This window comes from Neopsephotus bourkii, unplaced genomic scaffold, assembly GCF_033783945.1.
Source record: "Neopsephotus bourkii isolate Nb327-2 ecotype Australia unplaced genomic scaffold, CSIRO-AGI_Nbou_v1 NB_855, whole genome shotgun sequence".
In the NCBI taxonomy this organism is placed as follows: Eukaryota; Metazoa; Chordata; class Aves; order Psittaciformes; family Psittacidae; genus Neopsephotus; species Neopsephotus bourkii.
This window is the reverse complement of record NW_026901351.1, coordinates 22,979-167,157: the sequence shown is the minus strand read 5'-3', so window position 1 is coordinate 167,157 and position 144,179 is coordinate 22,979. Positions and strand designations below refer to the sequence as shown.

At 39.3% G+C, this 144,179-nt stretch overlaps 2 protein-coding genes and 1 long non-coding RNA gene across 8 annotated transcripts; 1 reads left to right on the top strand and 2 right to left on the bottom strand.

The window, feature by feature from the left end:
• Window positions 1-3,389: 3,389 nt before the first annotated feature.
• MACC1 (MET transcriptional regulator MACC1) lies at window positions 3,390-40,330 on the bottom strand. The gene is made up of 5 exons (XM_061356419.1): window positions 39,605-40,330; window positions 16,883-16,997; window positions 12,680-14,718; window positions 10,220-10,408; window positions 3,390-3,703 (listed from the first exon to the last, which is right to left on the bottom strand). The coding sequence occupies exons 1-5, from the start codon at window positions 39,605-39,607 to the stop codon at window positions 3,491-3,493; spliced, it is 2,559 nt and encodes an 852-aa protein (XP_061212403.1). The 5' UTR covers window positions 39,608-40,330; the 3' UTR covers window positions 3,390-3,490.
• A 28,604-nt stretch (window positions 40,331-68,934) lies between these two features.
• Window positions 68,935-84,470, bottom strand: LOC133213862 (uncharacterized). Its single transcript, XR_009725917.1, has 2 exons — window positions 84,400-84,470; window positions 68,935-69,720 (listed from the first exon to the last, which is right to left on the bottom strand). It is a non-coding gene; the product is annotated as an uncharacterized LOC133213862 (long non-coding RNA).
• On the top strand, window positions 83,367-129,774 carry ITGB8 (integrin subunit beta 8). Of its 6 annotated transcripts, none has more exons than XM_061356428.1 (14): window positions 83,434-83,490; window positions 100,962-101,047; window positions 105,605-105,779; window positions 108,512-108,758; window positions 110,519-110,684; window positions 113,411-113,569; window positions 117,735-117,857; window positions 117,946-118,035; window positions 120,527-120,661; window positions 123,548-123,953; window positions 126,198-126,423; window positions 127,667-127,770; window positions 128,850-129,013; window positions 129,099-129,774. In XM_061356428.1, exons 3-14 carry the CDS (start codon window positions 105,611-105,613, stop codon window positions 129,219-129,221), a joined length of 2,112 nt encoding a protein of 703 aa, XP_061212412.1. In that variant the 5' UTR covers window positions 83,434-83,490; window positions 100,962-101,047; window positions 105,605-105,610; the 3' UTR covers window positions 129,222-129,774. The 6 variants fall into 6 exon arrangements, with proteins under 6 accessions (XP_061212414.1, XP_061212412.1, XP_061212413.1 ...); XM_061356427.1 differs by lacking the exon at window positions 83,434-83,490 and adding an exon at window positions 84,120-84,670 and having other exon boundaries at window positions 117,762-117,857; XM_061356426.1 differs by lacking the exon at window positions 83,434-83,490 and adding an exon at window positions 84,120-84,670.
• Window positions 129,775-144,179: the final 14,405 nt, after the last annotated feature.

Genomic DNA, 144,179 nt, shown 5'->3' with positions numbered 1-144,179 from the left:
TAGGTGCAATCACACCCAGGAAGCCGCTTTTCCAGTTTTCCTGGGAAGGTGGAATTGTAAAACAATGAAAAATCAAGCAACCTTTTCATTTGCTTGTTCACTCAAGAAGCATACCTATTCAGGGATTAGCAGGATGGTGAAAGGGTTTTTTTTTCTGCCTACACATACAAAGGGAAATGGATCTGGCTGACAGAGCTCTTTTCCCCAGGCTACATAAAGAAATTGGAAAACCTGGAAACGGGGTCATTTAAGGCAAGGCCCAGGGGCAGGTATTTTAGCTTGTCATCTCCGGAGGACCTGTTAATCTCATCCTTCTTTGAAGAAACCCAAGAAGGTATGTGTGCAGGCTCATGAGAAAGCTGTTCTCTTGACAGGGTGGGAGGAAAGGAGAAAAGGTCAAGAACAGTGTGTTTACACAGGCCATGTGCTCCTAGCTGTGTGCTGATGCTGAGTGCAGCTGCTTCCACTCTCAGCTGGCATTTGTGGTTTTGAATACTAGAACACTAAATAAAATATGAGGGCTTAATACCTTTTTTTAATATATATATATACAGTGTGGGCTGCTAAAGTAAACAGAATATTGCACGAGTGCACATTTCATTCATATGAGCAGAAACTTAAAGCAAAAATGGAGAGTGCAATTAGCAACCAAAGCCCACAGTCAAAGACCCTGGAGTACAGCACAACTACAGACAGACATAAATGCCCTTTTAAAGAAATATTCTTGGAGGACCAGTTGCATAATTCTGCAAGCTGAGATGAATACTGACTCACTAAGTCAATATTTTTCTATATCTACTGAACCAAATTCAACTCTTTCAAGACAGAAACAGCTTTGCTGTTCTTTTACAGTGAAAGTTCCTGGACATGAGAGTAACAGGTAACAACTTCTGCTCCTTGAGCACTTATGTTGCTGAGTTCCTGCTCACTGATCACCTTCTCAATGATGCATTCTCTTTCAGCCTTGAAGGCTTTGAGCAGCTTGTCCCTGCTGCTCTGATTTGCTAGAATCACACAACTAGGAATGGGTGCTTCTGGTAGCTTTTTTTCCACTTTTAGCTAGTAGTAACAACAGGAAAATACAGACTGTACTAATTAATTACTTCCTTTTTTAATAGGGCCTGTAATATACATTTACTAAAGGTAATAAATTAAGATGTGGGAAAAAAAAAAAGGATGGAAGTTAAGTCCTGTCTTCAGAAGCAGAAGTAAGCTGAGTTGCTTAGCTGTCACAGCCAGGTTTACAAAAGAAAATAGGGAACAAGCAAAGGCTGAACAGGGAGCATAGTCTAATGGGATGCATGAAGACCAGCTGGTGAAGCTGAAAGTCTTGCTCAGTGATATCTGGTATTTCAGTTGTTAGGGAGCAGTTTTAAAAAGGGATATGGTGTGAGACCTGTTGTGCCACTGCAAAATCCTGTTCAGGTTTCACAATATCTGCTATAAATAGGGTCTAAGGTGAAGGGAGGAACAGTCTGGGGAACCTACAAAAAACACCCTGGGAGTATGCAGTAATACATGGTAAGTATAATTTTAAAGAATTTGTTTTAATTTAATTCCTATTTTTAATACTTAGAATTTTAACGTTTGAGTTTATCATTTTACCTTTAAAGAAGCCTTTTTTAAAAGGAACTAGTATGCAGCTTTGCCTCACCCAGCAGCACAAGAGAAAGACAACATATACTTTCTCCCCTTTTGGAGGCTTCACTACCTGCAAGAAGGAAGAAAGAGCTGGTCTCTGCATTTAAGTGCGGATAACAAGAGAAAGTTATTTTATATTTTATCTACAGATCTTTTTAAACCTGCATGGGGCAAGACATAAAATAGGTGATAGCAGCTGAAACAACAGGGGGCTTTGATAATCTGACTCCTTTTTTTCCTACCTTTCCTTGATCAGCAAAAACACTCTGTTGCAAATCAGGAACAAGTCCACGGGGTAACTTGTACACAAACTAATAGTCATTCCCTGATGCTAAAGGGTCTTCTGATGAGTGACCCTCTGTTACTGGAGCCAAGTGCTTTCCTCAGCCTCCTTCCTGAGTTATGCATGCTTTGGGAAAGCTTAGTGAAAGCAGTAAAGAAAGCAGGTTTGAGGAAAGGGGAAGGGAAGAGAAATTTTGAAGGTTACTGTTTTGTTTTAGAATCACAAAACCTCCCATCTTAGTAGAGATCAACTGAGATAACAGTGGAAGCACATGTTCTGGACTAAAATGCTACTGTTCTGTGGTACTCCTGAAAGAATTTGTCTTGTCAACTGTAAGTGATGTCAGAATGCTAATTTTCATTTCAGCTGGTTGTCATGAGTATTTGCTGATGTTTCTCAACCAGTGTTGATCAAAGGTGCTCAAAATAGCTTTAACCTCTTAGACCTACCACTTTAAAAATATATTTAACATGTTTAAAAAAAAATAAAGTTGGTTAGCCTGAAGCTATTATTCAGCCTGTACTTTCTGTGTTTATAATAAGCTATATTCAATCATTGAAAGTTTTTATTTATAGCATCTAAGCAGTGTTCTTTTTTGAATATATGAGTAATGATAATTAATTGCTGCATAAATAAATTAATCTAAAAAAATTGTTAACTATTTTTGAGAAAATAATAGCCATCACCCATATTATTCATACAGTAAGGTAGAAGAAAATGGTAAACAGAAACACGTATGAACTGTCTACAGCCCTTATACATACAAAACCGCTCTTCCCTATTTACCTATTTAGTAACAAGAGTAGGATTAAGGAAATGATGAGAGGAATGGGCAGTGTACACCAAGAAGGCTTCCTGAATTTCTACTCAGCCAAATTGAGACAGATTTGCTGGAATTAAAATAAATAATAAATAAAAAGACACAAACCCTCTTGAGTTACATCAACAAACCAAACAAATCAAGTCACCTTCAACCACCAAATTGCCTCTCTTCCAGACTTCAAAAAAAGCTGTTTTGGGGCGACTGAGCAAATATTTCCAGGGGCAAACAACTGTTGAATCCCTGTTTTGTGAGAGATGATGTTAATTCTCTCCCAGTTGAGTGAAAAACAATCCTAAAGTTTTTTTCCAGGCAAACCTGCACCTATTGACATAGAGTTGAGGGGTTTGGGCACTAAATAAAATAATGTATTAAATGTTTAGATTTTAAGACTTCACTGAAAACAATGTAAACCTAGGCCCCACAGGCCGAACTCATCCATGCATAGTTTTGTGTTTGAAAGTGATCTCCACATAGAAGTCAGTGCAATCAGAAAGAGCTCCTTGTAGAAACTAACCTGTAGAATACATGTCATTTTTGTTGACCTCACTAGTTTAATCCCCTCCTCTTTTCTTATTTAATCAGTATCAAGATTTGGTGAACTATGCCCAAGAACTGTGGGGCTTGACCCAACATCAGCTCAGGTAAAGCAGACTGCATTCTGTTGTGCTCTGCAAGCATCACTGAAATACAGGTATCAGCAGTACAGTTTCCCAAAAGAATTTCCCAAAACATATCTTGGTAGTCTATTCTTCCTCCATTTTGGAGAAAGCACTTGCCCTTAACACCTCCATGCAGTTCACAAGAATCAACGTTCCAGTTAACTCTCGCCAATGTTTTGTTACTGGGTTTTTCATTTTATCCAAGGCTGATTGCAGGTCTTGTAAGACATCTCTGTAACTGTCTCCATAATTGGCAGCCCACATGTAAAGGAAGTCATATGCAGGTTTCCACATCATCTGAAAATAAAAGGGAAAAAAATGAAAAGGTTTAGTTGCAGAAATTGAATTATTAAGAAAAGAAAAAAAAAAAAAGCTATTTTTTTCCAATGGTAGAAAAATCATAGACAAAAAAGAAAATAGATGTTTGATCCCTAGCCACACTGAAATGCTTTATCATAAAAGGCATGGTAATATATAAACTCCAGTAACCTTATGTACTTCATTTATATGAAATTCTCAAATCCTTAGAGGGGTAAAGAAAGAGAAATTCTTCATTCAGATGATTATCACCAATCCAAAATATATCCCTTTCTGAAAGTATAACTCAAAGAACAGCGTTATAAAGAAAACCCCTAGGTTATTTTTGCAATGCATACCCAACAGCAGTTTCCCTTTTGGAGTTTGGCTGTGCTTTTGGTGGTTAATGCCTCCTTTTGTCTCATTAATCAGCATCATACTGTCCCTCTGCTTAACCTGGAACTTATAAACTTGCTTCTTGCCTTTACAAAAAGGTTTTCTAATAACAGCAGCTGGAAGTTGGGCCAAAGCGCAAGTAGACCTTTATCTGTCTACTAACATAAAAGACAATGAAAAAATGTTTTAGAAATACATTGTCATAGAGCTAAGGAGAACCTTCATACTTTATTGGATGTTGGCAGTAACACAGTGACAAAGGATGAGGAAAAGGATGAGGTACTTATCTTTGCCTCAGTCGTTAGCAGTAAGACCAGTTGTTCTTGGGATACCCAGCTCCCTGAGATGGAAGACAGGGATGGGGAGCTGAATGAAGCCCCCATAATCTAAGAGGAAATGATTAGCGACCTGCAACAGCAATTGGACACACACAGGTCTATGCGGCCAGATAGTATCTACCTAAGGGTACTGAAGCAGCTGGCACAAGAACGCACTGAGACACTTCCCATCATTTGTCAGCAGCCCTGGCTAACTGAGAGGTCCCAGTTGACTGAAGGTTAGCAAATGTGACACCCATCTACAAGAATAGTCAAAACGAGGATCCAGAAAACTAAAGGCCTGTCAGTCTGACTTCAGTGTCAGAGAATGCCATCATGTGGCACATAGAAGCAGGAGAGTCAAAAGCTTTTATAATTAATCTTTTAAAATCAGGACATGCAGTTTAGAAAGAGTCCTGCAAGTAACAAAGGAAATTAAAAGGTAGGCTACCAGTACTCCTTATTGCAAGCTACAGTGTATTTTATGCTAAACAAATATGGAGGAGATCCTTAGCAAGTGTACTTTGTCATTGATCTAATGGCATTAATTAAGTTATGACAGCATGATTCAAATACCAAACAGGACTTCCATCTCTCAAAGTGCTGGTGTTCATGGTCTGCTCAGTTTACAAACAAAAAGATTGTTTTCCCAGATGCTGCTTTTCCAAATTTAACTTGGGCTATCCACTTTCTAGTTTCCCACTCATCACTGGCAATAAAGGTTTTGCAAACAGCAATCAAGTTAGGAATTGTAGGGATGATATATACAAAAAGCCACAAAAACTGTCCTAAGAGGCTCTGGCATTTGCTTTTTTAACACAAACACACTTATTATGCATTGTAATAAAAGCATATAGACTTACATATATATACAAATATATATATTTGTATATATACACACAGAAGTGACCAGGTAGTCCTTTTTTTTAACATATTATTCTTTTTTAATGGAAAATCAGTTTTCATGATTCTGAAGGATAATTCAGGAGGGAATTGGTTATTTCCTCAATACTATCCTATTAGCTTACAAATAATAAAAACCATAAAGCTCTACTTCCTTCATATAAGCTTTACTTACCTCAACCTTTGTGGAATCGAGTAGCAGGAAGATTTCTTTGCTCATAGTTCTGAGATTTTCTCCACATTTGGGCTAAGAACTTGCAACATACCCTGAGATTAATTCTGCAGTAGTTTCTGTAAACATCTCCCTCAGCTTCTGCTGCCTTTCTGTCTTATCCCCAAATGGAAAAACCCATAGAACTCATATCCCCATTAGCATGTCTTACAGTCTGATTCGTCTGGCTTCTTCCTTCAATTTAAGCCGTATAAAAGTGCTTTCAGTGAAATTTCTCATTTAGGTCTACAGGAGGAAAGGGTATTATCATTTACCCAAAATGAATGGTGTCTAGCTCTTGTTTTAAGCAAATCTAGATTAAGTCGTAACCATAAGGTTACAAAAGGAGGAATTCTTCCCTTTTATTAAACAGTCTATTTTGAAAAATAAGTTTCTTATGTACTACTGTAAATACTATATATTACAGCATATTCTAATGAACTAAACCAGCTCACCCTGGATGCATTTATGCTGAGACTAGAAAGTTTCTGTGGTCTTATGTTTAGTTTGATAACCAAGGCAGCCAACAAGAGAAGCTGGGATTTCCTCATATTCTGCTGCTTGCTATGCTTTTTCTCTGTCTCCTGCTTGCATTCCTTATATTCCTGCTAGGCCAAGACATTTGAAGAACTGGAGTACATTGTTCTGTCTTCACTAGAATGTGAAAGGCAGTGACTGCAAAAACATGCTGTTGCTTTGCCTTATGCTAAAGGTCAGTATGACACTGCAGTTGGAAAATTGGCCAAAACATGTGTAAAATAAAAATGCAGGTTTCTTCTACTCTGTCACAATTGATTTTTTTTCTTTTATTAAAAATGTAATTATAAAAAAAGGGGGAACAAAAATTTTATAAACTGGTCATTAGTGAAGCATGATTATCTCAGCAATAATCTACACATTCGAAACACTGAGCTATAAACAATACGACCAAGATTTTGAAGGTCCTTCTCCACATCCACATATTCACATGCATTGGGTGAACTGAATTGCATTGACCTTCCTGAATTATATCAAAGAAGATTTTCAGGCAAAATATTAAATCACTACAGCATCCTAGGCATGTCTCATCTCAGGTGTGTCCATGAGTTTTCCCTCTGCTCCCACTGCCTCTGATGAGTAGGTAGAATCATAGAATAATAGAATAGTTAGAGTTGGGAAGAACCTTAAGATCATCTAGTTCCACCCCCCTTGCATGGGCAGGGACACCTCACACTAAACCATGTCATCCAAGGCTCTGTCCAACCTGGCCTTTAACATCGGCAGCGATGGAGCATTCGCGACTTCCCTGGGCAACCTATTCCAGTGCCTCACTGGCCTCACAGTAAAGCACTTCCTCCTTATATCCAATCTAAACTTCTCCTGTTTCAGTTTTAACCCATTACCCCTTGTCCTATCACTACAGTCCCTAATGAAGAGTCCCTCCCCAACATCCCTATAGGCCCCCTTCAGATACCAGAAGGCTGCTATGAAGTCTCCACGCAGCCTTCTCTTCTCCAGGCTGAACAGCCCCAACTTTCTCAGCCTATCTTCATATGGGAGGTGCTCCAGTCCCCTGATCATCCTCGTGGCCCTCTTCTGGACTTGCTCCAACAGTTCCATGTCCTTTTTATGCTGAGGACAGCAGAACTGCACACAATACTCCAAGTGAGGTCTCACGAGAGCAGAGTAGAGGGGCAGGATCACCTCCTTCAACCTGCTGGTCACGCTTCTTTTGATGCAGCCCAGAATACGGTTGGCTTTCTGGGCTGCAAGCACACACTGCTGGCTCATGTTAAGTTTCTCATCCAGCAGCACCCCAAGTCCTTTTCCACAGGGCTGCTCTGAATATCTTCTCTGCCCAACCTGTAGCTGTGCCTGGGATTGCTGCAACCCAGGTGTAGGACCTTGCACTTGGCATGGTTAAACTTCATGAGGTTGGCATCAGCCCACCTCACAAGCCTGTCAAGGTCCCTCTGGATGGCATTCCTTCCCTCCAGCGTATCAACCGAACCACACAGCTTGGTGTCATCGGCAAACTTGCTGAGGGCGCACTCAATCCCACTGTCCATGTCACTGACAAACATGTTGAACAAGACCAGTCCCAACACTGATCCCTGAGGAACACTACTCATTACTGGTCTCCAACTGGTCTCCAACGGTTTGTGTGCAGCCATCCAGCCAGTTCCTTATCCACCGAGTGGTCCACCTATCAAATTGACATCTCTGCAATTTAGAGACAAGTAAGAATGATACCTACATCCTCTATAAAGTGATTTGGAATTTACTGATGAAAAGCATTTAAAAAACTAGGTACCCATTGTATGCACCTTAAGTTGCCTCTATGATCACCTAGCGGAAGATTTCTCCCACTATAAAAAAAATTAAATGCAGAAACATTTCTCAACCAATCAGTCCTCTTGATAGTAAACAGTCCTTGATGGGTAATTAATTAGTGCTTTCAGATAATCCATAATAATTAATGAAAAAAACTTATTATACCCCAATCTTTGCTGGGTTTCCTGTTTTCACACCAACAACTACTATTAATGGTAAAGTTTTTCCATTAGAAAATTCCAGGCTAGCAAAAGATTATTTTAGCTGGCGTTCTTTTGCACCTGTTAAGTAAAAGTGATGATCAGCAATCATTTGAGACTAGCGAGAGTACACCCTAAGCCTTGAGAAATGACATAATAAAGCAAAATTCTGATCTTTCATTGCTTTTTGAACGTTCTCTTAAAAAATGGAATATACTGTATTACTGGGGGGTTTATGATAAATTCAACTATTCTGTATTCTGGCAGCAGACACTGTTATTGAAAGGCTGAGAATTTTGTAGGTGTTTTACCATTAAAATAATACAAAATGCTCTTAAAAATAAATTAATAGGGTGCATGAGCCAAAAGATGGGCTTCACAGAAACAGACACCCATTTAAAACAAAGTAAATATATATATTTGAATATATTTATATATATGTATATATATATATACAGTCATATATATATATAAAATAAAAAGGTATGGCAGTGGAAAAAGAATTTTAAGATCGTTTTAGTTGCACTGCCTGATAGCAAAGGAGAAAACGTTTCCAAATACCATGGAGACCAGTAGAGTCACACATCATTCAGGTCTATAATTCCTTCTGTAGAAAGCTGGAGTTATGTCTGACAAGCACAGAAAGCTTAGTAAGTACAACAAAATTCTAGTAAGTTAGACAAGGCAGTGCATAACAGTAAAAAAATAAAAAAATAATAGAACAAACCAACATAATGGAAATGAGAAGCATTCACATTATGTTGGATTTGAGTGCAAAAACATGGTGATTTTTTTTTCAGTGTAACAGCAAACTAGTAATTGGTAGACCTGAAGTTTTCTGAGGGGAAAAAAAAAAACAAAAAAAACCCGAAAACCAACATAAGGAGGAAGGTGCATCCAGGCACAAGCAATATACCCAGAATAAGTAAAATAAATAAACAGACAAAATAGCTGAAAGATCAGAGGAAGAGGCACAAAATTATCTTAAGTATTGTGAAAATGTGAATGAGAAATAGTGATTTCTTTGGAATGGAGAGGTGAGAGAGAAGGAATTCAGGCTGGATCATGTGTATTACCTTCAATGATCAGGAGAAAGATGGTACAGGCAGAGGGAGAGTTGAGCCTGAATGTAAGCACTAGAGGCAGGTCGGCCTGAGCGTCATTCAGCAACTCTTATATAAGAGGATATTAGGAAAATGCCCAGTCTGGGACCTAGAAGTCATTAGCACATAACTCCATGGGAAACAGTGGATCTATTGGGTGTTTTGGTGCTAGAGAAATGCAGGAAAAAACTTGGTTCCCTAGGGAACCTGCATCATGAGCACAGGCTGGGCCTCAGCTCAGAGGCATGGACAAGGGCTCACCCTGTCTTGTGACATATCTGACATTGCATGGATGGCATGGGTACCTCTGGGCACCGGGCACCTCAAAAGGCACTAGAGGTCTATGAGGACAACCTCACTGTTTTATTTAGAACTCATACTTTTGTATAAACAGGGTACTTTACAAAGAAGAATAAATAGCATGACCTGCCTGACAAACTATGAAATTAAAACATGGATTTGCCCTGTTTATATAACAGGACAGAAGTGGAATTACTGTCAGAGATTCCAACTTTTTGTCATACTAGTCAAGCTAAATGATGACAAATATGACACAGGGACAGAAAAGTGTTAATGATGGAGATAAGTTTCCTTTCATTGGAAAGAGCAATAACTGTACTAAGGGGGATTTGAAGCAGCTACTGAAAGGACTGGATGGACTTCCTTATTCAGTCTGAAATGACAACAATGGAGTGAGTAAGATTACCAAGTGAAAAGGACAGTAAGAAGGGACTGAATGTGGCCCTTGGTGTGGGAGTAAAAAGCTGAAGCTCAAGAGAGAGATGAGGATCTCCACAGCCAATTTATTTGGCATAGTAACACTGAACAACTGGCTGCAAAGGAATATCTAGACAATTGCAAGCAAAAGTTGGAGAGAATTCCTAATATTGAAGGACTTAAATAAGGAGGTCAAAAAAATTAAATGAGGAGGCCAAATTGCAAAATTAAATTTAAAATTGAATTAAATGAAGAGGCCAAACTGCAAAAAGAAAGAAGTGCACAAAGCAAAGAAAGATCTCTGGCTGTTTGTGCAGAGGAGAAAGTGTGCACACACCATTACATCTGAGCCTTACCTCCAGAGCTCCTGCCCCATTTTTCCCTTGGTGGGGTACTTCATAAGCGTCAATTTGATGCTTTGTGAGTCGGGCTAATTTCTCCGCAAGCTCACGCCAGTATTTGCCAAGCTTGACAGCTGAAGTCAAAATGATTGTGTCCTGGGTAAGACGTGCCACTAATCCCTGGCAATCTATTTTCAAAAGTGCCTGCAACGATAATTTTCTTTAATTTTTCTTCACCAGTAATTGCAAAAAGAACATCATAATTTAACAGCACTGTTCTGCATTTCTAAGCAGACAGGAGGGCTTTTTGTCTGTGTTCTTACAAATATGTAACTTTTTTTCCTACAAAAGTTGTTGCCAACAGTTTCAGAGGAAAACTGCCCACAAGGTAAAGAAAAAATTAAGTTGGCATTCAGCTGCTTCTTCATTCCAGTGTCAAATGGATCCTGCCAAGCTTGGAGGAAAAATATGCTTCTCCAACAAAAGTATCTGGACATCAAATGTAGCTTTTAAAAGCATGGTATAAACTTAAAAATTAAGTTAGAACCCTATTACACTAAGGTGTGGTCCTTTGCCTGCTGCTTTTACGGAAAATGATTGATTACATTGGCCAGCACCTTTTGATTTACATCTTCCATAGAACTGATAATTTGCAGACCATTAAGCAGAAGTGAAAGCATCAAACTCTTCCCTCCTCCATGTCAAATGAGAAATTAATAACAAACAAAACCATTCTAGGAATGAAACCCTGAAATGGAGGTATGTTGCTTCTCCTTTCTTTATTAGTTTGGATAAGGGATAAGGAGAAAAATAGGTGGTGGGTTTTTTTTTTTTTCTTCTCTTCAAATTAACAGCAAAATATTTCACTGAAAATGTTGACTTTTTCAGTGAAAGATCAAGAACAAAGTCCAGAAGTTTTCCTTGTTTTTTAGATACCAATTTTTAGTAAAACATCAAGCATTTCTGAAGAAATCAGACATTTGTGTGATTTAATTGTAAAACATTTTTCCATAAAAGTCCTGATTGCAAGCAGTGGAACTTTGGTATTCAGAGTAGGCAAGAAGCAGACTATAGTGTACAGTGCCAAATGCCCCTATACTTTGGCAAAATGGACACAAAGTTGTTCAATTGGCCTTTGCCCTAATAATCAAAAACACTATAAATTGTAATAATAAGACATTACTTGAAAGAAATGACCAGTAAATTCTACCCAAAAGTGACATGGATGGTATCTAGTTTTAAGTCTAGCTTTATAAAGATAGCGACCTGCATTGGCACTTCAAAATCATACATATTTCAACAAAACAGTACATATTATTAATCTGTTTATTCTCCACTTTTGCCTATTCTATAATGAACTCTGTTTCATTGGATTCAATTAAAAGTCTGGATCATTTTCACCTTTAACTCCAACCTACCCTTTTCACACAGAGGTATGGCGGATTAAACTGCACTTCATACTTGCTCAGTTTTATTCCACACAGTCTAATGCAGTCTTAAGAGTTCTAAGTGGCCACTGCTACCAAAATATTCTGATTCCTGCTCAAAGTGATTTCAGCACTTCAAAGGGGATAGTCTAGTTTTGAGAAGTAAGTCCTGTTAAGGTTTACAATTCAGGGTAGTCAGAAGCCTCTAGATGGAAGGCTATAGTGTGAATTTTACACACTTTTATACTTTAGTTTTATATCAGAAATTTAATTTTTTCTGTCCCTAATAGGCTGGTAGACTTTTCAATCAGAGCCAAGGACAGTGTTGAGTAGACATTAATTCCAGATTAATTTGCATACAAATCCATAAGTAAATTAAGATGGTGAACAATGCAACCTATTACCTGGAAGCATTTAGAATAAAACCACTTTTGATTCACATGTAACTGTTCTGAATCACATAGAAGTTGCTCATTGTCTTACAAATGAGGCCCATGAAAATGTGCACTGAAATACGTGCAACGCTGACTATAGAATTATCATGTGTCGATAGAAAATCTTGTCTTTAACACATGGGTCAAGATTTCCTTGCTTTAAATGTAAGAAGATAACTTAGACATGCAACTTAGGCTTCAAAAATGTATATAGATAGTGGCATTTCCACACTATAGGGTTTCTGAAAACTTCTTAATGGGAATAAGAATTGCTCAGGGAAGGAATTTACCATAATGACTTGTATAACAAACCTATTTCAATCATGGCTATTTAAAAAACCCCACTAAAGTCAACTCAGTCAACCTACTAAATGAGCAAGGTTCCTGGAACATTTACAGAGCACTGTTTAGAATTAATTCATAGAAGTATTATTTATTCTTCATGACAGTCTGGATGTATTTTCCATCTATAGGTGTCTACAACTTCTAGTAATATGTTCAGGTCTGTAAAGATTCCCACAAGGGTGCAGGACCATGTTTTCTTGCTCACACTTACTATTGAGTAGTTTCTTCTCAATGCATTCCCAGTAACCATTAATTTATGCAATACTTACAACAATGAGCTCATAAAGAAATAGTCTTTTTTTTTTGTTAGCATGGCAGTCTTCCTTCATCCTCTTGACAACATGTGCAACTCTTTCTGATTCTTTATCAGCATGTGCCTCATTAAAGTCATCCAAAGACATATGTGAATATCCTAGCACCTCAGCCAAAGCTCTCCAGTCATAAACACTCTCTGATACTGTAGACAGAACTACTGAGTAGATGTAAGTCAGTTTTTTGAATGGCAATGCAATTTGTTCAACAAGATTCCTGGTTGTAAGCTCACTATCTGCAGTGTCCATAGCTTGTTCTTTGGAAATTACTTTTATGTTTTTGCAATGTACAAGACCAATCTTTTTTCTGAGAACTCCTACATACCACTCTTTTACTTTAGTTTGTCCCACAGCTTTTATTTTATCTTCACCAAGAAGTGCTATTGTGTCCCCTTTAAAATATTCTAGCAAATACTCAATCTTATTTTGACGTAACACAGTTTTCAGAGCGACTCCATAAGTGTTAACATTCAAGGCTTTATCTTGGAACTTTGGGTATTTAACTGTTGGTATTAAAAGCCACGGCTCAGACTTGATTTCTTTGCAGTTTTGTAAGCGCTTTGGCCTATTGATAATTCCACTTAATTTTGGAACTGGATCAGGAGTTGTAACATGGAACTGTGTTATATGGCTACTTTTTGAGACTTTAATCTGAACGAGGAAAACAAAGAAATGCATCTCCTTACATCCAAGCATGGAAAACAGGAATTGTTGGTGGACCATTTCACCAGCTTTCAGCTCTTCCTCTTTAATTTTTTTGCTTTGTTCTTCCATCTTCACTTCAAAATTTGGATCACAGGATACCAAAGAAATATTTAGATCTTGTGGCTTTTCAAGCAGAAACGTATGTTTTCCCCACAGCTGAAACACAACAGGAGGCATGTTTTTCCCTCCCTTTTTTATATCACAAATCGTGAGTTTTCCTGGAATGTAGTTATGACCAAAGACTGTAAAAACTGCTGTAAAAGATGGATGAATGTGTTTGGGACCATAAATTCCAACTGAGACTGTTCTATGAACATAGTCCCAGACATTAGTTGCTGGAGGCTGGATTTTGTTTGCTTGTACAGCAATCACTGCATACATCACATGACTTAGGTCTGTTAGCTTCACTTGTATGGTATCTTGATAAGTGTAGCAATTCTCTAGCTTCTTAAAAGGCCCCTCTTTGTTGAGACTAAGAAAGCACACAATGTTACTCATAACTTGGCTGAGTGGATCGTTCTTCACTTTAGCTGCGACTTTCACCTCTAGAAAAATGCCTTCCCTTGTGTTGAGGTTGCTCAGCGTAAGTTCTATCAAAGGACTTACAGTGCTAGACATCTCACTGTTAAATGACGATGGAGGGTTAAGGATAGCCTTTAAACCGACTTCTTGGAATTGTCCAGGTAATACATGACCCACAGGGACATGAACATTGATATCTGAGTCAGGTAGCTGTACTGAACCTCCTTCATGATTCAGCTTACAAACTACATGGATGTCTGTAGCTTGCGTTTGTGCCCATCCAGGACTACGGCTCATGGCTTCTAAATCTAGACAAGATCGTGTGAGTTGTCGGTGACTCAACCAAGCCATCTTGTAAGCTTCACGGTCATTTTGAAGCCATGCCATGTCCGAAGCTATAGAGTTTTGAGGTGTTGTCTTGCGAGGATTAAATCTTCTGTTATCAACAATATCCAGGAAGTCAGAGACACTCTTGGATCGTCCAGATCTTCTTGCTGAAGTCTTTCTTAGAAGACAGTCAATATCTAGCTGATCGCCTGAGGACGCTAGGGAATCCATGTTGTTAGAAATTTTGAAGAATAAATAGGGTTTTGCTTTTAAGACCGAAATGTATTTATTATTTTCGTTTCTATTTGAAGCAGCTATGTCATGTACAAAAGGGTTGGAGGCCGACAGTTCATTCCAGAAGGGATTAGTCTTGGAAACAACATTGGTATGTCTGAATACATCAGACCAGTCAATATCCAAATCTGATTTGCTTTCACTGACATCTGTTTCAAAGAAAAAACAGAATCATTTTCTAAAGCACAGAGACTTGAGGCATTCCTTTAATTTCCAACTGATAGTCTGTTAAGCTAACAAGTGACTAAATTTATCCTTCTAAAATGCATATAGATAATTTCTATATTTCTCCTTCAAGTTTTTAAAGGGTATTAATATTAGTTTCTAAGTAGCATTAAGAATCTTTGCTAATATAAAGATGGCTAACAAATTAGTGGTGAAGGATGTAAAGCATCTTATGCAAGGTGCTGATTGTTATCAACTCCAATGACTATTAATTGGCATCAAGTATGCTAAGGTCCCATGAGGTTTAAATCCTTTCATTCCAGTAATCTTTGGCCTCTTACAAAATGCATGGATGACTTTCTGTCTAACTCTCTGCAAAGATTAAGTAACTACTGTTTCATTTTCAAACACTGTAGACAGTACAGACAAATGTATTATTCAGGATTCCTTTTCGTGCTAGTGCACATGCATTTAATTGATAACAGCACTCTTAGAATTTATCTTGGTGCGTGTGGAATTTGTTATAGTGGCTTTCCATTAAAAAAAATTAATTGTTATAATTTATGAAGTCTTGTAAAATTTGAAGTTTGGAGAGAAATGTTTTTGTGGCTACTAACTTTTTTGAGACTGTACTTTAATAGAGAAATGGGGGGTGTGATATTTAAATATAATTTTAATAAAAATAATTAATGTCTATTTCTTATGAAGGCAAGGTGTGCTTATATTTAATATTAGCAACTGTTCACAGAAGTTGGTTTATAGGTTGGATTAAGACTCATGCTTCTGGCAACTAATAGAATATCTGAAGCTTTTTGTGCTAAGGGTTTCTATTACTTCAGTTTTCCATTATTTTGCTACATATATAAAGGTTAATCCATCCATTCTTTATACATCCTTGTAAAGAATTTTAATTCATCATTTCTATTCTTTCATTAATTCATCATTTCATTCTTTCTATCCTTCATTATTACACTTTCCATAGTACCTTCTATCTGCAAGGTTATTAATTATTGCTCAATTGCAAGGACAGTACATTCATCCACCAAAAAAAAAAGCAAAAAAGAAAAAGAAATGTATTTTTTTTCCATTTCCTCTGTCATAAATTGTGACAAAAAGCCAAAACCATAATTTTTTTCCACAGTTCTAGAAAAATCCCAGTTTGGAAGAACAAAAGTGGAATTTACCTGCTCCCCAGTTGCCCATCAGCAAGGCATTGTTTCGAGAAGAGCCTTCCAGGTGAGCTGCAGAGGATAGCGAGCCCAGGACACCCAGCCTTGGCCAGAACCACCAGGTTCTCAGCACCAGCTGAAAAGTCCTTTTGTTTCACAGGCCAAAAGCTTTCCTAGTGCTGTGATGCTATTATAGTCAAATCATTATCAGCTATTAAAAATTAAATTAACTAGTCCCAAAAGAAATGTTAGGGGTTTAGACTTTTTTGCCACATCCTAAAGGGTATGTTTCTACAGGAATATTCCGAGCAGAAAACTCTATCAGAGCCTGAGTCATTAGGCCAGACACTCACGCCAAGGTAACAGCACAGTTTACTGGGTGCAAGAGGTTAGAAAGGAAGCAATTCCTTCTCCCCGACTCACACAGCAAGTGCCAGGTTCACTGTTACTCCTATCTGCTGCTGGACAAAAAAAGCTAGGAGAATGCCTGCCTTGTGGAGGCAAATGTTTTCTTTACTTTTGGGTTAAAACAGCAATGAGATTAATGAGACTCTGGTTTTTACACTGGCCTAACTCCAAAATAACCTTGTCTTCCTGGTTCTTAGATCCCAAAATTAATGTAGTTTGGCTAAGAACTCCCTCTTCTCTTCCATGTCTTGACTTTTATTCATGCAAGGTTAATGACTCCAGCTCTTCCTGTCAACCTGTCTGACCCATGTTTGCTATGGCAGAGGACAGAGGACTTCTCTTATATGACATCAAGTTTCTTCTAGGGGACCTTGTGACAATCCCCAATGTTCTGACTTCAGGGACATCTACGATGGCCTGAGTAGTGCAAGACATAAGCAATAAAAAATAACTTTAAGAAGTGTACAGGGGTTTACAGAGTATCTAAAGCTCCTGACATTATTTAGAGTTTTTCAGAAATGAAGACTTTAGGTCAAGAGACTTAGTACAGAAAGTAGCAGAAGAAACTTACTGTAGCTGCCTGAAGGTGTCCGGTCATCCTCATCGATCAAAGTCCCCTCTGATCTGCTCCTTGGAATCTCCCTGCTGGTTAGGGAATCTGTTCCACTACTGGAAGTATTTACCTCCTAGGAAACAGTTAAACATATAAACCATCAGCAAGTTTGCAATTTGAAAAAGGGGGAACTGTTGAAGAATAATTGAGCTTTCCTCCTGTGATGTGACACAAATGGAAAAATAGTGAAGTTGTGGTCTGCCCAAGAGCACCACAATCCTGAGTCTTACTATCTCATTTGCAGCAAAAATGCCAGATGTTACAGCTATTGTACAGTATCGTACTCCAGTCCATAGTGAAGGTCAATAGCCCACATAATTCAACATTTTGCAACTGAACCAATTGTACATTAACTTCTGTTCAAGTCTTTTTTTAAAAAGAAACATCCTAATATCTGTTTTCAGATAAGTTTAACTAGAATCATGACAGGTGCAGAGCTAGCTCTGTTCCTTCCTTTGCCAATTAATATAAAGGACATCCAATTATTCCTGCATTATCATTCTTCCTTTGCTCTTCCCTGAGAGAGAATCAGGTTAGATTTTCTTTTTGGTCTGTACATGAATGATGTAAAGTACCCTTCCTTAGGGCCCACACCAGCACAGCAACAGCACAAAGAGGGGACATTGAGGTCTCTCCTCTTGCTTGTTCTGGCTACAAGAAGTTCTCTTTGGTTTTGATGCAGTTTGCACATGGACTGAACCACATGAAAGCTGTAAAACAGATGCTGTAGTTGAGAGACAGTCAACAACAAAACTATTGCAAGGGCAGAGCAGAAGGGGAATGCCTCCAAGGCAGGCAACAGGAGGGTTAACCTCACAAGGTACCGTTGCCTGATGCTATTTTCTGCTGCCCAGAAAAGCGAGTTGCAGGTCTTCAAAGGGGTAGTGAGTATCCTACATGCTGAAGCTATTTTGCCCCAGAAACAGAAGGTAAGGGAAATAAAATATTCTAGATCTTTTTTTTTGTGCAGGAATGCTCATCAAGTTAGTGCTATAAACCAAGAGGCCATTTAGTGAATGCCTCAGAAACCTGTCACTGATCCTATACATAGTGAGGTATAAATGCTGATACATAATAAATACATTAAATGTATGGTTGAAAAGAAAACCCCCCAAAACAAAGGAAAAAAACCAAAAAGGTAAAAAAGCCAGAACGTTTTTTTTGGTCCATCCACAAGATAGAATAGCCAGCTTTGTTCAAGACTCTCAAACATTGCTGCTGGCTACTGCTGCAGCAACAATTGCAGCCTAAGCAGATCTCTTGCTGTGACTGTGAGAAAAAGGAATTTTCACTTACAGTTCTAGTAGGTGAGTTATGGGAAAAAGGAAGCATACCTTATATCAAAGCATTACTGAATAGTCAGCTGTTTCCATTGCAAACGCAATGGTTTAAGACATCTTTTCTTTTTTTTCCCACTGCAAATGTAAATTGTTACTTTTTATTCTTCCCACAAGAGCTCTCTTCAGCTAATGGCAATCTGTCCAGGTACTGATTTGCACTCAGGCAGGATGCAAGGCTGAGGTCATCCCAATTGTCATCCAGCCACTCTGCTATCACAAGGCTATAAGGACTTCCAGGTTCCTCTGTTACCAGAAATGGCAGATGTTGGCTTTAGAACTCCTGATTTCAGACAGTAGTGAAAACTAACTTCCAAGACTAATACTTTGAGGCTTCTCCTATTAATACCCCCACCTGAACCAAACTGGGAATTAAAATGATTCTTTAAACCCAACACCATAATTCCAAGACCTGACATCCCATACCTGTTTAAAAATTTCACTGTTCCTTCTGTTTCTGATAAAAAACAGTATCTTTGATAATGTGTACAGATTCCTTCAAAGGAAATAAATTTTGCTTTAGTGTTGTCAACAAATACACTGCTATTTTAAAAAGTAAAATTTCTCTTTGCACATTTATTGGGATTTTAGACTACAGATACCTTACACAGGTGTAATTAAACCTCCCCAATTCCTGAAGCAGGAGCCTGATATAAAAATCTTGCATGCTTATACAATGTGTTCAGTTTTTCAACATTTTGAGATGTAGCGTCTGACTGATAACTTATTGATCAATCGACATGAGAATCTAAGAACAGTTCTTCAAATAGTTAAAGACCCACAATTGCTTCAGTAGCTGTATGAAGTGGGAAGCAGTAAGGATAAGTGTAGAAGAGTGCAAGTAGATGCACAGTTGCTAAAATAGGAAACCCCTGGGGAAAGGGGAGGGAGAGAGAAAGAAAAGCAATCTCTTTACACAGTGTGAGTATATTGACAGAGACATAACAAGATTACATATGGAAGTTTTATAAATACGAAGAATTTCTGCGAATAGAATAAGCTATTTCCTAAATGTTCCCTCTGGGAACTCCTTAAAACCTTCACCACTAGCCTGGCACAAGGACAGAAGAGGTGGATACTGGAAAAGAAAACAACTTTCAAAAATAAGTCATGCTTCCCCACCCCAAAAGCGTACGTGAGTGTGACAAGGGAGCCTTTGTGATTCAGGCACATTTTTTGGCCAGCCGAGAAGAGGACAAGAGAAGGGGGGAGATATAATCACTCCTGGGCAAAAGATGACCATGTCTGGTTAGCATGTTAAGGGATGTGGGAAATGCTGGGGACAACCTGTACACACACCATCGGGTACCAGGCAATGTGCCTTCTGAACAGTTACATGATCTGGCACCACATCCCGTCTCTCCTGTGTTCCAGTGTAAGTGCTGGCAATGTATAAATCCCTAATGTCTTTGTATGAGATTAGAAAACAACAAAATCCAATGCTCCCCCTTTTCCATGGGTACATTCTGTGATAAAATAGCATCTCAAATTTTTCATACGATAACACTATTAATTAGGAACCTAACTGTACAAATCCAGAACTATCATGCAGAGGAAAGAGATCAAGACATATGGGATATAAAACCATGCTGATCAGTGGCAAAGGGGAAACCCTTTTGCTGAAAAAATCTGAGAATTACATATAGGAAGACTCAGAAGCTAAGCTTTTCATTTGCTATAGCTACCGAGTAAGAAAGATGTAAACTGAGAAGTGCTTAATGGTGCAAAGAATGATCTGTCTGACAGCATGTCAGCTCACAGAGTGAAGTGAGCAGGGAATGGAGAAGTGAAGAGACTGGAAAGACATCAGCTAGGAAGGTGACCAGGGAGTAAACCTGAGTGACTGCTGAGAGATGTGGCATTTTTATGCGTAAGGGCAAAAAACAGTGTGCCAGGTGCTTTGCTGTTCAAGGCTGGAGTGCATCGCTTGACCCATAAAACAGCAGGACTCAGGACCCAGAGTGCTGCTGGCAGTCATGTGGCAGCACTGTTACAGGGGAAGAAAAATGCATTAGGGGAAGAAGAAAGTCTCAGGTAGAAAGTTCAGTTTCATAGAAGTCAGGAGACAGATTTTCTGCAAATGGAATTTTTACTGCATATGATGCCTCCAGAAATCTCTTCCAGGTCTTTTAAAATCCAAGTGCACTGCTTTTTTTCTTTCCAGTCTCTTTACCAAAGAAAATATGTCCTGCTGTGCTTAAAATAGGGGTAAGGAAGAAGATAAAAAAAGCCCAAAAGCAAACACTTCCCCACTGCTTTTGCCCTAAAAAATGAGAGAGAACACATTACTCTCTGTTTTTAAAATACCAGCATCCCAGAGCAAAACACTAGCAATTTTCCTTTGATTCAATCTTAACCCTTCTTCAAAAGCAGGTTGTATTAAGAGCAGAGCTCTCCCATGGCAGTGCCTTCCCATGGTCTCTTACATGAACCTTACACAAACAGTACTACTCAGCCATGCCATTATTCACAAAGATTCATGGCCTTTGTATCCAGAGGATGAAGCTTACGCATTTACAGAGGCAGGACAAGCAACAGAAGGAGGTGTTGGAGAAATGCTTCATTCCTCAGGCTTGCTTTTAGCTATCATAGGGAAAAACAACTTGCTAGTTATATAGGGTGGGTTGTTAAGACTTATTTTACCAGTTTACTGCTGAAAAAAGGAACAAGGTATACTCACCAGAATGTTAAATATGGTGATCTGACCAAATACTGAATATACTGAATTATTTAAATTCTATTACATAGACAGAAGAAAAGGAATTCTAAAGAAAAAACAATACACAGAAGAGAGATGGTTTCAGAAGGCACTACACATCACCATCAAATCTAAAACACTGCTTCTTCTCTGCAGATTAATATATTCCTAGGTAAACATTACAGTAATAGGTCATATTTTAACAGTCCTTTGGTACTTGTGACCTGGAACAGCTTTATACAGCTCAGAGTTTGGACCTGATTTTACCAATATGGTTACAGGGCTGAACTGTGGCACTGTAGCTAATAGTAGTACAGGACAGCAAACAAAACCTTCAGTTGAAGTGATAAAATCTTTGACTTATTCTCTTAGCCTGGTGCATATGAGGCAGTCAAGGAAATGGAGCTGTATCTCATTTTGAACAGAAACAGAAATGGCTTTTAATGTTCACCTTCGAGAGATCTCAACCCTTACCTTACTAATGCTTGTCAGCAACCTTGATGCTTTAGTATGTCTCTATTACTTATAACTTTGCCTATAATGATAGAAAATAATTTTCAAATGATGCATCTGCTGGTTTCCTCTGCTGTTAAAATAGCTGTCAAGTTTGTTAGCTACTTTTTCAATGTTCTGAAATTTTATCACCCTGTGGGAACTGCAGAGCCATTCACACTCCTTCCTGAATCCAGGGTGTAAGCTTTCTGCAGACCCAACATAGGTTTACACTGCTGCTTGTTACTGACAGAACTGCTTCTGGTAATACTGCATCTGAGCTAGCATAGGTAGAGCTAGTAGTCTCATCACAACAAAAACAGGGTTTGAAGTGGGTCATCCTCTCAGTAGATTTCCACAAGTTCACAAGTAGGTTTTTACAGTTATGGGTGGCCCAGAACTTACTGTTTTACAGTCTGGTTGGGGCTGTATGCAAGCAAAAATTACTGTATCTTAAGCACTCCCTCTGCAAGGCAAGTATCCTTCCTTCCATTCCAAATATCTGTGCTTCTAAAATTGCTTGCTGTAAGTATAAGAGCTAGAATTTTTTTTTTTTTTTTTTGCCCAATTGCAAATTTTACATTTGGGAGTATTGTTTTCCAGGATCCTCAAGAATGTGTAGTTAAGTCTTGATGTCTCTGAGGTTTCAGCTACCAATCTAAAATACTCTATGCTTCCTCTTTGGCCTCAGGAAAAAAAAATATGTTGCCTTCTACTTACATTAGTAAGTAACCTTTTAAAGAACAGAAGATGGAAAGTAAAGATATCACTAACAAATGAATTAAAGGATCCAACTTCATACTGTTAAATTGTAATATTTGCTTTTTTTGCTGAACAGAGAAAACTGCAAGTGTATTAGCTCATTTTTTCTATGAACTCATTTCCTTACTACCTTGCAAAAGCCTCTGATTTCTTCTTCTCTATTTAATTAGACTTTAACTTGCAACCAAGCTGCATGCAGAAATTACACTGGGTCTTTAACTGAGCAGCTTATCTGTTAGTGTCGAGTGGAGATAAAGCCCATAGACATCTGCACACTAGCTTGGCTTAGAGCCTACTCCCGACTGTGCACAGTCTTTATTATGCTCTTCCCAGAAAAAGGCTCGTGTCTCCGTCTGTTAATGCCAAAAGTCAGTTTTGCAGACTGACAGATAGGAACTGTGGCCTTTGAGGGAAGGAAACAGTGGTACGGGACAGAAGTAGAAGAAGTTTTAACAGTATTGAATGATTTTCAATCTCAGAGGTAAATTCAAGGATAATAAAATAAATTCATTCTTTTTAAGAGGCAGAAATCCTTTGTATGCCTCAGAGTCACAGTGACATGACCAAAAAAACAAACGAAAAGACGCTTTCTCTGTCCCAAAGACTTCATTTTTGAAACACCTGACTAACACTCTTCCAGTTACATACAGAAAATATCATATCTATTATCCACCCAGAAAGCAATTAAAGCATCCAGTTTCTAGACAATCAAACCCAGGTCAAGTAGTGAAGTAGTTTTTCATTAGGAACTGACAATCAGGCATTTAGGAGTCACATGTTTATAGAAATAATTACTAATCACTAATAATTAATAATCAGTAATGCTGAGCACAGGAAAGCTAAAAATCATTCTCAATTTTCAACATGTAAATCTCATCTGGTCCAGTGATGTGAGTGCAAAAGCTGTACTCTTTTTGCAGCACCAGGGCAAAGCAGAATGCACCAAGTAACCCTTCTGGAGAGAAGCGCCTGTGTTTTACTTGCTCACAGCTCTTAAAGTTCTTACAATTATAATTGTAATTAATGTTAAGAAGAGATCTTAAGTACCCGTTTGAGCTGGATAAGTTGCAAATATGCAGGATGTTTTTTCTGATATTCCAGACTAAAAAATGCTATAATAAAACATTGCAGATGCACTATGACAGGACCCAGTCTTGAGCATCCAACTGTGGAACTAAATTGCCTGTCAGCATGCTGCCTGGATACTGACGCTTTATTCTGGACAGATGTAGATTGAAGACACATTAACAAAACATCCAGTGAGAACCTTGAAGGCAATCGAAATTGATACCCAGGCATGTAAAAGGTGCCTTTACTCTCCTGGTGTTCTGGTTTCAGCAAACTGGGGTGAGCACCTGGAGAAAGATACCAGTGGATACGGTAGTAAGCTGTGTTTTTTGTTGAGATAGGGAATGAGAAAGGGCTCTTTCCATAAGCACAACAGACTTCTGCTTCAGTGGAAAGGAAAAACACATCAGAAAGCCTGCACTGTCAGGTGGACTTTTTACATAGAACCACTTTGGTTTGGTGGTGGTGAATTTGGCAGTGGGGAAGGAAGGACACAAAAAATAAAAAGCCATAAACACACAAGCACCAAAAAATAAGTTAACATGGCAAGCCACACCCAGAGTTTTCTATCAGTGTTTAAATTGTGTCATGCATGATTTCAAGATGTATGTACTAGCCAAGAAGAAATCCCAATTGTGGAGGGTATGAATGGGGAAGAAGGGAGAGAGGACTCAAGTCAGCCACTTGTTCCATTTCTCCCAGGACATACAGGGAGGTCAATACTGAGGGGGTAGAAATGAGAGACTAGGGTGACACATAAGCAGCCCAACATGGAGAAAAATGAAACAGGCAGCCATCTGTGGTGGGGAAAGAATTCCATTAAGTATGGTAGAAGAAAGTAAATCCATTTGGCAAGGACTCCTCTGGTTGTCATTAGAGGTTAGTTTGAAGAGTTAATAACTGTAAGTATAATTATTCTCCAGTGCATCCACAAATTACATTTTGCTCTACTCGACTGACCGCATAACAGACGCAGGAAATATGTAACAGCATAAACAGTGTGTTTGATAAATTGTGATAATATTTATAAAGAAAGACTGATACCTATTTTTTGTATACTGATCTGTTTTGACTGAAAGACTTGTTTAATAGTCCTTGGCAATTTAGGAACATAGTGAAGAGAGAATCAGAGAGGGAGTCTTAATCACAGGGACAGTTTCCAAGGTATACTGCAGAAAGTGCATTTTTAGTTTGTTGCTTTTTAGTGGCAATTATAGGCCCCAAAGTTTGGTCTGAACTTTCCTCCAGCAGTGAGACATCATTGCATATAAAGTATTTGTGCCTGTATTGTTAATAATAGGCTGAGATGTCCATTAAACTGCAACTGCAAATATTTTAAATGTATTTTTGACACTGTAATTTTGAAGGGAAGAAGGGATGTGAAGTCATAAGAATGTATTCTGTTCTCTAAAAGCCAGACCCAGAGCCTCTCATTATACTGCAGACTCTCCGTTTACAGAAAAATTACACATCCTCTTGTCAAGCAAAAATTTCTCTAATTCTACCAAATGGGATTAATGTTTAAGTGGATAGTTTCTCTATTAATGAAGGACATTTGAATCTCTGAATTGTACTCTTAACTACTTCTTATTAATAGTATCATTAACAGAATACTTTTACTGAAATAATATGATTGTCAGGTTGATTCTAAAATGGTAAGGATCCAGCAACACAAATGAAGTTGGAGGGATATAAACTGCCATGCAATATCAGATCCCATTGAATAATCTATCTCTGATCACAGAAGACTAAGTATTCAAGAAGAAGGAAATTCTGCTTATGAAAACAGAGAGCTGCTTCCAGTATCGCTGGTAGTTTTATAACCAAAATAGGGATGATTCTATCTTAAATAAAACTGACATCAGTCTACAATAACACTGGATGTCATTCTAAGGAAACAGTGAAGTTCAAGACTTGAGGCAACAAGTTCCCAACAAATTGCGTACCCTCATGTTTCTAAATTTAATTCTTAAATCTAGCTGCCTTACAGCCTCATTGATTGAGACATCTGTTCACACGTGTTCAGGGGAGGGCATCTATGCTTTTGCTCCTCACTGTTTGCTATGATATGCAGTATAAAGCGTCCAATCTCATCCATTTTTATGCAGTAGTGACGAAGTCACTCTTTGAATATTTTCTCTTCTTTTTCAGAAGTGAATTTGTGAGACAGTTGTGCTACGTCTTCTCTTCATCTGGTCCCTATATTCTTGAACCACCTGCATTCTCTCCATTGTACCACAGCATCCAACTGTCTCTCCAGCAGCAGTCCTCCATCTGTGAGGCATACTATTAGCCTGGATGCAATACCTCAGTGGAAAGCTAGGTTTTCCATCCAGGAAATCCACACTATTATATTGCAATGGATAGTATTACCCACTGGAAGCATATTAAAGCTATGTATTCCCTTCTCCTGTCTCGCTGTAGGGCTCATAAGCATTCCCGAATCTCTCACCAGCCAACTGTCAAACCTCCAAAACTCAATCAATAAACTGCTCATACAACAAATCAGAGAAATTCCCTATGTTTGCCCAGGCATTCCTATGCTGACTTCAATCTCCCATTGTCTCTTTTCATGCCTAAAAGCAGCAGAACATCTTCAGCTTGCTCTTCCTAGCAGCCCTACCATTCAGGCTACTGAAGGTATCCTACCTCCTCACTGGTTCCAGCCCTTACTTCTGAGCCAACATCACTGACTTCTGAGGCAAAAAACTGATGAAGATGGGTGCATACCTAGTTGTCCTGGCTTCAGCAGTAGCAGTCATTTTTCTCCTTCTCAGTAGCAGGTGCAGTGCTGTGTTTTTTACTTTTGTCTGGGAACAGGGCTGATAACATCAATGTTTTTAGTTGTTGCGAGGTCATGTTTACTCTGACCAAGGACTTTCTGAGTCTCATGCTTTGCCAGGGAGGAGGGGAAGCTGGGAGGAAGCAGCTAGGGCACCTGACCCAAACTGACCAAAGAGGTATTCCACACCACAGCACGTCATGCCCAAGATATAGAACTGAGGGCAGTTACCCAGAAGGGCTAGGTCACTGCTCTGGTCAGGCTGGGTATCGGTCAGCGGGTGGTGAGGTGTTGTATTCTCTTCCCTTGTTATTCCCCTTATCATTATTATTACTGGTGGTAGCAGCAGTGATTTGTGTTATACCTTAGTTACTGGACTATTCTTATATCAACCCGTGGGAGTTACGTTCTTTCAATTCTTCTCCCCATCCCTCTGAGAGCGGTCGTGCGGAAGGGGGGAGTGAGACAGAGACTGTGTGGTTCTGATTTATGGCTGGGCTTAAATCATGACAGTTCTTTTCGGCTCCCAAAGTGGGGCACGAAGGGCTGAGATAACAACAGATCTGAATGGAGTGTGTCTAATCGTATTTGTGATAAGCATTCATTCTTTCAGATTAATAGTCACCCGTCACAATGCTGATTTATTGGCTCTCAAAGTTGTTGCTCTTGATCTCACAGTTTCAACATGTTGTAACTTACTTACAGCCAGTATTTGCTGTGTTAGTGTTTATCTGCTGGGGGCCTTGGGCTAAGATTCTTGTTTCACTGCACTTTATGGTAATGACTTGTAATACAATAGACTCATTGATCATGAAACTGATCTGGCTTGTGTTCCCAGTGTGGTCACCACCTCTATACTTTGGGAGGTATATAATAGAAGTGTATAGCAATTACACATCCTTTTTCCCCTCTTCGGGTGGTCAGCCTATGAGGGAGAATTTCCCACACACCCCTGCAACAACTACAGCAGCTGCTGAAACTCTGACTGCAGCAGACAGCACAGCTACTCCAGCTCCAAGCACAGCAGATAAACCAGTGACAAGTACAGCAGCATCGTTTGAGAGTTCTGAAGGATTTGAATGGCCTTTGGATACCCTTGGGACCTGCCTGCTGATTGTGATGGGGATCACCATGTTGGCACACATACAGAGTGTGTCTTATTCACAACCATTTTGTATGATCTCAAAAGTTAAGCGGAGTTGGGTTTGGGTCTTCTTCGTAACTCTACTGTCCTTGCTCCATTTGTCCTGAAATGTGGGAAGAAGGATTTGCAGCTTCTCCAAAAGGTCACTGACTCTGATGATCAAAGCATTATCCTACCCATCTCACCTCCTCAGCAGCAAATCTTGAGTTTTGCACCTTTAACTAGCTCCTAATTCTCAGGATAAGAGTTCAAAATGTATGCTATGTGAAATACTGCAAAATCATACACACAAAATCCTACTGTTTGGATTTTTTTCCTAACCAAATGTGTTATTTTGTGGGTTTTCTATAGAAACCAACATACACAACACATTTACAGTGCAGCTGAGAGACTGCTTAGATCAAGCAGCTCATTCCTGCCATCACACACATATCCTTGCCATCACTGTCAGAGGTTCATTGATGAAAGTATTCAAGTGTCATAATGTGTAGATATCATTTTAACCTTTAGCTTAAAAATGCCAGATCAAACACAGACCTTAATATGTGATGGCAAGCTACTTTGCTTAAGATGTCTTTCCTTGGCTGTAGTGAGACAGGAGACTCCTGTTATATCTCTTTTCCTACAGACACATACACTCCTGGCCGTGCAATTTAATGGGAGAAATTTTCAGTCTCCCTTCTATGGCAATTATTCTTCTACGTTTCAGGTCATTAATGATGACAAGCAGGTATCTGCAGAACATAGGATTCTCCAACAAAGAGCTGTCTAGTACATAAAGGGAAAGAAAAGCATGAGGTATGAAAATCAATACTCAAATTAAGTACACACTGCTTCCAAAGCTTCATCTAAACTTTAATTTGTCAACCATTCCTGAATATGCATGGTCCAGATGTTGTCCAGCATGAAGCTGGCTTAGGTCAACTCCTGACTGATCACAATCCAGAGTCATATTTCTATAGGTTGCTTGTCTGTAAGAAACAGAAAGATGTACAACTTTGCTCAAAATTTAGAATCATAGAATCATAGAATAGTTAGGGTTGGAAAGGACCTTAAGATCATCTAGTTCTAACTCCCCTGCCATGGGCAGGGACATCTCACACTAAACCATGTGATCCAAGGCTCTGTCCAACCTGGCCTTGAACACCACCAGAGATGGAGCATTCACAACTTCCCTGGGCACCCATTCCAATGCCTCACCACCTTACAGTAAAGAACTTCCTCCTTATATGCAATCTAAACTTCTCCTGTTTAAGTTTTAACCCATTACCCCTTGTCCTATCATTACAGTCCATAGTGAGGAGTCCCTCCCCAGCATTCTTGTGGGCCCCCTTCAGATACTGGAAGGCGGCTATGAGGTCTCCATGCAGCCTTCTATTCTCCAGGTTGAACAACCCCAACTTTCTCAGCCTGTCTTCATATGGGAGGTTCTCTAGTCCCCTGATCATACTCGTGGCCCTCCTCTGGACTTGTTCCAACAGTTGTAGGTCTCATGAGAGCAGAGTAGAGGGGCAGGATCACCTCCTTCAACCTGATGGTCACGCTCCTTTTGATGCAGCCCAGGATACGGCTGGCTTTCTGGGCTGTGAGCGCACACTGATGGCTCATGTTAAGTTTCCCATCAACCATCACCCCCAAGTCTTTCTCCTCAGGGCTGCTCTAAATCTCTTCTCTGCCCAACCTGTAGCTGTGCCTGGGATTGCTGCAACCCAGGTGTAGGACCTTGCACTTGGCATGGTTAAACTTCATCAGGTTGGCATCAGAGCACCTCACAAGCCTCTCAAGGTCCCTCTGGATGGCATTCCTTCCCTTCAGCATATCAACCGAACCGCACAGCTTGGTGTCATCAGCAAACTTGTGAGGGTGCATTCAATCCCACTGTCCATGTCACCAACAAAGATGTTGAACAAGACCGGTTCCAACACTGATCCCTGAGGGACACCACTCATTACTGGTCTCCAGCTGAACTTCAAGCCATTGACTACAACTGTTTGTGTGCAGCCATCCAGCCAGTTCTTTATCGACCGAGTGGTCCATCTATCAGATTGATGTCTCTCCAATTTAGAGACAAGGATGTCGTGTGGGACAGTGTCGAACACTTTGCACAAGTTCACGTAGATGACATCAACTGCTCTACCTCTGTACATCAGTTCTGTAGCCCCATCATAGAAGGCTATCAAACTGGTCAGGCAGGATTTCTTCTTAGTGAAGCCATGCTGTCTGTCACCAAGCACCCTGTTGTTTTTCATGTGCCTTAGCATGCCTTCCAGGATAATCTGCTCCAAGATTTTGCCAGACACAGAGGTGAGAATGACTGGTCTATAATTCCCCTGGTCATCCATTTTCCCCTTCTTGAAAATGAGGGCTATATTTCTCCTTTTCCAGTCATTGGGAACTTCACCTGACTGCCATGGTCTTTCAAATATGATGGACAGTGGCTTAGCAACTTCATTTGCCAACTCCTTCATGACTCAGGGATCAATTTTATCAGGTCCCATGGACTTGCATACGCTCAGGTTCTTAAGATGGTCTCGAACCAGATCCTCTCCTACCTAGGGTCTTCATTCTCACACTCCCTGCATCTGCCTTCCAAGACTTGGGTGGTGTGGTCAGAGCCTTTGCCAGTGAAGACTGAAGCAAAGAAGTAACTGAGAACTTCAGCTTTCTCCAAATCCAGGGTAGCAGTTATCCTGAGAGCTTTCGGAGGAGGCCAACATTTTCCCTAATCTGTCTTTTATTTTCTACGTACCTATAGAATCCCTTCCTGTTATTTATCACATCCCTAGCCAAGTTTAATTCTAACTGGGCCTTAGCTTTCCTAACCTGGTCCTTAGCTTCCCAGACAACATCCCTATATTCTTCCCAGGCCGCCTGTCCTTGCTTCCACCATTTATAAGCCTCTTTTTTCTTTAGAATTTTCCTCAGCAGCTCCTTCTCCATCCATGGAGGTCTCCTAGCCCTCCTGCTGCATCTCTTTCCAGTTGGGACGCAACACTCCTGAGCTTGTAGCAGGTGATCCTTGAATATCACCCAACAGTCTTGGGCCCCCCTGCCCTCTAGGGCTATATCCCATGGAACGTTACTAAGCAGGTTCCTGAAGATGCCGAAGTCTGCTCTCTTGAAGTTCAAGGAAGTGAGCTTTCTGCATGCTCTTCTCAGTGTCCTGAGGATCTCAAACTCAACCATCTCATGATTGCTACAACCAAGGCTGCCCTGAAGCATCACATTTCCAAAAAGCCCTTCCCTGTTGGTGAGCATGAGGTCAAGCATGGCATCTTTCTGTCTCTGCTCCTCTGTTACTTGCAGAAGGAAGTTGTCTTCCACACAATTGAGGAACCTTGTGGATTGCTTCTGCTGGGCCGTACCGTCCCTCCAACAGATAACAGGGTGGTTGAAGTCTCCCATGAGAACACGGGCCTGCAAGTGTGAGGCTGTTTCTATCTGTGTGTAGAGTGCTTCATCCACAGATTCCTCTTGGTCAGGCGATCTGTAACAGATCCCCACAATAATGTCCCACATAGCTGTTCTCCCTTTAACCCTGACCCACAAGCTCTCTGCTAACTGCTCACCTGTCCCCAGACAGAGTTCCATACTCTCCAGCCTATCCCTAACATAAAAGAGCAACTCCCCCTCCGCGCCTGCCAGGCCTGTCCTTTCTAAAGAGCCTGTAACCTTCCATTCCAACAATCCACTCATAGGAGCCATCCCACCATGTTTCTGTGATGCCTATTATATCATAGCCCCATAGACGTGCACACATCTCTAATTCCTCTTGTTTGTTACCCATGCTACGGGCATTTGTATAGAGGCATCTGAGCAGAGTTCCAAATGAAGCTGGTTCATTGGCTGGAGCGGCTCAAATACCTCTACATTGCTCCGAGCATTTATTATACGTGCTGGCAACTGACCGGATGTGTTGGGATGGAATGATGCCCGCCTCCCCCAACACATCTAGTTTAAAGCCTCCTTGACCAGTCTGGCAAGCCTCCTCCCAAAACTGCTCCCATCAGCTCCAGCAGCCTCCAGTAGACCTGGCCTCCCAAATTGAGTTCCATGTTCTAGATACCCAAACCACTGACTATGGCACCACCCTTCTAACCATTTATTAACCTGGCTAATCCTCCTGGCCTTTTTAGGGTCCTTCCATGTATCCTGGAGAATTGACGAAAAGACGATCTGAGCTCCAGAGCCCCTAACCACCTCTCCTAGGGCTCTGTAGTCCTTATGTTCTCCGGCCTACTGCTATCTATATCACTAGCCCCCATATGAATCACTAGAAGTGGTTAATAGTCTGTGGGGCTTACCAGAGCAGGCAGCCTCTCTGCAACATCCCTGATCCGTGCCCCTGGTAGGCAACACACCTCCCTTAAGACTGGTTCAGGCTGACAGACGAGTGCTTCTGTCCCTTTCAAAGTAGAGTCCCCTACTACAATGACCTGCCGCTTTTTCCTGGCAGCTCCAGTAGAGATCTTTACTAGTGCACCAGCCGGTTGTTTCTGGTGCGAGGGTGTTTCCTCATCAGCCCCCTGCAGAACTGCAAAGTGGTTCTGGGTGGGGACAACAGGTTTAGGAGGAAGGCCCTTGCTTTTAATTGTCCTCTTCCTCCTTTTTTTGTTGTTTTTTTTCTTTATTATATTTCCCAGCTTCCCGGGTTAATGGCCTCCTTCTTTCCTCCATGAACTGCAGGGGACACTTGAGGCCCTTGCACAGTTTGGGCCTGGAGCACGTAGTTCTGCTTCCTCTCAGCTTCCCTGACATCTTGTAGCCTATTAATAGCATCCCGCAGCTCAGACACCTGCTGCAGGAGAGCCTCCACCAGGGCGCACCCAGTGCAGCCCTGACAATTCTGCACCTTTCCCTCACAAGACCAGTGCAGGCACTCTCTACACTCCGAGCACTCCCCTCTCATTGGCTACACTGCAGCCTCCCCTCTCATCAGCTCTGTCTGGGTGCCTACGGTGGCCACCGCCGAGGTCATATGCTGGTCATACGCTGGTCATACGGCGAGTGCTCACCGTCCCGCTCGCCTGCCCACAAGAACTACCTCAACCCACCCTGGTCGCTTGCACTCCCTACGGCAGGTTTTTAACCAGTCAGGGCTGGTGCGGCTCCTCCTGGCTCCGCCCCCGGTGAGTCAGCTGCTCACTTCAGCTGAGCTGCCGGGTCCTGGGCAAGTTCTGTGGAGGACTTGAGGCTCCCTCAGTGGGTCTTTCAGCTCTGAGTTTGAGACCCCTGGACGCTGAGCTTCCCCCCACTCCGGTGTTGAAGGCGTCCTCTCTCAAGCTGCTTACCTCAGCAATTCTTGAATAATCCTGATCTAAAAAACTTCTATAATGTAGTGTTTTTCTGTTAGCTATTGCATAGCTATGTATCAGTTAGCAAATCATCAGTAAAGACATGTAGATATTTGTCTAATTTGGTGCAAGTTCTAATCTTAACAACTTCAGATTTCACTCAACTTCACACCCAGCAGAAATGACCATATGCCCAGAGTCTTGACAAATGTAGCCAGTTTGTTCTGTTGTGAAAGTCAGTTCAGATAATTTTATTTTACAGTGCAAATTCATCACACATTGCTGATTTTAGCAAGATTTTACAATAGTAAGTTGATGTCTGTCATCATGATTCAGTATGCTGAATCACTAGCGTCCACACAAGTAATTTCATTTTAAAGTTCTTTGGAGATTAGTGTTACAAAAACCTAAGGCTTAACCCATAATCCATTTCTGAACTTTTTGTCTGGAGGGAAATAGGGTGAGCTTTCACTCCACTTTCTCAGTATTAGGAGAGAGGTTATTTGCCTCCTAAGAAACACCTTGGTTTTTCAGCCTCCCAGATCTATCTGTCCCAAGATGAAAGGGGCTCGAGACAGGCAGATTTCAGCACCACAGGGATAGAAGCTCAAAACCTGGCAGGTCCTATAATTGCTAGACTGTTTAAGAATCACTAAATATGATTTATTCACAGATTTCAAGCCCAAAGAAACAAAGCAATTATCTTTATTCTTCCTATGCAGAATGAAGCCCAGAGATTTCATTTACCTGTTATTATGCCAAGTTTAATAATTTTTATTGAATTTTTAATTAAAAAAATCCAATTTTGAAACCCAAAACTGATGTTTATATTCTCTGGGACCCAAACCAGGGTTTCTTTTTCATTTCTATCCTGGTAGAACTTGCTAGAATAGCATCCCTCTGCTAAGCTTTGTACAAATACATAGCAAGCACAGCCTGGTCACAATGAGCTGATTGTTTAATGCACAAGACAAAGAAAGGAAGGGATAAAAATGGAGATAGACAAGCTTACAGATGGAAAGACACAAAGAGACAGTCACATTCCAGCATCTGCCATAAGAACTGTGTAAGCTTGTGCTAATCCCTTAAAAATCTGGCTCCAAACAGCTTTTCCCAGACCACTCGGTGACAAGAGCAGTGGATATGCAAGTGCCATGGGAAGAAAACTGCCACCAAGAAAAAGGGCTTTAAAAGTAACTGTATAAATATCACAGGAGCCCCACAAAGTCCCAAGGTGTTCACACTCTGAAAAGGCAATTACCTGGAGAGCAAGGCAGGTATTCATAACACCTCCTGGAAGCCTTTGTCATTGTTAGGTTTGGCCTCCCATTCCAGCTATGAGCAGAAATCACATATCACAATCAAATACAAGTAAACTGTAGCTATGTATGACAGGTAGCAGAAAATTACCAAAGTATACACACACACCTAACACTGTTTCCTCTCTGCTGTGCTTCCATTTATCTGCTAAAGCAATTCACCAGTAGCCAAACTTAGAAGTCTATGATTATATATTACTTTTTAAAAAAATAAATAACAGTGATGGTGAATGCAACTTCCATTAAGTTCAGTAAGCTCCAAATTCAAGCAAATTGTCCTTCTGTTTCTCTACCATATACTAGATGAGGAAAAGTCTAGGGAAATTCTCACTTTTCTGGGGAGCAGATCAGTGGTGCATACAGTATGTACTGCTTGTGTGGTTCATGACTGCAGTACAATCATTACCGGTAAAAATACACCAGGGAATTCCAAGGTACAAAGATCCTTGTTACATATTTTGCAGATTAGTAGCACTTTTCTGCTCAGCCATATTAGTATCCACCTAAGAGTGCAAGCTAGGCAAGTAACTGTGGGTGGAATCCAGCTGGCAGAGCATAAAATACCTGCACTCTGGCAGGCAAAAAGGTAACTCTCAGAGCCATTAAAGGCACCTCTTGCTCTCCCCTGGTGAGATAAAGAAATTATTTATGCATGCATTAAGCACTTACAACTAGAATCAAACACACATACATCAGAGATCTAACACTTCTGAGTGTTTCAATAAAAATGAAAAAAACCAAACCACTTATCTCACTGGGGAAACCACAGTAGCTTCCCAGCTTCCCACACTCTCCCCAAAACTATATAGCATTTAGCTTGCAGGCTTTTAAGCATGATTCAATCAGTGTAACCCATGTTCTGTATACTATCTAGTTGTAGGACTACTGAGCTGTGCTCCTTGTCAGTTTGTCCTATATATGGAAAGTGAGGGGACAGGTTTGAGTTTAGCTTTCCTTTTCTGACCCTTTAAGACAGATATTAGGAACACTTCAGTCAGAAGCTCCTTCTGCTGAGAACTGTTAGTTTCCTTGGAAAATTAATGAGACTTCACAAATATATTTGTGTTATTATCCATTTCACTTCATGCTTGTATATAACTTACTGGAAACAAGTAAACAATCTCAGCCCAGAGCTGAAGAACTAGAGGCCACATCAAAGAGCAGAACAAATTTCAAATAAGAAGAAAAAAAGAAAAAGAAAAAGGATAATAAATCACTGAGCAGAAGAACAAATTGGCATTACTCATGTTCACAGCACCATAATTTCACACAGAGCAACAGGTGACAATTTGTGCTGCAGGAATTAGGGCAACACTGTGAATAAACTGAGAATTCTTGTCTCTCTGCTGCATCACACCCCTCCCACCTTTACAGAGATCCTGTTAAATTAAGGCTAGTGGATCAGAGGGAGTGAACTCATAAAAAGGTTGTCATCACATCACAGGCTTTTCTTCAGGGCTCAGAGTTGGCATTGCGTGAGATCACATATGAATCAAAACAAACCACAGAAAGGTCTCGCAAGCTGCTCAGTCCCCCAGTTATTTCAGACAAATCCATTTCCTTTTAATTACACAACTTAGTACATATAGAAATACAGCTCCATGTAAATACATATCCGAAGTTCAGTCCCAATTAGATCATATGACAAAAGTTAGGCTGTAGGATTTGACACTGATGGGTCACAAGCTTCAAGTCTGCTAGTGAAACTCTGGTTTTTTTTCTAGAACTAGGCTCATGTGGGAACTTGAATGACTCCTCTTCAAGTTGTAGCAAAAAATGTTTTGTGATGCAGCCTCTTACAGCCAGTGATTGCTTTGGCACAACTGCAAGATGACCGGCATAATGGACAAGCAAGGCTGTTGACAGTTCTTATTAGTAAAGACACAACCAGAATTAATATCATTATATCTAATTAGAGGTCAGTGCAGATTAAAATATAAGCCAATACATTTATAATGAACTTAAATACTTGTGAACTCCCATTTAATGCAAGGAAGTAGCATATGCCCCCATGGAGAGAGAGGCTGAGATTAAAGAGTTAATTCAGAGTAAGTCTGGGATAGAACTAGTGTTAAATCTCCAAAGTTTTTAAGGTATTAGACAAGAGACAAGATCATCTGGCGTTGTGCTTAAGGCTAAGCCTGCTCTTGAGGTTGCCATCTGACTAGGTGGCTGTCTGACTGGCTGCTCCAGAAAGCAGCAATCCTACATCTCCTTTGCATCAACGCTGGTGCTTATCTGGTCTCACAGGGAGCTAGCCCAGGCATGATGAGTCAGTGCTCACCTGTGCTGCCCTGTGGGAAGTAATGGCAAAGCATGAGCTATGGGACTACCCCATTCAGCAGCAGCTAGCCATTAGAGCCGCTTAAATGTAGTGCAAGAACTTACCCAAAGTAAAATGGCAGCTCCCAATCTCACAAGTATGTTGTAAAGAGGAATATAATAATTAAGTACTCTGAGTACCCAGTGAAGGCAGACTTCCTTTAACCATTCAAAAAGATACTTTTCCCATTGAGAAGCTGAAGAAAATGGCAAAGGAATTCGACTATTTACATTTTGGACTCTAGCAATTGTCATCCAGAGTCTTCTATAAATACAGATCCCAAGCAAAAGACTTAGAACACCTCTCCTGGGCTGCCAGGATACTCACTGGGTTTCAAGAGCATTTCAGCCTGCAGAGCCACCCACACAGCAAGGGGAAGGTAACATCTGGGGGTATATCATTCATCTTTCAGCTAAGTAATTGGCCAACTTCTTCCTGAGCAGGCTGGCTTACAAGGTGAAGCTCAGCTACACAAGGAAAGGTCTCATGCTGTTACAGAAATTTAACAGTATATGCCTCCTATAATATTCCTTGAAAAGGATGTCTGCATACATTCAAACCTATAAACATTTCCTGTCTACCATGAGAACATTAAAAAGAGCCCAAAACATCACTTGCTGCAAGGTAATAAAACTTTGTTTCAGTTTTCTCTAGTTTTCAGTGGTTCAAAGCACTGATTCAACCTCAACACTGCCCTTGGGTAGGGAAGTGCGCCAGTACCTTCACGTATTGAAGTATACAGTAAGTGAGGGAAGGGGAAAGTGATATGACAGTGTTTGCTTGCAAACCGAACTTAGTGAGGTTATTAACACTAGAGCAGACTATGAAGAACTACTGGAAAGCCTAATAAATTGAACAGCATAAGACTTCATCTGTGGTAGGTAAGACCTTGAAGAGATGCTTTCAGAGAAGCAATTTAAAATTACTCATACACTTTGATTTCTAAACTAGTTGTCGTTTCTTAGAAGAAGTTTAGGCATGCTCCTTAGCAGTTTAGCAAGGATGTTTGTGCAGAAATGTAAATAAGATGTTCAGAAATGTAAAAAAGTCTGTACTGAGAAGTAAATTAAAATATGGTAAAACATTACAGAGCAAATACATATATATGTCTTCTATGAATATATGACTTCACTTTTACTCCAGAATTCAGTTTCTTAAAACAAGCAAAGAAACAAAAAGAAACCAAAACAAAACAATGCAAATAAACAAAAACACACCCCCTGTCTGTCCTGCAAATACAGAGTTGCAGGAAATGAACTGAAAAGAATTCAAGAAAAAGGGTGAGAGATGAGAGGAAACCTCTTCCATGGAAGAGGCTAAAAACCTAGAAGGTCAAATTAGACTAAACTTTTTGTGACAGCAACAGAGTATAGGAATATCAGGAAAGGGATATTTTTTTTAAATAGCTCCTTTTTGCCTCTCCAGTCATGTTCTGTTTCCCACTGTGGGGCCTGTGAGGCAATTTAGGATCCTATGCAGTATTTGGCAGAAGGGGAGAACCTATAGTTCTAGACAGAGCTATGTTTATTCTTTTACATGTTTTTTTTGCAAGTGCACACCACAGTTTATGGTGCAGAAGTTTGATGTACTGCAGCTGACGCTACTGTAGAGCTCAGCTCTTCAGACAAGGAGGACATCCTTTAGAGACCATCAGATTAGGTTGGCTAACTGGCTGTTCTGTCCAACAAGCTATCCTTTTGGCTTTTACAGCAACATGATTTATACTTTTGGACTGTGCATGCTTTGGACGGTTCTTCCACCTACTTTGTATTCATATTTTAGGAGTGAATTTCCCTGCAGGACGTATGCCAATGTTTACAGTACCGTAAACATGTAGTTTCTCAAGGAGCTTTGTTTCTCTGTGTGGAAAATGGAGAGGAAAGACATCCAATTTCAGAGGTAGTGAATTTCAAAGTTTTTTCTTCCCTTGGGTGCCCTTCATAGAAATCTCTCAGAGACAGTACACCAAACACAAATATTCCTGGGCCACAGGCTGGAACTCATTATGATGAAGAGTAAAAAGGAAGTTGAATAGCAAAGAAATGTTCAATTGAATCCAACTAGCCATTCTCATAATAAGGGGAGAAAGAGGAGGAAGAAAAATAACATAACGTTTCAAACCAAACATTTAAATGCTCAATAAATCTTCTATTGCAACATATAATTAGCCTGTTGAACACATTCCTACAGGATATACTGCACTATATAGTTTAGTGAATACGACCGTATAAGTTTCTAATGTACTCAAGCTAAACACTGTTCTATGGCTTCTAGCATGCCAATAACCACCTTGTACTTGTGTTGTAAATCCCACTGTGTTTCTCCCACCCAACTCAGACACTGTGCAGTTGGTTTCAGTATGTAAGGTCAGCACTGGAATATTTCTTATTAACCACTGTCAAATACATATTTTTGAGCTAGGGAAAGTGTTGCCAGTGTGGCAATTTGTGCTTCCTAAAGTCTACCCAGTATGAATGATCCCCTCACTCCCTTACTCAGGACTAAAGGAATCATTCTGTAGTAAAGGCAGCCAAAAAAAAAAAAAAAAAGAAAAAAAAAGGAGAGATCTATATCCAAGAAGAGGTGTTATTAGCTAAGAGCGGCAATAACAGGTGGAAAGAGAACAAGAACTGTTTCTTTCTTGTCTTTCATTAACTGTGTGTATTTATAAACAGACTGGCCAGCTCTGCTTGCCATTTTTAGCCATAAAGGGAGTTGGGTCAAGGTCTGTCAGCATGATGGGCCTTGCCTTCATTTAGACTGGAGATCTTTTCAAAGATTCTTTTAATAGAGAATGAATATTTTAAAATTCACAAGCATATGCACTCTTTAAACTCCATTTTTCTGATTTCTAATGGCTGCCTTGTTAGCAGGAAGGACTATTATACGGTGTTCAGCATCCTATTGCTCACAAAGCTAAAGATCAGTCCAAATGCTGCATGCAAAGGAATATTTAAATTCATATAGTGATTCAATAAAACCCAACCAACAACCAACCAAAAAAGCAAACCCCAACAAAACCAAGCCCCACACATGCACACACACAGAACTAGGGCAGCTTATTTCACAAAACAAAAAGGACAGAAAAAGGCAGCTCAATATTTGTTGCTTTAATATTGTAAGAGGTTCACTATTATTTATGCTCTCAAGAAAGGCAAGCACCAGCACTTAACAAGCACCATGCCTTTCTCCCAAACCTCACATCCCAAACCACCCTAGGGTACAATATCATGAAATCCAAAATGTGCACGGGTTCTGCACCTTCTCCAGAGACACCTGGCAATAGCTATGGCCAAAAGAGGGGACTGGACTGCAGCATTAGTCCTAGGTAAAAAGCTACTCTAATATTTCAGACCTTCCAAATTATTTTAAACAAAACCAGCAAGAGATACTTCAAATATATTAAAAAAAAAACCACCAAAAAAAACAAACAAAAAAAAAACCAACCAAAACAAACTCACCATTCCAGAAACTAAGAGCTATCTCCTAGATCCAAACTATGTCATTGCTCAAGACATCAGCACTGTTGAAGGAGCACTTATTCTTGCTCTGGCTTTGGAAAACTCCAGTGTGCTCAGGGTTCAGGTAGGTGCTGTGAGCATACCTGGTGAACCTCCCTCTTAGGGGTGCTGAGCAATGCCTGCTGGAATGTGCAGTCTAGCACATGCCTGGCAACACTTGTTCAGACAGACAGGAGGGAGTGATGGAACTACATTACCCATAATTACCTTCATCTGGTTTATGTTTACACCTGAAACCAGAAGAGGTGGTGTGGAAGTTTCGCCTTAGGGAGGAAAGAAGCATGCAGAGGAAAGAAGGAAGTGTATGCTGCTGGAAGAGAGAGTTAGGGTTTCCTACTTTCAAACTCCATGTTGCAGATACATTTAATTGCTGCGAGGTGAGACAAAGGTGTTTTCCTGTTAGAGGACAAGGTTAGAAATAATTAGATTTATGAGTAATGAATACAGTGACCAAAACTGTGAACCTGTATGACCGGTTTGGCCATCATTGTGCATGTAAGAGAATCAGAAATCTGGATATGAGAAAGCAAATGAAGGAAGGGTGGCAACAGCCTGAGAAGTCATCTACAGAGGAGGGAAAGCAGAGACATTTGGATAGGGGGGCTGGGAGAAATTCCTTTTCAGACCCATGAGCTTGAGGAAATAGCAAGCCTTTCCAGACACTATATTATAGAGGCTTTTTTTCTCAGTGATTTCAGCATTTTGCAGGATAAAGTTGGTAAAGATTAGAGGGATGAAGATTATAACGTCAGAGAGATAAGATAAATGGTCTTTGTGCTAGGAATGTCATGGGGAGTTGGAAAACAATTTATTTGCCTATGTTGTTGTTACTTGCTACCTGTGATTTTTGTGGCACTTAGGACCCACAGCTGAAACCCCCCTTTGATGAAAAGAAGCTTCACAGGCTTTCTAAGTCTGTCTCCAAAAAGCTGAAGTATATTTCAACCAGAATTAAAAAAAAAAAAAATGGAGAAAGGCAGACTCGGTGTTCTTTGTAGGGGAGATAGAATCAATATTGGTGGGCAATTTCCACCTAATAAGCTACCTGCCATATAAGTGGTTTTGTTTGACCAGGGCTGGTAGCTAAGTGGAGTGAAACTCACCAAATAGTTTCATCTGGAAAAAAATGAAGCGCCAATACCATTTCAACTAAATGGTCAACATGTTGCAGTTCTCCTTCAGAGAGACGAAGGCCTTCCTTTGCCCTGATCTAGAAAACAGCCTTCTCACCTGATATGTGACAAAGGTGAAAAAGAGATGGCCTGTCTCCAAATGCTTAACCAGCTAGATATACTGTTGAGAGAGCACTGTCCTGATGTCAGAAGCAGGAGAATAGAGAAACACAGCAAGATTATTCAGTTTCTACTACCAGTTACAGAAAAATTAAGTCTACTCCCACTGCTTCTCAAAAGGTGCAATTTAGAAATTTGAGACCTGAAAGAGAATGTGTAGGACAGATAACGCCCTGTCAGACACCAGAAGTGAAACATTTCCAGATACACTTACTGGCTTACTCGGAGCTGTAAGTAAGCTGGTGTTTATTTTTTGTCATGGGTTTCTTTTTTGGGTTTTTTTTTGTTTGTTTGTTTGTTTTGTTTTTGAGGTAGATACTGTCTTATCATGTGCCTCTACTAACAGGAATAGCCCAGACCAGTTGAAATTTCTATACTGATATAATAATAAAGTAAGATTAGGGTGTCTTAAATTCTAAATTTCAGCCCCTTTTCTGTCATCTCAGACTACTCCTTAAAATTTTAATTTAAATAAGATACTTTTCCCCAGATTTCATTTCTCTGAATGGGCCATTAGCTCATCGCAGAAATGTTGGTTCCCAGTAGACCTATTTTCAGAGCCCAGTAGACCTATTTTCAGAGCCAGATGTTTTGTACAGTACATTCTTTTGATTCAAAGAATAATTAAAAAATATTCAGTAGTGTTTTACCTTAAACAGAAAGACTTTAAGTTTAGGCTGATGATTTTTAACACACCCTTTATAGGGGTGAATTAGACCTCAATCAATCTAATAAACTTCTCAACTCTTTCTCAGCTAGAAAATCACTATAGAAGATACTTGTAGCTTGGTGGGACCCTGCTGATTCACATAATAGCATCTGCAGGATTTCAGTTCACATCTGGGCCTCAGGAAGGGTCTTGAGTATTAACAGAGTCTATCTGGGTTTTCTCTACAAGTGTGACCAGTTATTAGTTCCCACATTTCTATTAAAGTCTGCAACTTCTGTCTTGTTGCGTAACAAAGTTTACCCTGAGGGCATCTAAAATGGGTGTCTGAAAGACAGCGCTGCATGCTCTACCTCTCCAAAAACAGATCTGACCAGTCAACTTCCGTTTCCAGACTCCATTAAAACCCATACTCTGCAACAGCTTCTCTTTGAACATCATTTGATGAGACACTGTGGTTTTCTGCAGTTTGACTCATTTTCAAATCAAAGGCCTTCAGAAAGCAAACTGACTGTTAGGCCTTAGAAATGCTAAGTAGTATGTGGACAGTTAATTTTGTGTGTTGAATTAACTGCACTGTTTTCACATGGGGGAAACCCACATGCTGTACATGGAGACAAAAGCAATAGCAGATGCTTACAGGCTCATTTGGCAATATTTTACACATTTTTTGTTTGCTCAATCCACTTTTTGGATATGTTTGTCATTGAAATGAGTGGAACTTGGAAAGGAATATTTTGGGACAGAAGTGGGACCTATGAGGTAAATTTTGAGATGGAAAATTTGGAAGCTGGAAACGTGTAGGAAACACTGGATGAAAGCTGGACATGATGGGTCAGTATGCTTGAATTCAGCAACTATTATAGTGACAGCAGAAAAGCTGATCTGCAGCAGCTAAGGCTGCCACTCACTTTGGAAGTGGGTAGATGCCACCAAACCACATCCTCTGGCTTTCGCAACATTACTGGTAGTGGTGGCAGGATCCTGGAAAGCTTGGGAGCTGTCCTGGGTTCAGCAGTAGCAGTCATTTTTCTCCTTCTCAGTAGCTGGTGCAGTACTGTGTTTTTGACTTTCAGCCTGGTAATATCACTGATAACACCGATGTTTTTAGTTACTGCTCAAATGTTTAGTCTGACCAAGGACTTTCTGAGTCTCATGCTCTACCAGGGAGGAGGGGAAGCCGGGAGGAAGCAGGTAGGGCACCTGATCCAAACTGACCAAAGAGGTATTCCACACCACAGCACATCATGCCCAGGATGTAAACTGAGAGATACCCAGAAGGACTGGTTCACTGCTCTGGTTGGGCTGGGTATCGGTCGATGGGTTGTATCATGTTCTGTTCCCTTGTTATTTCGCTTATCATTATTATTATTATTGGTGGCAGCAGTAGTGGTTTTGCATTATACCTTAGTTACTGGACTGTTCTTATCTCAGCCCGTGGAACTCACATTCTTTTGATTCTCCTTCCCATCCCTCCAGGAGCGGTGGGGAGGGAAGAAAGGGGGGAGTGAGACAGAGACTGTGTGGCTGATTTATGGCTGAGCTTAAACCATGACAGGAACATAAACAGTCACATTCTGGACTGATATAACAACATATATGGGAAGTCGCAGCCATGTCTTCACTTCTCATTGACTACATTATGCACTTTCCATTTCAGTGACTTTTTTCTTTTTTGTTTGTTTGTTTAAATAACTACATATTTTAACAGTGAGACCTAGAAATGTTTGCAGAGGCAAAGGGGTCACTTACATTTACAGAAAGAACGTATTTTATTTGCCTGCAACAGATTCAATAGCTGGGGCAGAAAGTAGCATAACTTTTTGGACCTGATCTCAGTTTTGCTGCAGTTCTCATCAGAAGAATTATAAACACCCAGGCTTTAGTGTACGTTACATATTGTTCTCATCCTGCTTTTTTCAGTTGTTCTTAAAGCTCATGAGAAAACAAATATGATACTGCTGCCCATCAAACCATTAGAAGAGAGGCACCATAAACCTTAGGCTATGTGACAGTCACCTGTACAATTATTTCCAATAAAAATTAGCTGTGGCCACTACACCATAATTTATGCATGTGTGTGAGAGAAAATAAGGTACAATGTCAGGCCATTCTGGATGTAAAGAAGCCACTCAGAAGTGGTCACATACATATGTTTTTTCTCCCCCACACTCTCTACCATGGAAAAACTTTCATGGCAGGTTATATCCTGGCTGAAGATGCTTACATCTGGGGTAGCAGCTTACACATACCTCCAAATGAAATAACATTTAATAACCAAGAGGTGTGGGGGTGAAAACTGAGTTTCTGCCATGTCTATGATAGAAAATATTTAATAGTATAGTTATGCTGGCAAAAGCAGTTTGACTGGTTTTACTGATTTCAGAACGCTACGTGTAATCTATACTGGCAAAAGCACATAATCTGCCAGATCTGTGTCTACATTAGGGCTGTTGCCAGTATCAAATGCCACCAGAAATCACATTCCTAAGGGACATTACTTCAGTTAACAGAAGTTTCTAATGCAAAACAGGCCTTACAAACACTAAGGACTACTCCACCCAGGCAGGCAAAACCACCTTTCCTGATAAATAGTGAACTAAAGCAATTGGAACCTTGTACCTGGTTTCTGAAGGGCAGGATGCAGTTCTGGGCAATGTTAAATGTCAGAAAAACAACTCAAAGCATGTTGTATCCTCAGCACTTCAACTCTAACACTTTAGCCCAGGTGAAGACTTGGTTTTAAAAAAAAATAAATCTGTGGCATCGCATTTTAATGAGCACATAGAACTTGTGGCAACAGTACCACAGTATGGGAAACTACAGCCAAAGTCAGCAGCAAAAATATATACTGAAACTGCTGAAGGCAATAGACCAAATTGAAACACTGTGCAGCACAGAAGTTAGCAAGGAAGATGTAATATTGAGCAGCAGAAGCTATATCTGTATTTATTATATCTACTTATACTCTGAAAAAAAAATTACATTTGAATCAGTTCTTCATGGTGAGCTGGACCAAGGACTTAAATTTGTTTTTAAAAAAAAGATGGGGGGACATACCACCCAGAAAGTCCTAGTGAAAATACAGTTGTTCTGATTTGCATATGTCAACAACTCAAGGAAAATCATTGGTTTCCTCAAATATTCATCTTAGTGAAGGAATGCGTATACCATACACATATTCTGAACATTATATTTAAAAGTTTTATCTTTCCTAATTAAAACTTTAAAGAGGATCATTCAATCATGACATTAATATGGGTAAGTAGCTGGCAAATTGAACTGAATGGTGAGCATATGGTTGCCAAAGGGGACTTGGAGTAAGGGCTCAGAAAGTATTAGAGACATATCTCTCTTGAAATAGCCAGTGGGCTGTAACTTGTGCCCTAGGGAAGGACTCTCAAGATGTCTATTGTAGCATGAAAATATTTGTTTCCTTTCTATAACTAAGCTGTTTCACTTGGTAAATTGGTAGATTAATTTATGCAAATTGTGCTCATTAAATTATTTCTTCTTGTGGTTACACCATTTTCACTATGTTGCTATCAAACCTCTCTCTCCCACAGATGAATCTGCTGCAGTCTGCAGGGAATGTTTACGTACTCTATTCCCACAGAGAAAAAAATAGCATGTGATCTCAAAAGAAGGAAAACAAATCTGTCTTGAGCATGCAAGCCTACCACCTCCGTCAGTAAGACACAGGCAAAGACCCCAGGTAACGTTTTGCAGAGAACCGTCCCGCAGTGATGCCTCCAGATCCAAGGCAGAAGTAGCAGTAGATGATAGGGCCACATAGCACTTACTCCTGTGCCATTAGACTGGGCAAAAGAAAACATCTTTCAGGTTAGGAAAACCCTATTTTTGTCCAATTTCCTCATTAAATCCCACAAACTCATTAAGAAGGATCATTTCATTTACATTGCACATTACCAAGGAAAATGTTCCATATGACAGTAAAGAAAATTCTGCATGTGGGAGCAGCAAGACAAAATAATGGGGTTCAGGAAAAAAACGTTCATGTCTTACAGTAATGAGCAGTAAGGCAAGAAAAACAATGTTCCATCTCAGAAGCTTTTCTTATATTGTGTTTCTGTAAATTATTAGTACACTGTATCAGCCACACTTGGATAGAAAATAATTGATTACTAGAGGTGAAGCAAGTAAGGTCTTTTTAGTTGTTGTTTTTAGCCAAATTTCCTCAGGAAACAAGGTCTATACAATCATGCCAAGCCTGCCCAAGACTGACTGATACCCGATGCCACCAATTTGTGGATCCATTAACCAGTTCAGCTTAATGCAGGGACAGAAATTTCAAAAACGGTAGAATGTTGCAAGATTTATGAAAAGGCCCATCCAAGTAAAATAGAAAGTTGAGCATCTCTATGAAGGAAAAGTTACTATTGTATTAAACCTCAGAGAATCACAGAGAAAACAACAAATGAAAGAGGGACTTCTATCAAAGCACAAAATCCAGAGGTTTCCTTTTTTAACAGTTTAAAATCCAGTTCAAAACACAAATTCATGAGAAATTCAGCTCCAGGAGATCCTCTTGCTCACAGGAATACATTTTTATTATGGCTAATCAACATCCACACACAAAAAAACCCAAAACAAAACAAAAAAAAAAAAACTTATGTGCATTCATACAACATAGACAGATTCAGAATCTGAGCTCACTGCAGATCTTAAGCAGCCCTGCTGAATTAGGTAGCAGGTGGATAGCTTTGACCATATAGGTTGTCAACATGGACCAGTTTTTCAGCAATGAGTATGTTAAGCACTTGAAAATCTGGCCACTGTTACCTCACTGGGAGTCAGGAGATACCAGATACTCTTGAAAGTCAAGCTTTATAGGTGACTATATTGAAAGCAGGTGCTTCTGAAAATTAGATTTGAGCTGCCAGGGAAGAGCTGAGAAGTATATTTTTGCACCATTACAAACTTAAAACTGATTGTCTCCATATTAGATAGGGATTGAACACTAGCACAAATAAAAGGAGTTTCATGTCTTTTACATGAAACTTTAAAGCTGAAAGTAAGTATCTACTAGCTGTGGATTTTTCCTTTTACTTCAGATTGATAAAAATGCAATTTTGGAAGAGCTTAAACTTTGTGTGCGTGTTATACCAACTTACCCATTTGAATAATTATTTTTCAAATATCTATCAATTACAGTATACTTATAACTTTTACCTATAAACCAACTATTCATCCCTTTAGCAGACTGTATCTCCACCAATATAGGCACTAATAACCCGTGAAAAACTAGGGCCCAAATTAAGTGTTTTTTTCATTCTAAAGTGAGAGTTGTTTGTTTCTGTTGTTTTTTTTTTTTTCTCCAGCTGAGAACATTTCCTCAGTTCAGTAAAAAATATTTCTCCTATTTTAAGTTTAGTAATGCTTTAGTCTGTGTTTAATAATACACCTAAATATAACTGATTTGCTGAACTCTGGTCTAAAAAGGAGCTAAATAGCAAATTAGGAGTGAAGCTGTAAATGGAGCTGAAGGGTAACTTCTAGCCTCTTCTTGTAATCACCTGGCACCCTTAATCACAGTATGTTGCTGCTCACTATGATGTTTCCATGAAATGGAGTCTATTACAATAAGCCAGAAGACTGCATATTTCTGCAATAACTGAAGCAATAATCTAGATCTACTACATTTTTAACCTATCATACCTGATACCTTATGTCTAATACCTTAGCTATTCATTACTCATATTTACTGTGTGGTATTATCAGATAAAGAAATATAAAGATTTCCTTTCAAATGTTGCATACAACTAGAAATATGAGTTAGGGTTTGCATAATATCTGTAGCATGAAAAACAATTTATGTTTAAAACTACCATAGAATTGCATAACAGACATGGACTGATAAAATTTTATTCATCAATTACTTACACACCATTTTCATAGATTAAAAATACGCAGGTTTTGGTTGCATTTTTCATCTATTTTCACAGAATCACTGAATCTTTGGAGTTGGAGGGAACCTCTGGATATCATCCAGTCCAACCTCCCTGCCAAGGTAGGGCTACCTAGGGCAGGTTACACAGGAACATGTCCAGACAGGTTTTGAATGTTTCTAGAAAGGGAGATTCCACAACCCTCCTAGCCAGCCTCTCCCAGTGCTCTGCCACCCTCAATTGTAAGGAAGTTCTTCCTCATGTTGAGGTGAAACTGCCTTGTGTTTTAGCTTATGGCCACTGCTCCTCATCCTATCAGTGGGCACTAACAAAAAGAGCCTGGCACCATACTCCTGGCACCCACCTTTGGGATATTTATATGTATTAATGAGATCCCCTCTTAGCCTTCTTTCCTCTAGACTAAACAGTCTCAGCTCCCCCTGTCTCTACTCATAAAGCTCTAGACCCTTGATCATTCTTGTGGCCCTCTGCTGGACTCTCTCCAGTAGCTCTTTGTGTTTCTTGTACTGAGGAACTTTCTTCTGTTATCCAGCAGGATCAACTAGAGAGAGAGAGAATCATGTCCCAGTGCAACCCAGGATTCCATTGGTCTCCTGGCCACAAGGGCACACTGCCAGCTCATAGTCAACTTATCATCCACCACTATTTCCAGGTCCTTCTCAGCTGAGCTGCTCTCTACTAGGTCAGCCCCTAATCTGTACTGGTACTTGGGGGTCTTCCTCTCCAGGGGCAGTACCTTACACTTGCCCGTGTTGAACTTGATGATAATTTGATCATACTTACTTTTTTATAGTGGCTCCAATCAGTTAACTTCTACTATGCCTTTGTTACAGATCCGAGATACAGAACTGCAGCTATGAGCTCTCACTATCTGGAAAAAGGCACTCTGTTTCTCACCATCAGGTACTTCAAGCAGGGGAAAGATTTTATAACAATGCAAAGCAAAACGAAGGTGAACTAAAAAAAAAAAAAAGCCCACACCACTGATAAAGAAACTGTTCAGCTGTGTAATCACTCAGTTGTTCAATTAGGTTTCTGAGTCATCAAAATATCAGTTAAACTTGTTGTTGATGTCATTCTGATGCATATTTAACTGTGTGTTTAGGTGTTTTGCTCATTAGGAATAGCATTATCATACTTATATTGCATATGTATATGTTTTTGTCTGAGCTGGAATCTAAGCTCTAGAGTACTTACCTGTCAGCTCCACAAGCAACTGATTTTAGCCAGACACTGTCACCAACCTGGTAATACCGTCTCACTTTTTAATAACTGAGATATAATTTCCCAAATGCTTTAAAAGCACCCACCTGATCTGCAAAGCACTATTTCTAGAGCCAAAATCTTCATATAGCAAGGAATTTCTGGTGCACAGTGAGCACACCACACTTTCTCTCAATGCAAACTGACATCGCTCCTTTCAGGAAAGGCCTGTCAAGGCAAAACCAGAACCCAGATTTAACTCCCAAGTGACATCACATGGCTAATCAGAAGCACACCTAATGCCTCTGAGACCTTCATAAATGGTCTTTAAGGTTTTATACTAAAAGGGAAGATAATTTATGGCTACTTCAGAAGCAATAGGGCCAGAACACAAGAGCATTTCAGCTGAAAAGCCACTCCCAGACTGGCCAGGAACAGGTGCTCTCACCTGTGGGTCCTGGTACATAAAAGAGATCCTCTTACTTGATAATATTGTCAACTGCCTCTGATTAGCATAATGGCTGTAATTAATGCTGGTGCTACCAGAGCAGTGTGTGCTTATACATCAGCTCTCCACCCACCAGCAGCTGAGCGCTCCCTGTATGTACCAACATTTTCACATTGAGACTGCTAATATTTGAATAATAGTAATTCAAGAAGACAATATTCTGACCGCATTGTCTTTTAATATAATGTTTCTCTTTGTTTACTCTTTTAAGACTTTCAAAAGTTCTGTATAAAAATTATTTGCCAGCTTAGAGAAAACCTGCAAGGTGTAATATGATTTAAGTAGAGCAAATGCTGAGTATGCAGTTATAAAAAAGAAATAATGCCAGATCTTCAGCTGCTATTAATCAAAACTCTGCTGAAGCAAAGGGAGTAATTCCAGTTTACATTTTCTGAGGATCCAATTTGTACATTTACCACCAAAGCTATTAAACACAAAACATCACTTCAGCACACTATGTCCCTCTTAACTGAAAGCTGTGGAAATAGGACCATATTTTGTTTCAAGGTGTTTATGGGACCTGTTCTGGAAGGCAGGTTCCTGCAATGTACTGAATATTTTTAGTGCTGACTGGCTAAAGGGAGTGCTTACTCAGAAATTTTACAAGGTTCATTCCTGCTGCCTTCATTTTGAATGTAATGATTTATCTTCGTTGACACCTGCAGTAGCAGGATAAGATCAAATAATGAACTGCTTTAAACTTCTTCAAATTGCATGGGTGATTTCAAGGAAATATTTTCTAGCAAAATAATACAACCAATGCTTAACCTGGCATCTTCCAGTGTCATAACAATTCCCTTTGGCTTTTACAACTAATGCAGTGAGGAAGCTGTGATTACTCAGGGGTAATGAAATTCCAGTTCTGCACCAAAGCTAATTGTGGTGTTAACAGCTGCAACTTCGCTGACTTCAGCCAACTTTGAGTTGAGACCATCAGCGATGCTGCCCTGTGGGTGGAAGTTCAAGTAGGAACAGCAAATAAAAATGGCTGTAAAGCCATCTCAAAATATAACAACAAAAACTCCCTAAACAGTTCCATCTCAGTAAACACACACACAAAAGTTAATCTATAAAGTAAGATGATTTTGAATAACAGTTTGGATCACAGAGGATCCAAGATGATCCCCTCTACAATTGCTGAAGGCCAAGTTTAAAAACATATATAGAGTAGTGATGCTGGTATGCTTCAGTAAAACTTCCAGAGTATGGTAAGTAAGAACTGCTCATAAATATTTACCTATTTAAAAAAAACTACATTTTTTCTACTCTCTTCATGGGCTTAGTTTACTGGAATTTTGGACTTAATTCCTATATAAATAAATACTTTTTGGAATAGGGGCTCATTATCTCACTTATTAATAACGGACAAGTTTAGTCATAGTAAATACTATTCATTACAATGTTAATCTTTTAAATATGAGGGAAAAGAACAACTTACAAATCTGTAAAATATCCAGAGAGTGATCTTCCTGACAAGCACCTTGAAGTGAATTCTTCAGCACCATCTGCAAGTTGTAAGTCGTCATTTTTTCCCCTCATAAACATGTAAAATCATATACAAATTCAGTCATGATTGTTAAATTGTGGATCAAGGCCACAGTTCATTATAATGAAGACAGTACTTAAACATGTCCACAAAGAGCATTCCTTATTGGTGCCACCAAGTCTGTTCTTACTGCATTCACTGATGTTGAAAACAGATTGTATTGGTGGCTGATTGAACAACTGTATGTATATCTGGTCTTTCTCAACCAATCTCACTCTGCTGATACTGTCTCACAAGATATGAACTACCTGTCACACTTCACACACTGAGAGACTGAAGCTCATACACGTGACTCCAGTCTCTTACTCTTCTGCAGCCTGAGCCCCATCTCCTGCACTGGCTATTCAGTGCCTTTGCTCTGGTTCTCTTACTGCTATTTATTTTCTGACCAGTTGCACTTGGAGTGTTTGCTTACAGAGAAGGGGAGTGTGCTGGATTGCCCCATATGGAATGACTTCTTCCAGGACTCATTTCCCTGGTTAAAATAGCATTACTTTGATGCCAAACCCTTTGACTCAGGTCTCAAACTCAAGATCCCCTTTCCGTCATCCAGAATCTTCCTCATGCATTGAAGCAGATGGATCTTGAAAATAAACATAATAAATAAATAAATAAATAATAATAATAAAGCTGGGAAATCAGTCAATCAGTTTCAATGATAACCACCCATCCAAAGCATGTCTCCTTAACATGCTTCTATTAAGGCTGACATCATTATAAGTGTGCAGATCTTATATAATTGGTGCCTTTTCTGTTCAGTATTTGATTGACTGCTGGATATTGGGAAATTTATTTAGGAGCCAATGCAAAAGTCATAAAATACTGTGATGAATCTGAGTGTCTAGTTTTATTTGTCAGCCATGCTTTCTCTGGAGCTTTCTTCTTCCCTGGAATCTTAGGCATCTCCGAGAATTTCTAACTTCACATCTTTTTGGTGGATTTGTCTTATAATATAACCCTTGGCAAATTATTTCTGCCAAAATATCTGTGGCAGTTCAGAAATTACACTCTTCACAGGTTTTTATCCTTGCTTCTCCTCCAAGGATTCTGTAGCTAAAGTTCTTATAACATATCCAATGAATGCTCCTCATTGCATACATATCTAAAATTGTATAATGAAAAACCTCCTACTGCAGCCCCATTTTGCCATTTGGATTACAAGGTGTTAATCTTTGCTTGATATCTTATTTGTAGATTTCAGCAACGTGAGTGTAAAAAAGTAAGATTTGCCTTCTTTTGCAAAGGTCTACCCTCCCTGGAATTTTTCTATATAATTAGTATGAATGAAGATGATTTTTAAAACTCACAATACTTTGCAATCAATTAAAACAATCATTTTAGATTCTCTCTTTGCATGTCTCCCAGTTTTCCTATTGCAACATGTTCTCATCAGTTTAGAAATTAAAACCAGTGCTTCTCCAAATGCATGCTATCCTTTTGGTCAAATTCCTTATTATGTCATGATTACTCTTCTTTATTTGGCCTGAAAAATAATATCCTATTTGTATAATTGAAATTAAATTTGATAGTTTGGTTAAACATCTACAGGGACATCACATACAATAGCAGTATTTATGCAATCTGAAGCTGTGCCAAATTCCAAGCATGGGCATTGTAAGAGCCCTTGCCAGCTCCATTTTGATACCTATGCTAAACTTTCCATGGTACTGGTGTCCTTGCAGAAGTTTCCATGACAGTCGTTGAGCCTCATGACTGAATAAAATATTGTAACTTTACCACTCCAACTACTTCTCCACATTGAGTAATCTTTTGGACTCTGTATGAACTTTCTTTCATTATCCATCTATGCTTGAATAAAATCAGTTGCTTTTTCCTGGGGAGGTTTGCATTTCATCAGCCATAATTGGATACTGTTTACAAGAAACCATAGCAAAAATAGCCCTCACAGACTCAAGATCCATAATTTCTGTTGTCTAATTTTGAGTAACTGGAATTCTGCATTTGTTTTGATCCTTTTCCAGCTGTTATAAAATACCAGGATCACATCTGCTTGCAAAAAGCAGTTGAACTTGAGTTGCACCCAGCTTCTGAGAGTCAGGCATGTCTTCAGCTTGCTCAGTACAGTGATCTCGTGGTGCAAATCTTTGTCTTGCAAGATGATTAATACTATTTATAATTTTGTACCATTTAAATTAAATCATTTGCCCTTTTTCCTTCTTTCTCCTGTGAATACTGAAAACTTACCAAGTCACCATCATTCTTTGTGATTCCTTGTAGAGTAAGAGCTTTGATGCCTCAGACTTCTTTTCTGATTAGGGGACCAAGGCTAAGTAAATGTTTCTTCTGTGTAGGTAATCAGAGGTTATTCACAATCAAAAGCTGCATAATCACAGAGATGAAGCTCATTGTCACAGACTTCAAAAGAGAAAACCTGAAAAATCTTCAAATTACAGTGAGCAGAGGAAAGATTTCATTTCTCAGAGTTGCACAGAAAGAAATGCTTCAGTGTCCTCTGATGCAATGTTTCAGCTGTTTTCCTGGGATTGAGCACTATTAATGTTTCTGATGCTGATAAGTATAGGCCATTATTACACCAAGAAAAATGTTTCACTTTATGTTAGAAACAGAATTCCGTTTTCTATTTAAGGCTTTTAAAATGTTTCACTTTAAATATATTTAATTTTATCTTCTGAAAAGTATCATACTTTCTAATTTTTTGTTAAACCATTAGTTATTACATTTCTTAAAATATATAGGCCTCCTGACAAATTGTTCAGTTAAATTCATGTTTACTTGTTAACTATTCTTTTAAAGTAATCTGAAATACAGCAGAATGATGAAGGGAGAGTAAGAAAGTTAGGTTCGTACTTATCCACAGAAGAAGACAGAAAAAGTACCTTTGTCTGCTTCTGAAATAACTAGTTGTAACCAGTTTGTTAAAGTGAATTTTAGAGAAAAAAAAGGGGGGGGGGGATGGAGAAAAAGCTTAAAAATATTTTGTTCCTTTTTTTTTTTTTTCCCAAAAAAAGACTGGCAAATTCACAAAAAAATACTTTTATTTTAAAATATTTTCAATAGCAAAAAGTAATTAAGCAGAGTGTTTGACTAAAACCTTTTGATCACTTTTCACATAAGGACCACAAGGTCCACCTTTTACTTCAGTGCCTTATATGAAGTTCCCAAATGACATTGGCCAAACTTTCACTAAGTATCAGCTTTTCTGTAATTACCACTTGCTCTCACTTCTTTCTTTTTTTGTTTTTTTTTTTCTTAAGCAGAAAAAGAGATGTATCTGATAAAAGAAAAAAACTTACTATTTATTTACTGTTGGAGATGTAGTACCAAATGCTTCAGGTTCATTTTCATAAGAAAGAGCAGTATTACCAGAACTGAAATATGTCCTTGTGGCTCTAAACATCAGCAAAATACTGATGAATCAGAGAGAAAGAAGTATGCTGCCAAATAATAATTTCAACAGAATATATTTTTGTTTATTTTAACTGAATAATTTGCTAGAGATAAAACACTGTTTTACCAAATCAGAGGACTAAGAAATATATTTCCATTAAATAAACAGAAATGAATTGTCCTTTCTTCATTCCATCACCAAGAACAGTGTGTTCCTAAAAACTAAAAAGCCAGGAGGCGTGTTTCAGGGGTTTGGGTCAAAATAAAAAATCTGGTTACATGCATGAAGTATGAAAGGAGTACTTTTCTCCCTATCCCTTTCCTTCCCCTTCTAATTTCTTTTAAAATTATCCTTTACTCAGTAAGTGTTCATCATGAAGACCAGCAGTAGCCGGCTTATAAAGGGTCAGAAAACTTTACGTTGTTCTATAAGTTCAGAAGTTAATAGAGGCTTATGTTTTGATTTTGAGTATTTGGTTTTTACTGCCATGTTTCTTAAGAAAACAAATGGTAATTTCAGCATGCAGAATGACTTTATGTATACCTTAAGAACTTTCTTGATATCTTTTCTCAATGTTGTATTTTCTATAAAGACCTTACCTCAGTCAGTCATCGGTCATTGAATTCACACTTTTCTGATGTCAGATATTTAAACAAAAAAAGTCTTTAAAATTACATTTCTACAGTAACAGACTATTTTTTGAAATTTACTATTCTGTAACAGATATCACATTGAAAGTTGAACAAAAAGTGTGATGAAGTGATTTTTATCCACATCAACTTACTTTCAGATGATTTGAATCAAGAGATTGTCAAATGTGATCTGTATATAAACGTCTGAAATCAGGGTTAACAGACATCTTGAAAACAAAAATCCTCTGCCATCTTTTACAAACATTTCTGCTGACAAAACACCCATGATTCATATTTTAAAAGCTTTGCAATAAAAAGCTGCTATAACAGGGCTCTATTCCACACGCACACACAAAATCCATTGCAAACTCATATTAGTTTGATAGTGGAATAATTCTATTCCAGAAGATCTTCTTTTGCCAACTCTTCCTTTACCCCCCCATGGAAACAGCAGATCTTTCCCCATGAAATACAGGCTAGAAACACAGTGTACTTAAGCACCAAAAAAACATGTGCATTTTCATAGAGCCTCCTTGTAACAGGATAATATAATTAGAAATAAAAGCATATTTTGCTTTTATTTATATTTCAGTCAATGAACTCACATTTTAAATGAGGGATTTATCCTTATCATTAGATGTTGAATTAAATATTATTGATGAGGAAAACAGAAGTGAAAAGGTTTATAAACCATTTTCTAAAACTTAGAATTTTCAAAACCTAATGAAGCTTTATTTTAGTTTACATAAATTCCTTTTAAATCTTACTTTCTGGATCAGTAATTAATATACTAAAAAGACTTGAGTCAGTCTATCACTGGATTACATATTCCAACTAGTAAGAAAATTAAGCAAGCAGATGTAATTCAGGCATGTTTGTGCCTTGCAGCTTTTGTTCCAGGAACAGAGCTTTTTAAGAGAGCAGCAGAGGGATGCTGCACACTACAATTGCTTTCAGGTGATGACCTTCAGAGCATCCTGCCACCTTTGATAAGCCATACAATTTGATATGCAGATATTTACTACTGAGGTTCTATCAGAAATAGTGCCAACAGAAAGTGAGGAAAGCATTACAGAAAAATATTAGCCTGGCATTCTTGGATGGGAAGCCTACTGAGAGTTATGAGATAGGTCTTTGGCAGATCCATTCAAGTGCAATCTTTTTCAGAGATATTATGTGGAGTGTTTTATCTTGGAGGGCAAAACAGATGATCACAACAGTTCCTTCTACCTTTACAATCTATGAAGATCAAGGATCCCATAAATTCCAGAAGAGTATTTAAGACACTGATATGGCCAAGACTGTGAAGAAGAGAATTTATAGAGCCAAGACTGGCCTAATGTGCTACAGCAACAAAGAGCAGGTCAAGGATGCTTTGTACTGAGAAAACTGTACTAACACAGTTGAAGGGCTTGGGAGAAAGGGCCAAAAGATGAAAGATGTAGAATGACTTGATAGTGCCATGTGATAACTTCAAACGTGTAAGAGGCATCAAGAAAATGCTTAGTTTGGAGCCTTCTCTTGACAATGTAGTTTTCATGCAATGATTACAGTAAGACAGATTTTAGAGTGTATTTTCCTTTTTTAAAAAGATCTGACAACCCATTGTAAAACCCATTGGGCTGAAGAGAACAATACACAGCTCTTACAAATACTTGAAAGTTGATTTTTTTGTATCAGTATCATGTTGAACATAATTTATCATTAGCTCCTTGTCATGGTTTAAGCCCAGCTGGCAACCCAGAACCATGCAGCCGCTTGCTCCCTCCCTCCTCTTCCTCCCCCAGCTCCCGGGGGGATGGGGAGGAGAATTGAAAGAATGTAACTCCATGGCTTGAGATAAGAACAGCCCAGTAGCTAAGGTATAACCACTACTGCTGTCACCGATAATAATGATAAGGGAAGTAACAAGGGAAGAGAATACAACCGCTCACCACCTGCTGACCGATATGCAGCCTGACCGAGCAGTGATCGAGCCCTTCCAGGTAAATGCCCCCAGCTTATATAGTGGGCATGACATGCTGTGGTATGGAATACCTCTTTGGCCAGTTTGGGTCAGGTGTCCTGTCCCTGATTCCTCCTGGCTTCCCCTCCTCCCTGGCAGAGCAAGAGACTCAGAAAGTCCTTGGTCAGAGTAAACATGACCTCGTAACAACTAAAAATATCAGTGTTATCAACGTTGTTCCCAGACAATAGTCAAAACCACAGCACTGCACCAGCTACTAAGAAAGAGAAAAATTACTGCTACTGCTGAACCCAGGACACTCGCCTACGTTATTTTTCTTTACAAGCAGTGTGAAACACAAGACGGTTTCTGCACAAGTCATGACATGGCTGTGGGCAAAGTGTGTGCTCTGAGGGCTTGTGGCAGCACTGACTGGCTGAAGCAACCTCATCAGCTTCAGTAGCCAAGGACGACAAGAGCAGAGTGTCAGTTGCCATGATACCACTATCATATTAAATGGAAATAATCAGTGGGTTTCATAAATGATGTCACCCAATTATCCAGCTGAAACATCGTTAAACACCTTTAAGTTATCAGAGTTTATGCATCCTTTTGCTTCTTTTTCAGTCATTGTCTTTGATGTTCAGACTGTGTGTTGTCTTAAGGGAGAAAGAAAAACTTTATTCTTGTTCCAGAGCAGCTTTTCTGTGTTTTCTTTTTGTAATACTGACTGAAAATAAACCTGTAGGGTTTATACTCGATAGCTGCCAGAAACACTGCGAAAAGGTGCTAGTGCTGTTCCAGAAAGCTTACAAAACCTGGGGGGATACCTGTTTCAGATCTGCATCTGCTCTGGTGTCTAATAATAATTATATTCCAGAAGAAAGCCAGAGAAAAAAAACAGGGGGAGAATGAAGACACTTTTGTGCCTGGTATGCTCCTTACTTGAGGAGCTGTAACAGGATCTTACAGATATTTGAGACCTGTTAATCGCGTGGGCCATCAGGATCTGGAAAGAAGTTGCCTCCTGAAACAGAGGTAAAAATACTTTGAAATCATGTGACTGTGCACAGAAAAAATCTTAACTACAATATTTCCTAACTTCTGAGCCCCCGATTTCGCAACATACACTTTCAGTGGAGGAGTGGGCATGCAGACCACCTCTTTACAGTCTTGATTAGGTGGAGAGAACACAATTTTCTTGTGTTTAATGGGATATTTGTCAGGCCTCTGTGGGATGTTAATTGTAACACCTTTACCTTATGCTAATGACTGTTGGGAGGAAATTATTTCTTTCAGGCTAAAAGTAAATGCTCAGGAAAATAGTTAAGATAGCCTTAATGCATGATTGGTTCCTGGTTATCCAGTAACTAAGGGTGATGAAAGCTCTCTAATGCTGTTCATAACAAGTGACTGTTATCAATCTTACAAGTCTCTCATGGAAAACCATCAGTCCTAGCAGCAAAATCTGACTTGTGTATATATATATTTCAATGTTCAGTATGACCAGCTATTGGCCACCAGTGGTCTGCAGACCACAGTTCTGGAACGTGTGCTATAAAATGCTGGCTAAAATAAACAGAGCTGCAAAGCACTGGGATTCCTCTGACCATCAATGGCAGGAAAAAAAAAAAAATTAAAAAAAAAAAAGGTTTGTTTTAAAAAAAGGTCATTGTGTACTTTGTACGGACAGTTTGTCACTTGGAAATAAGAAATACTGGTCTTGAAAGCTGATTGTTAACAAGTTAGGTGTTCCATTAAAATACCCCTTTTTCAATTTGAGTAGGGCTTGGAAACTTCTCCATTTACAGGAAAAGGTTTCCACTCCTAGCCTTGTTTTGCCGTCTTTCATCCTACCATCACACGTTTCCAGAGGTGTCAGTGCCAAAAAATGTCACAGTTGTCAGAGTTGCTCAAGGTTTTGAAGGCAGTGAAGTATAATAATACTATTTTGTATTAGGGGAACTCTTTGCTGTTTAAAGATCAGACTATGGATAAAATAAACTTGCTATAAAACTACTTTGTATGACATTCTTACTTTCCTTTCAAAATTGCATCAAATGAAGTAATAGGCAAAAGGATTTTCAGAAATTATTTAAATTCCAGCTTACTGTTGTCATTAGGGTGCAAAATAGTGCAGGGCTGCTTTACCTTGAAGAGAAGCTTTTGCTGTTCAAGCTGCCTGTCATCCAAGGGAGGAGAGACGACTGTTCCCAGCCATCTGGATGGCTATTCAGTCTGCAGCACAGAGCAAGGAGAAAAGTACATTATAATCAGGAGAATGAATATGAATAATAGCTTTAAAAATATGCCTGCCCAATATGTGTCTGTCAATGCAATATATAATTCACAGGCTGCCCCTCCAAAGTACAGCCTAGATATAAAATGAAAGTGAAAGATGCCACAGTCATTTGTATACTGCACAGCTCATTGCACAGCTACTATTACTCCTTTAGCTCAGCAGATTCAAAAGTGATTATAAACTCTCACAGAATTTAAAGGACCATATTTTAGAAGAGAATTAAGGTTACACACTTAGAAATGTAATCTTGTCTATTGGTAATATTGCTAGTTTGGAGCAGAATAGAAAGTGAATATGCTATTCACCTGGTGAATTAGTGTTTGTCATACAGGTAACCTACAGAATAACAAAGATTGTCGTGTAATTTTTAGCCCAGAAATAGTACTGTTCTGGGTTAAGGACAAAGGTAGCAAATAGTGGTGTCATTCTGGTCCTGAGAAAATTTGTCAAGCAAAAGTTTGGTGGTAGTTCTGCATAATTCTTATTTTTGCCAGCCTGTTAGTAAGAGGGGTTTCGGGAATCTCTTCTAGCATTATATTACCTAGCATATTACATATTGTGTGGAGGGCACTGAATCTGACACCTTTTTTTTAGATTCCCCATGTGACCTTAAATAAGTTATACTTTTTAACATAAGCTAAAACTGTTGGAAGGTCAGACCTTAACCTTGCTTCTTTATCTACCATTTTTTTGGCATGTAAAGTGCAGATAACAAGACTTTTCTACCTTACATGTCACACAAAAATACAAATTGAAAAATTTAATGCAATCAGATACTGAAGGCTTTTTTTAATAAAACTGCTATGAAGCATTCTACATGTAGTCTGCATATTTGTTCTTGCTGGGACAAATTATTAAATTATACAAACTATAATTATAGACTTGTTAGTCTCTGTCTTTGAAAGCAAGATACTGCCTGTAAATTGAGTTAAGATGCCAACTTGGAATTTAATATATGATAACTACTAACAAAATTAAGCTATTTTTAATTGTGACAAAGCTGTTTAATCAGATCATTTTGAAAGATCTAAAAAACAATGTAGGTCATTGTAAAGGGAAGATTGAGAATATGAATGCAAACATGAAAGAGTTCATATATCTCCCTTTTATCATGGTCCCAACAGAGCAAATTATTTTCTGCCAGACAGGCCATGGAAAACAGGTGTTTCAGGTGTATGCAACTGGGAGTGATTTTCCCCTGAAATTAATCCATATATGGAAAAGTAAGTACTATGCACAGACTTTCACATACTTATATGTGAACATAGAAAAGTACACATAGGTATGTGTATCCATCTTATACTAATTGAGAAAAGCCAGTAAAAAGCAAAAAAAAAAAAAAAAAAGGCAACAAAAAAAAAACTGTAAAAGATTTAAAAGTGACAGGCAAATTAAAAAGATGTCATTTCACGATTCTGGGAAGTAGAGCTTCGGCTCATTATTTTGAGTTTGACAGTAATTACTCTGTAACAGAAATAACATCAGTAGTTCTGTTTCTTGGGATATTGCCCAGGACAGAGTAATTCTGGAATCCATATTTTGTGGCAGAATTTTCTCACTTTTATTTAGTTTAAATTTATAATTCATTTGGAGTTTACCTACTGAAAGAACAGGGCCATATACATGTGCACAAACATATGAAGCGTATTTAATAATTAACTCAGCAAGTGGAAGATGAGCTGCAATTGACACCATCCCCCCCCCCCCCTTCATAGCTGTCAGACATAATGTAGATAGTTTATTATTTTTTCTTGGTGACTGTGATAAAGGACACACATGATCTTGCCTGAAGAGCCCATCCCTGAATGGCAAAAGGGTAAAAATAAGGATTTCTGATTGTAAGAACACAACATGCATACTCTTACAGATACACACACCACTTTAGCACATCACCAGCATCATTTGAAGAAATAAAATCCTGTTGTACTGCTCAAATTGTCAACTCTTTAACTCTAGATAGTGGTTTTAAGTCTCTAGTTCAGCAATCAATGATGTGTCAAATACCAAATTTCTGTATTTGTGTATGAAATAAACTGCAAAATATAATGACAAGCACCAATTTATTGAACAGATGCAAGTGAGGAAGAAGACGTAGATCAAAAAAATAAAACCAGTAGTAGAATGACCTATCATTATATGAACATTCAGCTGCATGATTAGTCACTAAAATCTAAAATGATATTTCATTTAGGCTGTAAGGAATATTAACTCCAGCATATCAAAGAATTTTCTCTGATGTGTTCTGATGTACATGATAAATATCTAAAAGTCTATCTTAAATTTAACATTCCTGTGTGATTTGTCCAGGGTCATTTCATTTGCAAATGACCATGGAAGAGTATATAGAGGAAGGAAGTAGGGTGGTAAGATTAAGCCAGAAAAGAGCAGAGGAGGCCTCTAGAAACACGTGCATGGGAGCTGAAGCCAAGCTTATTGTGATAGACTTTGCTGTGAATAAATGAGTGCATGTACTGAAACATCACTTTTTGTTAATTCAAACATGCCTTGAAAAATAAATTATATATTATTATATTAATTGGGAATAGTAAAGCTATTGGAGCTGCAGAGAGAACACAATTTGTAGTAGGAGGAAGAATGTAAAAAGGCATTTGAGGTGTTTCCCAATGGTAAAAATGAGACATGGAAGGCTAAAAATCACCAAAATACAAAGAAACACTGGGATAAGCAGAAGCTAACTCAGAGTCAACTTTTCTACATGTTTGAAATTTTGGTTCATATTTGATGGGGTTTTTCTGTCTCATATTTTTCATTAATTATAATTTAGTTTGTGTCACACTGAACCTTTTTATCAGTTGACTCAATGGAGGGACCCATTTATTTCTGATTTTGACCTTTGTAACCTTTCCACCTCTCTAACCAGAAGAACTGTGTTAATTATGCAAAACTTGAAATATCAAAAAGGTCACAAAAACCTACAGAAGAGTGAGATGTAAATTGCAAATCTTGGGACAGACATTTATGCATGTCAATCAATCAGGTATTAACTCAAACGCCACGCTTATTTTATCCTTCTTCAGGCATGCACTTTACAGACTTCCACATCACCCTTCAGCTAAGTTCTCCAGCTCTTTTCTGGTCATTGCTACTTCAGTTTTCTTTCCACTAGTCTGACCTTTCAGCCTTTTTCTAAGGCTATGCAGCAGGCCATGCAATAGAGAAGAAACCACAGCGTAAAGCTGCTAGAAAGTAATGTGAAATCTGGAAAGGTTCCTCTGCAAATGGGGCAACAGAAAAGGCCCAAAATATGCCCCCATGTTGTGCAGTCTGGGAAAATAGGAATGGAGATAAAGGCGTGGGTCTAACACCCAGTATGTGAGACTTGACAGGTCTGCCGTGTGTCTGCCACGGGTTCTTGGCTCCCTGTTCCATTTAAAGTCAGCCGGGGAGTGCCACCTACTTTTAACAAAAGCTGCCCAGTAAAATTCAATTATATAAAGATCATACAAGCATTTAAATAACTCAGCTGATGTATAAATATCACACAAGAAGTGAAACACCTCAGCTGATGGGTAAAGACTGAATAACAACGTTAGCTTAAATGTTAGTGGTCAGGATGAACAGAATGAATAGCTGAGGTAGATAGGGAACAGAAAAGCTGAATACAAAAATGGGAGAGAGATGTGAAAGTTCTAGGAAGAACAACTGATGGGTCATCCCCTGTCAGAAACCTGAATAATATGAAAAGGGTATATTTTATTGCTCCTGATTCTCATATTTTTACACTCCAATCAGATATTTGTGTATAGGATATCTAATTATGAAACACCTGTTGATAATGTCTTCTGCTTGATTAGAAGTGATACAGCTGGAACAGTATTCTCAATGGCTTCAGTCTCATATGGCTTTTGTGACATAACAAATTATACTGTTTGATTTGAGCCAAATCTGTTTTGACACTGGACCCCTGCCTTGAACTACTACCTCATTATACAGCTTTAGATATTTTACATTGGGTTTGGGTTTTGGGGGGTTTTGTTTGCTTGCTGCTTGTTTGGGGTTTTTTTTTAGGAAAGAAAGGTCCTCTAATTATTCTAATTATTTAGTATTAGTTTAAATTCCAATTTTTTTGTACTTATATTACTTTTTTTTTTATTTATATCACTAACAAAATCTCATTCTTAAAAGCGATACCACTTAATTTCTTCAGAGTTATCTACTCCTTGGGTCTCTGGAGACAAAGAATAAAGATACTTACATTGATTTCATTACTCTGAAATGTCTGAAATGCCATGCTATGGCATAAAAATGTGCTGCAGTCAATTCAGGGCTTCAGTATTTGCATCTATGAAAGACAGAGCCTTTATAAAATACTTGAACTCCTAAAGTAATCCAATTTCAACAAGCTTAAGAGTAAAACCTTCCTCTTGGGATTTCTTTCATTGTAAAATCACACTTCAGTTACGTTTTTCATTTTTTGTATTTGCTTACATCTTGTTTGACTCAATCTTATTCACTTCCATTATTCCAAGCTGGACCAAAATTTGCCTGTAGTTCACTTTTATTTTTACGTAATTTTTAAAATGCCACCCCCAAACTTATAATTTGGATTTTCCCAATAGAAATCTGTGCACCTGCACAAATCAGATTTTTCTTTAAAGCATAATATGGATTCCCCCAAATCAGTATTTGATGTCATTTTTTGATGGAAAAATCTAGACAAGCATTACTATCACCAGATGTCACTAAGCCGTAATTTCCTTTTCAAAGACTCTACTTGTTTCCCATTTTGTAAGACATTTATATTTCATTAGTGCTGTGGTTTAAACCGAGCCGTAACTCAGAACCACGCAGTGCTCTCTCACTCCCCGCCATACTTCCCCCCTGCTCCCAGAGGGATGGGGAGGAGAATCGAAAGAATGTAACCCCCATGGGTTGAGATAAGAACAGTCCAGTAACTAACACAAAACCACTACTGATACCACCAATAGCAATAATGATAAGGGAAATAACAAGGGGAGAAGATACAACTGCTCACCACCCGCCAACCGATATCGAGCCCGACTGAGCAGTGATCTCACCCTGCCTGGTAACTCCCCCAGTTTATATAGTGGGCATGATGTGCTGTGGTATGGAATACCTCTTTGGCTAGTTTGGTCAGGTGTCCTGTCCCTCCTTCCTCCTGGCTTCCCATCCTCCCTGGCAGAGCATGAGACTCAGAAGGTCCTTGGTCAGAGTAAACATTACTGATCACCAACTAAAAACATCAGTGTTATCAGCGTTGTTCCCAGACTGAAAGTCAAAACCACAGCACTGCACCAGCTACTAAGAAAGAGAAAAATGACTGCTACTGCTGAACCCAGGACAATTAGTTTAGATTTCATCTCCAGATATGACTTTGTCTTCTTCAATCGCTTTGCTTATCACCTACATTGTGTGCAAACCATTGTGCTGTAAGCTTGTGTACATTGTACAGGGTAGCTTTTTTTGTCATTGGGTAAACTCAATGTGGGGTTAGGTGAAGCCTTTTTGTGGGTTTGGTTTTTTTTAAAGAGTTCTGTTTCACATACACCAAGTAACATAAGAACCTCCATTAGCAGTAGCTTAACAAGCTTTTTCTAACTAAAATACTAAAACCTCTCTCCCCTTTGAGAGTATGTAAAGAAACTATTCATACCTGGCTTTCTGAAAAACTTGCTTTAGGTTTCATATGACCAAAGTGTGCATCTGTTGAAACTTTCTAGATGCAGCAGGAAATATATATGTCAGAGCAGAAAGGCAGACATCCCTGTGCTTCTCATGTCAAGTTTTTAACAAAAGCCAGATTGGCCCCTAAAGTCTGTTTCAAAGGAGGTGCACCAGCTTCCAGTTGTGTTTACATACCTGCTTCAGAGGAACACAGGGCTATATATACCAAAAAAACCCTCTACCTTGAGACTACTGAGGGAAGGTAAGGTACTATCCTGTCCTGATGGAATAGCTCAAGAATGCCGGCTGTGCCACTGTGCAAATCCCTGGCAGGCATTTCATACACTCTGGCAGCACCCAGGTTCAGCTGTGGAGACCTCACCTCTGACTAGGTGACCAGTGCCACCAGTGACAGCAGGATAACCAAAGGGCTCACTGCAATGCAAGAGAGGTTCCAGCATTACCTCTTACCTCTCTGTTCTTGGCCTCTGCGCTTCCAGTTATCTAATCCCGTTGTCAACACTCAGATATCTCACTTTTATGCTATGCTTTGCCACCACTAAAAAATTTGACATGATCAAGAATACATGCTGGTGCCACAGCTTATTTAGAAATAAGCATCTGGTTTCAATATCTCTCTTGCTAACATTGAAAGTGCATTTTTTTTCAGTACAGTAGCTCAAGCTGCCTGAATGCGATCATTTTAATGCATTGCTTCTGCCTGAAGAACATTGCTACTGTCCACTGATTTGTTACCTATGCAGTGTGGAGTGTGCATTCTTTGCTTGATGAGATTTTAATGTAGCTATGACTCTTATTAGTGCCCAAAGGTTAGATTTGCCATGTTTCTTTTTGATTAGTTTTTCCTGTCTGTGGCATGTATATACCTTTCTCAATAAAAGCAAAACTTTCAATCTAATTCTTTTTTACAGCACTAATGTTTTCCCTTCCTGTTTTAGCTTTTAGTTATACCCTGGTTACAGAAACTTGGTTACCCTTTACACTTCTCCAAAACTTCAGTTAATTCCTCCTCTGTTTCCACGGACCAAACCAGTTATGTCACACACGTAAATTAGCTTGTATCAGACAGCACTGGAAACATTTGTAGTTCTTGGAAATTAAGCTTTCCCTATTACTAACGTTCACAAGCACACATATATTTCTTTTAAACCTGACCTTACTAATGAGAGAGTAACTAAGAATGAGCCTTTAATAGTCCAGCTGGTGTTTAGGTAAAGAATGGGTTCAAATAATATTTCTGAACTCCTAAGGGCATTATTTTAACAATCTGCTCCAGAACTAAATAAGAAGGTGACAGTCCAACTTAATCAAACACTAGTGACAGTAAAAAATAAAAAAATGTCAGTGTGTTCCAAACATGTATTTTTAGAAATGAAAATGCAAGCGATCCAGGGAACTCACATTCAACCTTTAAGTTTTCAAGGAACTGGAGTTCATTAAAAAAGAGGTATTTGTGCATATACAGAAGAACTCTGGAGGAGAGAATTTGGTGCCTACTTCTCATTTGATCTAGCAGTTATTTTGAAGGAAGAACTCTGGAGGAGAGAATTTGGTGCCTACTTCTCATTTGATCTAGCAGTTATTTTGAAGGGCTTCCAAATATTTTAGTTCTCTAATTACATTAATTATGAGCATAGATAGACCTCAATATTAGGTAATACATATGAGATAGAGAACACAGTAAAGTTTATTCGAAAACCTGGCTGCTGGTCACAGATGTAGAGAAATATTTAAAAATCTGTGCCATATTGTCTCTAAAACATCCCTAAGAGAAGCCCACTTGCTTTAATAGCTTCCAGATGTAATTTTAGGAATAAAGTATACATGGAAGACATATATCTAACTTACAGCTGGAATATTTTCTTCTTCATGTTGTGGTGCTACAGAGTGATGCAATGCTATAAAAGGCCATGTATATTGAATTCCATAAGCTACTTGCAGAAAATGAGAGAACTATGAAAATAATGTTTACAAGGAAAAGAATGAGCTTTTTGAAACAATGTACTAGGATTCTTACTATTTCACAGAGAGCTAGAAAAAAGTGTTAATACAATGAGATACTTAATCTTAAATAGAAGATATAATTTTGGACAGCATATGCAGGTAAAATAGTGTTCTTTAATAAACGCAGCACTGACATTGGTAAGAGTTTTCTGTTTGAAGAATTGCTAGCTAGAGGACCTGTTACCCAAAAGCTTAATAAAGCCTTTTTTCTTATGCCAAGTGACCAATGCATGGGTTTCAGAGAAGAAGCACTCATCCTTTCTCTCTCAGAAGTTTGACATGGGCTTAACATATTTCATAATAATAAAGAAAAAAGAATACATTTTTACGTATTTGTTATGAATACTGAATTCACAGCATGTAAGATCTCTTTACATCAGCAAAGTCCTCACCACTACTTTTGTCTGAAAAGTTTTATCCACTTTATTGCCAATTTACCCTTTTAATAGCACTTAGGCAATAACAAAAAAGTTTCTGTATTGTCCTTTATGGCAAAAAAAAAAAAAGTAAAAGACATACTGCAAGAATGACTATTCTAAAAGCTGTTGCTAAAACAACAGTTTAGGATTAGGGATATTTTATTGTACTTTTTATGGAGAAAACAAGAATACCAGGACAGTGCTTATACAGTTTAAGCAGTGTACTTATGCCTCAAATTGCATTCCTCTAGGGAATCTATCTGTATCTATATTTTGTATTTGCTCTGGTCCATCTCCATAGCAACATGTTTGTTCCTATGGAGAATCTGGATGAGTAATTTCAAATTAAGCCTGAAATTTTTAAAACAAGATTTCTGTTCTCTATAAAATAATTATGGACAAAAGCAGTTTTAAAAACCCTCAGAAAATAAACATAATTTTGTCCTTGTTTCTTTTACCATACCCTAGACATAGTCAGCTATGAACAAGCTTTTGATCTCTCTTTCCCGTGATGTTCAGACTGGGAGCAGGCTTACCCACATGATTTCAGCATCTGTTATAAAATCTGGTGGGAAATTTTTCATTCCAATTTGAATGGCTCACTGTATTCACAAATTATGTTGTTATATACGCACATTCCAAGTTTTCCCTCAGATCCTGGGATCTTTGCTTTAAAAAACACCAACAAACAAAAATCCAATCATGAGAGTGGTGAAAAGACCAGGGCAAGGTGACTTTAAGATGACTTTCAAAATAACATGGGTCATTTTAGAAGTGGTCTTTAAATTACAAACAGTAAAACTTCCTGATTGTATCTGTAGTTGTTCTGTCTTTGATCTCAGAGAGAGATTCTATGGCTGAGAACTCTTTATGGCTACAGGATAACAGTGTTAAAAAATAGGTTTTTTAAAAAGATTATTGATCTTTATCATTGATGCTAATTAAACAATTGTTTCTTCATGCTTTAAAATGTATGCACCAAGAGAAATCTAAAAAAAATAAAAATAAAAAGAGAGAAGATATTTCCATCAGAACCTACAGGAAAAGAAAATAAAGAGAAAATTATCTCTAATTATATAGTATGTTTTTTATCATGAGTTTTCATAGATAGGTACATCTTTTAAGTCTAGTAGTAAAATGATCCAGCTATATTTTCATTCAAATTATTCCAGGAATTCTCATGGAATTGCCAATTTTTTGTGGCCAATATGAGCTGTCCTGCATTGCACAATAGGGCTAAGACTGAAAATGCTGTATACAGACTGGCATAAAAGGAAGGACCCTTTTTTTTTAATTGCTCAGATAGTGGTAGCCTGTTGAATCCAGCTCAGGTAATACTACTCATCCAACTCACCAGAATTACTGCTGTGAAGTTTGAACAATTCTGCAATATTTTAAGGCAGACACAGCATCTGCATCATCTGGAAGTAATGAAGCTTTCATTCTCTATGCCAGCTATTCAAGTCTTATATCTGATACTCAAAAAGTTTTCACATATGGTCCATTCCAACCTGCTCTTTTTCTGCTTCCCCTGGATTTCTATTTTTTTTAGGCATTTCCCATACGCCTACTTTAAGATCTTTAAATAGGTGGAATAGTCTGGTGAAATTAATGAATACTTTTATTCTGCCTCCAAACTCCCAGTGATGCCAAATGTACATTAGACCTGGTGCACCCATACTTTAAAAAGAATTGTAAATTTAAGAAGCAAAATATGGACTTGTTTTATATAACAGCGAGTCACTTCTGCATTTTCATCATACACTACAGACAATACAAGAGAAATGAAGTGTCAATGATTTAATTGGCAGTAATAGTCAAAGGCTGTGTAGAGACAGCAATATCTCTTTTAACTATAAAAACATGTTTGTTTATGGGATACGTGCCCTACCATCAGCTAATAGAGACAACTTTAAAATTCTACATGGCTTAAATAAACAGCACATACAATTATGGAAGTGGTTTCTAAATATCATTCAGAACATTATCCTTGACATAAGAGTAACTGAGAAATAGCTACTGAAGAAAGGTGGTATCATTCATTTTGACTGAAAGTATCAAAAGAAAGAAATACATTCCTGTTCCACAAAATGAAAAAATAAAAAAATAAGAAGAAATTAAGCAGTATCTGTGATGATTGTTAATCTAAATTATCAATTTAGATCATTATTCAGATTATTTAGACAACCTTTTCTAGATCAGCTAGAGAAAAAAAGAAAAAGAAGAAAAAAGAAACAGAAAAGTATGGCAGCGTTATCTGGCACCAAAATTGGATTTCTGTAAGAAAAACCCCACGTAGCATATGTGGCTTTTATCATTGTAATGTGTGTACTGAACTAGTCAACCATCTTCAGATTTCAACTTGCAATGCACTTAATTTCAGGGGGAACTAGAGGGAAAATCAGCTCCTGCCTGAATCAAGTGTCCAAAATTGTATTGCTCTATTCTGAGGTACATTGAATTCCAGGCCATTTTTGAAAATTTGGGTTCAGTGTATAGCAGACTATATTCATTTGAAGAGTCCACTCTTATTTGTAAATCAGTACTTCTGCTTGAAAATTCTATGGACACCTGCAGAAGGAAAGAAGAGCACGTTCATCAGAATTAAATGTACTGAAGACAAATTAAATTATTACTCAGATTCATGCAGTTTTAGTGTTTTCTGTCCTAAAAATCAAGCTGATAAATATATCCTGCAGTATAACATCTGTGTACCATCTCACAGTGAAAATTATGGGCATTCATCTACTCTGTGGAATATAAATTTAAAAAAAAAAAGACAGTGAAGTACTGAAAGATTGTTTTTATGTCACATGAATAAAAGGGAGAATTAACAAGGAAGTCAGGAATAAAAAACACTGAAATGTGAGAAGAAAAAAACCCAGAGTAATTTCAATAAATTCAAGTGATCAGCAAATCTCATATGTAGTTTTTTAAAAGCTCGTGGATAGATACTTCAGTGCGTTATTAAAAGGCTAAAAACCTTTTCCTGACAAAGGATTATTCGGAGAGTAGCCATCTAATAGCAAACAGACATGGATAAATAAGCTCTACTCTTTAAATCCGAAGACTCACTAAGCATGTGGAGACACCATAGGAAGCCCCTGAGAACACTCTATGTGTTTTGGATCGCATAACAACTGAATGATTTTTAACTGTGGTTATACTGGAATATGTGTCTTTCTAAAGGTTGTATGAGAATACGTCAGATAAAAGTTAAACAGTTACTGAACTGATCAAAAAAAGAACCTTATTAATTAGCCTTTGGTACTGTATATATTTTATATAGCCTCATCTCATTCTAAACAAACACTACACTTTCCTCACAAAGGGCACGGTGGGGTGTCATGTTAGAACAGGTTGTTTTATTTATATCTACATTAAACAATGCTAGGCCAGATAAAAATGCTTTGCACTTGGAAGAAAATAAGAAAATACCGAAGGTGTTTTAAAACTTGTAGAAGGCAATTACTGTTCTTCCGCATACAAAAGTTTTACTTTTAAAAATTAAGAATAGTTTCACAGAGCTGGAATAAGGGCATAATATACTATACCATGCAAGTGACAGACTGACATTCACACCCACCAAAATAGTAAACCAGAAGTTAGGGAACAGGCCCAGAATTTGAAGCCTGTTAATACAGAGAGTGCGTTAACTAATACATTAACTATTCCATCTTGGGTTGGGGAACTTGTCCGCAGGACAATGTATCTAAGCCTATGTATTGACAGAAAATACTCTGGTTTCAAAAGAGGAAAAAAAATATACATGACTTTTTGCTGGCTTTATAGATAATGAATTAAGAGCATGTTATCAACTACTAGGATAAGACCTAGCTAACTTGGGATAATATTAAAAATCAGAAATAGTGCTTTCTGTGGAGCATCCATAAGGAATTGAAAACAACACAGACACTACAAGATGAATTAGCCAAATGTAAATTTGCATGAACTGGACAAAAACCCTTCAGACTTCTCTTTAAAGCTTCTTTATCCCTTCTTGGTTGGCTTTAGCACAGTCTTCTTCTATGAAACGTCCTTATCCAACATTCAAAATCATCTTGTTAGCAGCATGGTCTTAAGGGATGAACATTAATTATAACATTTACATTTCACGCTAAACATAGAAACACTCATTCACATAAAATCCTTCACATGCACCCCTGTATATACACGCACAGAGATTTTGCATGACAGATGCAAAAAAAAGACATAACAATGTGTTAAGAGAATAATAAAGTTACCTAAATACAAATTATGCCCCTGCCAGCATTCCTTAAAGTCTATCCATTGCATTGAGTAGGCTATGGAACATGCAGTGCTTACTGAGCAGCTCTTCCTGAAAAGGCTTACCTGGAAATGTAAATGTAATTTTTGCTTTTTTCTACTTCATCACCTGCTCTGTGGCTCTGGCCTTCTGTTGTGTTTCTGTTTAGAGAGTAAAACCACTTCTGCTTTGGTGTTTCTCCCCATTTAATGCAGTTGCATAGCAGGGTATGGGTGTTGCGTAATTGAAAAGCCTTGGCCACTTAAAATGTGGCTGTCAGCAGCAGTTTCTAAGAAACTACAATTTAACTGCTTTCAAATACAGTTTTACTAAAGTGCAATTACCCACACCTGCTATTCTTATTTATATGAGCTAATGAGTAATTCCTTCTTCACCATACTGAACACGTCCTCTCTTACCTCCCATTGCACTAAGCTCCTTTCCGGCAACTTGTGAGATCACTTCTGATCTCACTCAAACAAACATTTTAAACCACTCCAATATCCTGAATATTCCCCAGGCAGGGAAATGTGTCACAAAACATCTCCATATGGCTCAGCACAATACAGTGGATAAATGCCCAGCTGGTCACTGTCACTTACAAACCCAGTGTCATGAGACAGAACCTCCAAAGAAAATTTACACCAAGAGAGACTGCAAAGCTGAATAGGAGGTTGATGGACATTTTTTAATTGGAAAAAAAAAATGTTTATGTAGTAATAAATTATTTAACAAAAAGTAAGTAGATCATTTAGTAACTCAGCTTCTAGTAAGCCAGCCTCCAATGTTTAGTTAGATAACAAACAAAATGCCAGTAATAAGGAATATACGTGCAAGAGGAGTGGGTGTCTCTTGACTGGAAAACTTTTGTCTTTACCTTTTTTTATCATGTAAACATCTATTGGTGCCTCTTGAATAACAAGGGCATCTTTTATAGTATCTTGGCTGTATTCCACATCAGCGCAGACCATTCTGTTTCCTAAGTAATTTCAACCATGTGAATTAGATGCCTTATTCTTTCTTTGCTTCCTGGAGGTGAATGCAGACATCTTGTAGCTAGTCAAGTAGGGACTTGATGAGAGAAAGCTTTAGCCAGATGATGGGGGTAAATAATTAAAACACAAAGAATTTGTAAAGCATGATGCCTACCCTCTTCTATGCCATGGGAGGTGAACTAGTATGCAGCAACAAAGGAGAGGAAGGGGATATAACCTTAATAAGAAAAGCAGGGCACCTCTCCACAGGTGGGAAAGGCCAGGCTCACTTACTTGTTCCTTTCACTCTGCTTCTGCTCAGAGCTAACTAAACACAGACCAACAAACAGGCTCTGCAGAGAGCCAGATGTACTAGCTCTAGTCCAGGTGTGTGTTAAATAGCTGGAAGTCTTCTGGAGAGACCCTTGCTTGTACCTGAAGATTCAGAAATAGTGGAAATGGTACTTACATATGGCCTCCGTCATTCACATGGGTTCATACAAAATAGAGAATGTGAAAACACAGAGAGAAGGGAAAGGGAGAAAAACTACCTCTTACCTAATAAATACCTACACACTAAGACAGACCTGACACATTCACAAGCTCTGTGAAATGAAGTTATATATTCCAATGCAAATCTTGATGTAAACCAATTTTGTTAGTCATTGAACCACTAGTCATTTAAGTTTTTTAACAGTTGGTGTGCAATCACGGTATAAGTACTTGTCTCACTGCTGAACTTGGATGTTTGTCCTGCATGTGCATAAGTTCCTGGCACCACAATGTTCAATACTTCAGCCTATCTGTATGATGATGAGATGATGCATGCTGCATGAGAATGCAGAAGTAAACAACATGATTTGTAGCTGCATGTGATTGCTAATGACAAAGAAAAATGTGGGAATAGTATAATAAACAGATGAGGTTATTTGTAAATCTCTCATTTTTCCGGTTTTCATTTCCCAAATACATAATAAAATATGGCTATGTTTTCTTGCATGAACATGACAGTAAGCTTTAAAAAAGTAAATTCTATATCAAAAGGTATAATTGTGCAGCTATTTGTAAAAACAAAGTTTCATTTTCTTGTCTAAAAGAAAATCTCTGGAGTCTACAGTTTCTTGCAAATAATTTTACCTTCATTGCCAAATATTTTGATATTTCTAGATGACTTAATAATACATTGTAAGGATATATTTCAGCAGAATTTCAACATGGCTACTACATAACTGCAGCAAACTAACCTTGGGATTTGACAAGTCCATTCTTTTTTCTTTTACATAACATCACAAAGCTCTGTTTTAGAGTGGCATGGAGATAACAAGCCTGAATTACAATTTCTGAAGATATCATTTGAATGACCACCTTTAGGCATGACGTCTCCCACAGCGTGCCCCAAATTGCCCAGGAGACTTGTTGAGACATTACAGTGCCAGAGGAGGTGTGTGTCAGGGGACCACCAAGTGTTTCCAGCCTCCTCCCGTGTCCAGACACACATTATCATTCATGTTCTGAATACAACATGAAAGCATTATATTGAATGACATTTTTCTAACAAATGTGTCAATAGAGATATGATGTTAATTAAGCTTTAGGGTGTGCTTTTAAAAGTATTTTGAACGAAACAGAGGGTGGCAGAAGTCCACAGAGGTTCCAGGTGCATTTCTCTATATCCAGACATATCCAGCTTTTTAAAAATTGTTTTACCTGTGTGGAATTTCTTCTGCTTTACTTTTGGATGGATTAGAAATTCATTTGTCATTATACCCTCTTTGCCACCTGAAGCAGAGATCATAAACCACACAACCAATAAATCTACGGATTCAAACTGTAGCCCTTGGCTGCCACCTAAAGGTTTCATATACTTCTTTAGAGGGGTACCATCAGCCTGTGTTCCAGTGTTTGGAATGGAAAAATGCTTGCCTAGTATTGTTACAGACAGCTTCTACATTCCCTATTGCTGAGAGAGATTAAAGGGAGGGGACAAAATTGGTCTGGATTTAAGAAAAAGGAAAAAAAAGGAAAAACCGAAACATATTAAGCTAAGTGTGCTCCAGAAAGAACAATTCCTTCTTTCTGCCTACCCTTTAGATTTGAAAGCCAATAAAAAAACTAGGGGAAAAAATAGTATATGTTACTTGCAGAAGGGGCCAGTATGCCCAGCCAGTGTTTGAGTAATTCAACAGGAGCTGCAAGCAGGTTGCGTGGAGAGATTGCTCTCTCTAAGCACTCTTCACAACTCAAGCTACTTGAGAATATCTGGAGCTCAGATGGCAAAGAAAATTCTGGCCACTGACTCCTCTCTATCTCGCTATAACTTTCATTTATTTTCATCAATTAACTGAAAATCATTGCTTCTTATTCACAGTGTCTGTACTAGGTAGGCAATTTACAGGTATTTTGGATCTATTATAAAATGTTCTATTTCAATTAGCTATCAGTTTTACATAGTGAAATCATATGTTGGGAAAACTTTTTCTAATGTATGTATCTAGAATTCATAACATTATGACAGCAAGTTATACATTTTTCTCCTTATACAAGTAGATCTCATAAAAACTTTTTGGTAGGCTATAGAATACAGAACGAGGATCTGAATAAGGAGAAAGAGAGTGATCTGAAGTGATATGGCCACAAAGTACAAACGCAAAACTACCAGAGAATCAACCTATAATTTGAAATGAAGTTGTACTCAACTTTTAGTGTTAGAGTAACAGAATTACACAAGCTTTTTATCTTTTCCATATGTTCATCATATATGTCTTACATTCTGGAGCACAAAAGCAATCAACAGAACAAATTAAGTAGGAGATATTCCAAGAGAGAAGAAACTATACTATCATAGGCTCAAAGAATTTCTGGATAACAAAGAACTGTATTTCTGCTTCGGTTTTGCAGTTTAATCCTGATTTACACATCCAGCTCCATTTTCACTCTCTACAGGATCTGTTCTGGTTTGGTTTTGGTTTACCCTCTCCTCCTACAGGAATGATACCTCTCATGTTCTTAAAGGGAAGTGAACCAACCAACTGACAATGATGCACCAAAAAATAAACCAAGAGTCTACAGAAAACTAGCGGTTTCCACCCACACGTGGGAAGAAACTTAGTGAAAGCAGCATTTTGGCCCACATTGTGAAAATGAAAACAAGTAATCAGTAAACTCATAACTGCGTGTTTTCAAGCTGTGATCATAGTGTATTTGCAGTATTCTCTGGGAGACAGTTAATGGCCAAGAGCAAAAGAACTAGTTGTTCTCTTTTGTCCTTTTGAGTAGTCCTTGTGTCTACGTCTTCTGTGGCACACACTGTTATATTTGTGTTTACTACCTTGAACAGATCTCTTTGAGATCATAACCTTCCATGGCAGCTATTACTATGATGGTTTGTGCATAGGTAAGGTGCATGTCACTGTTATTTGTACCTCTTACAGTGCTGGCTGTTCTCTCTTTTACTTCAGTCTTGCACCTGTACTTCTTTTCTGAGTACAGTGAAATTTCAGTTTGACGTAATGCAATCCTTACTTGTTTTGGAGTCAGCCAGGACACATCTCTTACAAATTAACAATTTTATGTTCCATTTTCTTCCAAGTACAAGTTATACAGTTTTGTTACTTACCTGTAGAAATCTGGACACTTAGAAGACTGACAGAACTTAAATTGAGAAAGAATTATAACAATCATCTTTTCTGACCCCCCTGTTATATACGCTATACAACTTCACCCAGCAGTTTCTCCAGTAACTTTAATACTTCTGTGTGATATATAGTTTGTCTTCTATACAATCAGTGGGTCTTGAATTAAAGACCACCCATGATGAAAAATGGTGTCAAAGAAGAAGTCCAATCAGAAGCATTTTTTTTCAAACACGGTTAGGCTTACTAAATTATTTTGCAACCTTTATTTCCTCTCACCTTCTAGTGTTCTTTAGTGTGTCATGTCACACAAGGATTATTTGCCGGTACAGCAACACACTAACTAAATTTTAAAGGAACAAATTTCTAGTTTGGCTGTAGCTTAATTATGTAAAATATTTTCCATTTGAGATAAAAAGGTCTGGCAAATCCTAAGGTAGCTGTGTACTCTTATCAAGTACATGCTTACAGTGTGACCTTAATTTTGGTCCTCAGTTTATTCTGACTCCTTAAATACCATTGAACTATTCCATTACTTCTAGACTACTTCAACTCAGGCTAGAAGCGTCTGTTCTAAACAAAGTGGCATCTGTTCCTTAGCAATACATAAATCCCATACTTCCTCTCATGCCTTACTCTGACTTCAGTTAACAGTTAGTACCAGATGCTTCAGCAAAGGTAGAAATCATCTTTAAAGGACTGCATCATTATGTGGCTGGAGGGAAATTTCTCTGCAGCCCCAGAGAGTGGTTGGTTCTTGTTCTGAAGCATGAAAGCCTACCTTTGTTGTGAACTTTTACCCTGGCTAGTGTAAAGGCACATAAAATTTGCATAAGTATCTAATCTATTTTTAAATCCTACAAAGTTCTTATCTGGAGCCACTGAATTCCACAAGTTACTTATATATTATTTTAAAAAGAATCTTATTTTTATTATAGCATAAAGGAAAAACTAATACCTACAGCTTTACTGGATCCTGGAATTAGACAACAGAAGGTTTATTTATATGAATAAAAAATAAAAAAATCAGAAGTGGGGATATCTTTCAGAAGTAGGGATGAACTCATGTGAGGTGCTGCCCAAGCATACATGCTCCTATGCCAAAATGATAACAATCTAAGGATAAGCAGAATGTGAGGAGACATATATATAGACACATATTTGAAACAGTTACAAAAATCAGTAAGTAATGGGGGTTTTATCATTTCTAAATGTCCCCATCTGCCTCCATTCTTTCTCAATTTCACCATTTCTTGATTTATTTTAGCTGTCACATTAGCAGTGAATCTTGAGCAGCAATCTGGTGAGAAAGACGAGGGAATATGCATCTAAATACCCCAACAGAGAACATCCTGGCTATAATTTGCACATCATCTTTCAAGACTGAGGACAAGAGCAGATGAAATCCAATCAGACAGGTTCAAAACCTGGAAAACATACCCTCCCTGTCCCTGTTCCCCACTCCTCTCACTTCCCCGACTCTGCCACATGCACCCAGAGTTTGCCTGTGGGATTTTTCCACCCATGCACTAGACTGAGCAGCTCAGCTATGGACAGGAGAAATTATTTGTACTCATCAATCACCCAGTTACAAACTTCTGCATTTAACTGTAGGATACTTCTGAGCCTTGATCTGTAGAGGATACACTGTGCTAAAAATAAACTTTAATTTCTATTAATCAATACTTGCACTCTTTCTAAAACCACAATTTTGCTTTCCCTTTCAAACTCTAACACTTAAATTTCCTCAATAATTTCTCAGGAGGAACTTTAAGTCCAAAGAAATCCTGCTATTTCTCCACTATATTCTACCTTTTTCTTTCTACCAGCTCCTTGTAAAACATTTCATAGGAAATCTCAGAGAAATATGAGTGAGCTAATGATGGCAGGGGCTTACCTGGGAATTTTCTCTGAAAACATTCCAAAATATTGTCAGGCCTGCTGTATTATTATGGAATATTTCATCTTCCCTTTTGCTAACCCAATATCTTAAATCCTGGGCTCAGAGAAGGGGTAAAATCATCATGGAAAGAGGATGAGGGAGAAATTGTAGTGCTGCTTGAGATAGCCACAGAAGCAGCAATCATGACCTTAGAACTCCATTAGGGAAGTGAGAGAAGCAGAGAGAGGGTAGATGGGGAAAGCAAGAGACTTGTAAAATATCTGAGGATCTATCGAAAGTGACTGAGGGAAAAAATAATTAAAAAAACCCATGAAAATAATAATAAAAAAAAAAATCAGGTGAGGATGGAGGCAGATTGAGAGTAATAAAAAATAAAAAGAAGGAAAACCTAAATTTTGAGGAAGAAAAGAATTTAAAAAACCTGATGTGTAACACAGTCACTTGATTGGCACCTAAGCCGACTCTCATCAGTAACTGGAGATTGCATACCTTTCTCAAGTACCAGGAAGAAAGGTAGGAGGATAGGCAATAAGAAAAGAAAGAAAAGGGTGGAGGTAAAAAAAAGAAAAAACACACGGAGTGCCAATGTATTATGGATTGTTTCAGCTTGCAATAATGCAAAAAAATAACACTAAAAAAGTGTGTGGCTGTTGCTGAACTTCACAGTGGCTGTTGCTCATCCTTAGAAAAGAAAATGCTACTTGTTTATGTTCACAAATGTTCTTTGAAATTAGTATTTTCAGAGGATTTCAGCAGCCTTAGTGTCTGTGGATCTATACCTACATCTATCAAGAGGAAACCTGGCCTTCACCCATCCTCCATGAAGCTGGAAAACCACACAGTGAGCAACAAAACTGTAATGACTGGTTTGGTGTGGGCTGCAGTCCCTCGTGAATATAAAACTAAGTAAAATGATATGCTCTTCACACTCAGTTATTCATTGAAGAAAAACAGGAAAGACAGCAACACAAGGTCTGGTCTACAGTCCACCAGGCAAAAGTTCCACTGAAGCAAAGTTAATGAAATAACTTATCAGGCCTACTGCTCTTCTATCCTTCTCCTTCCAGAAATCAAGCTGTAGTGTCTGTAAATCTGTGATATAATATCTAAAAAATATCACTGACTGCATTTAGAAGAACCCCAGGCAAATTTTGTACTTTAAAGACAGGCCACAGGGGAGCTCTTCTGTCTGAAGTCAGAAAAGCTCTCAAAGCATACCACAGGTTTGTTTGTCAGAAGGAAGAAAACACTTCTATCTGAAATGTGAGTTCCGTCACATGAAAAATCATAGTGGAAGTACTGAAAAATCCTAGTGAAGAGCGTTATTTAAAACTCTGCATGTGACAACAATTAAATGTTCTTCTTTCAGAATACATCTGTTCAACTCTATATACTGCAGGGTTTTTTTCAGTAAATACTTCCAGAAAGAGCATTTCAATAAACAACCCTAAGCTTTGACCACTTGTTACAATACATGCTTTTATGCTTTTGAGCATCTTATTTGAATTATGCAGATAATTTCTTATGCTTGTTTGTCTCTAGAAAAATCATCCTACTTTTTCTTAAACAGAGGACAAGGACACCTTCACTGAGGCCCCCTCAGTGCTAATTTACAGGTCAGCTGGCTGAGCTACAGATGTCCTAGGAAATGAGTGTCTGTATAGCGCTTAAAGCATTGGTTTTGACCTAGTAAACCCTAAACAGACTGATGCCTTCTTACCTGAGAAGCCACTGCTGTCTCTGTGTCAACTGGATGCTAACTGTTTGTTGAGAGTCCATCTGTACTGAAGTATTTCTTCTCGCAAGGTTGTGAAATGTCTCAGGTTTATTCTTATAACACACTTTCTCAGTGGGCTTCTGGCAAGCACTAAAGCACAGAAGATCAAGATCTGGGATTTCTAGAGGACTACATACTCTGTATTTTCAATACACAAGTTTTGGAATACAATTGGTTGTATAAGAAAGGAAGAGAAGTGCACTGCTGAGTTTTGCAATTAATACTCTCCAGGAAAGAAGAAGGGAGGGAATATTGCTGGCACTTAGACTGGGGGGGGTGGGGAGAAATCATTTTATAGTTAAACCCATTCAAATAAATTGTGAATAAAAACAAGACAGTACACACAAGTCACTAGGCTGAGCATATGGAAAATAGGTGTTATTCCACCTGTCTCTGCATAACATTGTCCAAACTGTTAGTTAAGAAGGTAAATGCAAGAAGAAATGTTGCCTGATTGTTTCACGCAGGCCTGCTGAAGTCACTGAAGTTACAAACCCAAACAAGATTTGTGAGCCCATAGGAAATGGCCTTGTAAAATCAATGGAAGCCTTCATGAAAAAATCTAAATAGAGTATCAGACAGTTTGGATTATTGTTTTTCCTCAAAATGCACCATTTTTTCTTTGTGCCTTGTGCACTGGGAATTTCAGTAGTGTGGACTGGTAACTATGGTAGTCATTAATAAAAAAAAAATGAAAAATACTATTTTGGGAAGTAAATATTCTGTTTTGAAAGCTGACATTGCCAGTTTTCACCAGGAGAACTGAGCTTATAAATGAGAAACAAAGAAGATAGTTGTAACATCTTATATGGAAATACATCACAACTTTGTCAAAATTACAGTTACATTTTTTCAAAAATTTTGTGTATTGCATCAGGCAGTTGGAATTTTATATAGATTTTTACTGATATAAAAAACAGCATATATGGGTTGTTCATAATCTGCACTGCTGAGGGAGAGGCCTATAACTCTTTGGTGATCTGTTTCTCGGGAGCAGCTATTGAATTTGAATTGTTCCATCACTTTAAATTGATGGATTAGAAAAGATTTGCAAAATACACTGACTTCTTTATCTGAACCAGATGCAGTTTAGATTTAACTGTTGTGTAAAATAAAAGAACCCCAGCTACAGCAAATGCAATTGTATCTGACAGAGAAGCATGCAATCCTTTTACTTCATTATATAGCAAAGAAATACAATTTACATGTCAGTGGGATCAAATGAAGCCACCAAATCCAAAACAATTACGGTACTTGAGCAATGCTTTACATTATTAAAATAGGGAAGTTGAAGGAAAGAGCAATTAAGTATACCAAAATGCTTTCTATGGGGATGAAAGATGCTATGATAACACAAGTAATCATGTGACAGGCTAATGAACCCATAACACTTTTTATTAAAAAAAAAATCTGCTATTAGAAGTTGCGAAACACCAACAGTCTGGCAGTGTTCAAGGCCAGGTTGCACAAAGCCCTCATCAACGTGGCCTAGTGTGAGGCATCCCTGCCCATGGCAGGGGGGTTAGAACTAGATAATCTTAAGGTCCTTTCCAACCCTAAATATTCTATGAATCTACGATTCCCTTTGCAATCTCACTTTGGACTCTCCCCCATGAAATGGCACATCAAAGATGGTTGAGTGTGTTCAACCAAAAAAGGAACATGGTTTTTGTAAGAAATGCTTTGGGGTTTCTGACCAGCTCTTCCCTCTTTGCAAATGCAAGAGTTTCAAAACTGTTTCCTGAAAAGAGAGGCTATCAACAACACTGCAATAGACAATTCTATTTGTTTTCAATAAGGTAAATGTAAATACTAGAAAGAAACCACAGTGATAACACTTCAGAAATTTTGGTATTCATGTAATGAAAGAACAGAGAATTATATGCTTTCCACCATAAAAATCCAGAGTAAGGTTGGAAAAAGACCCCCTGAGGCCCAGCTAGCCCAGTGTTTTGGGGTCAGGCTGCTTGGGAACTTGTTCAGCTGAGTTTCAAATATATCCAAGGACAGAAATTCCACAACTACGTTACTTCAAGCATTCATGGCCCTGTAGATAGGACAATGGTGTGAGACTTAAATCCATTACCGGTGGTCTTAAGCAACTTGTTACAAGTCTTTTATGTGACCTTCAGCTTTTCCACTTGCGAAGCTAGCAGAATTATTCAAATCTGTACGTTCTTTGAGATCCAACTTATTGCATTATAAACACTGTGTAAATAATAATATACTCAAAGATGCTATCATTGCAAGATAAATATTTTTAAGTCTTTGGATTTCACTAGGGAAGGAATGAAACAAATAGGGAGAAACTGCATTTTATATAAACCAGCAGACCACTTTCAACAACAGCCACAGCAGCCTCAACTCATAGAGGCCTCAACTACTGTTAACTTTAGCTCTTGGTTTCTTTCTTACTGCTGATACTGGTGACTTTTACTGCTTAGGGTATGCAGATTTCACCCTAGACTGGCATCCTTTTCATCATGTTCTCAACGTTTAAATTAATGACTAGTGTGTTCATTTTGGTTATCTTATTCTCAGATTTTATAAGAAAATCACCAATTTATTTTTCTTTCATATTAGACTGTAGGTATTGCCTTTCTGCCCAGAATGCTGAATCCTTGGGTGGCATTCTCATCAGTAGTACTGCATGTAAGGACTCCATTTCCCTGTTTGTTATGTGAACAGCCTATGCTTAGAAATTCATCAACCCTACTTAGACTGTGAAGGTGAAAATCCCAAAGCAGAGAGATCTCTGTTTCATCAACTTCTGCTTCTGCTGGAATTTTGTTTAAAGATAATTCTTTTAATTCCTCATGTCTCATCCTGGACACTTTTTTGCAGATAAGTGTGAATCACCATGACTTTGCAACATTGTGACTGAGGTGACAGATATTACAATGTCAAATTCAGGATTAAGTTGGATTTAGTTCCACCTGTCAGAAGTGTATCAAATTTCAAAGAAGAGTACCCACCTGAGGGCTCACAGGATAGGTAGCTCACCAATTACACAGCTTGAAATTGTGACCCCTGAAATCACAGAGCTTTTAGGTCACAAATGCCACAAGATTTGGAGTCATGCAATGCTACCCTTTCGTATTGCCACCACGGCTTTCTCACATCCCATATCCCCATCTGGCCTGTGGCCACTTCAGGAATGACATTCAAATGTCTGAAATGGGGGATTTCTCCAAGATGAAGCAGAAGGGTGATACAGATACTAAAAACTCCCAAGAGTGTGAGTGAGCCTCACACTCCATGTGAATGGCTCTACTGCCATCCCTTCCTCAGCGACCTTGAGCACACACAGTGTGCATTCAATTTCTGATTTTTGGCATGCAGATGATAAACCACCCTTAGCTCTGTGAGACTTAGCACAGGATCTGAAAATGCTTCAGCAGCCTTTCATCCATGAAGACTGAAACAGCACGGTATTTACACTGGTTGTGTTTGCATGACTTATGCTGTACCCTGCACTGGCATACTCACAGCTTGTTGATACGCTATATTGGGAACCTGCGTGCACTGACATCTGTTCGATTGTAAGAGGAATGAGGCCGTGGCACGGTGATGGCTAATGCAAATAGCCCAGGCCGGTGACAGGACGAGTTGCCCGGGCGCGTTTCACCTGCCGGGTTTCACCTGCCGGTAAAACTCCGCCCACTGAGGCCGAAGAAAGGTAACAAACCGAAGGGCAGGGGAGTTGGGGACCAGCGCTGGGCTGAGCCGTGCTGGGGGCAGGAGAACGCACCTAGGCCTGGCGGGGCTTTCCTGGCCCGCATGGCGAGGTACTTTCCGCCCTGCACCAAGCACGGTTAACCTTTGCGTTACTCCCACTTCTTCCCAAAGGGTGGAAACTCCGAGCAGAAAAAACTCGGGTGGGCCGATAGGAGCGATAAAAGGATGGAAGGTATTTTTAGGTAACGTGAGGTAACCGGAGGCGGCGGGAGGTGACAGGGCAGGCTGTGGGCGGGAAGGGATTTGCTAGCCCGCACCACGAACGGGGCACGCAGCTGCTGTTGCAGTACAGACAGAGGGCCATAACCGCGGGTAGGGCGGGGAGCTGCTGCCAGGGCAGCGAAGCCGAGGAGGCCGGCAAAGGTGCCATGCCCGCGGCCTTCGGCCGTGCCCCCGCTGCGGCTGTTGCCGCAGCAGGGGGCAGAGGCGGTGCGAACAATGGGCGCCGCTGGCCGCCACAGAACAAAGGCGCGGGCGGGCGCAGTGACTTCACTGCCGAGCCCGCCCCCGGCGAACCTGCCCCTCTGCCGTCTCCTAGCAACCGCGGGGACCCACGGGCCCGGCGCGCACCGACCGCGGTGGGGCCCAACGCCTCTGCGGGCGGCCTGGGCGGCAGAGGCGCCGGCTGCGCTCCCGTGCCTATGCGCCCCGGCCCCGTGTCCCAGAGGTCCCCGCGGGGCTGGGCTGCCGGGGGAGGCGGGTGCAGCTGCCGGGCGGTTGTTTCTGTGAGGGAGGTGCTCGGCGGTCGCCGCTCCCCGCGCACTGTCAAGTGCCTCCCCGCGGCCGGGCGTCCCTTGCGCGCCGGGCTGGAGGCGGATGGAGGCAGCGGCGCTCAGCGCTCGGCCGGGACCGCGCCGCTGCCTCCGCCGCCCGGGGGCTGCCCTTTGCGAGGTGCAGGGGCGCGGCGGGCACTGCCCCTGAGATGCAGTGTTACGTGCCCGCCCCGCCGTGCACCCTACCTGTGCTGGGCCCGCTGCCGCTCCTCCCCTGGCCCCGCCGCCGCCCCCGCGGGGGCCGGGACTGAGCGCGCCGCGGCGCCGAGACGCGGCCCCGAAGAGAGGGAGAGGGAGCTGGAGCGGGCGCGGTGCCGGCCGCTGCGCACAATGTGGGTGCCGCTGCTGGCGTGCCTCACCGCGGGGATCATGTCCCTGCCCAAGTGTCAGCGCGGCCCCGGACCCCTCCTGGGAGCTGCCCGGCTGCTGGCGGCCGTGCCGGGACTCCGCCAGCACCGTAAGTTGCCGAGCCCCTCGGGCTGCTCGCCGTGCCCGTGGCTGGTCGGGTTGTACTTGGGTACTTGGGGTTGGTTTCCGCGAGGGGCCAGTGCGCTGGTTGGGTGCCATGCTCGGGTTCGGCGGCTGTCCTCGGGGCACAGCCATGAGAGCCGGGGCTGCTCGGCGCCGCAGCACGCACTGCCCCGGCCGGCCGGCCGGGAGGAGCAGGCGGAGGGTACCTGCGGGGAGAGCCGGGCTGGAGAGGCCGGCCCCTGCCCAAACGTCACGCTGCTTGAGTGCTGGTAGTGCGAGCCTGTGACCTAATGGTACGTACCGGAGGCGTTTAGCCTTTACGGAGCCGTGGCAGCTCCCCGGGAGTGGGTCCTGAAGTGCCCGCTCACCCTCTGGAAGCCTCCGAGAGGCAGCGTTCAGGACCTCCGGGGGGGTCACAGGCTTTGGATGGACCATTCTTAGGGATGAAAGCACTCGTGTTATATCGTTTATGTGGCATTTAGTGGCTGGGTTTAAAATGGATAGAGTTACTTGGAAGTGGTCTTCACCTTGTGTAACGTATGTGCTGACAAGTCCCGAGAGCTGTGGTATGCTGGTGGCAAAGGCTCTGGTACATTTGGGTAACCCCTCAGGTTGTAGGAGGTCTTCCTCAACCCCCGGGCATCCGCTTTGATGCATGCAGGCTGAGAGGAGTTTGTGCAAAGGTACCTTAGATCATGCAGTATTTGATCAGACAGAGCTATCAGGTTAGTCATGTACTTCATAAAGGATCAAAAAAGCACATCAAGTTGTCAATCACTTTATTTCCCCCCCCCTCTTATGGAATAATTGAGTATTCCAAGTTTAAGCCTGGAGTTAATTTAGAATGTTAACACGTAACCTCTAAGAATAAGACTAACAATGGAAACAGTGTATTAGTCTTAAGTTCTTTATTGCATATGTGACAAATTCATGCCTAATTCAGTAGGATTTGCCCAGTGCTATTTAAAACAACGGAATAATTTGTTAACTTTTATAATTTGGTTTGCTTTTTTGGCTTCATATTTTGGATTCAAAACCAAACTAAATGTCAATAGGAAAAACGTAATATGATTAAATTTCTTATGAAACATGGCATCTTGTGTTTGGTATCCCAGATTCTTTTTTATGCAGTGCAATTGAGTTGAAAGACTAATTGAAACTTTATGGAGAGGATAGTTCTGTACCCGACTGGGGTGTTCTGCTTGCTCATGAGTATCACTCCAGAGTACACACTAGTGCAAGAAATGCATTGGAAGCGAATGCTGTTGGGGAAGATGATGCATGGTACTTTTGTGCCACAGGATGCTTGCTCTCTCTGTTGTGCTTGATAGTGAAAATAGTGAAATGGTCATGAGTTACGTGTTTCATGTGACAACAGCTCCTAAATTGGGCAGACTGTAACTTAGACCTTGGTTTTTGCTTTTCATTTGAAACCTCTGCTAATTCATGAAAGCTGAAAGTCACACTGAATTCTTTTCTTCATACATAATCACTTCACAGGCTAGAGCAACAATTAAAGCAAGAAGAGGGTTTGTTTTGTGTTTTTGTGAATGAACACATGAAATTTTTCATTTATTGTGTGCGTTTTACTTTTGGTTGTGGTAGCTCTCTCAGCCACTGCAGCACCACCTGGATTCCTTAATCTTCTGTAGGCTGCTCAGAGAATCTGGGCAGCAACTCCATGTACAGCTATTTGTCAGCACAGCTTTGCTGAAGCAGCCACTCCTCTTTGCTTCTGCACTGACAGTGCTCGGCTGGAGAAGAACATCCTGTTGTTCCCATGCCATCAGCAAGTTCAGTTTGTGTGCCGAGTTGGCAGAACCTGTGTATCTGTTGCATGAAATCTCCAGTTCTAAAAGAGAATGGAATTAATATTAAACATACATGGAATTCATGTTTATTTATTCTTGTTGGAACATTTATGGCTCTTCTAATTGAAAAATTAATGGTTTGGTGCTACCTGAGGTATGTGTTCTGCTAACCACATTTTGAGATGCCAGTTACTGCTTGGGAATAAGTCAAAGTAGAACTTGGCCCTGATTTTGAAGTTATGAGGAGCACAAAAGGAAACCTCACAACACTGTTAAGCTTGCAAATCGTAAATTAAGGGTTCTGTAAGCTCGGATAAAAAACTTAGTGTTGCCGCCTTCAACAAAGGGTCACTTGTTCAATATGTCTCACCAAAGGAAATTTGCAGTTCACTAAGCCAACTATAATACATACCTGGCAAGAACTTACAGACTCCTAAGGATGTAAACCAGTGAACTTAATAAGAGCTGGATTCTACAGTAAGAGCACGTGTATGCATTATGTTAACCAGTTGTGTAAATGCCCATTTCAGTGGGGACAGTTAGTTCCCTTGCCTTGTTCAGACACCAAATTGTTGAAACTCTTTAATTTTTGTCTACTGTATAAGCACATGGAATATGTTGGGCTTAAATCCTGAGCAATGATTGGTTAATCAAGGTTAACAGAGGACATTGGTTCAAATCTCAGCAATGTCTCAAAAACAGTTTTTATGTACATTAAAATTTGAAAAATTAGGTATGTGGTGCTTTCACAAATATCTAGGTGATCATTGCTATATGAAGCTGAGGTAAACAGTTTACTTGTGATGTGCACACAGGGATGGGATCATGTGAACATCTGTCCCTAATTTAAGAGTTGGAGAACAGTCACACAACAATTCTCTTACACAGTCCTGGCTGACAAGTCTCTTGACCATTTAAAAGCTGGTATTTTCAGTCTTCTTCAGAGTGTCGTTTGAAACAACTGTTTAGTGGGTTTGGGAAAGGAGAGGATCTGTGATCACAGCAAGGACAACTGTTAATTGATTTATTCCCAACAGCATGACTTCTGATGCCGAACAGATTCGTCAGTGTTGGTTGACTTATCTGGCCCTGTGGTGTTTTGCCAGTCTTGTCACCTGAGTTTCTCATGTGTGTTCCCTCTAGTTAGAAAGTTCCGTAAGTCCTTACTGTGTTACTTCTCAAAGGAATAGGAAAAGTCAGTCAAAGGAAGAACTGTTTTTGAAGAGAGGTGGTCAGGAAATGTCCCTGCACACGCATAAAAAAGTGAAATAAATAATACATTATTATAGCTTTAACTGGTGTTTGTTGGTTTCTCTTCTATGCTGGCCCATTTCCTTCTGGGGCTCAGTGGAAGGAACTGTGTTGTATGGGATACTCAGCACTGAGACAGTTCTGCTTTTCCTAAGGCTTGAAGCAATCCAAGAAAAAGAGAAAACCCATTTTTAATTTCCTGAGTTTGCGTGGGTGATCTGCTCCTGAGGGGTAATGGACTATCTTCAGGAAAGCCAACCTGGGTGTTTGAGAGGGCTGTAGGTTGCAGTTCTAAGGAATAGCAAGGGGGAGGTTTGTTTATCTGCACATTGCCCAAGGAGCACATTATGACAATGGTATGCATAAATTTGCTTTGCAGATTGAACACTTCCCATAATCTGTTGCAATTTCATGTCTTTTCAGGGGGGTTATGTGGTAATTTATTGGGTTTTTTTTGATTTATGTTTTTTGCAGGTTGAATGGTACTAGTGATTGCATATATAGTATTTACAATGTTTCCATGCTAAAGATGTTTGAGATGGGGTGACACTGGGAAAAGAGAGGAGATGGGCAGTTTGCTAACTAGAAGAGCAATACGCATACTTTTGGTGCTTTGGGAAGTTTTTGTCTCTATGTCACTGAGGTCGTGCTGTTGCTGAAGGAAGCTGTGAAGGCAGCCTGAAGATTATATGTAGTAGGAATTCTCTGTATAGAATTTTGAAGAGGCAGTCGTTTCTTTTCTGGTCCTTAAGCTTTCAAGGACTGGAACTGCAATGACTAAGTAAGCAGGAACAATACTCCAATAGTTAAGAGACCTGAATGAATAACTTTGATTTTGCATTAAAGTACAATCTAAGTGTAATTTATCTCCCCTTCCCAGAGCATCAGAAAGATGTCATCACGTGAGCTTTATGGAAGCTTTAGAAATTATCCATCAAGTAAGCCCTCATCTGGTTGTATGTTCAACAAGAGAACATTAAAATATCAGATTATAATCTCCCTTATACTTCACAAAGTGCATAAATACTGGTAACATTTTTTAATTCCCTAGAAAGAATTCATGATGACATGTCCATGCTAATTGTGTCTTGAATTTGGGACAATTTGTAGGAGGTATGAGAAGATTAACGTAGAATATTATATTTACAAATTGTGTAAGTTGACATGGGCTGCTGATATTTATCCAGACTTAGAAGGTCAGATTTATCATCACTGTTTGTAAGTCCTTTGTTGGGAGCTCAGAATCTCAGTTCTTTAGAATAGGCCTGATGTAAGAAAGATTAGCGTTATCATACAAATAAAATCTAGACTACATACAATAATTATTTATCACCAATGTACGTTTTTAAAACTGCATGTTGCTAAACCATACTTTTGTAGTATTAGTGTAGGTGTATTGTAAGCAGTGATCAGGATTTAATTAGTTCTGTCAGGGTAAGAAGGACAAGGGGAGTGACTTTGTGTCCTAAGCTTTAAAGTTTGCTCAGTGTTCTTAAAAAACATTAATGACACTAAAATCATGTTACATGCACAAGACATAAATGAACTATCATGTGCTTTTACTGTAACTGGTAGGGCAGATGTTGTGGTATTAACCTGGTTTCTCAAGTTGAATGTACTAAAAGCAAAATTCCAGAGAGGTGTATCAATTCCTTTGTGTTAGTAAACTTTCTGTATTTGGATTTGGTTTGTTTGTTTTTTTTGGGGGGGGGAGGGTTTGTGTTGTTTTTTTTTGGTTTGGGTTTTTTTTATCAAATTCTTAACAGCTCCGGTGTTCCTCTTTCTATTTAAATCCTCCTTTCAAGCAAAATATTTCTCCAGAGCTCCTATATGTGTCCATTACTAATTGCTGACTTCTGTCTAACCAGTGGAAAGATGTAATACTTCTTTCTCTTCTGCTTAAATACTCATATTTTATGATGGACAAAGTAGAATATGGTCTGTTAATTCTTTCCTAAGCACTCAAACTTTATTAAAAGATAATTTATTTATTTTTTTTCTTTTGGCAGTTTACATAAATGGATTTGGGCTATTTAGTTTAGCTTTTGGGAAGGAAGTAGAGCTCTAATGAATTAGTTCACTGTCCACTGTAATGGAACCTTTCTTCAAGAAGAAAAGTATGCTGCTTGCCAGCCATTCAGGATTTTCCCTTGTACTGGTGGTAGAACAAGAATAACGCCTTGAGCAAAATCTAAGTATTTCAGGATGATCAGAATTTACAGCATTAGAAAGCTGCCAAAAAAGCAGCTTCTAGCTGAGGCTGTGTTTGCCTAAATTGAAAAGTTTGCAAAGCTCATAGTTGACCTTTTTCTTCATATGTTTCTATGCTTCCCATTATTTCATTGTCATATGCCTGCGGTGACTTCTTCCTGCTGCTACCTGTGGTGACAGTAATGAGTCTGAAGTATTTATCAAAAGTTATTAAGACAGAGATTTTAACTACAGTTATCAGAGGAATAAAATCCTGTAGCTTTAGGCAGGGGGAATGATGTTCTTGGAGGCTCGATTTTTATTTTTCTTCAGGCCGTTGTCTCTGTTTACTGTCTTGAGAGTTAAGTTGTTAGCAGCTGTATTTCATTGGGTTCAAATCTTGAAAACTTAAGTATTTTTGGTATTCTGCTGTTGTTGTAGCTGTGTATGAACACAGCTGCATCATGTATGTTGGCATCACAAAAGTAATCCAAGCCTGATTAAACCAGTCACTACGTTTTCCAAAATAAATTCTGTTCCTTCTCAGTGTTCAAGGGAATTAGGCTAAGTGAATTCCACTTGCTGTACGATACTTAAGAGTATGATTTATTTCCATGGGTGACAGGGGTTAGTACTGTACTGAGCACAACTTGCTTCTCCTATATGGGAGCTTCTTGCTGGAAAGCTGAACCAAGATCCCATCTCTTGTACAAACAGGACTCCCAGGAAATAAGAAAACTTCAGACAACTTACACTGGCACAGAAGATGCAAAATTACCAAAATAAAACTAATGAAATCAGCAAGCATGCTCTTCCAATCTAAACGAAACTGTTGAAATGCATTTGTTGTCAAAAATGTTGTGGCATTACTTCCGAACATTAAATAAACCACTACCTGTTTAAAATCTCGAATTTGTGTGTTTGAAGGTTGTCCCTTCCAGAGCATTTAAGGTGCACCTGCAGACCAAAAACATGTGTGAATACTTGCTTGGAGAAGCACAAGCAGAAGCCTGCATTCAAACAGGATCACATACTGCACCAGCAGTTATAGTTAATATGTGAGTCTGCATATTTTATAGCATGCAGTCATGTTTTGTGTAATCTTTGCCCTCAAATTATAAAAATCTAGGAGGCTTACATAAACCTAAAATGGAGGTTGGCCAGTGTCTCTTCCTAGACAGGTATGGTGGGTTTCGGTTTTTTGTTTGTTTGTGAACAATGCATGTATCTCCTAGTTGAGAAGTTAATTTCTCAGTGTTTTGTGAGAAGATCTTTGTGTTCTTCCATTTTTGATCTGTATGTTCAGAAAGGCCGTGTGGTTTAACTCACCTTTGAAGGACTTTTGATTCAGCTGTTGTTCATCAGATTGGATCCTAAGAGGTTTTTGTGCTATGTTATCACACAGTTAATTAAAATATGACATCTGTTTCTGCATTCAAGGAGCCTATAAGTAGCAAAAATAATTTAAAAGAAAACTGCAGAAAGTCTTTACCATATTCCTTTTGTCTCAGGGCCAGTAACCATGTTTGGAGATTGAAAACCCGATTGAAAAGCAAATTACTGAAATAACAAATACCAGACACTTTGTATTCTAGAAGGCAACATTTTAAAAATAGCCCTGCTGAATAAATGCTTCTCCCAAACTTGTGCACTACATACTACAAGTCCTTAAGGAGTAGTGTTTATCCTCTTTTATACCAGTTTTAGCTCTTATATAATATTCTTTAGGCTTTATCTTTGTGAGTATAAGCTATGTATTATGTGTTCAAAGTTTTGTTTTAATCCTGACATGTCTTCCTAGTATATACATGTGCACAGATTTTGGTTTTGGGTTTGTTTCAGGAACATCTTTTGTAGAAAGAAGCACAGTTTGGTTATAATTTTGTGTTCAAAATCGAGCGACTGGTTCCATCAGTTTTTTAGCTTTGAGAATCAGAGTCTGAATATGGAGTTTGTTTCAACTTGCAGTGTGTGCAAGTAAAAGCATATGAAGAAAGCTGTTTGCATTGCTATGGGCATAGATCCTGTGTTTCCGGTGGTCTGTGGTAACACTCCTTGGGAAGAAATAGTTCTGAGCCCATCTTCTGCACTGCTTCTGGGTTTGTGAGTGAAGATGCAGGGCTGGGAAGAAGTAGTGACCTTACAGGACAGAAAGAAACAATTTAGTGAAAACTAAGTATGCAACAGAAAGGTGAATTAGGGAGGTGGTTTGGGGTTGAGGAACTGCTTTGAGGAGATGGTAGGATATACAGCTTGGGCTTGTCTTTTATTCAAGGTTGAACTTCTTAAGCAGGAATAAAATAATCATTTGTGTCTACCTTTATATTTGTCATGACCTCATATTTAGGTATATATATATATATATTGTATGCACAGAAATATATTCTAGGTTGTTGATGTGCTACTTGCTAGCTAGTATTACACAAGAAATTAAATTAGCAATGAAATACAGCAGTAGCTGTTCCAGGCTTCGCTCAAGCAGCATGACTATATCCAGGCTGGCCACCTCCAGGGGAGATTCTAGCAGCTGGAAATGACTAGAGTATAATGATTCCTATGCCTGTGTTTGGTCCTAGGAAACAAGAGAATTAACACAGCTCCACACATCTTGAAGTTCCCTTTAAATCAAGTGATTTAATAAAAAAATTTTCAAGCTCTCTAATTCCATATGCTTTGCATTTTTATTGGTGCAAAGCTGTGCAAACAGTACCATCAAACCTGTGCTGTAAAAGCTAGTGGCTGTGGGAAATGAGTCTCTTCTAATGATATAATCAGAATAAGTTGTCCAGTATGTTTTTATTTGCAAAAGACAGAATAGTTCAGTTTCAGAAGCGAAATAGTGGTTGACTTATTGTTTGCAGGCATGGACTGCAACAACAAAATATAACCATCTTCTGTAAAAAGCAGGAAGTTTCGTAGAAAGGAGAGGCTACAAAAATTGTGTTGTGAAAAAATTCAAGGTTACATTGCTTGTTTTCATTCTGTATTGTGGGTTGGGAGCAAAGTCAGTCTAGAGTAGTCAGTAGCTCTGCCTCCCACAGCCAAGGTCATGTTTGAGGCTGTAGTTTGAATGTTGTGTTTGTGAGTCCTAACTGCTATATACCAGTAGCTATTTTGGGTAGTACCTTTTCCAAAATTGTGTTACGTCCCTCTTTCTAAAAAAAAAAAAAAACAAAAAAAAACAAAAAAAACCCCAAACCACAAAAAAAACCCCACAAAAACTATATTAGAAAAATATATATAATATTTATACTTTTAAACCTGAGTTTGTATGCATTTGCATGAGGTTTCTGTGCTCCAAGTTGCCCTCTTGGGGGATGTGCAACATAGATATAAGTAACGGAACTTTTCAAAGAAATGAGGCTGAGAAAGGCATATGTAGGCTCATAGCAGTGTCAGAGTATCTCCTGGCAGGCTAATGTCTATATTGTTCCCTAATTATGGAAGTGTCCATACACTGCCTGGGAACTCCACTGCTATTACACAGCAGACTTCTGATAGAGTTGCTGTTCTCCAGCATCAGCTGCAACTGTCCTTTTCTGCCAGAGCTTTCTCAGTGCTGTGTTGACAGAGGTCTCCCCTTTTCCTTCTCACCCTTTACCTTTGCCTCATTCAGCTGATACCCATAATCAGTTCTTCGGGGTGGCATCTCTCAGAGCTTGCACAGTGTGAAGAAAAAAAACAGGAAGATCTTGGTATTTTGCGCCATATTTTGCAAAGGCAATACTGCATACAATGAGGCAGACTGCTGCATTACTTTGCATTTTGATGGCTTTTTAAATCTTTTTTTGAACTCTCAGTAGTGACCCTCATGTTCATAGGGTGATGTGTTCATATGGTCATGCTGATTAATTGGGGAACCCGAGAACTATCAGGGGGATGTTGGTAGAGTTAGGAATGGGAGCCTGTATCAGTCATCAGGACTTGTTCACTAGTGATGCTTTTTCAGTGCATTTATTCAGAAGTGCAGGTATAGTTCTTATTTGTTTCATTTGTATCTCTTCTCCAGTTATAGTGTATATCTGCCAGTATTTATAACAGTGTACTGGTGTATATATACCAGTATATATAACAGTATGCCAGTTCCCATATTTGTTTTTTTCAGGAACACTGTAACACTTGACTATTTTTTCTTTCTTAAGAAGGTCTAGGATGGGTTTTGGTTTTATTTTCTTTTTTGTTGTTGTTTGCTTGTTTGTTTTAATGGAAAGTTGTTTTTACTCACTTGCCAGGTTTACAGAAGTGTTTATTCCAGGGCTCAGCGTTTCACAGTGCCTGTCATGTTTTGCGCCTTGTTTTTTGCACATCTTTTTCTTAACAAACACGTGTCTCACATGCTTGAGAATACTGCTACCTCTCTTGCTGCTAGACGGTATTTTCAAATCATTGTGCAGCTTAGCTCCTGTCTGAATAGTGAAACTAAAGTGGACAACCATCAATACAGAATTGATACAAATTAACAAATTCAGTATGTTATAGAAAAAAGGGAGAGGCAAGAAAAGGTTTCTGGTATTTTTGCTCAAGTAATTTGAGGAATGTATTATAAAGCATAATAGATGTACAGTATGGAAGCTGAAATCTCCTTTTCTGGGCAAGGGTGAGTACCTCTTAAAGCTGATTTTGAGGATTGCCTTGTAACACTTGGCATTACTACTAGTGCCAAAGGGTGTTTTTAAAGCATAGCATTAGGCACGAAGAATAAAGAGAATTATTGCTTGTTTGGGGGAAAAAAAAAAAAGGTGAAAAAAACCCTAATTCCAGGATTACGTTTTAGGATTGGCGGTTAAAGCACAGGCACTCATTTTTTTCCTTGTAATCTGAGCAAGTAAATGTCAGACACAATAATCAGGGGGGGAAAAATACCCCTCTGTAGTATTTTTACAATGCTTTTCATTGTATCTGCATATTCAGCCAAAGTGAGTTGGGAAGCTGTGTGTTAGCTGGGTCAGTTACTGGCTGTCCCTTCTGCAGGAGCCATGTTGCTAAACTCCTGAAGACAAAAAGGTGATGGTAACTGCTGTATTACTATATAAAAGCTCTGCAGCTTTCCTCCAAAGTGGTGCTACACACAAGTTACTGACTGCCACATGAGAGGGACAGCCTGGATGATTGCAGCCCTAGAACAGGATTGGATACAGAATTTAAAGAAAAAAGCTCTGCAGAGGCTAGGTAATTTTGTATTGTCTTTCCTTAGTTAGTGTTCAATAGTCTGAGTACCACAGAATCATAGAATCGTGGAATGATTAGGGTTGGAAGGGACCTTATAGATCATCTAGTTCCAACCCCCCTGCTACGGGCAGGGACACCTTCCACTAGACCAGAACGCTCGAAGCTCCATTCAACCTGGCCTTGAGACACTGCCAGGGATAGGGCATCCACAGCTTCTCTGGGCACCCTGGGCTGGTGTCTCACCACCTTCATAGTGAAGAATTTTTTCCTAATGTCTAATCTAAATCTACCATCTTGCAGCTATCATCTCACCACCTTCATAGTGAAGAATTTTTTCCTAATGTCTAATCTAAATCTACCATCTTTCAGCTTAAAGCCAATCCCCTCTACATGCCCATGTAAAAAGTCTCCAGGTTTATGATTAAACCACTGCAGCTCCCTTTACTGTTCCATGCTCAGGGACTATAAGCTGCTAGTTATATTTTGTCTTTCTCTTTTAAGAAAGCAAGTCATACACCCTCCAAAATCAGCACAAATATGTACCAGCAGTGAAGTTGATATAAATCCAAATTCTTGGCTGTACTTGAACAAAGTGCTATATGTCTGAAAACCTGTTTAACATCCCCTCTCAAACATCAGTGCGAATTATTACTATTCCATCTCTGAGATAAGTAACCCTCTCATGATATTTTCATAATAGTGAGGCAGGATATGAGTATATAACACATCATATTTGTCTTGCCTTGATCCCTCTTGTTGCTGAGATTTTAGGCTTTCCAACCTGTGATCACTGTAAATAGCTGCAGTCATTGGAGCACGGTTTATTTTGTGGATGAGGCTGGAAAAGTGCTGTTTAACTTGCTGCATTCACTTTTTATTATATGCATATGCCTGTCCAGCTCCCAGCACAAAATTTGGCCATCACTGAAAATACCTTTTGGCATACATCAGTTATAACTGAAGCCAGTAGAAACTTGCCCTTAGCTTTGGCTGAACAGTAACTCAGTCTTGTCTGGACTCTGGTTTTGGTGAAGTGGCAGGAAAAATCTCTCATCTTTTTTGAGCCAGCTCATTTAAAAAAAATTAAAAAAAAAAGTTTCTTTTAGCATATGATTTTTAAACTGAGAATTTATACTAAATCAGTTACTGGTTTAGAGTAGGCTTATTACTTTAGAGTAGGCTTATAACTAGATAATAAATATTTGGTGAATGAAAACAAACATGTCCATAAACATTACTGCTATAAGGGACTGTGTACTTGGGAACTGCGGTAGCCATGTAGCCAGGATGTGTCTTGGGCATTAATAAACCTTTTTCAAGTTTCTCTTTATTCCAGAAAAAATCAGCTTTTTGAGCCAGTGGTACCAAGCTTGTCGATTGCCAGTCCGTGACTTCATGTTGCGAAAATGGAGCTCTGGAGACAAGAGATGTCAGCAAAGAGATTTGCATCCAGCTCATTTGTATAGCTCATTTGTTAAAGTATTTCATCTACTATGATGACATTGAAAACCCAAACTGGATTTTAAGATCTTTTCTACTGCATTAGCAGTTTTGAAATATATGCCCACCCCCTACATTTTACCAGACAGGCTGTATTAACAAACTAAATCAAGCTGCGATAGATTCAATAAACCGACCATACACCAAAAAAAAAAAAAAAGAAAAAAAAAGTTGGTACAGTTATTTTTCAGTCAGTTTTCCAATGCATCTGGAATTATGGTGCAATTGTTCCAGCCATAGACACATACTATTTTTTTTTGTAATTATTTTTTTTTTTTTTTTGTAGCCCAGGTACATTACAGTAAGAGGGTAATGTTTTGTTACATGGTCAATGACATTTAATTTTGGGAAACTTGTATTATGCAGATAGGATTATATGTTTTAAGAAAGAAGTCTCAGACATTACTGCAGGAAATTAATTAGGCTAACCTCATTATTTGGTTTACAGATTATGATGACTAGGAATTAACTTGACTTACTCCTTATTTGTATAGCTAGAAACACAGGTCTCTCATTTTTTCCTGTCAACTATTCCTTCTTATCAGAAGAGGCCTGCCTCTTGGGTGGATGTTATCTTAATTGGTATCTTCAAAGTTCCTATCATCTCCTCCCTCTTTTGCCCCATGGTTTTCTTTAACCCCTATTATGCTGCAGATCAGCAGTTCATATCTTTTCTTGTCCTTACCAAATCCGTCATTTTCCTTGCCATACCTTTCATCTCTGCTGTCTTTGGTATGTAGTTGAAGATGGGAGTGATGCTTCTGTGCCAAGAACAATTATATTCCTTTTATTTGTACTCCTTCAGCAACTTTTCATCCTGTGCCTTTGTGCTTTACCAATACTTTCCAGGAAGGAATCTGTGCAAGCTCTATAACCCTGTGCATGTCTTTACCTGCCTGGAATCGTCATCCTCATTCTACTCTCCTATGGGTTGTAGTAATTTTTTCTATGGCTTCCAGGTCTGATCTTTCAGACTGCAGAACATAAAGTGCTGTTGCCATCTGCCTACAAATGCAAAGAAGTTTTATCGTGTTAGTGCTGAATGAGCTTGCTGTCATTCCACATCCAAGTAAAACTTGCTGTGTTTGTTTTTATAACAAACAAACAAAAAACTTTTGTATTTTTGTCTTGTTCTTTTCTCTCTTCTTAGCAGCTCCTCCTTTATTTATCCCTACACACCTCTCCCACCCTTTAATAAATTTTCCCTCTGTTCCAGAGCCTTCCTGGGCTGCTTTTCAGCTTACTGTTTCTATCATGTCTGTGATTCACTCCCTGTCTCATAATTTATTTCCTCACATTGTCTGCATGGCAAAAATTATCAGCAGCAGTTTATATGAAACGGAAATACAGGTATGAACTTTGAAATTAATGAAATGGCCACTAACCTGTATATTATCAGTATAATGCTGCATTTGTGCTAATACTAGGCTTTCCTATCTTGTTAATGCTGATAATGGTATATATGGTGTTGATACTAATAGCTTGCAAGCACTGATTAGTTCCTTGGATCATCAGTTATTCAAAGTGACCTATTGAGGACTAGCTGTTGATGTGATATTGGTTCTCATCTTTGAATCCATAGCTGAAATCAGTTAAATAAAGACAAAGATATTTCAGTCTGTGTTTTCCTAATACAGGTTTTCCCTATGAGCAGTAGCTCTCATTACTCTAAAAAGAGAGATGGCTTTTATGATTGCAGGTTGGAAAGAAATAATCTGACGGTACATGTTGCAAAAATTTTGGATGAAAAACAAATTTTTCTTCAGATTGTTTTGATATGATGATATGCACATTATCACCGTGGACCAGTATGCAGTGTTTCCATTTATTTTGTTTCAAGTATATTTTATAATACGCCATGCTGAATATGCCACAAAGCAGTGTTGTTAAACAGTGCTACTACTGTGCTGTGTGCTGAAGGGCCATGCGCCTTCTGAATAACTCTGGGGAGGAAACTTGTCTCTTGTGGAGGCACTCTGGTCTATAAGAGCCTTGTGCTGAATGTGCTGAAAGGATACACTAATGCTGACATTCACAGAATCATAGAACCATAGAATAGTTCAAGTTGGAAAAGACCTTAAGATCATTAAATTCCAACCCTCCTGCCATGGGCAACAACACCTCACGCTAAACCATCTCACTCAAGGCTCTGTCCAGGCTGGCCTTGAGCACCACCAGGGATGGAGCATTCACAACTTCCTGGGGCAACCCGTTCCAGTGCCTCACCACCCTCACAGTAAAGAGCTTCTTCCTTATATCCAATCTAAACTTCCCCTGTTTAAGTTTGAACCCGTTACCCCTTGTCCTATCACTGCAGTCCCTAATGAGGAGTCCTTCCCCAGCATCCTTATAGTCCCCCTTCAGATACTGGAAGCCTGCTATGAGGTCTCCATGCAGCCTTCTCTTCTGCAGGCTCAACAGCCCCAACTTTCTCAGCCTGTCTTCATACAGGAGGTGCTCCAGTCCCCTCATCATCCTCATGGCCCTCTGTACTTGTCCCAACAGTTCCATGTCCCTTTTATGTTGAGGACGCCAAAACTGAGCACAGTACTCCAAGTGAGGTCTCATGAGAGCAGAGTAGAGGGGCAGGATCACCTCCTTTGGCCTGCTGGTCACGCTTCTTTTGATGCAGCCCAGGATACGGTTGGCTTTCTGGGCTGTGAGCGCACACTGAAGCCAGCTCATGTTAAGTTTCTCATTGACCAGCACCCCCAAGTCCTTCTCCACAGGACTGCTCTGAATCCCTTCTCCACCCAGTTCCATTCTCCACCCAGTTCAGGTTGAGCTGACTGAGTCCTTTGAAAAGGCTATCTCTTCTTCTCAACTGCCAAAGTTTCATTACAAGGAGTACTAACTTAAACAATGACCTATAAAACAAAGATGTGAAAAGCATGTAAAGGATTTGCTGATGATACGAAGCTGGGATGAGCTGCTAATACACCTGAAGGTTGTACTGCCATCCAGGAGGACCTTGATAGGCTGGAGAATTGGGCAGAGAGAAACCTAATGAGATTTCAACAAGGGCAAGTGTAGGGTACTGCACTGGGGAGGAAGAACCTTAGTACCAGTACAGGTTGGTGGCTGATCTAGTAGTGAGGGGTTCAGCTGAGAAGGACCTGGCAGTATTGGTAGGTGATAAGGTGACTATAAGCCAGCAGTGTACCCTTGTGGCCAGGAGGTCAAGAGTATCCTGGGGTGCACTGGGAAGAGTGTGGCCAGCAGATCCAATCTACTCAATCCTCATGAGACTGTATCTAGAATACTGTGTCTACTTCCGGGCTCCTCGGTACAAGAAAGAAAATGAGCTACTGGAGAGGGTCCAGCGGAGGGCACAAGGATGATCAGGGGTCTGGAGCATCTTATGAGTAAAGACTGCAGGAGCTGAGACTTTAGAGGAAAGAAGATTGAGACAAAATCTCATTAATACATATAAAAATCTCAAAGGCGGGTGCCAAGAGGATCATCAGACTCTTTTCAGTGGTGCCCAGTGACAGGACAAGGAGCAGCAGCCATAAACTAAAATACAAGAAGTTTCACCTCAATGTAAGGAAGTTCTTCTATTTGAGTTTAAGAACTTCCTTACATTGAGGGTGGCAGAGCGCTGGAGCAGGTTGCCCAGGAATCTCCCTCTCCGGAGAAATTCAAAACCCACCTGGATGTGTTCCTGTGTAACCTGCTTTAGGTGGCCCTGCCTTGGCAGGGGGGTTGACTAGATGATCTCTAGAGCTCCCTTCCAACCCTAACGATTCTGTGATTTTGCTGATAAACCTGTTAGTAGGCACATTCTTTTGCAGTTGTTAGTACAGAATGATGTATCTTCAGTCTGTGACACATGTAATGTTGGATAAATTTGTATTTTCTTCTGGAAAAGCAAAATAAAATCTGGTTCTTCTGGGAAACCATTCATTCCAGAAAATGTAGAGGGGGAATATTTTTAGAAGGTGAGAAAATATTTTGGGTTCCATACGGAGTCAATAATGAGTAACTCAGTCAAGTGTAAATGACTTAAAAGAAGATGTCTATGAAGAGATAAGCTACCTGGTAATTTTTTTTCTGTTAGGCAGTAAATCATCAAGGTGCATGTCAAGGATAAACTGTCACTTCAAAATTATTCTAAATCAGGATCTTAAAAATTTGGCCTTGGGAACCTGTACATATAGTTCTGGACTGTGGATAAAAAAAGTATGCTGCAAGTATTCTAGTCTACCTTTGTTCTGGTTTACTTCTGTTTGGATACACTGTCATCACTCTTAATCTGGTGAAGTAATTTTTGAAATCTTGGTTTAAAATCAGGTATTTTACAATTCCCACATATCATCATAAATCATGAATGTTTGTTTTTATGTTTCATTGCAGCACAAAACAGATGTGCCACTTCAAATGCAGCAACATGCACAAGGTGCCTTGCTTTGGGTCCAGAGTGTGGATGGTGTGCTCAAGAGGTATGGCATTTTGCTTATTTACATTTGACTTTATATTTTAGCTGTTTCTGATTTGTAAAGGTAGAAGGCTTCTAAACTGTGAAAATCATACTGAGAAATAGCAAGAAAATCTTCAAATGACAGAACCTGAAAAATTGTGTGAAATATACTTTCCAAAGGAGAAAATACAATCTTTTATTTGGGAAATTACAGTAAATAATAAAGTGAGACATTTTTAATAAATAAGTATATGAAGTGAGAACTTTGTAATGTATTCCATGTGCTTTGTAGACAGCTTTGGCAGACTTATAGTAGCTTTTAGAGTTCAGCATTTTTTGGCTTCAAAAGCAAAATTACTTATCAGTAATTTATGTTAAGTCCTCATAGAGCAAGTCTATACATATGCCTGTTGCATTTAACAAAATGTTTTACTAACTGAAGGTAACTTTGACTTCACCATATATTATGACCCTGTCACAAATGGAAAAAAAAACATACTTTTCTTGTTTTGACACTAGAAACTATCAGTTTTGAGACTTACCACAGAAGATAGATCTTAAGTAGCAAGAATTACCTCGAAATTGTTATTGCATTCTGAACTATAAGAATATGGGAATCTTAGGTTTTGTCTGACAGAAAAAAAAAACAGTTGAGAACATAATTCTCAGTGAGGCTGATTCATTTTAAGCACTTCAGAGAGCAAGGTTTTGGAGACTACCACTGACAATTCTAGGCTTACATGCTCTTGAAGGTCACATGCAAATTATCTGTAGTAGGTTTCAGGTTAGCAGACAAGGTAAATTAAGTTCCTAGGGTGTGCCTAGAGGCAATAAGAAGTGTAAGGCACTGGCATAACTTTATCTGACATATAGTGTTTTGGAATTATAAACTTAGTCTGCAAACAGTCTAAGGATAAGTAATGCAAGGATGAATAGAGGGCATGGAGGTCTTGTTTTCCAAGAGGAGCCTTAGGGCATCTGTAGGTGGCACAATGGATTATAACGTGGAGAAGTGCATTTAACCATGCCAAGCGCAGGGTCCTACATCTGGGTCAGAGCAATCCCAGGCACAGCTACGGGTTGGGCAGAGAAGAGATTCAGAGCAGTTCTGTGAAGAAGGACTCGGGGGTGTTGGTTGATGAGAAAATGAACATGAGCCAGCAGTGTGCGCTCACAGCCTAGAAAGCCAACCGTATCCTGGGCTGCATCAAAAGGAGCGTGACCAGCAGGTTGAAGGAGGTGATCCTGCCCCTCTGCTCTCGTGAGACCTCACTTGGAGTATTGTGTGCAGTTCTGACGTCCTCAACATAAAAAAAGACATGGAACTGTTGCAACAAATCCAGAGGAGGGCCATGAGGATGATGAGGGGACTGGAGCACCTCCTGTATGAAGACAGGCTGAGAAAGTTGGGGCTGTTGAGCCTGCAGAAGAGAAGGCTGCATGGAGACCTCATAGCAGGCTTCCAGTATCTGAAGGGGGACTATAAGGGTGCTGGGGAGGGAATCTTCATTAGGGACTGTAATGATAGGACAAGGGGTAATGGGTTAAAACTTAAACAGGGGAAGTTCAGGTTGGATATAAGGAAGAAGTTCTTTACTGTGAGGGTGGTGAGGCACTGGGATGGTTTGCCTAAGGAAGTTGTGAATGCTCCATCCCTAGTGGTGTTCAAGGCCAGCCTGGACAGAGCCTTGAGTGAGATGGTTTAGCGTGAGGTGTTGTTGCCCATGGCAGGGGGGTTGGAACTTAATGATCTTAAGGTCCTTTCCAAAACTAACTATTCTATGATTCTGTGATCATTGTGGCCTGATATTCTGTCTTACAAAGGGCACAGTTTTATCCTACTACATCTGTATTTATCACGGGGCAGCTCTTGCTAGCTTTCCAGTACTATGGAGCTGCAGTAGGTCTCCTTCTGACAAGGTGCTCAGATTCAACCAGTTTCACTTCTGGTCTGCTTCTCTTGCTTTACTTCTCACACTTTTCATGTCAGTCCTGAGATCTTTTTATGGAAGTCATGGATTTGTCAAACCCTCTTTGACAACACTTTTGGTAGCCAGTTCACCTACCAACATCCATGGCTGTGGAATGCTAAAACCTGTATTAATTGCAGATCAAAACTTTCCAGAGTAAAGTTACAGGAGCAGATTTCAGCTTAGCATGCCTGATTTATTTAAACATTTTTAATGAGAAAATCAGCCTTGAGGAGCACTTGAGATGCTTTGACTTCATACCCCACACAATGAACTGCAGAAAATGCAGCGTATCAATTGTCAGTGGTAGCAACGAGAGCAGCTAATGTCTTTATACATTTAAAAATCTACGTTTTGAAACATGCATACATCAAAAAGAGTATTTAAATAGCAGTTAGTTAAAAAGCTATTCTATTTTACATATATTTAAGAAGGTTGTGGAAAAAAATGTATCAGAGGTCAACTACAAAAATAAATTGAAACTTGGAAAACAAGATACATGACTGTTGAGCCTCATTCTTCAGGGGCTTTCTCTGGTCTTTTCAGGATCTGGATGACTATTCACATACACAGTTGGCTGTATGCACTTTTTGATTGTTTATTTTGCCCATTTGCCTCTGAGCTATCAGAGATTGTCCATTGTTTGCTCTCCAGCTGTGGCTGGGATGGACTAATGCTTTGAAAGAGTACTGTCCTGGGTTTATCAGTAGCAGTCATTTTTCTCCTTCTTGGTAGCTGGTGCAGTGCTGTGTTTTGACTTTCGTGCTGGGAACAGAGCTGATAAAAATGATGTTTTGGTTTGGCCAAGGACTTGGTGAGCCTCGTGCTCTGCCAGGGAGGAGGGGAAACCGGGAGGAAGCAGAGACAGGACACCTGACCCAAACTGACCAAAGAAGTATTCCATACCACAGCACATCATGGCCAGGAGGTAACTGGGAGTTACCCAGAAGGGCTAAGTGGACTGCAGGGCTGGAGGAGGTATCGGTCAGTGCTTGGTCGGGCTGGGGGGAGCGAGTTATCGGTCGCCTGGTGATGAGGTGTTGTATTCTCTTCCCTGTTATTTTCTTTATCATTACTATCATTGGTGGTAGCACTAGTGATTTGTGTTATACCTTAGTTACTAAACTGTTCTTATCTGAACCCGTAGGAGTTGCATTCTTTTTGATTCTCCTCTCCGTCCCTCTGCGAATAGGGGGAAGGGCAAGAAGGGGGGGAGTGAATGAAAAGATGTCTGGCTGGGGTTAAACCACGACAAGTACAAAGGGTTTTTTTTTTGTTTGTTTGTTTTTTTCCTTTCATGTTCATGTCACGTTAATCGTCAGATTTGTGGTCAGGAAGGAATTTTGCATTGGATCATGCTGGCACAATTTTGGCAAATATGCCCTTTAACTGCAAGAAAGGATATGCTGCTTACAAGATCATCCTACTGCTAATCTCTCTAACCACTTTCATGTTGTTTACAAGGACTTTTTTATGTTGATGGCATCTTAAACTGTCCAGTCCTGTAGCATATATCTTCCTGTTTCTGGGGATTGAAATGATGTAGTCAGCTGGTCCTTGGTTTTGGTGTAGGGTATGGATTAAAACATCTGTGATAGGCAAGTTCAGGTTAGATAAATCTAAAGCTGTCTTCTGCTGCTACTTTTAAATATTAGCCTGAGGAATATTACTTGTGGGTTCCTCTGAAAACTAACCTGTGTTGATGTCATGTGAATGACACTTTCTTGCTATAACTAACTCATAGAATCATAGAATAGTTAGGGTTGGAAAGGACCTTAAGATCATCAAGTTCCAACCCTCCTGCCATGGACAGGGACACCTCGCTCTAAACCATATCACCCAATGCCTCGTCCAACCTGGCCTTGAACACTGCCAGGGATGGAGCATTCACAACCTCCCTGGGAAACCTATTCCAGCGCCTCACCACCCTAACAGGAAAGAATTTCCTCTTTATATCCAATCTAAACTTCCCCTGTTTAAGTTTTAACCCATTACCCCTTGTCCTATTACTGCAGTCCCTAATGAAGAGTCCTTCCCCAGCATCCCTATTGGCCCCCTTCAGATACTGGAAGGCTGCTATGAGGTCTCCACGTAGCCTTCTCTTCTGCAGGCTGAACAGCCCAACTTTCTCAGCCTGTCTTCATACGGGAGGTGCTCCAGCCCCTTGATGATCCTCGTGGCCCTCCTCTGGACTTGCTCCAACAGATCCATGTCCTTTTTATGTTGAGGACACCAGAACTGCACACAATACTCCAAGTGAGGTCTCACTAATAGCATAGCACAGAACATTTTTTAGTGATATAATGATAGTACAATTTCCTTTTCTCCAGTCAACTTGTTCTGATTGTGCAAGATCCTCTTTCTCCTACAAAAGTTTTGTCCTTTGTGGAAAAAAGTTATTGTGGCAATTAGCTTTAACTTATAATTTAAATACTTTGTCATTGCCCTTATTAAAAACATACAGCTTCCTTGAACTTATTCTACAATTTATGTAATTATAGTAGCATGTTTTTATTGTTTCAAAGACTATTATTTTGTTCTCCTTTGAAGATATTGCAGTTGCTTTTTCTGTTCATATTGTTTTGTACTTTTTGTCTCTTATTAAACAGGATTTCATGGCTGACACAACACAGAAGGGACGCTGTGACACTGTTTTCAACTTAATGAAAAGAGGCTGCCAATCAGATTTTGTAGAAAATCCCACAGTTCATGTAACAGTGCCCAGTGACCATGAGACAAATACACAAGTGACACCTGGAAAAGTTTCAGTCCAACTGCGTCCAGGTTGGGTTCTCTCCAACACATTGATGTTATAGTCAATTTAAAGTACAGTAATATTAAGTATAGATATTTTGTGAAGAAGTGGCTGGAATAATTATTTTGAAGGAAAATAATATTGTATTGTAGGACTGTGGTGGTGTTGCTGTCATATTCAGGTACTGCCTTCAGTGAGAAGTGTTTCTGTCATATACTGCTGAAGATCAGAATAATGCAAGCAATAAGTGGAAAAAATATTTTAGGTAGCTTTTCTGTTTTCCATTGTGGCTTCTTGATCTTTTTTCTTTATAGACACGTCACAAATAGTTTTCCCTTATGTACTTATAATACAGTATCAACTGTATTCCTTACTGAAAAGAAATTGAGTTAGAATTTCTGAATTCATCATTTGATAATTGTCAGACACTCTCTGTAGGTATACCTACATATATACACTATATGTCATACAAATATTTGGTTACTCTTAAGTGCATTGACTAGACAATCACAAAGACATCATAGCCAATGTATAAAAGTGGACTGGATTCCTAAAGGAGACAGGTATTCACTGCCTGACATTTCACCTGGCTCTAATAGAATCTCCAAGTCCCTTCATGGATCTGAGATTTTCTACTTGCCCTTAGATGAGCTCAAGTTTATGTTCTCAGTGAGCTCAGTGTACGTTCTCCATCTCTAAAATAGCTGTAGACAACAGCAAAAGTGGAAGGTGGTATGAAAGGATGCGGGGTATGTTTCATATCGTAAAACTTATTTCCTTTGGCAAATGAGAGTTGGAGAAGAAAATGTCTTTTACAAGGGATCAGTCTTTGGTAGAAAAACATTAAGTGAACAGGAAAATATGTTACCGATCTTCACTGTATAAAAGATAATTTTTTGTCAGTTACAGGAAGACTCTTCATGAGTATAAAGCACAAACGAGCTCTGGTTTGCAGTCTTTATAATAAAAAAAACTGAGAAAGTAACTTGAGCACTTCCTCTCCTTTCCCCACTCTCCCTCCAAAGAAATGACCAATACACTACTTTGTACTGAGAAATGGTGTCAGAAACTGAGCTAGCTCTAGATGTGTCTGTAATCACATTTATTTACAAAGGCATACTTGATTAACAGAAAAAAAAATAGTTTTTTGAAATTTGGTTTAATGAACCTTTTTGCCACTAATGAGTGAGATTAAGTTTAGGGTTCCATATGCTTTGCAGAAGTCCTTCCATCAGGGAGGCAGAAGACTAAAATCCCTAGAAGTATAACTTTTGATATATAGACATCTTGCCCATATTTTGTAGCCCAGGGAAATACACAGATGTACAGCTATAGTCATGCCTCAAACCAGAAATTTGATACAGTATAATCATGCAGGCAAAGATGTTTTTGTTTTGAAACTGAGGGGGTTTGTCACTGTTTACATACAGCCAAACGTCAGGATTTACATGGGGAAAAAAATAAAAGCTGCACTCAGCATCTTGCTATATGCAAGCCAGAGATCTGCAGAGGTCATTTACAAAAAGACGTTCCATTTACATTGGCAAAGAGGAAACACACAAGTCACAGCACACTGAAATTCTCTTTTTCTTGCATGACTTTATACAGGCAAATCCTGATATTTTCAAGTAGATTATGTTCATATTGCTGAAAGAAAGCACTTTGCATGTTCAACTTTTCTGGGTCATATCTTTGTTGCATGTGCTTGAATTATTCTATCTAGCAATGTCATATGCGCTGGTAAATGTCATAGAGAAGTCACATTTCAGAGAAGGCATGTTTCAGTGTTCAGATAGCTTCTACTGATGCCTATGTAATTCTTCTATAATGTCTCCCTTCCTCCTGTTCTTTGCTGTATCTTCATTGCATAATATTCAGTTAGATTCTGCACTCATCATGCGAAGATCATACTTCCTCATTTCTTCTGTGAGCTTGCAGTTTGGGTGACAAAATAATGAACAAATTTAAGTCATCCATTGCTGTCCCTACACTGCCTGTACTCTAGTTGTTTCTCTCTTTGCTGGCATTACATAATACTAGGCAAGCAAAAATGTAGGGGCTATTTTTAGTGACTTCCAAAGCATTAACATTTTTATTTGATGCATGAATATGATGTCTTCTGCAGGAGATACAGACATTTGTCATCCTAGCTAAACAAAGAGTTCCGTTTTGTATACACCAAAAGATGGATTTTCTGTTTTTGTTTTAAATTAAACCCTCTTTAAAAAAAAAAAAAATGTTGATCCTACTGAGTTTTCTCATCAAATCTGTGGAATTAGATTGGTATAAACTTGAAGCATAATTTACTGTGCTGCCTTTATAGTACACATGTAGTTTTAGACTCAGATGAGCGATGATTTGCAGGATACACGTACATACTTTGAAGTGTCAGCCTTGAAGTGGCTGGCCACAGTTCCTATGCAAATCTGTGTCCTTTGTGAGTCGTAACTGCTTTTTGGAGCAATGTCAAAGGGATCGCATGACCATGAATTAAAAGAAAGTGGGGAGAAGTCAGATTTTTACAATAAATTGGTCCTGAAAGGAAAAAAAAAAAAAGGCAACATGTTCTACAAAAGAACCCCTTTATGGCTTATATTTGAATAATGCTTCAAGGTTTCGTTTTCTCTTGGGAGGTTTTCTTGTTTGTTTGTCTTCTGTTTGCTGACATAAAGAACTTTGTGCTGAGGTTGCTGCAAAACTAAATGTTTTTTAAGAGTGTCCATTAAAAATAGTAAATAACCTTATGTTTCCTTTGAATTAGGAAGTGAAGCAAACTTTATGTTAAAAGTTCGTCCTCTAGAGAAATACCCTGTGGATCTTTATTATTTAGTTGACGTCTCAGCCTCTATGCACAACAATATAGAAAAACTAAATTCCATTGGATTTGCTTTATCTAAAAAGATGGAGAATATTTCTCTGGATTTTCGACTTGGATTTGGATCCTATGTGGACAAAACTGTGTCACCCTATATAAGCATTCATCCAGGCAGAATCCATAACCAGTGCAGGTATGTTGTCTTTGTATATTTATTGTACCACTGAGAAATTACTTAAGTACACAAATAAGCATTATGCATATTTATTTTTAAAGCTCTTCAGAATCTGTCTGTGTTTCATTATACCTTGGTTCTCCAGCAGAGTTCCTAAGAAAATGCTGAAAGTTATTATATAATGATTACTTCTGAAATAATCTGGTGAGTGGTTTCAGAAAAACTGTTTCTGTATCAGGTAAAATGTGCTGGGTTGTTTTGGGGGGTCTTGGGTTTTGTTTTGGGTTGTTTTTTTTTTTAGCAAAACGAGCCAAATGACATGCTGCTTTGGTATACTTGAATATGTTTTGCATTTAGTTCTATAATTTAATATTTTGTTCTTAGTTACTTTGCATATATGTTGCATATGTTGCCTAGATTCGTCACAAAGTTTTGTACTTCCTGATTTAGGACTTCTGGTGTATGGCTGTGTATTCATGAACTCTTAAAGTGCTACTTCTGTCCATGTGATACAGTTTCTTTCAGCTAGTTTAATGAATAAAAGCAATCCTCTGATCTAATTCCACAGTTGTAATATGAATGAACTCCCATTTTAAATAAGAAGGTTGGTTTGGCTTGCAGTTCTTTTTTGATCCCATGTCTTTTCTTTCTTGCGTTCAACACTTACATAAAGTGAGGGATCACTTCCAAAAGCCGTGGGAGAACACGATTATTCATGAGAAATTCAAATCTGTATAAACCGTAATATTTGGAAAAGTGAATATTAACTGTTCATACCTTCTTGATTGTTATTATCTTTCCTGGGAAGTCATGATTCAAAGTTCTGTGAAGTCCATAAGTGTCTTTTTTTTTATTTCAGTGGTGTTTGAATTGGGCAGTAGGAGTGGAATTCATTAGGCTGATAAAAATGCCTGTGTATAAAGCAGTCATCTGGACTGTGTAGTGAGTGGAGATCAATTAGCACTTCTAGGACACCATTCATTTTGCCTAAAAGTAGATGTCTGAGGAAGTATTAATCCTTACAGTGCCAGTTTCTCTTCCTTGACTGTAAACTGAGTTGGGAGTGGGCAGGCTGTAGTCTGGATGCCTGCACTGCTTCTTCAGTGCCATGAACTCCACTGCTATGGATGGATCGCTGAGCAATGACTCAAGTAAGCGCTGTGGCACTAGCTTACTTACGTCAAACTTCATACTTCTCCCTTATGCGTGATTTCAAAGAGTATAATTTACAGCTAAGATGTTATTGAAAGTGGAGTTTACCATCCCTTTAATTGTCACTAATCTCAGCATTCATTTTATATACACTTACTGCTAGTGGATGTAGGAACTTTTATTTTAGTTTTGATCTAGTCACCTGTGTATCGATAAACAATGCTGCAGTATAATAGCTCTTTTTCAAGATAATGAAAAGCAAAGCTGTATCACTTGATAGACATTCCAAAAGGGATTGTATACTCTCTGAGATCATACCATTGCTCACGTTGTGTTTCTTTTCATTCTGGACAGAAATACTACATATGTACTGTTACTATATTAAATTATATTATATACATTTCCATAAATGCTAAAAAATACATCTTTTTCATAGTAAATGAGAACTAATTCCTACTGAACTTAATGTGGAGTTATTCTTTAAGTATTTTTTCTACTCTGCGTCTATGCACTATGTAAATTACTAACAGGATTTTATAGGTTAATAGGGATTCAGTATTTACAGTTCAAATGGAAAATACAGAATGTGTTAGACTTTTGCTTTTTTGTTGTTTTTTTTTTTACAGTGATTATAATTTAGATTGTATGCCTCCTCACGGTTATATTCACGTGCTATCCCTGACCGACAATATAGCAGAATTCAGAAATGCAGTTAATAAACAAAAAATTTCTGGGAATATTGATACACCTGAAGGGGGTTTTGATGCGATGCTCCAAGCAGCTGTGTGCCAGGTAAGGAGCTTATTAACAGAAGACTAAATGGTAGTTCAGACGTGTGTGTATATATATGTGTATATATATAGTTAAACAGTGCTCAATGTTCCTGATTTCAAAGTGTCATTTCCAGGCCTGATAATAAGATTTCTTCCTCCTTTTCCATTATTTCCCCCTTAGCTATACATTTCTGTTTCCCATTGAAACTGAAAAAGGAGGGCCTAAGGGTATATTTGTCAGTATTAGTTAATGATGTTCTTCAAACTCTGGCTTTAAACAGCCTAACTGACATAGGATGGACAATGAAAGCAGCTGCTTCTTCCTTGAAGAGTATTAATTTCAGTTCACTACAAAAATAGTTTCAAAATCATTACAGCCCTCCTTGTGTTCCTAAGTGAATTGTTAAAATACCATTTGACATTTTTCTGAAAAAACCTATTTGAAAACTGAAGGATCGGTTACATATCTGCTTGTGTAGATGAGGAAAACAAATGCATTTCAATGTTATCTCAGGTTTTTAATAATTTATATTTGAAAACAATACAAAACAAGTAAAAACAACTTTTGTATCTCAATAAAATTTCATCACCATCTCTCCATGCAGAAAAGGATGGAAAAGATCTGCATCAGTAATTCCCAGGCTACAGCATATTAAATAATGAGAATTTGTTTCTTCTAAAGGGCTATTTTGCATGTTGTTTGTCTTCTTTGCATAGTACTGCAATAGAAATTTTGAAAGTTGGCTGATTCATGGGTTTGCTAATTCTCTATTCTTTCTGTTCTCTTAAAGAAAGTAATACAGCTCGTGTCCAAATCACAGGCTTAGTGTGTTTCTCATGTCTTGGGATGATGTCAGGACAATTCTTTTATCTTGTCCATCCTCACTTTTTTTTTTTTTTTTTTTGAGCAGTCAAATGAATCGAGGACAAAAAGTAACTCAAACAATGCTAAAAATTAACAGGTTGGCCCAATTTTGTTTTCAAATTCTGATAAGATGTAAAACAGGTAAATAAAAACTACTCTTCGTAGACACTGTTATCATAGCTGTTATAAAAAGTCATTCTGAAGCTTTCAAAAAAATTCTTAAAACTCAGTGTTTGTCATTGGACACATTCCAGACTTACGACATGTGAGCTCTAGAATATATGCTTCCAAAAACAACAGGATGGAAACATTTGTGAGAATGGGGAAGTTTTCCTGCTAACTGAATTGTGAACCAAACTGGATGAGAACAATGTGTAATTCATAACAACCATCATGAGCTATAATTTAGGTTAATGTGGACTCATTTTGCCTAGAGTACAACTTCATAACTTGCTCCATCTTGCTTTAGCCAATACAGCCCTGTTACGAGAGGTGGCAGATTAGGTCATAAAGCTCCTTTAAAGTTTTGGTTGCTGTGATGTAAGTAGGTAGTAGTCTTGAGGTGACAAGGTGAAATGATGGGAGTCTTAGGAACAAGAAGTTTCTGTGGTGCTGAAGGAGAAATTTGGCTTATTTTAGATACAAACTGCTTATAAATAAAAGTAAAATATGTCTTCTTTAAGGGAAATGCTGTCTAGATTTATCTGAGGGAGGTTCATGCCTAATGTATTAGCTGGAAAAGAGACCACACCCCTCTGTACTTATTATCCCTACTGTTATGAGATACTTAATCCCCATTAAGAGGTAGGAGGGAATGAGCCTGAGAAGGGAGCTAAATCCCTCTCTGCAAAGCAAAGAAAGGAAGACAAAGACAAAGCCTGGCTGAGTACGTGGGCTGTGTTGCTAATACATGTTTCACATGAGTTGAAAGATACCTGGACATGTTAATGGTAGAGGTGAGACAGAGTCATAGGACAGAGGAGGAAAAAAAGTGGAAAAGAGAGGAAAGCGGAATTAGTGAGTAAGATGGAATAATCAAGAAAGGGAATCATGAAAAATAATATGCGGTGATTTGTGTGTGCCTCTAGAGTTTAATTTAAAGGAGCCATTTTTTTTCTTTCAGGGAAATAAATGTCATGGAAATACAAGTTGGTACCTAACCCAGTTTAGGTATAAGCTTACCCTTCTACATTTTCACATCACTGAATTCCCGACACACATTAAATCCACCCTTGTGGGTGATGCTTTCTTATTAATCCCTTAAGATGGTGGATAGATGTAGTATTTTGCTGCGTGATAATGAATTTCTCAATTTGCAGGTGCATGAAGACACACTCATTGATTTGTTGTTCACATTCAATGTCCTTTCTGGAAAGCTGTGTAAGAAAACAAAATTATGGAATGCTGAGAAAATAAAGTATATACGTATAAAGTAAAAATAAAAGAAGGCACCAACTACAAGTACAAATGAATGCATATTAACTGTTTGTAGTACTTTTTGGAGCACGGGGTATTTTACAAATGCAGTGCATTTGCATTTCTATGTAACAGTGACACACCTAATGTGGCAGCTGCTAACCAAGCCCCCTGTGTAATGCATGACTTATGTATGTTTTGAGAGATCTTTCTAAAGAAAGATTTCAAAGCGAAGTGGTAAATGGATCACTGAGTACAGTGGTAGTTTTCAGATGTAGGACATAATACACATTTCCACAGAAAATGCTTTATATAGCCTGACTTAAACTCAGTGCTGCTAAGCAGTGTAATATCGGAAACTAGATTTCAACGTTCATTTTTCATGTTGTTAGTAATTATTTTCAAAAATAAGTAGTTAGTTATGCTGGGTTTTGGTTTGTTTGTTGTTTTGTGTTTTTTTTTAGAGCCATATTGGGTGGCGGAAAGAAGCAAAGCGACTGCTTCTTGTGATGACAGATCAAACTTCTCATCTGGCCCTTGATAGCAAATTAGCAGGGATCGTAATTCCCCATGATGGAAACTGTCATTTGAAAGATAATGTTTACATCAAAACTACAAGTATGGTAAGGTATATGTCATAGATTCTGCCTTCAGAGAAGCAGTGTAAAACTACATAAAAGGGGGGGTTATATTGCTGTCAAAGCATTGCTCTTATTTCAGTTATTAGAATAGTTATTTTTCTAGGTAGAGAAGTTGTGAAATGAAAAATCAATCACTTGGAACTATTGTCATTCTTTCTGTCTGTGATAAAGTATTTTGGAGTCTAAGAGAACAGCACCCAGCAGAGGAGGCTATGTTACTGGTTTTGGTGTGTTTTTTTTTATTTCCATCTAATTAACATTACACACATTTTGATAAAATGCATGTAGGAAATGCCCTGTGTGGTATTTTGCACAAGAAGAAGCTGGTAAAATGCAAGAATTGCACAGTGCTGCTGATACGACCAAGGTAGTGATCATGGTTTATGGTCACAGAGGCACAGTTGCATTGAATTTAAAGGCTTGGTAGGAGTAAAACAGAAGATGTACAGCAGCAGTGAGTTAATTCAAACTTAATAGACTAGAAAATATTCTTGTGCCGCAAAGCTTTGTGGCAGTAATGCAGCATTAAATACATTTAAATCTCATAGTATAAAGACAATGTGTGGTGATACATACCTGTGCAAAAATACTGTGGAAAATAATACTTTAGCAAATATTTTTTGCTTACAAAATAATTTCTTCAAGAATTTTTAAAGTAGTCATAAGTGATTGAAGAAATTATTTTTTTCCCTGAAATTTGTAATAGTTTTGGCTGTTTGCTTAAAAAATTATGAGTCATTTATGTAAGAAAAATGAATCACTACTTACTTGACATGTAATCATCAGAAAGCAGAATTATGGACTGTGTTATCTTTGAAGCACATTACAGTTTTATTCTAGCTGCATTTAGTTAAAGTATATGGCCTGTGTTCATCCCAAGCCAGCAACATGCTGGTGAAAGCAGCTGTGTGTAAATTAGACTTTACCTGAACTTAACCCCAGCACCCCAGCAACTGGTACTTCCAAGGATGATGGGGCAGCAGGAAGCAACTGCCATATGGTGTGTGATCATGACATTTTTGGAGGCTTTTGGGAATCAGTGGGTGTTCCAGGGCCTTGCTGAGTGGAGGAGGGAGCTGAGCGTGTGCTAACAGGAAAGTTGTTTGGATTTCAAATTGTCTGATGTTCTTGTATACATATACTCCCTCTGTCACCTCCTGGATATTCCCTCTCAGATGTCAGGATTATTTATTTTCCTCTAGCCAACCTGTTCAGTTTCAGTAGTTTCAGAACAAGTCAAATCAGGGCTACTTGATAATTAAATGAAATGTCATGGAAGGCTGACATTTAAAAAAAAAAAAATAGGTCATATGATTAATTTTTTGCCCTTTTCTCTTTATCAGTGCAATTTTGTTGTTCTGTGCAAAATTAAAGAGCCATCTGCAATCACATTTTCCTACCTTGGTTCTTAGCTTCTGAGTCTTGAGAACATTTCATTTTGGAATATTTTTGCTTCCTCCTTGTGCCAGTTAAGAGGACTTTCCTTTATTTATTTGCATAAGCTCAGCCTTTACATCAGAAATGTTTCCAGTCACTTCTCTTTCTAACTTTTGCTAAGCAGTCACACAGTGTCAGCAAAAAAAGCATAAGACAGGAAAGAAATCTAGTCCATTTTAATTAGATCTGTGCTTGGTTAACTCCCTTTCTGAAATATTTAACATCTGTATTAGTTATCTTCACAGCTTAACACAGTGGATTAAAATAATAAAGTGAATGATGTACTTGGAACAAGAAAGATGATACCAAGTACATTTGCCTGAGCTGTAGTGGGAAGAGATAAGGTAAAAACATATAAAGTGCAGCAAGCTTTTCACAGCAAGCAAAGTGAGGCTTCACAACCAACCAACAGTTTCTTATGTTATCCTTTCATAAGCTTAAGGTCCTTTCCAACCCTAACTATTCTATGATTCTATGAAATGAAAAAGATAAATGTCGGTCTGCTGATGTTTGTTTGGTTAGATTTTTTCTTAATATCCCTTCTAAAATTAAGAAAATTCTTCTTTCTAACTTGAAGTGAGACTTTAATGTACTGCTAAGCAAGCTGGACACTGTAGTGAGTTAGAGCTGACAAGTAGAATAAAGCTCAGCATTACCTGTAAGCAGACTAGGTAACTTAGAGAACCAGTACCTGCAACCCTTGCACATCTGTGCATATCATCTCTTGACTTCAGTAAGTTGCATCTGAGTAATTTTTGGTTTCATGAGCACGTGGAAAGTCATCTCTGATACTACTGATCCCAGAGCCCTGCTGTTAGTTGCCAAGATGTTGAGGGGCCCCTCTGCTGGAATTCAGGCATGTCAAGTCTCAGTTGTTAAGGAGAAAGACTGATTTAATTGACAACCATCTCATGATACTTTGACATTGCCCGTCCTTCACATGCTGACAGTGCACGTAGTATTAACAGAATGTCTGGATTCACTCTCCCTTGTCCTGGGACCACTTGGTGAGTCTGTCATCTGCTAGCCAGCTGCATGTGTCCTGTAGGGCTGTGCAGCACAATGGAGGCCCCACCACTGTGCTTTGTGGTCATGGAGAAGGAAGGAGGTCTTAGTACAAATTGCAAGCTTCTGAAAATGGCAGCAAAACCACTGCTGCTGCAATTCACCCACAACTACTGTGTAGTGGGAATGCATGCTCACCGGATCCCCATGTATGGCACACTCCCCAGAAGCTGGAAGGCAGTCTATTTATTGCTGCGTTACCTTCACTTATCTTAAAGAATATAATCTCTTACCAAAGGGTGGAAAAGTAGAGAGAGCTGTGGACCCTGGCTAAGATCAAGCCGCAGTAAGAAACTCCTTTGTTCTTTCTATACAAGGCTCATTATAATGGTGTGATACGATGGAAAATGAATTTTGCCTTGCTATCTCAGCTGTCTGCGCATTCAGATTACAGTTAGGAGACCAGTTGACTTGCAGGGTGCCTTGAGTAACAAGTGGTACTCTGGGGAGAAATGAATTGTACAGGGTAACTTGAGTATGGTTTTGTGAGAGAGAGACAATATGGAGCAGATGGTGAAAAATACCAGGAAGACTAAGACAGCAGAAGTATGTGGGGGGAAAGAGGTTGAAGGACCTGACATCAGTGGAGGTGTTCAGATGAAATCTTTGTAAGGCGAAGCATAGTTGAAGTCCCCAGTCACTTCTCTGTGTTTAGTCATGAATTTTAGGTATTGAATTTGCTTCTTGAGAAGTATTCACAGATGTGTGATAAGTAAGAAGTGATTTTCAGATACAGTTTGTTTTAGTGAACTGGAAATGGAGAGATCTCACATAGCCCAGTTGTGAGGTGTGCAAAGCCCACTGGGACCACAAACATCCTTGTGCTTCTGCAGATCTTGGATGAAAGCATAGGCACCTCTTGTTCTCAAATCCATGTCAGATCTCTCAATGAGAAGTTTAGAAAGGCAGGTCACTGGCACAGGACACACCATCATAGGTACCTCACCAAACAGAGCAATGTCATTACTGGGGAGAGACATGAAACTCATGCTACTGCCTTTAAGAACAAGTGTGGTTAAGAAAATGTAGTGGGTCATTGCAGTGAGGAGTGCAGGCATCATTCCTAAGGCAGGTCTTGGACATACAGAGGAGGAGAAAATTGTCAGCTCTAAGTAAGATATGTGCAGAATACTGACATTGCTAGAACGTGACCCTGTGGCTGCATTTAGTTAATGTGTCTGATCCATGGTGCCAAAATACATTTCTGAGAAACAAGATTACTCATTAATTACTCGCCTTGCTGTTCCCAAAAGCATACTTAATCTCAGTTTCCTTATGTTGTACTTTCTCCCTGAGTTTTTCACAAGAACCTACCTGTCATTACTAGGAATCTTGTTCTAGATGGATCAGGGACAACATCATATTTCTTAAGCATCAAACTCAAACCAATAAAATAGTACTATATGAGTTATTTCTCCCACTGTGCAACTTCCCCATATAGTTGGCAACAGTAAATGGCCTGTTACCATCTGTGTGATTCCCTAGTAACATTTTTTGTCATGATCTGTTTATTTGGTTTGTCCCACCATCTTTCATAAATAGGCCTAGCATTTCTCTGTACTTTTAGAAGTAAGGATTGGGTTGGTTTTGGAATCCTGCATTGTGTCCTATGCTAAATATAAGGCTTTTACCTACTAATCTGCAGTCTTCTCTTTTCTGGTATATTTTGCAGGAGCATCCATCCCTTGGCCAGCTCTCTGAAAAGTTGATTGACAATAACATCAATGTTATTTTTGCAGTTCAAGGAAGCCAGTTCCACTGGTATAAAGTAGGTTAGAAACCTGTTTTCTTTTTCCCATTTTACATCAGTCATATTAAAAATTAAAACTGTGCATAAATCATTGTATTTTTCATAGGATCTATTGCCTCTGTTGCCTGGTACTGTTGCAAGACAGATAGAATCACAAGCAGCAAATCTCAATGATTTGGTGGTAGAAGCCTATCAGGTATGACGAGAATGATAGCTTTGTATGCTGTATTTGTTCAGGGATTTTTACCTTTCATAGTCTAAAGCTGGAATTTCTAGGATCTTGACATCTATCTGAAGGCCATAAGGATAAGTTCCCTACTTTTCTGAATGTCCAGGTTGGTGGGTGACACTGTCCCACAATGGCTGTCAAATTCACAGGCTGTCAGGGTCTCAAAGCTAAGAGCTAGCGCTTTTTCCTTTCTAAGGGTACCTCTAAATAAGCTGTTTGGTTTTCTGCATCTGTTGCCATGTAACTTCAAAATAAATATCTGATATATTTGAATTTGATATCCCTTAGTTCGTAGACCAGGCACCACTGTCTAGGCACCGTATAAATGCAGTACAGAAAGATAGGCAGTATCAAGAGAGTTTTAAAGCATAATTCTTAGAACATGGATAACAGGTAGGAATTCATGAGGAGGCAGTTTGAGTTAACAGTGGATATTGTGGAAAGCACAAAGCAGGGTAATGACTTTGGGGTCTGAGGCATGGCAGTGTGGAAGACTTTTGATACAGCTTTGAGAGGGATCAATGGAAATGACTCTTGCCTGGAGTTCTCAACTGCAAGTAACAGTATGGGAAAGAGAACACAGTAATATGAGAAGAACATGAAGTCATTTTCCACAACTGACAGGGAATGGCAGCTTGAAAGTGGAAATTGGCATCCTGATAGTGAATGAAAGTCTGGTAAGAGTGGGCATAAACAGCTTTGAAAGTGAAGCCAAGTATGAATGCTGTTAAGGTATGCAAGGTACCAAACATGTGAGTTCCAACAGTTGAAAAATCAGTTACAAAGCTATATGCAAGGTGTCAACATGTATCGCATTATTTTTAAATTAGTTGAACATCAGAGGCTGAAATTATCCATTGTACTCTGTTAACCATCTAAATCAGACTATTTGCTTTCAGCAAATTAGCTATAATGAAAAGCCCAGTCCCATGTCTATTCCTAGTCAATAGAGTGGTTTTGTGCACATTTTTCTCACTGTCATGTTGGCAACATCATGCAGAAGGTAAAGACATTCAAAAGCAGAGGAGAAAATTGTGGAGATGTTCTCACTGGTACCGTACTTCATCTTACAAAATCAAGAAATGTCATTTTGAATATGGAGTTTTGCAGGAAAATGCTGGAAAAAAAAATTGAAGATCATAGTCCTTTTATATGCCACTTTTACACAGTATCCCAGTTTTTAGAGCACAATGGAGGGCAAACATACAAGGAGAGGAAACAAAAATTTACAAAACAAGGACTTAGTTCAGTGGAAGATTCTGTGGGACTTTCCTGCTCCAACCACCCCCAGTGTGCTCTTGCCTTATTTTCATTTTCTAGGAAGTGTCTTCCTTCCCATCCTAAACTTCATTGCATTCTATGCTTTGAGATTTTTATCATAGTTTAGGGGCTTCTAGTATACAAACACACAGCAAACAGGCTTGAATATTTTGCTTTCTTGAAAGCAAAGGTACTTACATAAGAAAATAAATTAAGTGTTGATGTTCAATGACAGTGGGCCTCTTGCATTCTTGTTCTGGGCAGGCAAACCTTAGGTTTTAGTTGTGGAAAACCCTAGCTGAAAATCCCTGGCTAAAAAGCCAAAGATGAGTCACTAATTTTCAAAAAGTTGCCAAGATAAACTTGTGTTCAGACCTGTGTAATTAAATTTCCAGTTGTAGCAGTAAAAGTGTCCTATTAAACTAATTTTTATACTAATACACCAGGAATTTTAATAATCTCTTTGTTCAGTTTTCAGCTCATACATTTGTACAGAGTTTTAATGAATTTTTAAAAGGTCAAGAAGCGATATTCCTTCTTGGAATGAAGTATGATTATAGAGTATGCAGTAAACACAAATTGCAAAGTAGCCAGCTTTTTCATTATTTTATATTTCAGAAAGCCTAATGGGAATCAACCAGTTGTTGACATGTATAGATCTACCTGACCCAAATAAATCAGTAAGAATAATCGCAATAAGCCTCTAGATCACCCTAAGGTTTGTTCAGAGAAAACTTTTCAAGACAGATGCAAAATATCAGATGTTTAGAAAATACCAAGTTAGTTAGGAACCTTTTCTGCTGGATAATAATAGTTGTATGTATGTTTACTGTTTTATTTTAAATGTGTGGCTAAAAGGCAGTATAGCCTCTCAGACAATAAACAGGTTTTGTTGCACATGGTTGTTACAATAGATTTTCAAATTGCAAAAAAATACAGTTTCAAAACCATTTTCAAAAAACTGAAAACATTTTTTATCTGGAAAACGTTATTTTCTTCATCAAAATTACCAGTTCACTGGTTCTGTATATTTGGAATGTAATCGGGTCTTTATATGGGAAACAATGCTTTAATTCATTCCTTTATTCACACAGAAAAGCTTTCTTCATTTTTAGTCAGTCATAGTACTTGGTATTAGTCACTGATGCACATTATATGTTGACATACAGTGCAACTAAAACTTGTTTTCTGGTTACAGAAACTAATCTCTGAAGTGAAAATTCAAGTGGATAACCAGATCCAAGGACTTGATTTTAATATCACTGCAATCTGTCCTGATGGAAGTAAAAAAACTGCCATGGAAGGATGCAAAAATGTGGGATATAATAAGGAAGTATGTCGATAGTTCTTGTTCAAGCAACTGAAATGCTTATTTTTCTGTTTGGTTGGGTTTCAGTGGTTTGAAATCTTCTAGGGATTTACTTAAACTGAAAATGGATTTATGTGGTTAATGACACAGACTATTATTCGCTGGTTTTATTTTTCCTGAATCTTATTTTAATTCTCACTAATCTTGTGGAACTAAGGCTCAAAGCTTTTCTTGAAAGCTAATGTCCATTAAAACTCTCCTCCTTTGTCCTCCATGGAGCACAGTGGCCATGTATGTTGTGATGAAATCTGTATGTAAAGATATTGAAAGATAATCACCTGATGGAAGATCAATGGAATTTGCATTCCTTGTGTTCTGTACTAGACACCACCTTTTCCTCTCCTTGCTTTAGTAGTCTTCATGCACAGTTAGGGTTGTGGATAATTGGTTTATTTTATAAATCAACTTAATAAAATTACTTATCCGCATTTGGATCAGTGCCATCTATTGAATGAAATGGATTGTAAAACTGGAGCATCATGCACCATGAAAATGAGGGGGACGATATCTGGCTAAGGTAAAGAACATAGTTTTCTTCCCAGAGCAACTTCTCTGTGCCTTGATATATTTATTTAATTCCTTGGACAAATAGAGTGATTCATTTTGCTTGCCAGGAAGAGGTTTGTGTTTCTGGAGAGTAGGGTCAAGGAGTTCTTTCCTTCTTCACATGTGCATACTTCTCGGTGCGATTTCATTTGTGTCTTTGTAAGTAAAAATAGCAAAACAAATCAGTAGATTAAATGTGTGCATATTAAATACGTTCATTTAGATGGATTTTATTCTCTTGTGAATTTTGTCTGCATGACTTGCTACTGATTGGCTTCTACAGTTTAAGGGAGATTTGGTGTGTTTTTCTTCTTAAGTCTTCTCCAGTGTTGTTCCCTGTGTGTGTCGTAAGAAATAAGGCTGGAATTTGTTCTGTTTAATGAAAAAGAAAATATTTATATCTGTTTCTTTTTAACAAAAAGCCAGGCCAGTTGATTGTAAAAGATTGCATGTGGTCCTAAACCTCAACTGCTGTTGAAAAGGAGCCACCCTCAAGAAATTAATTTATTTGAACCGTAAATCCTCCTTTCAGTATTTGTTTACAGGCAAAATACTTTTCCTTCATTTTCACATTGTTTGCATTGTCTGATCCTTCTTCCTTCCTTTTCTTACCAAAACACAAAGTGTGTTATATTCTGGAAGAATACTACGGCCTCTTCAGGGTGCAAAAGTGTTCATGGTGTTGCAATTACTTAGTCACAATGTGCTTAATCTTTCTGCTGCTGTGTTCAGACCCATCAAATTTCACAACTCAAGACATGATTTGCCCTTCCCTCCCATCTGCCTGTCATTCCTCCAGTATTGTGTTGTACACGAAGATGACGTTTTCTAGCAGGGCTCTGTGTTAAACTAAAAGCACATTCTCTAGCTGCAGCCTGTCCTCCTTGTGTGATATGCACCTGCTGTATGAATTCATTAATGCATAGACACACTTTTGTCCCAAACCCAAAGCCTACACCGAGAATGTAGGCAACTGAGGGGTTGTGTGTGTAGGGCTGCATTTGAGAAACAAGAAGAAAAGCAAGGGGTGAGACAAAGCCCAAGTCGCCCCTCGATACAACATTAAGCACAAGCTTCTGCACAGCATTCTTCTCCTGTTGTCCGTGTAGGCAGCCACAGCCCAGCTCACCACAAAGCCGCCATTGTCCCCAAGGCCTCAGCTGTTCTCGTGTGGGAGCACAGTGGGAGGGGCAGTCAGTGATGAGAAGTGAATGGCCTTAGTCTTTGTGGGTAGTTTCAACCTTGTATGTAATCTGTTTCTTAAGTTTTCTCTTTTTTTTACTTGGAAGTCTTTGTTCTTTGGTGCTAAGGAGTAGAGTTATTTGCTCCTCTTGAGTCTCCTTTCTCACTTCTTCCTCTTGGTTATATTTTCTCTGTGAGAAGGCAAGGAAGAGTTGTTTTACATCAGCAGGCTAATAGCCTTAGTGAGAATAACCTGTCATAAGTTCAGAAAAACCCCAATTTTGAAGTGCAAGATTGCTATCCAGTCAGAACCATAAAAGAGTTTTGGTAGTGAGGCAAACTCTGTGGCAGTCGTCTACTCACCAAAATTATTCAGAGTCCTGGAAAGCCACAGAGGCTGCTTATGCAGTGGGTACTGCTGGGGTGAGGACCTGGCGCATGGTTGTGATGGCCATGACACAGCCACAGTGTCATGGCCACATGGACACAGCCACATGGCCAGGACACTAGGTCCACGCTTGGTCTGCCCAGGACCACAGGAGCGGTAAGACTCTTTTGCATGATTCCCATTGCAGGAATTGGGAAAAATAAGCTGCTGCTAAGACATGAGCCATTTCTGGGTTTCGATAGGAGTAGATAGGGCCATGACAAAAAACTGTGGTTTCTATTTTCACAGACTATTTCTACAGCAAGAACATTCATTATAGATCCTTTTTATAAAGAGTATCTGTTTCTGTTTGTGTGTTGTCTTGCTCAATCCAGTCCCAGTTCTCATCTGAGTATTTCTAAAATATAGCAGAACATACACATTAAATAACAGGAGGATGATGATGGTAATTCTATTGCTATTTAACATGTATTAAACTTGTCTTTTGCAGCTGAGCTTTCTTAACATGAAAAGTAGATTGTTCTCAGTCTTACATTATTAGGAATTAAACTGTATTTGTGATGCCTATCATTACTAGTGTATCATATTTGACAAATGGCCACTGTGTATTTTGTCATTATTAGCTAGTGCACATTTGTATACAGTGTCAGATTCTGCTTTATTTATGTGTCAAAAAATTCATGCGATTTATAAGAAATAATAATGGTGTAAAATCCGTCTTTATTTCTTCTTAGGTACTTTTCAATATATCAGTTACAATGAAAGGATGTGATACAACTGGAGAAAGACAATATGCAATACTTAAACCTATTGGTTTCAATGAAACCGCCATTGTTAATGTGCAGAAAAGCTGTGCCTGTCAGTATAGAGACAGTGCAAGGCACAAAAGAGTATGGACTGATGAAACTTTTTCTGATGGCAAACAGTCCCCTTGCAGTGACAATAACTGTAGTTTTAATAGAGATACACTCCCTTCTGAGAGGTGCAGACGACACCAGGACCAGCCCATCTGCAGTGGTCAAGGAAATTGCATAGATGGAAAATGTTTCTGCTACAAAAACAAGCTAGGCAAGGTGTTTGGCAAGTACTGTGAAATGGATGACTTTTCCTGCCCATATCACCAGGGAAACTTATGTTCTGGTAAGATGCAGAGTTTATGTCTGGTGGTTTGTTTTTGTTTTGTTTTGTTTTGTTTTGTTTTCTGAAGGTTATGTATATGCTGCAGCTGAAAACAGTGATGTAATACTGTCAGGTGCTAGAACTCTGTGTGCAGGATTAGCGTGTGAAATGTCCTGAAAAGCCTGGTAGGAATTCTGGAATCCGGGGCTTTCTTTGCCACAGAATTATGCACTGTCTTCTAAACTTCAGCCCTGCTTTTTAGGGGATTTATTGAGTTATTTTTAAGTTTAGCTATTTTAAAATTTAAATCTCAAACTTCCTCGGAAAGTAACGATACTGATATCTTGGGTAAGATGGTAACATTATTCCAGAATGTAAGTTGATATATTTCAGCCTGGTGGGAATAGAAGTGCTAAGAGATTAGAAAGGAATCATAACTTCCAGATGAGGATCTGATTGTCTTACACCTGAAATCAGATTTGTGGCAGATACAGTGACACTTGATTCAAATAACAGATAAGTATGGTAAAACTGTTCAGAAAGGAGAGTGTAAGTGAAACATCAACAGGGAGAGTTGTTAGACATTCTTATTCTTTTTTGTGGCCTACTTTATGTTTTTTAAAGAAAACATGCAAATGAAAATTGTGTATGAACAAAATACAAAATATGTATTTCTAAGTTAGTGTTAGAAAGGAAAAATGGGATTAAATCAGTATCATTAATGTATCATTACTGGATTTTTTTTCCCCTCAGAAGTTATTAAACATTTTAAAATGCATACTGCTGTTCCGCATTCTTTTGTTTCACTGTATATTAACCAGTGATGAATTAAGGGACCAATTTTTTCATCCACAGTTGGATAAAATGAGAGTATTACTGTGGATTTCAGTAAAGTTACTTTGGTTTTGCTCTCCTGGTAACTGTGAACTTTACATAAAATGAAGAGAAATAATGTTACCTAATCCTTTAAAGACTTCATTGCAACAAAAAGTATTACATTTCATCTTTTCACTCTTCTTCCCAACCCAGGTTGCATATTTACTATCTTAGTCATAAGCAAACCTTCTAAATTTACAAGTTCCTAAAGCCTGAAATACGGTGCCCTGGTTGGCAGAGGAGCCAGGGAGATATTTGTATAAGAGTTGTTGGAAACTGTCACCTGTATGGAGTTCTGCTATAGGCTACCACAAGGGGAACCTGTTGCCCAGAGCAACATGGCTGGGCAGCATGCCTCTCTGTGGGATGCTTTCCAGTGCAAAGCATTGTTCTGCTATGTCCTGGGATACCTTTCTTCTCTCCATTTTGCCCTGCCCTGGCAAAAAATGGGGCAGCCTATACCTTGGCCTGGCTCCAGGCCAGATCCTGTCTGTTAGGTGGCACTATCTACAGCTGCTCTGTGGATCCTTGGAGCACAGGAAGGGCCATCACAGTCTGTGTGAAACTGAAATACTGCTGAGGTGTAGTTAAGGAGACCTCATGAAATTTCCTAGGCCTGCCAGTGCTTTATGTAATCTCTGTTTTTGTATTTCCTAAGGGTGCTCTCACATGCTGTAAAAATGTGGTTAAATGTTACCAGGTTAGTTATGCACCTGCCTAAATGTGCCACAACATGGAAAACGTGGATTTTACCCCAAAGTTCACACTGTTTTGCCTACAAAATTGTAAAGGCCACCAGAGGTTCTTACAGCCTTTGAGTCCTTGATGTTGTCTATTTTAAGTTCTTATTAAATAACCTACAGTTCATAAACACAGCATATCTACCTGTCCAGCTCAGTCATCTGTCCTTTAGCAAGGCAGAAACCAGTGCTGTCACACATGCTTCTGAAAAGGAAAAAACCCCAACCTGACATGTTCACGTGAACTTGATACTTCTTCCTCTACTGAATCTTTCTGTTTATTTGATTTGAATGGTTTCTTGCTAAAGAGAAGTTTGTTTAGTTTGGGTGAAGACCATTTTCCTGATCATTATGTAATTTTTTATCCTCACTGCTTTGATCCAGTGCAACAGGGAAAAATTTTAGTAAAAGGTTTTAAGGATGACATCAAGGTAGAAGCTTTTGCTCAAATTAACACCAAACAGCAACCATAAATATGTATCATGCTGGTTATTTCAGTCAAATCGTTAACTTAAAAATTAATTAGCAAGCCAAGGTCTAAATTAGCTCTGTTTAACGTAAAGCACCAACAATACAAATGTATGCATATAAAAATTGACTTCCTGTGTTTTCATGAAAGCATATGACTCAGGGCTATCTGCTGTTGTAGGTAATGGTGAATGTGAAGCCGGTAAATGCAAATGCTTCACTGGCTGGGAAGGTGACCGTTGCCAGTGCTCGTTACAATCAGCAAAGTACTGCCTCAATTCAAATGGCCAGATTTGCAGTGGAAGAGGAAAATGTGTATGTGGAAAGTGTGAGTGCACAGATCCAAGAAGCTTTGGCCGTTTGTGTGAATATTGTCCTACTTGTAACAAAGCCTGTGAAGAAAACTGGTAAGTTTCTTGTGCTAGACTTGATTTTTTAACTCTGAAGTGTTGAAACTAGAATTATTTCTGCTTGGCTAGATATGTGCTACATGTTTTAGATATTTAGTTTAGGAAATGGAAATAATTTATGCTTGTGTATTTTCTCTATGTAACCGAGGGGTTCACACTGGCAATTAAGAGAATTGCATGTCTGTATCAGTGTTCACCTGTCTGTGTCCTATTTTCAGCTTTCTGAAGTCAAAGGAGGTGTGTCCTATGACTATTGTTTTTTCATACTTTTATTAAATGATTGTTCTTCATATGAAATCTTATGGGCAGGAAATAAAGCCTGTGAATCTGGAGTTTTAAAATAGACAGTAGAACCAACTCTTGAATGCCACCAAGTGCAGTAGTTTCCAGATTTGTTTTTTGCACATTCCTTGTGCTTCTCAGATGAAAGAAGGATGTGTCAGTGTTGAACAAGCGCAGAGCTGGTCTTACACAGAGATCACCATTTTCTTACCCTTGTAAAAAAAAGGGAGAGTGTGAAGGTTGAAATGAGCAGTCCAAGGAGAAGAGAAGCTAAACTAAGCCCTCCAGTGGCTTTAAGCCAGCAACACTGAATGGTGGGCCATGTCTGAAAAGGTGAATGCTAAGACTTCACTGTATAAAATGTGTTTAGTCCTGCTGGCTTACACTTGTTCAAAGTCACTGTGAAATGTGTGCCTTTAATAAATTCAGAACATGGCATAGTCGGGGCTTTTGCAGGATACCTGGTGGTGTCCATCTTCAGCAAGGCTGTACAGTGAAGATGGTAGGTAAGACTGACAGCACTGGCTCACACTGTGCTGCTGCCCCTTGCACTGCCCAGCAGCGGGAACTTAGAAGGCTTTGTCTTAACATAGCATCCAGAAAAATACTAACAAAGCTGTGTTTCCTACACCTATCTCTACCTTTCAGTTCCAGCGTGCATCTCAATGATATTTCCCCTGGAAAACTCACATCTCAAAATGCAGAGCAGAGGCCAGATGAAGATGCCTCGAAGCATGTTTTACTTTGCAACTTCTGACTAGTTGTTTCAGAGAAGCATCACAGGGATAAAATGCTGAGAGAGGCATCGCATTTCAGAAATAAATAAATAAATGTTGCAGTGGTTTTAGTAACAGCAGGACAGCATTATGTGCAAGCAATACATCAGCCTGTTGATACCGTCTCTGTAAGGGGAGTGCAGAGAAAGACATAGGTTTTTAATCACATCTTTATTTTACAGGAATTGTGTTCAGTGCCATCATTCTAACAATGCATCCCAAGCAAAACCTGACCAGTGCACAACCTCATGCTCTTACCTGCTGCATTATATTGACCAAACTTCAGGTATGTAACATTTTCTAGGTAATTTCAGTGACATGATAATCCATTGGGATTAATAATAGAATTTACACTGAGTGTCTTTCAAAAGTGTGTTGTAGTATCGCAATAACAAAAGAAGAAAACAGGAAAAAGAGAAAAAATACCCATAGCTTTAGGGAAAGTAGAAGATAAATAATAACAGGAAATGTGATTGGCAAGCATTGCTAAATCAGATTTCCCAGCTCCTTGAGGAGTCACATCTAATAATAATGAATCCTGCTTGAGCAGTGCTTAAAGAAATATTTATAAAAATATGCTATGGTATATGTATATTTACTGCTTTGGATATGCTTACATTATTTGACATCACCAGAAATGAAGAAGAATGAAGTTGAACGCAAAATATTCAGTAATGCTTAAATATTCCTTTAAAGTATAAAATACTTTATAGTTATGAGGACTGTGAAAGAATACATTTTCTTTCATAAAATCTCTTAATCAGTACATGCTGCAACAAAAAAATGCAGGTTAATGATTACCTTTTGTCCCTTTACATAGTTGTACCTCTTTTTATCTTGTGAGGAAATTAACTGTGAATACTTTTCTCATAACTTCAGAATTAATTAATAGAGCTTACTGTGTGAAACCAGTGAGGAGAGCACTGGACAAAGATTCAATAAACCACATTTTCTCATATTTCACCAGTGATCTACACTCTAATCTTGTGAAGGTTAAACTGGCTTGGCACTGTATATCACTAACACTTCATCCTCTATTTCAGCTATAAACTCAGTGGTTTACAAAGAATTTATGGTGGTCAACACAATGAAGCCCAAGTCTCAGTTTCGTAGATTAAAGGAATAATAGTTCCACCATTTTTCTACAGCAGATCTTAATCAGAATTCCCTTTTTTTGATATGCCCACATTAAAAGCTTGTATATGGCAACTTTTCCCCTTCACTTAAGTTATTTTCCCTTAACTTTTATCAAGCTAGTATTACATTTATGGGACATTACTAAGCAGTGGTCAATATACCTGTTGTTTGAGGGATGTGCCTATTCCATACATTAGACTTTACACTTGTGTTTTCCTTTCATTGCAGAATGTTTCCCTGGACGAAGCTACTTTAGAGTCTTTTCCATAATCTTTATAGTTACTTTTCTGATTGGGTTGCTTGTTGTCCTTATCATCAGGCAAATAATTCTGCAGGGGAGTAGCAATAAAATTAAATCTTCAGCTGATTACAGAGTATCTGCAACAAAGAAGGTAATTGATTTCAGTATTCAGTAATCTTTTTCTTGCATATACAAGATAGCTAATCATTGACAAAAATTCTATCTTCTCCTTCAAGGATAAGATGTTTTTGCCTACTGTTTGCACAAGAACAGTAACATACAGACGTGACAAACCAGAAGAAATAAATATCAACATCAGCAAGTTACGATTAAATGAAACTTTCAAGTGTGAATTCTGAAGACAGTGTGTTTTCTGCAAATGTCTGTTTCCATCACACAACTTTTTTAAAGTTAACTTCTGTACTCTGTCAGAGTTGTGACTGTTGCCATATGGTTTTGTGTCCTGCGATGCTGAATACTGTAACAAAGTCACATGTAAGCATATTCACATAATGTGACTATGTTTAAAACTATAGCTGCTGTATTTTTTTAATGGTTTATTTTTTCGGAAAGAGAAATGTGCATTACTACTGTTCAGGAACATTAGTTTGATGTAGCACTTTAGCATATTCTAATTTATTTAGTTTTGGCCTAGAATGTAGATATGAACTGGCCTGACAAATCACTGATCTCACTCTATATGTAGCTAGTAGTGTTGAGCTCTGTGGGAATGGGCAAAAGCTGTGACTGAAATATTAACATTGCTGTGTAGTATAGCAATAGATGAAATTATTCAAATGCTCTTAAATAGATTAAATGGTACTTTTATAGTTCTCTCAGTTGACAAATTCTACTGATTTGTCCGCTTTAGCCTCTTAGCATTCCCTGATTACTTAATAAAAATAATTGAATGAGTTACTGGTGTGGGTGTACAGTTGTGTGTGTACACACACACGCATACACACACACAGAGGTAAATTATATATAAAGTTTTTTATATGTACGATGTCACTTAAACATAATTTATATCTGGGAAAGAGTGATTTTTAGCTTTTTTACTTGTTTCAACATAAACACTTTTATACAAATTTTAAGGTATTTGGAAACTGAGTGGCTACAGAAAGTGAGAGTTCTTCTGTCCAACAGTGATGATAGTGCACGTGATGATCACTGCCAGCTGACTTCAGCTCTGGAGACAGCAGCATTTCCATTGCAAATAGATAAATTACACCAGAGCTGTGCTTGTTTGCTAGCTACATGTCAGTGTTTTGCTAAATGAAGGCTTTGTTCTTTTTTGTATGATGTCTGATTTTACACATGTGCTATTCTTTCTATGTAAATTCGTGGACAGAATTAGTTTTTGTGAATTCTGATGTAACCACTTCCATTTTTGTGACTATTTATTTGTGACATAAGAAATGCGTCCAGTGTGATGTGGAAAAAACCTGCAATTTGGAAGGAGGTGGAGAAAACAGGAGTCTTTTTTTTCTCAAGAGAGCACATTAAATGACTTCATAAATGTGGGATCAGATTCTGCCTTCAGAAATGGGCAAATCTCTTCTAAACACAGTGGGACCAATATAAGCTTATCTGAAAGCAGAATTTGATCTACATGGTCCAGCAGAAGCATTTTCTTACACCTGAAACTGGCTACAGTGGTAGAAGATGAGTTATTGTTATAAGCTAGTTGGAAGAGTCAGCCTGATTTACTAACTTTATGCTGCCAAACCCTATTCAAGTTCTAATGCACTAAAATCTTGCTGGCAAAAAGGAAAATCATCTCAGAAGACAGTATGCAGTGTATCATTTTAGCAATGTACTTGTCATAGATAAGAATTACAGAAACAAAGCAGGACCAATTTGTATGCAGCTTGTAGAGATTAGTATATATTCCTATTTCTTATTCTGTATTTCTTCTGTAAATTCACACTGAAAGCTGAGGAGTATACATGTGAAAGGAAGGCAGGACACAGACCAAATAAGTGCTGTGCGAGTATTCATGCTTTCTTGGATCATGCATGAAGTGGAATTGAGAAATATAATATAGAGCCAATGGGCCTGACATTAAATGGACATAAAATCTTAAATCTTAGGGACTGTTGTTTTTTTTTTTAAGTGTAAACTGGACTATTTATTGTACTAAAGCAGTCTTCAAAGTAGTCCCTGAGCTTTCTAACAAACAGGTAAAAGTGTCTCTTGTTCAAGAAAAGGGTTTTTCTTACACTGACCCTGATTTTAGTGACAGCTTAATTGTAATATACTTATTATAGATTAATTCTGTAATCTATCATGTATACCTTAAACTTTCATTTTCTTTTAGAATCTGTAGAACCATTTTCCTCCTTTGTAAATTAACAGATTCCAAACAATTTTTTTCAGTGGGATAAAGAAGATTGATAAAGGTTTTTACCTGCTATTGACCTTGTCACGATTCATTAATATTTTTTAGTAGGAAACACAGTTTGTGGTTATCAGTTTCACTTAATAGAAAAAAAAAACAACTGAAAGCTCAGTAGAGAATATCTGAGTATATAATGCAAGATGTGATTGTGTTCTTTAAACAATGTGGTAGTCTTCTTTGTAACAAATACAATTCCTCAGAATGTATTTCCCATAATGGCTTTTAAAGCATTTATCAAAGTGATAGCTAATATTTTTTCCTTAGAAATTACTTTTTGCTGTTAGAAGGTGTCAAGTTATATGGGTAGGGGCCAATGAATGTTCTTTGTGGAAGAAAGATTTCAGTTGTAACACCCATCTTCCAGATAACATCAAATAGATACTACTTTTCTTGTGTAGCACTTAGTTGGCATTGCAGTGCTGCCTGTGAAAGGGCACGGCCAGTATTTCCTTATCAGAGACCTGCCTGAATGTTTAAAATGCTTGGTCAAACAGAGCAGGCTTACAGGATGAATTGCACTGTAAACTGCTTGCTGTCCTGAGATTAAAAAAAAAAAGTAAGCTTTTTTTGCATCTCCCTCATGGTTTTGCTGTATTGTGGAGGAGGCCAGTGAAAATGAATAAGCTGCTGCTAATGTGACAGGTCAAGGCTTTTAGAAGGCCCACAAGGAGCTTATACAGAGCAGGATCCTTTGGAGGAGGCTTTGTTTCTAAGGATGGAATCTATCCATGAGAAACTCTGGCTTTGCTTAGTACTTGTTTCCTTCTGCCTTCGACCATGTTTTTCAGAATTGCTGCTGCAGGAGATGAATAGCCCAACAAAAGCCTCACTATTTAGGGAGCTGTGTTCCCTCAGCACATGACCTTAAATGAGAAAGCAGCCTGTAATTCACAAGGAATTTCCTCAGCAATTGCAGAAGGACTCTGCTTCCTATAGTGCTTAATATGGGAGATATTAAGGACTAATTAGTTCATATTCATTTTCAATTTATTGTGCGTCAAAGATGCTTATAAACTTGGGGGGGGGGGGGTATTTAACCTCAGAATAGAATGTTCCAAACTTCTTAAATAAAACTTCTTATACTGGGCTTCTTCAAAAAAAAAAAAAAAAATAATAATTCAAGTGCACGCCTATTCCCAAAAATACACCAGCAGATACTCTTGCATCTTATAATTGTTTCTGGGAGTTGTTTTTAGATTTGCTTCCACAAATGGAGCATGTGCATGATTCTTCAACAGCAGATTTGTTAATACCAAAATCCATATGTGTACTTTCCAAATTCTAATCCCATTTTTTTTACTTTTAACTGGTTATTTTTCTAACATTTCAGAATGACATGTTTATACAATTAAAAAGTATACATTTTACTTCTGATTTTTTTTAAAGACTTCACAATGAAGAAATACCATGAATTGATTATTTCTGAGCATAAGTACATTAATAACATTGCTACAGAAGTCTGTGGGAAAAGAGCTGTTTCATCCAGAAAACGTGCACATGGTATGCAAGGAATTTTCATTGTGCCCAGCTGAAATTCCCTTACATCCACAAGGACTGTTGAAAGAGAACCTTAAAAAGGAAGGACATTTGTGTAGGCATAGTTTACATTTTATCCATTATTTTCAACTGGATTTATTTTTTCCCTTTCTGTAGTGTCATGAAAACCTGATATGTAAGGTATTCTTCAGACATCAGTGGAAAAAATTATTTTCCCAATCTGAACATATATAATACTTGTTTCCTGCTTGGTGTGCTTACCTAAATGTACATCTGTTGCAAACCATGGGAGTGAATGTGTGAAGCAACTTCCAACAGCCCTTAGTCCTAAAGTGACCGCAAGGCCTAGTGATGCTCAAGGCAGAGAGATGCAAGAGCACTGCTGCCTGCATAAGGCCTTGAAGAAGGACAGGATCCTCAGCAGGCATGATGTGTCATGCAGTTTCGGCAGCATTACTACAGAGGTGGTGCTCCAAGAACACAGTTCTCCATTTGCCAGGGTAGGAAGCCTCTTCAAAGTAGGTTGGCTCAGCAGACGTGGTGCAGTTTGTGTCCAAGCTGCTTGGCCACACTTTGAAACTGCATTTCATGCAGCCTGCAACCCTCAGCACTGCAGACTTTAGCATCTTTACTCATCAAAAAATGCTTGTATGTAACCTAGCAAGGGACTGCCTGTGCCAGTATGTACTGTAAACCTGGATGATGATGACTGACATTAAAGCTTCTGGGAACTCTTTGGGCATCTGCCCACTGATTTCTCACCAGATCCAGGCTCTCCACCAGCCAACTTTAAGGAATGTAAGCTGTAACTGGAAAAACGCACTTCGCATAGAGGCATTTGTGCTGAGTCAGTGCTGCGTGACACTTCCTCTGCTCTGACAGCAAGTGACGTGTACTGACAGTGCTCAGGCTGTTTTCAAGAGAGGGGAAAGATTTTTTTTGCTAGGCAGATTAGAGGAGTATAGTGCTCCAATGTACAAACATCTCACGGATCTTGCAGAGAAATGAAATTCATGGAGAGGGAAAGAAGGTTAAAATTAGCCAGCATGAATGCATTTCCATAGCGAGCCAAACCAGTGGGTTTCACTGAGCATAAGCCAACTCAGAATGGTTAGCTTTTCTGGGGTGGGAGGTGGAGGAGAGAAAAAGAAAAAAACCAAAATTGGTAGATTCTTGAGCTTTAGAAATGCTGCTCTGGATTGCATGTTCTCTTTGTTTCCTTTTCTGCACACACTTTAAAAAAATGTGCCTATTTAATAAAATAAAAATGAATCAGACATTTGTTAAAACAATGGCTTCTACCCAAATCCCAGCATCCTGATACTTATATTTGGGCTGTTTCAGATTATTTTGAAGGGACATGTTGAAAGAGGAAGGATTCTTTTGGGAAGGCATTAGTGTTCGATGAATTCACTATGCTAGCATCTTCACTTTTACCTACTACTGCTTCAAAAAATATTTTTAAATGTCTTATTTAGCAATGGTGTGACAACTATTAATGATACTACAGTTTTTTAAATTCCTGTTTAACACATACTACCTTTTGTAAGAAAAGTATGTACAGATAATGTTTCTCTAGAGTTTATGCATAGAGAATATTAGTAAGGGAAGAGGTTTTTAATAAATTTATAACTTCTTACTGTTCATCTTACATTTTAAATGGTACTTTTAAATCACTACTTGTCATCTGGAAATATACTGAATATTTTATTATTCAAAATAGTATACTTTTACAGCTGTTTATTTCAGTTGACTACTTCTGTTATTTATTAATGACTTGACACTGTAGTATATTGAGATGTTTATTTTTCTATCAGAGCTGTAACAACTATGACATTGCATTATTATAATGCAACATTATTGTACTTGCTCTCTAAAAAATAAAGTCAATATTTAATCCATATGGATTTTTTATATTTGTAATACTTATTATGTCTGTAATAAATTAAGGAACAGATGCTGCCCTCCTTTTAAAAATAGAAGGCACTTTCATTGAAGAGCAAATGTCTGCAAAGGGAAGCAAATGATTACAACTGTTTTTTAAGGGAATAATACTGTGTGGAGAGAGAGAAAACACAACACCATGTTTATCATATGCAGGCAAACAGATGAATGCGTGTTCAGGATGAACTTTGAGAAGGTAGGAAGGGACACAGTAGCCATTAGCAGTTTGGAGGTGCAGCGGCTTTGCCTTGCCCAATGCAGCGGAAGCATTAATGCACAAGGAGGTGTTAGTACTTGGTAGAGGACAAGATAATTTTTGTAGAAATATAATCTATAGACTGACAGGTGGTTATGATAGCCTTTGCTCTGTTAGGTGGTAGAGGAGCTGGTCTTGTGCTTTTAACATGCTCCAGTTTTTGCTCTAGGCATGAGAGAGCGAACTAAAGTAACAACTGATATGTGCTCAGTCATCACGTCAGTGTATGGGACATAATACAACAGAAACACCTTGGGAGAGCTGTACAGCAAAACTAGGAAAAAAAAGTCAGTATCACAAGAACATCCATTCACCTTTGTTGCTTCTTCTGTCAGAGCAAGGAATATAATCCCAATAGATGCCTGATGAGGTTAAGACTGAGAATTTCCTTCCACAGAGGCAGGAGTCACCAGCCTTCACTTGCACTCTGAACAAGCACATGCAACCAGCCCTTGACATACACATTTAACCTTGAAAGTCCTTGATTGAGGGAACATTAATGTTGTCACCAACTCAGAGTAAACATAAACCTAGATCTGAATTTCACACACACAATTTGAGCTACAGACATAGGGCTTCATTTTGCCATCTGATAGTAATCTCAAAACTAAGATTACTGTTAACATTTAAGTTTCCTACAGACAGTGATCCTGGCACCAAGCTGTGTTGCATACACTGTATGTTGTGGAATGACAGTAAGCAATCTAGATGAAGTTCTTTCTTTCTTCCTGTGTTCTGAAATCCAGCTAATAAATCTTGCCTATATAACTTAAAATGTCCAGATAATGACAGAAAGAAGTTTTGACATGAGTGGCATTTTATTTCATCATTTTTTATTCACATCCACAAAGTTGCCGATGAGGGCACAACAATGCCCTAATTTGACTCCAACATAATGCAACTGCTATTTTGTTGCAGATACCATTGACAAGAAAAAGGCTTGCTGCTCAGTCTCTCCAAAGAGGAAAGATACCTAATTACAGCCTCTAAAGCTGGCAGAGGAAAGAGATCCAGGTTTCAGCCACTTTTTTGACACCAGTCATGTAGGTGCACACTATTACAGAATTTCTCTCCCTGCATGATTCCCTTTGTTGTCCGTGAAGAATTTGATCAAATACATGGAGAGGATGGCATTAGGAACAGCTGGCTTGGGTGAAGATCTGAATATGCCTGGTGATCACTAAAGGGCAACAAAAACTTTGTTAACAGACTGATTTCAACTAGTAAGGGATTAATCTGAAAAGTGAGTGCTTTCTTCTGCTTTCAGGTCTACAACAGAGAAGAACCTTGGAAATGCATTCCTGCTACCCTGGGTTTAAAACTAAACAGCTTAATCTGTTGTATGAATTAAATAAAAAAATCTAGTTTTACAGAAAACTAAATGGTTTGAAGCTGTATTTAGAGCACAGGTATTCTCAGTGTGGTGTAGCGGCTTCTGGCTGCTCATTTTCTCCTTGGGAGCCTTAGACTCACCCAAGTTGGGTTGGACTGTACAGGATTCGTATTGCCTAGAGGTAGGCTGCCAGTCTGATTTATTAGAACTAAAGAGGCCCCAACATTACCATTTCCTGGCCCCTTATCTCAGGAAAACTGGTGGGTGGCAGAAAGCAGTGTCTTCCTTTTTCCAAACACTTCTATCATCTACTCAGCCCAGAGAATAATATGGCCTCTGATTATTTTCTTGGCCTTGAACTGCATGATTCATGAAGGACGATTACGGTTTAATAAAGATGATGTGTATGCAAGCTGATAAAACTAAATGATTAACCACAAAATATAATATTGCCAAGTTATGTCATATATGCTTATTGAAATCAGTGCATGTGATGTATCTCTTTCAGCTTTCCAGCTTGCCAAGTCCCCCTTCTGGGGCCCTACGTATGGCTCAGCAGTCTGGAGAGCTCAGGACCTGTTCCTGAGTGGGGTTCCTCTGCTCCCAAAATTGATCACAGGAGCGGCTTTCCCACAAACCCCCTTCTGACTCTGTGGCCTTTGACCATAGCTTTAACACATCCTTTCTGAAAGCATCACTGGGGCTGTAAGATTTGTGGCTGAACTGCTGACAGGACACATGTCAGTGGATGTGTTCTCCACAGAATTTTTAGGCACACTTTGCTTTACTCTGCTCTGGACAAAGCAGGAATTTCAAAGATTTCTACAGCTTAAATGTGGTGCTCTCTAGACTACCCTTCTCTTCAGAAGTGTTTAAGGTTGGCTTCTGTCCTTGAGTCATTCTGCATCTGCACCCAGACTTCTGTGAAAAAGAAAAAAAAAAAAAAAAAGAAAGCTAAAATAAAATCTTCCCATATTTCTCAGTTTCTGGTGCATCTCTCTGGATCTAAATTGGGTATCAAAGAAAATTATCTTCACTGTGCCTTTCTTGAAAATTTGCAGGCACTGAATCAGAGGGCTTCATCAGGAAACAGCTGATGAGAAGAGCTTTTTTATTTTGGGGCAGACAAGAACAAGTCTTAGTACAGAGCTAAACAGAGCAACTCTGAGCATGGTCAGATGTAGTCACACTCCTCTGCTCCTTTCCAAAGCTAAGAAGTCAGGGCTATTTCCTGGTGAACTAGTCAGTCCTCACATACCCACTGGGATGCTCCTGCTGTAAGCTTTGAATCTGATACCCTCACAGCTTCTGCAAGTTGTATGCAATATGCAAACCCCAGAGACATTTCCCTGTGGAATTTATCGCACAGAGGTAAAAGGATGCTGGGGCACAAATTAGCAGGGCTCATTTGGAGAGCTTTAAACTAGATTTGAAGGGGGATGGGGCTGTAGCTGGCCTAGCCTCAGTGGGACAGCGCTCCGGAATTGATGAAGACTGGGAGGCCTCCTGTAATCCTAGGGTGAAATCGGTGTGCTCGGCTCGCTCCCTGAAATGTCTGTACGCCAATGCGCGCAGCACGGGAAATAAGCAGGAGGAGCTAGAAACCTGTGTTAAGTCAGGAGATTATGATCTGGTGGCAATTACAGAGACGTGGTGGGACAGCTCACATGACTGGAATATAGTCATGGAGGGCTATGTCCTTTTCAGGAAAGACAGGCCAGCCAGGCGGGGTGGTGGGGTTGCTCTTTATGTGCGAGAGCAGCTACAATGCGTTGAGTTCTGTCCGGGGACAGATGATGAGCGAGTCGAGAGTCTGTGGGTGAGAATTAAGGGGCAGGCTGGCAGGGGCGATACTGTTGTGGGGGTCTGTTACAGGCCACAGGATCAGGGTGAGGAAGTTGACGAGGCCTTATACAGGCAGCTGAGAGCGGCCTCACAGTCACAGGCCGTGGTCGTCGTGGGGGATTTTAACTTCCCTGATGTTTGCTGGAAGGACTACTCGGCAACCCAGCCGCGGTCCAGGAGGTTCCTCCAGTGTATGGATGATAACTTCCTCATGCAAATGGTGGATGAGCCAACCAGGAGAGGTGCGCTGCTGGATCTCATCCTCCCTAACAAGGAGGGTCTGGTTGAAGGAGTGAAGGTTGAGGTCTGCCTTGGTTGCAGCGACCACGAGATGGTGGAATTCAGGATCTTGTGTGGTAGGGTCAGTACAATAGCAAGTAGAGTCACAACCCTGGACTTTAGCAGGGCAAACTTTGGCCTCTTCAAGCGATTGCTAGGGGAAATCCCGTGGGCTAGGCTGCTTGAAGGGAAGGGGGCCCAAGATAGTTGGTTGACGTTCAAGGACTGCTTTTTCCGAGCTCAAGATCGGAGCATCCCAACACATAGGAAGACAAGGAAGAGGGTCAGGAGGCCTGCGTGGCTAAATAGGGAATTGCTCGGTATGCTCAAGTGGAAGAGGAGAGTTTACAGGTCATGGAAAGAAGGGCTGGCCACTTGGGAAGAATATAAGGCTGCTGCTAGAGGATGTAGGAAAGCTGCTAGGATGGCTAAGGCCTCCTTGGAATTAAAACTGGCGAGAGGGGTCAAGGACAGCAGAAAGAGCTTTTTCAAATACATGGCAGGTAAAACTAACACCAGAGGCAATGTAGGCCCGCTGATGAACGGGACGGGTGCCCTGGTGACAGAAGATACAGAGATGGCAGAGTTACTGAATGACTTCTTTGTCTCTGTCTACTCTGCCGGAGGCAGTCCTGAAGAGCCCCGTACCGCTGAGACCTCGGATGAAGATAGGTCAATGGAGCGGTCTGCCTTAGTCGATGAGGAATGGGTTAAAGACCAGTTGAGCAATCTGGACATCCATAAATCCATGGGTCCAGATGGGATGCACCCGCGGGTGCTGAGGGAACTGGCTGAGGTCATTGCTAGACCGCTCTCCATCATCTTTACCAAGTCTTGGGAAAAGGGAGAGGTGCCTGAGGACTGGAGGAAAGCAAATGTCACTCCTGTCTTCAAAAAGGGCAAGAAGGAGGACCCGGGTAACTATAGACCGGTTAGCCTCACCTCCATTCCTGGGAAAGTGATGGAACACCTTATCCTTGGTGCCATCTTAAGGCATATCAAGGATAAGAGGGTTATGAGGGGCAGTCAACATGGCTTCACCAAGGGGAAGTCGTGCTTGACCAATCTCGTAGCCTTTTATGAGGAAATAACACGGTGGATGGATGATGGTAGAGCGGTGGATGTGGTCTACCTCGACTTCAGCAAAGCGTTTGACACGGTCTCCCACAGCATCCTTGCGGCTAAATTGAGGAAGTGTGGTCTGGATGATCGGGTAGTGAGGTGGACTGTGAACTGGCTGAAGGAGAGAAGCCAGAGAGTTGTAGTCTATGGGGCGGAGTCTAGTTGGAGGCCTGTATCTAGTGGAGTGCCTCAAGGGTCGGTACTGGGACCAGTATTATTTAATATATTCATCAACGATTTAGATGAGGGAATTGAGTGTACTATCAGCAAGTTTGCTGATGACACTAAGCTGGGAGGGGTGGCCGACACGCCAGAAGGCTGTGCTGCCATCCAGAGGGACCTGGACAGGCTGGAGAGCTGGGCGGGGAATAACTTGATGAAATATAACAAGGGAAAGTGTAGAGTCCTGCATCTGGGCAGGAACAACCCCAGGTTCCAGTATAGGCTGGGGAACGACCTGTTAGAGAGCAGTGTAGGGGAGAGGGACCTGGGGGTCCTGGTGGACGACAGGGTGACCATGAGCCGACACTGTGCCCTTGTGGCCAAGAAGGCCAATGGCATCCTGGGGTGTATTAGAAGGGGGGTGGTTAGTAGGTCGAGAGAGGTCCTCCTTCCCCTCTACTCTGCCCTGGTGAGACCTCATCTGGAATATTGTGTCCAGTTCTGGGCCCCTCAGTTTAAAAAGGACAGGGACATGGTGGAGAGAGTCCAGCGCAGGGCAACTAAGATGATTAAGGGAGTGGAGCATCTCCCTTATGAGGAAAGACTGAGGGAGCTGGGTCTCTATAGTTTGGAGAAGAGGAGATTAAGGGGTGACCTTATTAGTGTATATAAATATATAAAGGGGGAGTGTCACGAGGATGGAGCCAGGCTCTTCTCAGTGGCAAACAATGAAAGGACAAGGGGTAATGGGTACAAATTGGAGCACAAGAGGTTCCACTTAAACCTGAGAAGAAACTTCTTCTCAGTGAGGGTGACGGAACACTGGAACAGGCTGCCCAGGGAGGTTGTGGAATCTCCTTCTTTGGAGACATTCAAAACCCACCTGGACACGTTCCTGTGTAACCTTATCTAGGTGTTCCTGCTCCGGCAGGGGGATTGGACTAGATGATCTTTTGAGGTCCCTTCCAATCTCTAACATACTGTGATACTGTGATACTGTGTGAATTTCACGACACAGACTCAAGTTGCTGCAGAGACTCAAATCCTCGTTTATTATCACCAAGCCCTTTTTATCCCCTTGTTCAGTACTTTTCCAATCTACACTTACATACAATATTCAATCTCATTGGCCCCTATAAAACTCTCCAGGTAAATAGTCCAATCACAATGTTGCAGACCCTCTCACAACCCCCACATCCTCTGGCCTCCAACGGAAATTCCAGCCACAACTACATGCTGGCCCATCGCCTGAAGGCTTGCTTGTTTACCTTTCCTGTCCTTCAAGGGTACAACTCATCGCCTCAGGGCTTGTCAAGCACCAAGAGCTCAGAGCTCACTCCCAAACTCTTTCTCATGCAAATCTTATCACCTTCACTGCCCACATTTCCCATACAGTACCACCATTCTGGTGCCAATTTTTATCATTTGTATTTCTTTATGTATACCTTTATGTGTGTGTGTCTGCATGTTCCGTCCAAATCAACTTTTCCTAAGCGTTAAGAAGTGCATCTCTGACTGCTAAATAGCCTGTCAGACCAAATTTTATAAATACATGTACTATATATACAGATATAGTCTTACAAAACATTTTGTATATATTTAAAATGGGATACCTTCCATAATTTCTCATGCATAGCAGGATTTTCCTTTAAAAATTCCTATACATATCCTGTTTTCTGTTAATGGCTAGGCTGCTATCATGTTGAAACCACGACTTGAAGTTTTCAACAATGGAAGACAGACACATCACCTTACACAGGGATTCTTTGTTCACAAATAGGTTCTAATCAAGAAAAGGAGTGTGATCATCCAGAGGGACCTCAACATGCTTGTAAGGTGGGCTGATGCCAACCTCATGAAGTTTAACCATGCCAAGTGCAAGGTCCTACACCTGGTTCGGAGCAATCCCAGGCACAGCTACAGGTTGGGCAAAGAAGAGATTCAGAGCAGCCCTGCAGAGAAGGACTTGGGGGTGCTGGTCAATGAGAAAATGAACATGAGCCGGCTTCAGTGTGCGCTCACAGCCCAGAAAGCCAACCATATCCTGGGCTGCATCAAAAGGAGTGTGACCAGCAGGTCAAAGGAGGTGATCCTGCCCCTTTATTCTGCTCTCGTGAGACCTCACTTGGAGCATTGTGTGCAGTTCTGGTGTCCTCAACATAAAAAGGACATGGAACTGTTGGAACAAGCCCAGAGGAGGGCCACGAGGATGATCAGGGGACTGGAGCACTTCCCGTATGAAGACAGGCTGAGAAAGTTGGGGCTGTTCAGCCTGGAGAAGAGAAGGCTGTGTGGAGACCTCATGGCAGCCTTCCAGTATCTGAAGGGGGCATATAGGGATGCTGGGGAGGGACTCTTCATTCAGGATTGTAGTGATAGGACAAGTGGTAACGGGTTCAAACTTAAACAGGGGAAGTTTAGATTAGCTACAAGGAGGATACTTCTTTACTGTGAGGGTGGTGAGGTACTGGAATGGGTTGCCCAAGGAATCATAGAATCATAGAATCATAGAATAGTTAGGGTTGGAAAGGACCTTAAGATCATCAAGTTCCAACCCCCCTGCCATGGGCAGGGACACCTCACACTAAACCATGTCACCCAAGGCCTCATCCAACCTGGCCTTGAACACTGCCAGGGATGGAGCATTCACAACCTCCCTGGGAAACCTATTCCAGTGCTTCACCACCCTAACAGGAAATAATTTCCTCCTTATCTCCCTCAACGTCCAATCATTTTTCAGTGGAGGGAATTTCCTACATCTGAATAGTTTGTTTAATCAGTAATTCTCACTTTCAGGTAAGTGCCATTGAACTTACTTAAAAAAAAGAAAAACTTCACTGAGTTTGGAAATGCTGCATGAAGAACTGTTTGCTTTTGTTCCTAACACAGCACTTTGCTCAGCGGTGCTGCATTCAGAGTGGACTCTGAGCCCCAGCCACTCTTTTCTTTAAAAATGTTCACATCCCCTTAGGTCACCTTTCACAGACTGCAGAGTCTAGTATAGCCAGTCGTTTTTTATACTGAAGCCTTTCTCTGCCTTTGATCATCTTTTCTGCCCTTTTCTGATCCTCTCCTGCCTCCTTTCCTTCCTTAAGAATAAGAGAGTAGAGCTATTTTTAAGATTCAGAATATGGATGAACCACCTATTTACATAGGGACATACTGATGTGAGTCTTTTCCTATTCCTTTTATAATACTTCCTAACATTCATATAACTTGATTTGATACAGAATTTTCATATCTTTCTCCTTAATAGAGGTCTTACACTGAATTATTGTCCTACCATGTTTAGCTCTGAAACCCTTGAATGAAGGAAAGCTGATCACTCCCAGCTGTCTTGAATCCAAACTCTAGCAATTTGGTTCCCCCTTGGTTCAAGCAGAATTTATCTTCTTCATAGCTTCTACTTAGTCGGCAAGTAGCACCATTCCTCCTGGGGCAGAAATGTCCTCCAGATAACACCCTCCTAGCATTATATCTCTGCCTTTCTATTTATCTTTCCAGCCCTGTATGGCATACAGTGAATGTTTCAGAGAAAGTTCCCAAATGTGTCCTGATCTCCAGCTTTTTTTCAGATTAATTTTTTTTTTCCTCCAGAATTTCCTACCTTGCTTCTTTATGTGGTTGATGCTCACCTAAATACTACTGGCAAGTACTACTGCAACCCACTGCCTCTGAGCTTTACCCGCTTTGCACTAAGTAAGCAAATAGTATGTTTGTCTATATGTCTGAACACCTGTTTGCTGGATGAGAGCTCCTCTTTTCCTTCCTGCTGGACACCCTAATTCCAGAAGAGCACTCTCTTTAAGAGAGGGTACATACATATAAACCATCTAAGAGAAACCTGTTACTGCAGTCATTTTTCCTTTCACTTGCCAGTATGACACTCCTGGATATATCCTCTGTTAGCCTAGGTCTCAGCAGTAGCAAATTGCTTTTTTGAGGACTAAACTGTTCAGCAACTGCGGTATGTCTTCAGTGAACATCTCCATTACCCCACTTTCCTTAGGGTCATACCCTGATATCCCTACACACATATGCTGTCTTCCCCAAAGCGGAAACACTCATGTAAGTTTCCCTCTCTCCTTACAGAAAAAATGCTTCTAGCGTTCTTCTTTCCTTTCACCTTTCTGAATGGGTGCAAGAGCAATTCCTAACACAACCTCTTTTGCCAGCTGCCCCTTCTTGCACTAACCTCCTACAGCACAAAAAACCAGGGAGACACCAACCTCTTCTGCTCCCGTCTCCCTACCAGAACAGAAAATCTTGTCCAGCCATTTCTACTAAATTCCTACTCACTCCATGCTAGAGCTGGCATTAACAGAGTAAGGCATATAAGGCATCCTGACCTTGCCTCTAGATTTATACCTGTGGCTGGCTGTCTCCCACTCACCCCCCTCCAAACTCTTCCTAGAGTGAATTGCTGTCCTGGAATGCCCTTGGTTGGCTACTTAGCTAATTATCACCTTGGCTCTTTA

Coding starts and splice junctions, on each gene's coding strand:
- MACC1 (XM_061356419.1), bottom strand. Junction 10,409..12,679: donor TTCTTTATGAGCTCATTGTT/GTAAGTATTGCA, acceptor TTATCGTTGCAG/GCACTTTTGAAAATAGATTG. Junction 3,704..10,219: donor ATGGGGCAGGAGCTCTGGAG/GTAAGGCTCAGA, acceptor TTTTATTTTCAG/ATGATGTGGAAACCTGCATA.
- ITGB8 (XM_061356426.1), top strand. CDS start 84,544: ATGTGGGTGCCGCTGCTGGCGTGCCTCACCGCGGGGATCATGTCCCTG. Junction 101,048..105,604: donor GTGGATGGTGTGCTCAAGAG/GTATGGCATTTT, acceptor CTTATTAAACAG/GATTTCATGGCTGACACAAC. Junction 108,759..110,518: donor AGAATCCATAACCAGTGCAG/GTATGTTGTCTT, acceptor TTTTTTTTACAG/TGATTATAATTTAGATTGTA.